This window comes from Cucurbita pepo, chromosome 14 (assembly GCF_057944985.1).
Source record: "Cucurbita pepo subsp. pepo isolate OVF chromosome 14, ASM5794498v1, whole genome shotgun sequence".
NCBI classification, from domain to species: Eukaryota; Viridiplantae; Streptophyta; class Magnoliopsida; order Cucurbitales; family Cucurbitaceae; genus Cucurbita; species Cucurbita pepo.
In genome coordinates this window covers 12,057,250-12,179,145 of record NC_141811.1, presented here as the reverse complement: position 1 = coordinate 12,179,145, position 121,896 = coordinate 12,057,250, and the positions used below count along the sequence as shown (strand labels likewise).

At 36.4% G+C, this 121,896-nt stretch overlaps 15 protein-coding genes, 1 non-coding gene and 1 pseudogene across 20 annotated transcripts in view; 7 read left to right on the top strand and 10 right to left on the bottom strand.

The window, feature by feature from the left end:
• Positions 1–761: 761 nt before the first annotated feature.
• Positions 762–8,582, bottom strand: LOC111810711 (lysine-specific demethylase JMJ13). Of its 3 annotated transcripts, XR_002817433.2 has the most exons (12): positions 8,062–8,582; positions 6,571–6,958; positions 5,793–5,949; positions 5,501–5,720; positions 4,922–4,975; positions 4,759–4,838; positions 4,308–4,585; positions 3,811–4,206; positions 3,094–3,515; positions 2,741–2,980; positions 1,471–2,225; positions 762–1,154 (listed from the first exon to the last, which is right to left on the bottom strand). XR_002817433.2 is itself a non-coding variant. In XM_023697466.2 (11 exons), the coding sequence occupies exons 1-11, from the start codon at positions 8,062–8,064 to the stop codon at positions 1,848–1,850; spliced, it is 2,616 nt and encodes an 871-aa protein (XP_023553234.2). In that variant the 5' UTR covers positions 8,065–8,582; the 3' UTR covers positions 1,243–1,847. The 3 variants fall into 3 exon arrangements, 2 of the variants coding, with proteins under 2 accessions (XP_023553234.2, XP_023553235.2); XM_023697466.2 differs by lacking the exon at positions 762–1,154 and having other exon boundaries at positions 1,243–2,225; XM_023697467.2 differs by lacking the exon at positions 762–1,154 and having other exon boundaries at positions 1,243–2,222.
• Positions 8,583–20,810: 12,228 nt separating this feature from the next.
• LOC111810152 (Plastid-lipid associated protein PAP / fibrillin family protein) lies at positions 20,811–23,415 on the top strand. The gene is made up of 3 exons (XM_023696739.2): positions 20,811–21,444; positions 21,712–21,907; positions 22,955–23,415. The coding sequence occupies exons 1-3, from the start codon at positions 20,867–20,869 to the stop codon at positions 23,264–23,266; spliced, it is 1,086 nt and encodes a 361-aa protein (XP_023552507.2). The 5' UTR covers positions 20,811–20,866; the 3' UTR covers positions 23,267–23,415.
• A 1,763-nt stretch (positions 23,416–25,178) lies between these two features.
• On the top strand, positions 25,179–27,988 carry LOC111810151 (putative calcium-binding protein CML18). The gene is made up of 2 exons (XM_023696738.2): positions 25,179–26,441; positions 27,555–27,988. Exon 1 carries the CDS (start codon positions 25,939–25,941, stop codon positions 26,428–26,430), a length of 492 nt encoding a protein of 163 aa, XP_023552506.1. The 5' UTR covers positions 25,179–25,938; the 3' UTR covers positions 26,431–26,441; positions 27,555–27,988.
• Positions 27,989–28,195: 207 nt separating this feature from the next.
• On the bottom strand, positions 28,196–31,814 carry LOC111810150 (dolichol-phosphate mannose synthase subunit 2). 2 transcript variants are annotated; one of them, XM_023696737.2, is made up of 3 exons: positions 31,678–31,814; positions 28,828–28,936; positions 28,196–28,513 (listed from the first exon to the last, which is right to left on the bottom strand). In XM_023696737.2, the coding sequence occupies exons 2-3, from the start codon at positions 28,915–28,917 to the stop codon at positions 28,361–28,363; spliced, it is 243 nt and encodes an 80-aa protein (XP_023552505.1). In that variant the 5' UTR covers positions 28,918–28,936; positions 31,678–31,814; the 3' UTR covers positions 28,196–28,360. The 2 variants fall into 2 exon arrangements, with proteins under 2 accessions (XP_023552505.1, XP_086973419.1); XM_087117293.1 differs by lacking the exon at positions 31,678–31,814 and adding an exon at positions 30,677–30,808.
• A 580-nt stretch (positions 31,815–32,394) lies between these two features.
• Positions 32,395–35,316, bottom strand: LOC111810148 (uncharacterized). The gene is made up of 2 exons (XM_023696736.2): positions 35,093–35,316; positions 32,395–33,178 (listed from the first exon to the last, which is right to left on the bottom strand). Exons 1-2 carry the CDS (start codon positions 35,221–35,223, stop codon positions 32,725–32,727), a joined length of 585 nt encoding a protein of 194 aa, XP_023552504.2. The 5' UTR covers positions 35,224–35,316; the 3' UTR covers positions 32,395–32,724.
• Positions 35,317–36,332: 1,016 nt separating this feature from the next.
• LOC111810146 (binding partner of ACD11 1) lies at positions 36,333–39,275 on the bottom strand. Its single transcript, XM_023696734.2, has 5 exons — positions 39,098–39,275; positions 38,332–38,435; positions 38,188–38,263; positions 37,256–37,339; positions 36,333–37,159 (listed from the first exon to the last, which is right to left on the bottom strand). Exons 1-5 carry the CDS (start codon positions 39,101–39,103, stop codon positions 36,581–36,583), a joined length of 849 nt encoding a protein of 282 aa, XP_023552502.2. The 5' UTR covers positions 39,104–39,275; the 3' UTR covers positions 36,333–36,580.
• Positions 39,276–41,071: 1,796 nt separating this feature from the next.
• LOC111810147 (syntaxin-22) lies at positions 41,072–45,647 on the top strand. Its single transcript, XM_023696735.2, has 7 exons — positions 41,072–41,550; positions 42,986–43,079; positions 43,425–43,564; positions 43,691–43,765; positions 44,325–44,482; positions 44,559–44,659; positions 45,019–45,647. The coding sequence occupies exons 1-7, from the start codon at positions 41,360–41,362 to the stop codon at positions 45,082–45,084; spliced, it is 825 nt and encodes a 274-aa protein (XP_023552503.1). The 5' UTR covers positions 41,072–41,359; the 3' UTR covers positions 45,085–45,647.
• A 989-nt stretch (positions 45,648–46,636) lies between these two features.
• On the bottom strand, positions 46,637–51,009 carry LOC111810145 (heat stress transcription factor A-1d). Of its 2 annotated transcripts, none has more exons than XM_087117466.1 (3): positions 50,422–51,009; positions 47,284–48,585; positions 46,637–47,147 (listed from the first exon to the last, which is right to left on the bottom strand). In XM_087117466.1, the coding sequence occupies exons 1-2, from the start codon at positions 50,701–50,703 to the stop codon at positions 47,299–47,301; spliced, it is 1,569 nt and encodes a 522-aa protein (XP_086973592.1). In that variant the 5' UTR covers positions 50,704–51,009; the 3' UTR covers positions 46,637–47,147; positions 47,284–47,298. The 2 variants fall into 2 exon arrangements, with proteins under 2 accessions (XP_086973592.1, XP_086973591.1); XM_087117465.1 differs by having other exon boundaries at positions 46,637–47,122; positions 50,422–51,007.
• A 6,157-nt stretch (positions 51,010–57,166) lies between these two features.
• On the top strand, positions 57,167–66,794 carry LOC111809932 (alpha,alpha-trehalose-phosphate synthase [UDP-forming] 5). Its single transcript, XM_087117601.1, has 5 exons — positions 57,167–57,398; positions 57,715–58,423; positions 63,018–64,349; positions 64,982–65,255; positions 66,233–66,794. Exons 2-5 carry the CDS (start codon positions 57,762–57,764, stop codon positions 66,584–66,586), a joined length of 2,622 nt encoding a protein of 873 aa, XP_086973727.1. The 5' UTR covers positions 57,167–57,398; positions 57,715–57,761; the 3' UTR covers positions 66,587–66,794.
• Positions 62,171–62,306, bottom strand: LOC111802785 (small nucleolar RNA Z247). Its single transcript, XR_002816319.1, has one exon. It is a non-coding gene; the product is annotated as a small nucleolar RNA Z247 (small nucleolar RNA).
• A 967-nt stretch (positions 66,795–67,761) lies between the features above and the next one.
• LOC111809933 (UDP-N-acetylglucosamine transferase subunit ALG14-like protein) lies at positions 67,762–73,695 on the top strand. The gene is made up of 6 exons (XM_023696410.2): positions 67,762–68,184; positions 69,139–69,309; positions 69,384–69,523; positions 72,809–72,955; positions 73,045–73,104; positions 73,204–73,695. Exons 2-6 carry the CDS (start codon positions 69,162–69,164, stop codon positions 73,378–73,380), a joined length of 672 nt encoding a protein of 223 aa, XP_023552178.1. The 5' UTR covers positions 67,762–68,184; positions 69,139–69,161; the 3' UTR covers positions 73,381–73,695.
• Positions 73,696–75,571: 1,876 nt separating this feature from the next.
• Positions 75,572–77,409, bottom strand: LOC111809705 (inositol-tetrakisphosphate 1-kinase 1 pseudogene; annotated as a pseudogene).
• A 1,664-nt stretch (positions 77,410–79,073) lies between these two features.
• Positions 79,074–82,774, bottom strand: LOC111809700 (RNA-binding (RRM/RBD/RNP motifs) family protein). The gene is made up of 4 exons (XM_023696085.2): positions 82,375–82,774; positions 82,152–82,250; positions 80,026–80,316; positions 79,074–79,417 (listed from the first exon to the last, which is right to left on the bottom strand). The coding sequence occupies exons 1-4, from the start codon at positions 82,750–82,752 to the stop codon at positions 79,286–79,288; spliced, it is 900 nt and encodes a 299-aa protein (XP_023551853.2). The 5' UTR covers positions 82,753–82,774; the 3' UTR covers positions 79,074–79,285.
• Positions 82,775–84,131: 1,357 nt separating this feature from the next.
• LOC111810462 (protein TORNADO 2) lies at positions 84,132–85,214 on the top strand. The gene is made up of 2 exons (XM_023697169.2): positions 84,132–84,671; positions 84,738–85,214. The coding sequence occupies exons 1-2, from the start codon at positions 84,174–84,176 to the stop codon at positions 85,047–85,049; spliced, it is 810 nt and encodes a 269-aa protein (XP_023552937.2). The 5' UTR covers positions 84,132–84,173; the 3' UTR covers positions 85,050–85,214.
• Positions 85,215–90,237: 5,023 nt separating this feature from the next.
• Positions 90,238–92,653, bottom strand: LOC111810627 (protein RGF1 INDUCIBLE TRANSCRIPTION FACTOR 1). Its single transcript, XM_023697361.2, has 4 exons — positions 92,452–92,653; positions 91,467–91,664; positions 91,167–91,382; positions 90,238–90,898 (listed from the first exon to the last, which is right to left on the bottom strand). Exons 1-4 carry the CDS (start codon positions 92,452–92,454, stop codon positions 90,632–90,634), a joined length of 684 nt encoding a protein of 227 aa, XP_023553129.1. The 5' UTR covers positions 92,455–92,653; the 3' UTR covers positions 90,238–90,631.
• Positions 92,654–105,897: 13,244 nt separating this feature from the next.
• On the top strand, positions 105,898–106,837 carry LOC111810294 (uncharacterized). Its single transcript, XM_023696985.2, has one exon. The coding sequence runs from the start codon at positions 105,983–105,985 to the stop codon at positions 106,667–106,669; it is 687 nt and encodes a 228-aa protein (XP_023552753.2). The 5' UTR covers positions 105,898–105,982; the 3' UTR covers positions 106,670–106,837.
• A 12,278-nt stretch (positions 106,838–119,115) lies between these two features.
• LOC111810503 (uncharacterized) overlaps positions 119,116–121,896 on the bottom strand; it is a 7,233-nt gene continuing 4,452 nt past the window's right edge. The window contains exons 2-3 of the mRNA XM_087117323.1: positions 121,606–121,710; positions 119,116–120,043 (exon numbers count right to left, since the gene is read on the bottom strand). Of these exons, the coding sequence (XP_086973449.1) occupies positions 119,248–120,043; positions 121,606–121,710 (901 nt within the window). The 3' untranslated portion in view covers positions 119,116–119,247. The remainder of the gene's footprint in view (positions 120,044–121,605; positions 121,711–121,896) is intronic.

Genomic DNA, 121,896 nt, shown 5'->3' with positions numbered 1-121,896 from the left:
GAGTCAAGAGAAAGAGAGAGAATGGAATCAACGTAAAAGTTTTGCTTTTGCTTTTAATGGGCTTCGTGTGAAATTGGGCTTTGAAATCTAAGTTTCAAGAAGCACACTGGATTATTTAATATTTTTCCAATAGGATGAGATGAGCAGTCGGAAAACAAAACAGAAAAATGTTGAATTTTGTGCACATTTTGGAAGGGGAAAGAGGAAAGAAAACAACTTTTTAAAGACAAGCATTGTGTTGCTGATGATGCTGACTTTGTTTGTTTTAATATCCAATAAAAGCTAGTTGGCGAAGTCATAGGAACCCAAACAATTTAAGCAAATAAAGTAACATAACAACATCAACAAAAAAGATGAAACATTTTGAATCTTTTGCAAAGAAGACTTCAAGTGCAAAAGCTAATCTTAAATTACGTGTCCAATAAATCTACGCCCGAAAGTCAAGAAAAACAAAAATAAATTTAGATTTCAATCAAAGGATAGTTCAATTGGTTAAGGTACAAACCTTAACATTAAATTCCCCTCCTACCTAAAAAATGCTTCCAAAATAAATATATGATAACTCCAAAAGTACAAAAGATTAAACATAAAATCAATCATCAGCACATCTATATTCTATATTTCATATCTATCTAATTGGTTAAAATTAGAAAGTCCAAATTTGTGTAATCAATATTTAAATCATACAAAAAAAAAAAAAAAAAGAATCAATTAAATTCAAACTTGTAACTTTATGTTCCATCAGTGGGTTGTTAATTTTTGAAGCCTAAATTCATGAACTAAAAAAAAAACCCCCACGTAACCTGATATAAACAAACCCCCAGTTCTACACCCACACGTTATTCACTTTATAATGGACCAAGCTATTTAAAAAAGGCAAAAAAAGGTTCCTTTCTCATTCTAAAATTTCTGGGTTGGTACCTTCCCCCACCATTCAAACCAAATATATTCTCTTTTCATCTTTAAGAGGTGGGGGAATAAAAAGGTGGAAATGAGGGTGGGTGGGGGATAGTTTTGTCTCAAGCAACCATCCTCTAAACAGAATAAAACAATATCACCACTCATTCAAACATGTCCTTTACCTGGGACTGGGAGCAGCAGCGCTTTGCCTTTTGCCCCCACCAAAAGAATACGAGACCCAAAATATTGTCTCTCTGCATGAGATGATAGCAGTTAATATTCTTCAAACAAAACCTACTGTTCGTGTCTAGATTATTCTAAGTGTTAGCAACAAGTGACAAAGAAGGAAATTCTTTGCATTTTATTCCAGTAGTCCAAGGTACATGTAACCTGTCGCTACAGAAAGAATAAAGAACGTGAAAATGGAAGCAGCGAGAGCGCTATGTATTCTTCTTTTTTTTTTCTTTTCTTTTTTTTTTTTTCAAATGAACGTGGGAATCCCCACCTCACAAAAATGGAAGTGAGAAAAGAAGAATAAAAACTAGTCATCAAATTGATTAAACCATCTACCTGCTTAAAGCAGAGCTGCTGCTGCAGATAAGGTTGTCCCAGGACGGCGGGATAAATGGCCCGGTACCGACTCGGGTTACCCTCAAGAATCATCGTCGTCGTCATCATCATCGCCACATGAGAGTGAGTGCGAACGGCCCCCATTTTTAAGGCCTTCACAAAGAATGTTAAAATGTTGCAACCTAGGTTAAATGGCTGTGTCACTGCTCCCAGAAGAATAATCATATCATCAAATCATCTATGGCTTTTCCATTGTGTGTTGTGGTTAGAACCCCCATTAGTGAAGACTAAGATTAGCAAAGTCAGGCTCTCTATCAAATGCGGCTGTACAGAGAGAGAGGCAAGGCCACCATAGCCGAGCTTCAGGCCCATTAGGATCAATCGGGCCGACCGAGTGTTGGGCCTCTAATTTTGACACGCTTTGGCCCAGTCTCCATAGAGGGATGTGGATGTAGTACCCTTTTGGGCTTTCCCATCTCATGCTGAAACCTTTCCCTCCTGCGATTGTTGAGTTCATAGACGCGCTGTCTATTACTACTTAGTTTCTCATTGCTGAATCTCTGGCACATAGTAGAAGTGGGAATAGTACTCCCTCTGCTATACTTGTCAATTGCATCACTTACTGCAGAGTCCTTGTAAGTACTGGAAGGGTATAATTTATAACGTGAGTTGTCAGTTCCACGACCATACGATGGCGTTACTCCCTCGGAATTCCCATTTGTTTGGAGTCTCTTCAATCTTTTGCGGCCATCCTGCTATAATGATGAACAAATCCCAAATTTCAGAAAGAACTGAGAATATAGTGCCTAGCAACGGAAAAACAAGTTAATCAAATAGACTTGGAACAAATGAAAGACTTCTCATGATGGGCAATGAGAGTGTCTCATTATTTTCAAGTATGTTGTTGAATGTTTGATAAAGACATTATTTGTATGAAATGATGAATGATGAATAATTATTGTCTACACAAAAAGCCAAGATTCAATGCATATAAAAAAATTTAAGACCCAAAAAACAAAAAAAGGAAAAGATAAGCATAACAAAAGGTAAAAAAATAGAAGTGCAAACAAAGATATTTGAAACATTTATGAAAGTTCAAGAGCAACGGTGCAACTTTTGAACAAATAAAGGTACTTTTAGACGAGAACAAAGTTGCAAGTTTTTTTTTTGAAGTAATTTAGCCATGCAAATAAACCCTAAGTTTTCTCATGCTCGACTTTCAGAATAAATCAACCACGACCAGATTTTAAGATGGCCAAAACAACAGTACCTGGCTAGCAAAATGCTTTAAAGATGTGGCATCGCTCCCGGTTTTTTTATCCAGCTTCAGAGGGCGACGCTTGACCCTAAAAATTTCTGTATCAGAATCATCACTTTCTCGATCTACAACAGTCGTTAGCTCTGATACACGTACACTGCCTGGAGATTTACTTGAGCAATGGTTACGTGATGATTCAAGTGCCCTGTTCGAAACTTCAGAAGACTGTTCAAAACTTGAATTTTTTTGTACCTGTTTGAGAAAATAGTATCAATAATTATTCTTTCAATACTCTAAACATGGCAACTTTGATCAAGAAACTCACTAACAAAAATGGATAAGTTGAGCTCGAAATCAGGTCTTACATGGCTAGTGGTGGACAAGGTTTCGTTATAGTCTACAACTGAACAAAAAGTTGACGCTTCAAAAGAGAGAGATGGATCTGATGGTTCAGGTCTATGGTTTTCAGTGATACAACTTTGTGTAGGCTGGCTACTGGAAACACACTCATTTTCTCCCAAGCGACAGATAGCATCAGCAGTAAATTCAGAATTCAACTGCACTTCTATCTTGCAATAAGGAGTGTATCCGTCCACAACAGCTCGTTTAAATAAATTTAACAGAGGATAAGAATATAATTCTTCACCATTATAAGCTTGCCCCCTAATCTCATCCAATGTTCCACACTCCTGCTCAAATTTCTGAGCTGCAGATTCCATTTCTAAAATATCCTCACACAAGAAGAGTGTACGGTTGCTACCACACGAGAAGTTCAGAGATTTGATATCTGGTTCAGAAATCCATTGATCAGTAACAACCAGAAGCATAAAATTTTTCATAAAAATAAGACATTATTTTTTTAGGAAAAGAAAGACAAATTATTACAGATATCTTAGTATTTTTTCCATTTTTGTGTAATTTCTATGAAATCAAATTGCTGATATATCCACATGCTGCATAAATTAAAGGCTTCAGATATATACATTTATGAACAGAAAATAACAATCACAATTAGAGGGTAATCGAGAATAATGAATAGTCATCAAGTTATTAGATTAAATCAACGAGGGAGATGAGCATACCATGACGAAGACACACTGGATGTCCATAACAATTGCAGTTGATATAAGAAATATAGCAGTCACGTTTGCACAAGCTGCAAATAATGGTTCCATGAAAATTTGGTGAAACACCAGTGCATGTTCTTGATTTTATCAAAGACCACCGAGCGCGATGCTGGAAGCGAATCATACTCACAAAAGAAGTCTTGATAGAATAATGAGAGGTTGACTCTGCAGAAGCATAATGTGGGTCTACAAGTTCTGAATTTGTATAGAGAAGCATTGCTTCTTTACATAGAAGCTCTTCATGAGGAAGTAGAGGCATCCTGTTCAGGAGTGCATACCGCTGGCTGGCAACAGCACCCAGCGGGAACCAATCACCCATTGCAAAGTTTACTGCTTCACCACAATTGAAGCCTGTGCATTCCATGGAAAAGGGGAAATTGAAGGATGATAGATATTGAGCAATCATAATAAATGACAACAAATCTGCAAAACCGGAGTCTATAATGTCTTACCATGACTGAATCCAGCATGATATGCTCTGGGGAAGGTGATTACAAACTCCCCAGGTTTCTGGACAGCTCTGTATACAGGCACCTTATGATCCAACAAAATACTGGGCGGAAACAACGTTGTTTTCCCCAGAAGTACGTCAAATGCTCCATCCTCTCCAACAGTTGATAAGATATCCTGGGTGTATACATGCTCCCTGACAACATTTTCAAACTGCAAAGCTGCTTGACCAGGAATGCCATACCAAGTTTTAGATGCTCCACAATGATGATAATTAATACTGCAACAAGTGAATAGTTAATTAGGTGAAGGACTAACACGAACTTGAAGGTATCACTTAGTACCTCAAAATTATTAACATAAAACCGTGGGTGCCAATAAAAACTGACAAAAATCTAATATAAACCAAAAAGTCTATCTGATTTCCAACAACGGTAATATAAGAACATCTACCTGTATAGATAATGATCCTCCACATGCCACGCAAACATACTAAACAGCATTCCAATATAAAGCATGGGGTCCGTTACTCCCTGTTATAGATGCCAATAAAAGAATCATTTAACACATGAAGTTCTAACATGATGGTGCATGATATATAAAGTAACCACCCTACCGGTATTGGATTTTCCAGCAGGCGCAGTATGGACTTGGGCAGCCGAGAAAGATTCTGGAACAAAATGCAATATACGAGAATAAGCAAACATACATTTTAGGAGATGAACACATCAACATCTACAAATGTTACTTCTAAGAAGTGAAATTCCTTGTTGAGTATGTTTATTTTCTTATTAAAAGAATAATGAAGTTCGATGCAATTCAAAGTAAGTGGAAGAGAAGAATAAATTTGTCTCACAAGATGAGGCTTTCAATGTCGTAAAGTAATACCTTTTTCTTTGAAAAACGCTAGAGCAAAACCTAGGAGTGAGCATTAGCAACAAAAATTTGATGGCAAATTACTGCATGTTTACTATTGTTTCAAGGTGTGCCATTAACTCTTTTTACAGATATGCATACAATATCCTAACTAATCGGCTTGAATTTCCAGCTCCAGCGATGGTCTAAAAACATGGGTCGTCAAAGACTAACAAGCATAGCAAACGTATGAGTTCATTTCTACAATGTAAGCATTTTTTGTTTTTTAAACTGTTAAGCCTCATTTTTCCATTTAGCACACACAAAGAAAGAGAAACACCTTCAAATTCCATTTACTTGTCCCAAGCTCATCAGATGGAGAAGATGAAAAGGCACTACCCTCAACATCGCAAGCATATTCTACACTTTCCGTCCTTCCACAAGAAATTTCACGCCAAAATTCCTTTTCCATATATGAGGCAGGTAGACATCCAGAACTACTATATCTACGGGCATATATCTTGTTCGCAAATTTTTCAAAATCGCGAAATGAATAGTTCCTAAAATGACAGGTTACATATTCAGTACCAGAGATATAATCCAAATTTCATGTGTATACAAAGAATGCTCACCTTCCACTCATGTAAAAGGTAACCTGATCGTCAGTATCCCATTCAGCAAAGCGAAAAGGTTGCACTCTCGTTGTAAACTTGAAACCTGGTTTCTCCTTACTTAATACAGCACCAGCAGGAACAGAAGCAATCAGTGGGGAGATAATCTTGCATATGCCTGAAAGACCCAGTTTATTTTTTTTAAAAAAAAAGTAAACATCAGTCACATTTGGGACATCACAGAAAACAACAAAGTTGTGCTGGGAAACAAGACAAAAAAGAAAATGGTTTCTAGGAAGCTTTCTGGTAATCTCATTGGGGGAATTCAAAAAGGACTGTGACATAAAAGGTGAGATAATGTTGGCATAAATAAGCTTCTTGACATATTTTTGGAAATAATTTTTGTCCAGTCCAAATCACATTAACTTCCTTAGCTCTTGCAGTATTCAATTGCATACTGACAATATGGAGTTATTTCCTCCATCACTTGCGAGGAGAAAGAATCGACTTTGTTTTAACTTCTATTGTTGCATGAAAAATCTTTTGGTGGTGTAGCGTCAATTACTTAAAAATCTAACCCAGGTATACCCAATAGTGTGTGATTTGCGATCAATTTCAAAAGATACTTTTAGTTTGCCCAGAACAAATATTATGTTCCATTCTTTCAGTAAATATAGAAGAGACGTCATTTCATCACACAAAACAAAACAGCATAGTTTTCCACGAAAATATTTGTATGCATACAAAAGCCAAACTTCAAAGGTCAAAGCAACTTATAAACAGGAGGCAAGTAGCTCACCGTATTTTGAGGCTTCAGGAGCTATCTTTTGCAAATAGACCAAAGGATCCTCAAATTCCTCCTTTGATGGAGAATATACAGGGCATTCCGGGATCTTTTCGGTCCACTCTAAATCATCGTACTCAAACTTGTCTACTCTCCTTTTAGAAAAGACATCCCTCTCATTTGACATGCCACTTGAACGAGAAAAGGTTTCTACATTGCCACTCAGTAATCTCACACCACAAGGAGATGAGACCCTTAAAGCATCACCTCCACTTCTATTCATCATATTCTTGACAGCTGAAGTTTTGTTGGCAGTTTCAGAATTTGTAGCCTGAAGCCTCTTGAGCTTCAGAAGAGCTAGCCCATTTCTATCCTCTCTCGATTTACAAATTTTTCCCTCCACCTGTCAAGAGCCAGTCAAAAGCCAACGTATAACACTTAGTTACCATCATATGTAGGAAAACAAAATCTCAATTGAAAGAATAACAGTAGGGTCCAAGCCCCCCTCAATGTATCGAAACCTAAAATTTTAACCAATTTTAGGAAGTAGTTACGTCCAAACTTCATAATAATATTCAGCTAAACAATTTCAATTTTCAAAACAAAGGAACTCTTGTAAAATAAAAGCCGCCGGACATCAAATTACCACATGAAAGTGACAGCAATGCGTCTGACCACATTCCAATGCATGCAAATTAGATTGCTACAAATCGAAATACATCTCATAAACCCCAGGCGATCAATCTAGTCCTACGTGATTCTTCTTCAACATACAGATGTCACATAGCCACCAGGAAGTCCCAACTTAACTTTATTATGAAAGTCAAAGAACCGTATCTAGGCCGATAACACTAATCATATCCCTCAACAGATTTTGAGTAGAATTTCAAGACGAATCGTGTATATTAATAATCTTAAAGAAAAATACAGCAAGGTCCTAAAAGATCGAATAAGCCAGAAATTTTCAACATCCGCCATAGGTGCACAAATAACTCGTCGCCGTATCTTTTTACTAAGAAATCTAAACTGATACAACAAAAAGAACTCTCTTGAGATAACCAAGTCAAGTCATCCTCCTCAACGAGGTGTAACAGTAACCAAAGATTTTAGGATAAGTAGTGACGATGAGGAAAATGAATATTTAGATCAATCACAATACAGGAACAAAAGTATTGAAACTAAGAGAACGAAAATAAGTCAACGGAAATGGAATTACAGCAAAAACTCTAGCCACAAATCCACGACCAATTCTCCAATCATACAAATTCGACGACCAGAAATCGACTCTTTGACCTCGTAAAAACAAAGAGGACAGAGAAAAGCAAATAACAAAAATATTTTTAATAACAATTACAAAATTGATGCAAAACCTGAACAATGTACTAGATCTGAAAAGTAAAACAGAAGAAGATAAATTCGTCAAAATTCTAACCAAACACGAAATAACTTCGTGTTCCGCAAATAATAACAAACCAAACACACACAAAAAAAACACGAAATGCGTACCATCTCATCCCGGAGCTGCGTCCTATTCTTACTCGCCTCCGTCTTCGTTCTCTTCGTCGAAACAGCACCACCACAGAGAAACAGAGTTAAAACAAATCAAAAATCCAAAAACCAAAACCCTAGATCACAGTCCAAGTAGGAGCATTCAAGCGCAGAAGCGAAAGGAGGAGGAAGCGGACCACATTCTCAAAAGAGCCAAAGAACAAGAACAACCAGATTTTCCGAGATCCAGAGGTTCCAGAGCGGAATCGGAGGAAAGCGACGAGAACACGCAAGCGGCAATAAAAAGAGAATCTCCGAGGCTGAAGACGGCAGTGCTCGGAGACGGCAAGCACTTTACCGACGAGAGGAAAAGGAGATTCACCGGCGAGAGAGAGAGAGAGAGAGAGAGAGAGGCAAGAGAGAGAAACTGGAGGGAGAGAACAGTAGAAAATGAAAGAGAGGAGAAAAGGAGCGAAAGGCTTAGAAAACAAAAAAAGTTGCTTCAAGAGGATAATTTATAGTTTTATACCTCAAGAATATTAACGCTTTAATGAGTAAACTAACCCCCAATGAATTTATATATTATTATTATTATTAATTATTATTATTATTATTATTATTACTATTTATATAAAAATAAATAAATTAAATTAATTTCGAGGGACAGAAATGTGAACCAATTTGGTCGTTGTTAGGTGGTTCAACCAAACGCCCCAAATCCGAAACGCGTTTTTCTCCGTCCGTGTTTATGTTGCCCACTGTACTTCTGGACTTTTTTACCTTTTTACCCCTCTAACACTTTGGTATTTACTATTTAGTTTAGTGAATTAAAAGATAATTAAATCCATTTTTGTAACAATTTAATTAATAAAATTAAATAATTTTAATTTAAAATAATTTGGAATTTATAGTAAACAAATAACAGTTGAAACATAAATTCTTTATATGGAATAGGGAATTTATGAGGATTAATTCCAGATATTATTTTTCTACATTTTTATATATTTTTAAATATTATTTACAAATATTTCTTAATGGTACTTTCCATTTTACACACCAATATATTTATTATTTTATTATTTTATTTCAAAAATCAAAATACTTTTTTAAAAAAATGTGACCATAATAATATTTAAAATAAAATATTATTGAATTACATTGGAGTTTAAAATATATATATATATATATATATATATATGAAAATAATATGATATTTTATTGTCTATGGCCGTAGATTATAGTTAATATAAAATGATAGTTTTACGATATTGTAAAAACTTTTTTTAATATAAATATGAGTATAAATGTCAAGTATAAAAATATGCTCGAGTCTGTTATTTAATATATTTTTATATATCTAATTATAATGTTCAGGTAGGTCAATAATAGTCAACTTTGAAATGAAAATTTTGATGTATCACATTTTAATTTCAAAATTTTTTATAAAGTCATTAAAGTTATGAAAAGTAAATCAAATGAAAATATTTAAATTAAAAATAAATAAAGAAAAACATTAATATTTAATATTTTAATTAATAAAAAAATTATCCAAATCATAATAAATTAAAATGTTGAATTTGTTTCCAAATATAAAATGAAATAAATAAATTACTCGCAAAAATCATAAAACACTTGGAGGGCCTAACGGTAAATTCACATGACAGAAGAAAAAGGAGTTATTCTTTTCTCCGGTATGAATGCGCCAATTAAATACGAAAAAGAAAACTCGTGGAACAATCCTTACCGTCCAATGCGATTTAAATGAACGGCCTAGATGCAATCAATCGACGAGGGGCTAAAAATCCCACGTGAGTATTTACGATAGTTGAAGCGGCCCACCCGCAGAGGATTCGTTTCCACCCACCTTCGTGAGTTCGTTTTGCTTCAACAAAAAGTCCAATTTCTCCACCTTTTCCAGCACTATACTCGAAATTCCGGGGGTAATATAGACTTTCTACCTTCGAAGCGCCTTCCGTAAAGTTCGTGAGGTTCATGAAAAGCGCGTGGAGTTGGAGGGCGCGTGAACTAATGGGAAAGCGTAACGTGCCGTAGCAGCTGAACTAATTAGGACACGTGGCAGAAGGATAAGGTGTGATTGGAGATTGATTGTGAATTACCGTGGGCGGTGGGTGCCAGAAGACATTAGCTGGCAGTTTACAGTACGGTTTGGGACGCCCACCGGATAACCGGCCCCACCGGGCGAACTTTATCCATTGGAAAGAACAATGCCATGTCGAGAGGACAACTGGCTGTACTGGTAATCGGTTGTTCTCTCTCTCTTTCTTTATTTCCTATTGGTTGGTTTGGCCGTTTGGCATTCGTTACTTGGAGGTTGGCCTAATGATTATTTTTCTTTTTGTATTTATTTTAATTATTATTTTTTTAAAATCAATTTACCTTTGGAGTTCTCGTTTTTTTGAAACCATCATTTAAATATTAATTTATTCCATAAAGCCATAAAATAATATTTTGACAAAAAAATTAAAATTAAAAAAATTATTTACACCCAATAATAAACCGCATTAATTTTTTCTATATGATGTAAAATCTCACATCATCAGTTTGAGAGGAGAATGAATCATTTCTTATAAGGGTGCGGAAATCTCTTTCAAACAGACACTTTTTAAAATTACGAAGTTGATGACGACACATAACGAGCCAAAACGAACAATATTTGCTAGCGGTGAGTTTGGGATATTACAAATGGTATCAGAGCTAGATACCGGTGGGTGTTAGCAAAGACATTGGGCCTCCAAGAGGGGTAAATTTTGAGATCTCAGGTTGGTTTTAAAGAGGAACAAAACATTCCTCATAACGTGTGCAAACCTCTCCCTAACCGACACATTAACTAACATGTTCAATATATTTATATATGTATATATATATATAAATTAAAATGGTAATAAAATAAATGAATTGTGCAGTTTTATTTAATTTTTAAATTCGTGTTTGTAAGAAAACGATAAGGTTGGTCTTCGTTGAGAAGATGGACCCATCGCGTGAAGGAATTAACTGAAGAGAGAGGATAAGCACAAGAAAAACAATCGCTACGTCGCGAGTAAGATACGTTACTGTACTCGCTCAGATGAAAGGACACGAGGGACGCTTGAGCGACAATAGGGCGAGTTGAAAAGCAGTAAAGGGAGTAGCGCGTGGGTTAGAGAACAAAGTGATTTTTAGAAAGTTCCGGAATTGACGAAAATGCCAAGTGAAAGGTACAAAATCACATGAAGGCCCCTCGATGCTTTTCGGGGGCAAAGCGGATATATTGGGGGAGTCCAAAATGTCCTTTAAAAAATATAATAATTAAATAAAATATTTATCACTGGGGCCCACATCCGATTTTTTTATTTTTATTTTTATTTTTGCTTTTGCTTCAAATTTTGAAAACCATGATGACCCGATCAAGATTCTGCTCCCTCTCACTCGCTTCCTCCACCGTCCGATCTATTATTAGCAGTTAAATAATTTGCCCGATAATAAATATATAAAAATATTGTTTTTTTTTAATATTTTATTTTTACAATTTTAATCATAAAATTCAAATCAACATGTCTACCCCCATGTCTGACTCTGATACCATTTACAATAGCCCAGCTAATCACTAGCAGATATTGTCTGTTTTGGCTCGTTACAGATATTGTCCGTTTTAGCCCTTATAAGAACGTTTCGTTTCCCTTTCCAACCAATCTAAGCTCTTACAACTCGAGGCGATTAGTTAACATGGTTATATCACTGGGTATGTAGGAAAATATCAGAGCGAACCCATATTCTAAATTTTTGTTACAATCTCGAGCATGAAATTAAATTTAATGTCACTTCAAGTCAAAAGTATTCAAAAATTTAGATGTAGACTCATATCTATAAATAGTTGAGATTAAGCTTTCAAATAATTAAATGGGACCCTTTTTAAGCAATTAATAAATTTCAATTTGTTCATAATAATTAAAACAAATAAATAAATTGGTTTTGATCCAATGAATTAACAATAATGTTTAATAATTATGCATATAAATTTTGAAATACTGTTCGTGACGATGAAGCTTTCAAATAATTAAATTATTTTTTTAACGTGTAAAATATATTATTAATATATGAAATTTGACTCAGTTACTATTCGAGATTTTGAGTTGACTTTTTCGATTAGAATTAACCTAACTAAACGATCACGTGGCAATTAATGCAGCTTATTATAAATAAATTAGTAAACAAAATCAAACATCGAAACTAAATATGTCAGTTTAAAAATCTGGAGATAAAATACGAAATAATAAAATAGTTATGAAAGTCGGAGTTTGGATAGGTACTAAAAGGAATCTACATTGAGTTGGGAGCCACTCTCTAAGTAATGCAATTAATTAATTAGCACTAATTAATCCCAATTAATTCATAATGGAACTTCAATTATTTGAATAGCTTCCAAACTTCATTAATTAAAGGTTTGGACAAGACATGTGTTAGGCCAATGTCCTTAAAATTAAGATAATTGCAATTTGTACAATTTATTTACTTTATAAATCATATAAAAGATGCTAATTAAATCAATTAATATATTTAGTTTTATAATGTGATGTCCGACGTTGGTTGGGGAGGAGAACAAACCACCGTTTATAAGGGTGTGGAAACTGGAAACCTTTCCCCAGCAGACGCGTTTTAAAGCCTTGAGGGGAAGCCCGAAAGAGAAAGCCCAAAAAGGATAATATCTGCTAGCGATGGATTTGGGTCGTTACAAATGGTATTAGAGTCAAACACCGGACGATGTGTCAGCCTTCTCGTTCTTTCCCGAAGGGGGGTAGACACGATGCGGTGTGCCAGTACTGACACTGGCCCCAAACGGGGGGTGGATTTGGGGGCGGTCCCACATCGATTGGAGGAAGGAAAGAGTGTCAGCTAGGACGCTGGCCCCAAAGGGGGGTGGATTATGATGTCCTACATTGGTTGGGGAGGAGAACAAACCATTATTTATAAGGATGTGAAAACCTTCCCCCAGCAGATGCATTTTAAAGCCTTAAGGGGAAGCCCGAAAGGAAAATGAAAGCCTAAAGAGGACAATATCTGCTAGCGGTGGATCTGGGCCGTTACAAATGGTATTAGAGACAGAACCGGACGATGTGTCAGCCTTCTCCCTCTTTCCCGAAGGGAGGTAGACACGAGGCGGTGTGTCAGTAATGACGTTTGGCCTCAAAGGGGGGTGGATTTGGGGGGGTCCCACATCAATTGGAGGAAGAAAAGAGTGCCAGCGAGGACGCTGGGCCCCGAAGGGGGGGGGGGTGGATTGTGATGTCCCACATTGGTTGGGGAGGAGAACAAACCACCATTTATAAGGGTGTGGAAACCTTCAGGGAAAGCCCAAAGAGGACAAGCGGTGGATCTGGGTCGTTACATATAATTTGTTGATTTAATTCTTACGTTAATTTTGAAATATATATGTATATATGAATACCGTTCATCACCCATTATCAATGAGAAGCTTTGTAAATGAAGGGAAGCGAGGAAGAACGAAACCACTTCTTTGTTGGTATAGGTAGTGATTTTCAATTATTTTAAGCATTTTTTAACTATCGTGTCCTCGGGATCCTCACATTCCGATATGGTCTACGTTTGTTCATGTACTTATGTACTAATGTCATTTGCAACGCCCCATATGTTAGATGGCCCCGACATTCTCCTACGACATGTCACACTACTTACTCTCGCTTTTAAGAATGAAGGCTATCCTCACAAACTGACACGAGTCCTTCCAGCATGCCCTGTAATAAACACACTTAATCATGGAGTTCCTATGATCGAGCTACAAAAAAGAAAGGTGCACCTTGTTGATACAGATAATAGCTTTATCTGTCTGTCTAGTCAGTGATATTAAATTAAAGTTAAATCGAAGAAAATCAAATAAAATCAAATTTCTCTTAAAAGAGAGATTAAAAAATTAATAGAATAAAGATTAATATTTATAATGTCATATTCCCAATGGATGATTCCAAAAGGGGAATCTTACATGTAAAGAGTCAAGTCCTCTAAGCCAATCAGAAGCCACAAAAATAAATTAAAATATATAAATATATATTCAATCATGAACCCCAACATCATACTCTTCACCTACTTTATCCAATTATATTTTATATATTATCCATTGCATTTAATTTTTTTTTAAATAAATAAATAAACCCTTCCAACCAAACAATTATTTTGAACTAAACACATACCTCACAACGTTGAAATGAAAGTTGTTGGAATCAGAGAGGAAACCAGTCGTATCGATGTAGAGAATATCGTCATAGGGATAAAGTCATCGACCATAACTGCTACTTGTCATTGTCGTATGGTCGAGAGGGAGAATGTGAGATCCCATGTAAGTTAGAGCGGGAAACGAAGCATTATTTGTAAGGGTAAGTGTTTCAAAATCTCGAGGGGAAGTTCAAAAAGGACAATATCTACTAGCGGTGGGCTTGAATGGTTATAAATGGTATCAGAGCCACGGCAATGTGCAAGCGAGTAAGCTAAGCCTCGAAGGTGGGTGGACACTAGACGGTGTGCCAGCTAGGACGTTAGGGCCCGAAAGGGTGTGGACTGTGAGATCCCACATCGATTGAAGAGGGGAACGAAACATTCTTTGTAAGGGTGTGAAACCTCTTCATAGCATACGCGTTTTAAAACCCTTGTGATAATACCTGAAAGAAAAAACTCAAATCGGACAATATCTGCTAGTGGTGGGCTTGGGCGATTATAAATGGTATCATAGCCAATGTGCAAGCGAGGAAGCAGGAAAGGAAAAACTCAAATAGGATCATATCTGCTAGTGGTGGGCTTGGACGATTATAAATGGTATTAGAGCCAGACACTGGGTAATGTGCAAGCGAGGAAGCTGAGCCCTGAAGGTGGGTGGACACCCGGCAGTGTGCCAACAAGGACGTTAGGGCCCGAAAAGGTGTGGACTGTGAGATCCCACATCGATTGGAGAGGGGAACAAAACATTCTTTGTAAGGGTGTGGAAACCTCTTCCTAGCATACGCATTTTAAAAACTTTGTAAGAAAGCCTGAAAGGAAAAACTCAAATAGGACAATATCTGCTATGGCTATCGAGAGCTTACGGCCACTTTTATTTTCTTTATTTTATTTTTATATAAAATTAAAAGGAGAGGAAAAAAAAAAAAAAAAGCTGAAAATTAAAGTTATGCTTTTCTAAAAGTAAAAGCTCAAACCCTACTTTCAACTTTCCCGTATTTAAAAAAAATAAACTTAAACGAGAAGAAATTCTCGACATTGATTACTTATTAAGATACATCCTTCTCGAGTATCCGTTCCTTAAAATTTTACAAAACCATATATTTTTTTTACCTTATGCGTTAACGTTTGACATACGAGTAAACGAGAGGTACATGAATGATTCAAAACTATATCCGAACGAAAGCGATCCTAATAATATAATAACTAAAAAATGCTTAAAAAACAACAATGAGATTAAATCGTTCTCCGTGTTTAAATTGCCAGAAGTTTCTAAGAACATTTTTTTCTCGGGAATATAAGTTTTGTTCGTATTCATTTGGTTTGTTTTTACTCGTTTTGCATTCGTAGAAATTTGAATTTTTTTTTATTCTTGGGAATAATTTTTTTTTTGAATCATATGCTAATTTTGCTTCCTTTCAAAAAAGTTATTTTTACCTTTATCCCTTTTTTCTTTTTAATTATTTTCCATTTTTTTATTACTATACTAGGATTCTCATTTTCTTTAATAATTAAAAACCACATTTTAAAATAATGTCTTAATTTTTTTTTTTTTAAAAAAAATATATATATATATTAAGGATATTTAGCAATAAATTATAGTTTATCATGTATATCGTATTTGATATTTTATTATATGATAAATATTTAGATATTTGTCTTATTACCATAAGTATCTTTTCATTTATTGTTATTTTCGTTTATTATTATTTCTATATCCTTGTAATTTATTTGATTATGAATAAGATAACTTTCAGGCACGGTAGATTAATCAAATATTTTCAATATATATATATATATATATATATATATATATATATATATATATATATATATATATATATATATATTTAAAGGTTAATAAATGGGGTTGGAGTCTAGTGTAACACACCTTTTGGATGACTTTTAGTAAAATCTTTATTGGGAAAATAAAAATAAAAAATTTAAATATTTATTTTTATTTTCTCCATTTATGGAAATGAGAATTTTGGGAAATAGACAGTAATGGTTCGTTGGTGATGGTAGCTTTTACTTTAGATTGCGTAATTTTAATTTTCAACGCCCATATCAATTATCCATAGAACATTCTTAAATTATTATTATTTTTTTTTAATATAAATCCCAATTTTAATTTAAAAATAATTAAATATTTTTTAAAAGACAGGGATATCAAGTATCACCGTAAGAGGTTTAAGTAAGGCAAGAATGAATTGGCTTAACTCACTTGTTGCTGGGGAGTGAGTGCCGCACAATTGCAAGTCTGTTGCTATCAAAAGTGTGATTGTGACAATGTGACATAAAATATAGGATAATGTCAGATATAAAATTTGAAAAACATAATTGTATTGTTTTATTTCTCGAGTGAGATTATTATTATTTTATTTTAAATTAAATGAAAGTAACTTCAAATTAATTTTGTGAGGCAACTTTTAAGATTTATTAATTTTTTTTAACTAAATCAGAAAAAAAAAAAAAAGAATTCAAAATAAAAAATTATTTAAAATTGCACACACACAATTATTTATTTATTTATTTAATTGGAATTACAATAAATTGAAATAATGAGAAATTTATTTAATGCGTGGGCCAATAAATAGATCTATTAGACTTGTGTTTTCCTTGATAGTCCAAAGTCATAACCAATTAGAATCTTCCACGTGGCCTTCTCAAATAATGTCAAACTTTATTATAAAAAAAATAGCGAAATAACAATTTAAACATAGTTCGGTTGACAAATTATTAATTTTTGTTTGAAATGTTCTTATAGAGAGAAAAAGTATTTTGTCATTAAAACTTATGAGAAGGGCTTATCGGTCTTTTTTACGTTGAAAAAGTCATATTAAATTAAATAATTAAAAAACAAAAAAATGGTCAAATTAAACTAAAATTTTCAAAATATTTAAATTATAATTTTGTAATTAACATACATTTTTACGATTAAATAAAAAATGTAATTTGAATCTCCGACCCCGTTTAGGTATCAGAGGAGAATCTTTTTTCACTCCGACCCACATTCATCATTTATATAGGGATTCTCGACCGTATAGATTAAGTGAACGTCTCCGGTTCTAAAACTTTAATTTAAATAATTAATTATAATGATCTGAGGTTTTGGTATAAATTTGTTTTCACATTTAATTTAGTTTAGTAGGCCAACAACTTTATAATATAAGACCAACATTTAATAAATAAACTATATACTAAAATTATTTATTTATGAATTCACAAGTAATGATAGATTTGCCGCTAAAATAAAATTTTTGAAATATTGTAATTATTGGTTTGCCGTAATTTAAATAAGAAAAAGAAAAAGAAATAGAGCAGCCGACACGTAAGTTTGAAAAGTCATAGGGTGAATTCAAAACGACACGTCGTTTTAGTCAAAGACATGAAAAAAATATGAGTGGGGGCGGATTTGAAAGGGTCAAAAAACTGAATATTATAATTAAGGGCTGAAGGCGGCCACCGTCTTAATCCCGGACCCAACTTTTGAAATAAATTACCATTTTACCCTTTTATTTTAATTTACCTCTTTATTTTTAAAAATTAATTTTTTTATTTTTTATGACGTCGATATACTAAAATTGGGAGATTTTATAATTTTTAAGATAATAAATTAAAATTAAATAATGAAAAGAAGCCCATAAAAGGCTGTGAGGTATGGGATATTATAATTATAGGAAATAAATAAATAAAATGCCTCTTTTTCAGTGCAAATTAAAAAATAATAGCATAATTATAAACCTATAAAGGCAGCCCCTCAAACCCTTTCCACCTGTCATTATAAAATATATATTTTTATAATTAAAATAAAATAAAATAAAATCAAAATCCCCCATAGCCCCACAAATTGGAGTTGACATTATTATATCATTTCTTTTCATATCTAAACCTTCAAAAAGAAAATTATTCATTTTAATTATTTAATATATTAGTGGCTTAAAATTGATAAATTTACGAGAGTAACTCTATGGTAATAAAATAATTTAAATATTTAATATTTTAATATGTATTAATTTAAATGTAATTTATTTTTAAAAAGCAATTTTAAATTGAAATTTAAATATTATTGGTGGGTATTTAATATTAATAAATAAATAAAAAATTAAATTCTCTCTCTTAACTTTTTTTCTCCTTTGGGGTACATTGCCAACAATTTGTTTCCATAATTTGTATCAATTATGCTCTTTTTCAGGAATAATGTTCAAATTCCTTTTAATTCAAATAATAATAATAATAATAATTATTATTATTATTTTTGCACTTTTTTGGTAAAATTACCATTTGGGGCCTACCCAAATCATTATTTTGCCCCAAAAACCCACACAAAATAGCCTAAAAGTTGGAGAAAATTGGATTATTTGAGAGTTGAATTTTGACCAAAATTGCACTTTTTTTTAGTATTTAATTTTTCAATAAAAAAAAAATGAAATTATTTCTTGGAATGATATATTTATGAAAATTAGAGAAAATAAAATAAATAAAAAAAGTAAATAAAGTACAATGATTTGATGTAAATAAAAATAGTGCTTTTTATAAAGAAGGTTGAAACGGTCCAAAAAAAATTCAAAATTGAGTCAATAAGTCAAAGACAAATCTCAGTTATTTTCAATCATAGGAATATTCATCCTTTTTAATCATTAATTCTTTCCTCTTTCAGCTTCCAAAACAAAAATAAAATACTTTTTTTTTTTTTAACAAATATTTGAATTCAAATTATTTAATTTCATTTTAAAAAATAAAAAGGCAAATTATACCATAAATTTAGATTTTTTTTATTAAATATAAATTAATATTAAATAAAGGCTGAAATTTTATTAATTTTATTATTTATTAAAGGCATATAAAATACTTAAAATATAAATTTATTAAATATTTAATTGGATAAAAATATTTATTTTTTGTAAGTGAGTTATTGGGCCGACAGTAGTGGGCTTTGTGGTTGTACTTTTGTCTGTTTTGTTTTGTTTTTTTTTTTTTGTCAGAAATTGTCTGTTACCATTTTCATTTTTCGAACTATTAAATTTAAATTATAATTTGAGTGATTTATTTATTTATTTTTCGATTTTGGGATCAGCTCAATTTTTTGAAAAAAAAAATGGTTCAATTTTTTTTTGTCGGGTTCACAAACTAACTCTATTTTAAAAATTGGTACGAGAATTAATAATATTTAATGTTGGTAATGTTTGCTTTCTGAGCGCGTAATTTTAAATTAATAAATTTTAATTAATTTATTAATTAATATTTCGATGATAACAAATATATTCTTAATTCCTAACAATAATAATAATATTATTATTATTAATACTAAAATGCTACGATCCAAATGGGCCGTAAAAGCCCAACTAACGTTTGGGCTTTCACGTTCCATTTAGGCCCAACTTTGTATTTTTCCCTTTCTTTTCTCAACGGTATAAATGAGTTTTAAAAATGTATAAAAATCATCGGCTATTTTTTCTCTTTTTTTCCTATTTATTAAAAGCCAAAATTATTATCATCCACCAAAACATTTTTTTTTAAATTATAAACATTTAGAAAAAATCTAGGAAATAAAATAAATATTATTTATTTTTTTTTAAGTTAAAAAAAATTCAAAAGAAATTAAAGAAGTTAAAAAAAAAAAAAAAAACACCATATATATATATATATATATATTTTTTTTTTTTAAGTTTATGAGTCAAATAATAATATTTAAACCTAATAATTTTAAAATATAAATTATATGTTAATTTGTTTGATTAGTTCCATGTGTTGGATGATCAAAGTTCCACATCGGCTAATTTAGAGAATTATCATGAGTTTATGAGTGAGGAATACTAACTCTATGGGGGCATTTTGGGGAAACCCAAAGCAAAGCCACGAGAACTGATGCTCAAAGTGGACAACATCATTCCACTAACATGGTATCAGAGCCATGCCCTCAAAGTGGACAATATCATACCATTGTGGAGAATCTCTGATTCCTAACATGGTATAGAGCCATGCCCTCAAAGTGGACAATATCATAACATATTGTGGAGAATCTCTGATTTCTAACATGGTATCAGAGCCATGCCCTCAAAGTGGACAATATCATACCATATTGTGGAGAATCTCTGATTCCTAACATGGTATCAGAGCCATGCCCTAAACTTATCCTCGTAGGCAGTAAAAAACATGGTATTAGAGTCATGCTCTAAACTTATCCTCGAAGGTAGTAAAAAACATGGTATCAGAGCCATGCCCTAAACTTATCCTCGAAGGCAGTAAAAAATGACTAAGACTTCAAGGGAGTCGAGCCTCGAGGCTCAATTAAGGGCTCAAAGTGGACAATATCATACCATTGTAGAGAGTCGTGATCGTCTAACACCATGAACATTCATGTTCGTGTCTAGTATTTTTTAAAATTCAGGACAGAAAATATAAAATAAATATCATATATGTTTTATCGTATATATATATATATATAATATAATATAATATAATATAATAATAATAAAAATAGAATCGGTTCTGAAAAATTATGGCTGTGGATTAATTAGAGGATTTAAATATTGAGTGAAAAAAGGAAAAAGAAAATGGTGGTTAATTCGAACGCCTCAGAACTCATAAGCTCACAAAAATGGCTTCTCTGTTGTCTTCTTCCAAGACTTCCGTCTTCTTCACTGCCAACCCTAAATTCCCACTCTTCTCCTCTTTTCCTTCTGTTTCTGTTCCATCATTTCTCTCCTTCAATCTCCCTCGCAAAGATTCTGGAACCCTCCGATTCCCTTCCCTTCGCCTGAGCTCCTCTCTCTCCGATGACGCATCTTCCGGCGATGAAGATGCTGCCGGTTCTCGCCCAGGGATCACGGATGAGTGGGGGGAAGAAGCTGAGTCGGATCCTGACTCTTCGTTTTCGAGATTCTCGGAGTTCGATCCCCCGAAGGACGATGACGAGTGGGGCGGTGATGGCTATGCTGATGGAGGTAATGGTAAAGCTGCTGTGGTTGAGGATAAGAGTGAGGAGTTTGTGGATGATAAGCTTTTTGAGCTTAAGAGATGTTTGGTTGATACGGTTTATGGGACTGAGATCGGATTTAGGGCTGGGTTGGAGGAAAGAGCTGAGGTTTTGGAGATTGTGAACCAATTGGAGGCGGCGAATCCAACTCCGGCGCCGGTGGAGGCCCCTGGACTTCTCGATGGTAACTGGATTCTAGTGTAAGTTCGTAACGGAATTTTAAACTCGTTCTTCATCTATAATCTGACTCCTGATTAGCACTTAGCATGCATATTTATGGCTTCAATCAATCGGAAAAAACAACCATAGAGAACACACGAAATGGAATTCCATATGCTTTTAGCTTCAGATGCGAATATGGAGATTGAAAGAGAGAGCTCATCTTCTGATTAACGAAGTTCATTAACATTTGAACGACAATGTTGAATTCTGCTTCTGAATACTATGTTTGATCTATGATGGATTAGGTATACTGCTTTTTCCGAGCTTCTGCCGCTTTTAGCATTAGGAACATTGCCATTAGTGAAAGTGGAGAAGATTACTCAAGAAATTGACTCAAATACGCTTACCGTCGTGAACTCCATCACTTTGTCCAGTCCATTCACCACATTTTCTTTCAGTGCTTCTGCAGCCTTTGAAGTTCGGACTCCTTCAAGGATACAGGTGCTTTTCTTTGCACAACTCTTTGTCTTTCTTTTTCAGAATTACATGTTCTGTGTTTTTGAATATTTGACAACAATTTTTTCGGTCCTCGTATGAAAAAAAACCAAAGGTGTTTCGTTTCCTCTATATTGTCCTTGAATAAATCTTGTAATTTGTGTCCTCTAAACGAAGAAGATAACGAATTCATTGAAACATGAAACAAGAGCCATGTTTATTATGTTCAAAACTTGCAGACATTTCAGAGAGTTCGTCGAGAAAAGGAGCAAGAAACGACATAACCTTTTTCCTAAAAGATTAGAGAAGAAATAGGAATATTGTCCCATGAATTCGAAACAAACTAGGTGACCCATGATTAGATTGTTAGTTTTTGTTGGTGCATCTTCTCAACTTCAATCTCTTTGTAACAGTCTAGTTAGTGGAATAGCAATAAACATATCTAATCAAGCCTGCTGGCTAAGGCCTGTGGTCTTTGAGTAACATCGAACCTGAAGTTGCGTGATTGAATCTTCGAGTGATTTTAATAGAGATTTTTGTTCTTAACAAAGAAAAAAAAAAATACAGGAACAGCCTAAGGACTAGGGGAAGAGGGAACCCGACTCATGATAAACTAAGTATAAGCTTTCCAACTGTTCATAATCATTGGAAGGTGGTAGTTACTAAAGAATGCCGCGTGATTAAGACACCACCAAGACGAAAACCCTATCTGCTTTATAAAGAAAAACCTTGATGTCTTTAGAGTCTGGACTTTCGGGGTGGGCGTAGATTTACAAAAACAATAAGAATTCTAATTCATTTTGCAAAATCCTTTCTTCCAGGCTTAAACGTTTTAGATGCAATAAATATACGTGTGCCAAGTCGTTAGTAGAACTTGAATGCAGTGTTTGTTTCTTCGTGTAAATTATCTGCTTGATTATGATTAATGGTCGAGCCATAGTTTCTGTACACGATGAGTTTCTATTGAACACGTGTTCAAGTATGTTCGAACAATCTGAATACTTCTTTCCCTGTTATTCTAAATCTGACTAGTCTTCACCGAGTTATGTTCAGGTTCAATTCAAAGAAGGTATTCTGCAACCTCCTGAGATAAAGTCAAGGCTTGATCTTCCAGAAAATATAGATATATTTGGACAGAAAATTAATCTATCCCCTGTGCAACAAACTCTCGATCCAATACAGCAAGCAATAGCGAGTCTATTCCAGGTCATTTCGGGTCAGCCTCCCCTCAAGATACCCATTCCAGGTGATCGTAACAGGTCCTGGCTACTTATTACATACCTCGATGAAGATCTTCGAATCTCAAGGGGTGATGGTGGTCTTTTTGTTCTTGTTAAAGAAGGGAGCGCTCTACTAGATCAGTGAAAATCAGGTACTTTCTGTAATGGTACAAAAACGCGTCGAGTCTGGCATGTAATTGCTTAATTTTTGATGTTAGGTCATACAATACTACTTTCTAAATGAGTATGATACAGAAGATATAATGGTCATGCATCTACCTTATTAGTCTTGTATCTTCCTTACTAATTTCTACTTTGTGAAGGGGATAAAAAGGAGAAGGATAAATCGGCATCTGGTATGGACATTCATTTCAAAATTCTGATAAATGTGTGAGCATGATCTGTACTTGCATTAGTCTATCTGAATCTGTAGAAATGTTGATCTTTGTTCTTGAAATATAAATCAGTTGTAGCCATAGGATACAAAGATTGCCAATATTTGATAGAAAACCGACTCGTTATTCCGATTACTGCCGAAAGAAAAAGAATTCTACTGCGTTGTCTGGCATTTAAGAGTGTGATTCTCTCCCAAAATGCTAAACAATTTCCTACTTGGCTTACTGGCGTCCTTCACTCCCTGCCTAGAATTAGCCTTTTTGTGTAAGATCCTACGTCGACTGGAGAGGGAACGAGTGCCAGGACGCTGGGCCTTGAAAGGGGGTGACTTGTGAAATCCCATATTGGTTGGAGAGGAGAACGAAACATTCTTTATAAGGGTGTGGAAACCTCTATCCCATATCGATTGTAGAGGGGAATGACATCAATTGGAGAGGGAACGAGTGCCACGATGCTCTGGGCCTTGAAAGGGGTGAATTGTGAAATCCCATATTGGTTGGGGAGGAGAACGAAACATTCTTTATAAGGGTGTGAAAACCTCTACCTAGTAGACGCATTTTAAAAACCTTTAGGGGAAGTCTAAAAAGAACAATATCTGCTAGTGATGCCCATATTAGCTTGGGCAATTGACTCTACCCTATCATTTGGGACCAATGCTCTTCTCCACCCTACCCCTCTATGGCATGTTTGAAGGATTATCGAGTTAACCATCATATGAGTATAACAAATAACTTAGAATGGGTTTAAACTATGGTGACCACCTACCTAAGTTAAGTTTAATATTCAACGAGTTTCGTCCAAAATATATTTGGTCAAACAATTTATCTTGTGAGAATAGTGATAGTCAATAGTCAAGGTACGTGATTTAATCTCCATCGAGAATTCTCGACAACTAGGTAGTAAGATCATATGGTTTACCTGGTGACAATAGTCAAGGTGCATGATTTTATCTCCTACGAGTTTCTTCAACTACCAAATGTAGTTGGGTTAGACCGTCAAATTTTCTTGTTCTTCGTATCTTTTGCTTTGATATGCAGAAGATTTAGATTTTCAATCAAAATAATAAAGGGTCTCTTCTTAAAGTACTTGCATAGATCAATTGCTCTTTACCACGCTAGACAACTTTTTTCATTAAGCCTTTCAAGTGTTCATGTTCGTATTCGTATTTTTTTTTTTATAATCAAATTTTCAAATAAATTCAAATTAGTTGTGGCCATTTTATATTATATATGGTTTTAAATATGCTTAATTAAAATTTTAATAACCAAATATAAACAAACTAAAGGAAAAAAAAAAAAAAAAAATTCAACTTGTGTTCGTTTTTGTTCATTTTAGCATCGGTGCTTTTGCGCGTATATATATATATTGTATTAAAATTTCTTTATTGGAAACAAATTAAATAATTGGAGTCAGAATTTCTTTGTTGGAAACAAAATTAAATAATTGGAGTCAGAATCTTGCAAACAATAACGGTTTTGAAAACATAATAATCAAAAGAACTCAAATAACGGTTTTGAAAACATAATAATCAAAAGAACTCAAATAACGGTTTTGAAAACATAATAATCAAAAGAACTCAAATAGTCAATTCGAGCATTATTCAGTAGCGCCCGATTGTTGAACTTGATAATTGAAAAGTAAAACTAAAAAAACCAAAAAGTGTATAAACTTTTCTTACTTGACGTGGCAAGACGCGATTGGTTGCCTCCATCTTGGTGTAACGATTTTAGGTAAGGACGCCCGCAGGGGATCCACAGAAAATTATTTCAAAAAGTAGTCGACACTAGGACTCCCAACGGAACAGTACACGTCGGCATTTAAAAGACGTGCGACTTTGTCACGAAATTCCCGCCTTTTCTATCGGATTTTCCCTTTGGAATAATTTTCCGGGAATTTTTTTTTTTATGGAAAATATAAAAAATAAAAATAAGTTTTAAACTTCTCTGTTTTCGATTCTTCTTGTTCTTGTCAAAATTCTTATGGATCCGGTTTTTCGGTGAGTTAGAATATTCACGGGTGATCCGGTTGATCCACCGACGAAGAACGACGACATTGGTGCTCGTTTCGGATCGTTCGATCTCGATCTCGATCTCAAAAAGCCGCTCAGAAAACAGGAATCAGAACATTTACAGTTCGTTTTTGTTTTGGCGAATCCTGATTCGAGGTATTTGTGTTATTGTTGTTTATGGAGTGGATTGGGTGAATCCAGGGCGGAAAATCCTAAGAACTTGAGGATTTGATTTCCGATTCTACTGAAGAAGAACTGGAGGTAAATTGGTAATTGAATGTCGATTGTCCATTTTTTAGGTTTTGGTTGAGATTTGGAATTCGAGTTTTGTTGCGAACGGAGATAGATTGTTGTTTGGGGATTTATTTAGGTTTTACAGTAATTTTGAAGCAATTAGGGCTCTGTTTATTAACATGAGCGACAAGCAACCGATTAAGTTAGACGACGAACAAATTGCAGAGTTGAGGGAAATCTTTCGGTCGTTCGATCGGAACAACGACGGGAGTTTGACTCAACTCGAACTCGGATCGCTTTTACGATCACTTGGTTTGAAGCCGAGTCCGGATCAACTTGAGAATTTAATAATGAAGGCCGATACGAACAGCAATGGATTAGTGGAATTTTCGGAGTTCGTAGCTCTGGCGGAGCCGGAGCTGGTATCGGCGAAGTGCCCTTACACAGAGGAGCAATTAAAGCAGCTATTTAGGATGTTTGACAGAGATGGGAATGGGTTTATCACTGCGGCGGAGTTGGCTCACTCGATGGCCAAACTCGGCCACGCTCTCACGGCGGAAGAGCTCACCGGAATGATCAGGGAAGCCGATACCGACGGCGATGGCAGAATCAATTTTCAAGAGTTCTCTCAGGCAATTACTTCTGCTGCATTTGATAATTCCTGGGCTTGATCATTTTGCTGGTATCTCTCTCTCTCTCTCTCACTGGAAAACTTGCTGCAATTTTCTTTCAATTGAGTTCTAGGAGTTAATAAAGGATTTTGATTCACATGTTGGGTCAGTATATGACATTGAGATTAGAATATCTGAGCATACATTTGCTGCATATGTTAACCATATACTTCTGTTATTGTTAGCATAAAATTTGCATCTTAGATTATACTAATCTAGAGCTTTGAAGCCATATCTTTAGTTGTCCATTACACCTTATCAACCGTCAGCTCTGCATCGGCCATGAGTATTTGTAAGATTCAAGGCTACCGCAAGCAAATATTGTCTGCTTTGGCCCGTTATGTATCGCCGTCAGCTTTACAGGTTTTAAAACGTGTCTAATAAGGAGAGGTTTCCACACCCTTATAAGGAATGTTTCGTTCCCCTCCAACTGGTGTGAGATCTCACAATCCACCCCCTTGGGAGCCCAAAGTCGCACACCGCTCGGTGTCTAGCTCTGATACCATTTGTAACAGTTCAAGCCCACCGTTAGTAGATGTTGTCCGCTTTGGCCTGTTATGTATCACCGTCAACCTCACGATTTTTAAAACGTGTCTAATAGGAGAGGTTTCCACACCCTTATAAGGAATGTTTTGTTCCCCTCTCCAACTGGTGTGAGATCTCACAATCCACCCCTTTGGAGGCCCACAGTCGCACACCGCTCGATGTCTGGCTCTGGTACCATTTGTAACAGTTCAAGCCCACCGCTAGCAGACACCGTTTTGGCCTGTTACATATCGCCGTCAGCCTCACGAATTTTAAAACGTGTCTATTAGGTGAGGTTTCCACACTCTTATAAGGAATGCTTCGTTCCTTTCTCCATCCGATCTGGGATCTCATACGAAGTCAGTCCCTATTGAAACCCTTTCCTATCTAGCGTGTTTGCTTAGGAGTAGCTTATTCTTTTACCACGGTAGAAGTTTCTTTTGGTCTATAAATGATTTGTTTAGAAATTCTCGACAAGGTTTAATTGATTAATGCAGCTTGGATCATGCATTGTCAAAAATGTTAGCAGTGTTATAGAAACTAGTGCCAACAATTTGAGCATGAAAAACTAAGGTGTGTGCCTGTAAATCTTTTTGCAGCGACTGGAAACACACAGCAAATGGGTAAAATATTTGGACGGCAGATGACTGTAACCAACATGACGATCTTGTCAAGAAATTGAAAATGGTTTATGGGTTCAGTTTTGAATGTTGATCAAGTCTGAATCTCTTACCTATTTCTTTGCTTGAAAAAGACTCGAGAGTTCAAGTTATGTTAGGTTTCAAATTTGGGCTGTTTATAAAGTTGGAGTCCAAACCAAACACACTGCTGGGATTTTTGTGAAGGATTTTAGTTCCAATTCCAGTTTTTCAATATGGTATGGTGGTGGTGGTAGTTTGATGCTTTCATGTCCTCTTTTTTTTTTTTTCTTTTTTCTTTTTCGAAATTTTGTTTAATTTCATTTTAGTTATTCCCAACAAATTTTTGATCTTCGAACATTTTGAAATCTATGTTATAGCTAATATTGTTAAAATACTTTTGAGGCAGGCGTCTCTATTGCTTATTTAGAGACGTCTCTATTGCTTATTTAGAGACGTCTCTATTGCTTATTTAGAGACGTCTCTCTTGCTTATTTAGAGACAGACGTCTCTCTTGCTTATTTAGAGACTAGAAATTCCTAATTGAATAAAATTGTATACATTGTAAAATAGATAGAAAGAAACGTGTAACATGACTAATGTGAGAATGTAAAATTATATTTACATAGCTAGCTTTTAACATAATTTAGTGGATAAACATACAAAAGTCAATAATTTAGTGAATAAATATACAAAAGTCAATGGTTTGATCTCCGACCCAATAGAATTGAAAAAAAAAAAAAAAACGAACAGCCAAAGAGTTGTCCTCATGCCTTCTTCCTTTTGGATTTGAGCATCACAATTCCAACAAATATGCCTAATAAGCAAAGAAGTATCACACCAGCAAATACAGGTATGAGGATGGCAAATTCCTGTGGTAAGAAATAGCTGTGGATGAAGTGATCACTATCCACAAACGGCTGCCATTAAACAAAGCAAAATACATTAAAATCACCTAAGTTCACGAGCTATGATAAATTTAATTATATCAAATACTTTAACAATCTCGATCCAACGAGTAGAAATTAATATTAATTAATAAAAGAATGACATTACATGAGTTCAAACACGAAACCCTCTAGTACCAGGTTAAATCACCCATCAATCTAAAAGTTGAAGTAGACGAGTTAAGACAAATTTAGTTATATCAATACTTTAACCGACAGTAACACGATCAAGTACACCGAATGAAATCATTTGGTAGAGCATCTATGAACATGGAAGATGAACTTACCAGGATAATGACCCAGAAAGTATAGTAAGTGAAGATGGACAAGCTGGTAAGCGATAGCAAAAATCCAACCGTCTTGTCTGCTAACTCCATTTAGAGGTGTTATTATTTCCTGTGAACAACATACAATACCCATTTGGGGGTCAAGTATTGTAATTATAATCACTTTACTAGTCGTGTACTCGATTTTTTTTTTCTTTTTTAATAAGAGACAATAATTGATGATTGAAATTTACAAAAGGGACGTCCATGTGTTCACAAAAGACTTTCCCAATTTGCAACGAGGAAGGTATAACCATAGGAAATAAAAATATTAGACAGTTTACGCCAAGATAAAGCTTGGTAAACAACATCGTCGAAAATTTTTGTGTAGGTATGTGTCTAAACAACCAAGTACTCGATAACAAATCAGTTTGATATTTAGTTATACACTCTTAAAATCACTTTTAAGTGCTTCTGGATTAACCATTTGCGCCAAAAACACACATTTTTTTGGTAAAAAAACCATTAAATTACTTCCAAACCTGGCCTAAATATACAGATTACCATGTACCTATAAGGAATCTCTCCCTAACAACAACCTGCAATAACGCTAAGTAACACAAAATGCACCAGAAACCAGAGATGGAACAGGGGGAGACACTGTTCTATTGATAATGGCTCGGAAACGAATGATTACAAGCAACTAAACAATAGGAAAATGCACAAACAGGAAACAAACTTCTCCAGCTACTTCGAGAGAGCTGGGAGCATCTCCTACCCAAAGCCTTAGCCACACAACTCGTAAAAGAGCTTACATGTACTCAAATCCCAAAATAACGACACTCCCCTCGCCGACTTACCATACAACAACAACGAGCTCACACCCCCCTTACTCATGTCAGATTACCCTCCTTTCCCTTTTTCCCCCCTCCTACCATATGTTTGGGTAATTTGGGGCCTTGCAGTACCATTAGGCACAACGTGTGTCATCACATGTTGCATTGCTTTGGCCTGCTATAAGAATTCAGTCGACTACTAGACAAGAGTTCACAACAAGGGGAAGCTTTACCCTTATTAGTACTTACTGCTAATCTCATCAAAAAGCTCTCAGATATTTTAGTAGATGATTAATTTTGACAAGTCATTCAAGTGAAAACAATTATCTCTCACTTATTTAAACTAGATTGTTGAATAAGTAATCTTATTTCATTTTATTCTGGGATTAGTATGCTCTTTTATAAAGATAAGATATACGATCAGCTTAAGCCATCGTGACATTATGTAATGGCCCAAACCCATCACTAGCAGATATTGCCCTCTTTAGACTTTTCCTTTTGGGCTTCCCCTCAAGGTTTTTAAAATGCATATGCTAGGGGAGAGATTTCCACACCCTTATAAAGGATGCTTTGTTCTCCTCCCCAACCGATGTGGGATCTCACACATTATAGATCGATGTGCATCCTGGTGCTAATAGACAATATAAAATAAATAAACCAAAACAAACTCCTTCATCAACATCGCTCAACTTCTTCGTTTTCCACCTTTTATTTTCACTTCAGAGAACGGGAATGCACATGTAGATGACATCCAGACATCAAAAAATAACTAGAACTTTCTTCTAGACCCCAGCCTATGATTTGTATTACCCTCATGTATTCATACATTTTTCTCAATGAAAAAGTTCCTTATTGTATATTAAGTAAGAGGAACATCAGGTGAACAATTCAGAACCATACGTTTGAATTAGATTATCATTGATTCTTAGTCTTCCATTCCTATAAGTGAATTGTAAGAAATACACCATAAGGATGACATGCAATTCAATATTTAGAACGCAAATCAAACTTCAAGAGAATAAGAGCACGAAAACCTAGAGCAAAGGTTTCATAACCATCCAAGAAAGATCTAACTTGTACTAGATCCAGGTGTGAATCAAATTTCAAAACTGGCAAAACAGAACATCTAATAGTCTCACAAATGCACTTCCACTGGCATGGAGGACCTGAAATGGATTCCAGAAGACTTGAGATCAGCCCACTGGGACCATAAATACCTAGAAAATACGTTTAGAAATGAAGACGGGACCTTATTGGCTTGCAAAGAGGATATAGAAAAGAAGAAGCAAAATCTAAAACCTTAAAAGGTAGAAGAGGTGGGTCCTAATTATAAAGTAAGAGACTGCTTCGAATTTTGAAACAAACAATAGAATTTTGCTTCAAAAAAGACGGTAGTTTTAAAAAATGTTTTGGTTTTTGGAATTTGGCTAAGAATTCAAATCCTTCCATGAAAATTGTTACAAAAAATAGGGAGAAAACAAACACAACGCTAAAAAAATCAAAAAACAAAAACCAAATGGTTATCAAACTAGACCTAAACAATGAAGGAGAAGTATTCAATAGCCAATACCATCTGTGTCTTGCAGACAATTACTAAATTAGAACCAAAAATGCACATTGCGTATGGTATCATGAAGCAATCTAATCACAAACAATCTTCATACCATAACTTGAACATTCTAGGTTTTTGTTTTTTGTTTTCCCTGTTATTTCTTCTGTAATTTTTGTTTCACGAATAGTCCTGCTAATCTTCAACACTTCTAAGGGAAAAAAGAGCAATGCGAAGAAATTGAACCTAATGGTCCTGGAGATATAGTAAACAGATGCAGCCAATATCGATCAAGCTAATCATACTACCACCTTAAAAATTCAATTCAATTCCTCTAAATACAGAACAATATTTGTAGAGCTCATTTTTTCAAATGAAATCAAGGAATTCGCGCAATAAAAATCGAAACCAAGATCAAAGATCGTCGAAATTTTAGCAGCAAGAGTTAATCGACGTGATACAGATAGCATGGTATAAAGCTCATACCCGATTCTTCGTCGCCGGAAAATGTTGGAAGGATTAAGGAATGAGACAGAATCTGGTAAGGTTTTTCCGAAGAATGATCCAATTTGGAAGGCTAAATTCGATAACCCATGTGAGAAAAATGAAGAATGTTGGACTTGTTCTTCCAAATTACGTTTCTGCCCTCGTTATTTACTCTTATTTATACTATTGGTCGGGATATTTATTTTTTAAAAAAAAGATTATTTTATTAAAGCCTAATTAAATTCACGCCAATAATATTGTTATTCTCGACCATATTTTCACATGTCAATAGGTTCGATATTGATATTTTAATTATATCATTAAAAAAAAACTCGTGCCTGATATTGACATCAAAGTGAATCGATACTTTAATTATATCATTAAAAAAAAAACTCGCCTTATAATTTAAAAAAAACTAGCTCGTAGCATGTGTAGCATACTCACTCATAAGCACTCCATATATTCTAGTGGCTCGAGTCATATGTATCATAAAAAAGGTGAAACGTCAATACTTTAACCTCGTTAGTGGCTCGAGTCATATGTATCATAAAAAGATAAAACGTCGATACTCTAACCTCCTTAGATAAGTTCTAAAGCATTTCTTATTTACAAACCTAACCTACAAAGTGACGTGAATCTTACTATCGGCATATTTTATAGACTCGTAAGTCTTCAAACGCCACGACTAAGAGAAGTGGAATTCAAAATTTAGAGATGTAAGGAAGACGAGCAAATTCTTCACTTTTCTTTTCTGTGGTAACAAAAGGGTACAACTTTACGTTTCTATAAAGGCGAATCGATCTCTAACGAAGTCTCTTCTGGATTGATGCTAATAAATTTTCATAACAACAGTAAGCAGAAACCAAAGAAAACCAGTTATCTACCAAATGTTCAAGCGCCAAGAAGCAGACCAGAAAATCTAAGCATTCAATTGGTGCAGCTTCTGTTTTCAGTTGCCATGATGATGTCCTATGATCTTGTTGTAGCATGTTCATGAGAATCCTTCCTGTCTCAACAAAATGAAAAGAGAACAGTGAACTTTAGTTCCTAGTTTTGCAGCATCCATTGCCTTATATCCTCCCGAATGACCCCGCCATGCCATCCTCTTCCTCCGTATCTTGGTCGAGGCGCTTCAGGGGTCAAACTACCAAAATGTCTATGCTGGATCATAGTTGTGGCTGGGTTTGAAGGCTTCATCGTCATGGAAATTGTAGGAAATTGCTTAGGCCATAGATTTGTTGATGAGGTAAATAATTGTCTAGAAGATTTTGGCTTCTTCAGGACCTGGGAGCTCTCTGGATTTTTCGAGACGGAGGAGCTGGAAATCTGCTTTGTCGCGTTTGTGATCGATCCACCATCTTGTTTACGGATTTGAGCTGATGGTTTATATCTGTCGAGCAGTCGTAGAATCCAGTTACCAAGATTCCGACCAACTTCTAAGTCTCTCTGCTGTATGTTCAGGTGAACCTTTAATGCTACATCAAATACGATACGGGTACGTCTGCAGAAGAAATGGCGACAGGCAGAATATTTCACATTCATGGTTACTAAAAGTATCGTATCAATAAGAAACCAGGACATTATGACTTAATGAGTGGCACCATATTATATACGAAGAGAGGAATGTCATCATAGAAAAAAACTGTTCTAAATTACAGTCGTTTATCTGTTCACCTTTAAACCAACACAACAAGACAATCTACCGTCTCATACTAGAGTAACAAGAAACAAGTTACACAAGAAAACAAGAGAGTGAATTCTCCTTCTCATAATCAAGATGCGGTTACATGCACATGCTAACTTTTTTATCCACTTGTGAGATCCCAGGTCGATTTAGAGGAGAACGAAGTATACTTTATAAGAGTGTGGAAACCTCTCCCTAGCACACGCATTTTAAAAACGTTGAGGGGAAGGCCGGAAGGAAAAGCCCAAAAGGACAATATCTGCTAGCGGTGGGCTTGGGCCGTTGCAAATGGTATTAGAGCCAGACACTGAACAATGTGCCAACAAGGAAGTTGAGTCCCAAAATGGGGTGGACATGAGGCAGTGTGTCAGGGTGTGTCAGTAAGGATACTGGTCCCAGAAGGGGGGGTGAAATGTGAGATCCCACATCGGTCGGAGAGGAGAGCAAAGCATGCTTATAAGGGTGTGGAAACCTCTCCGTAGCAGGCGCATTTGGAAAGTCCACACAGAACAATATCTGCGGCAGTGGGCTTGGGCTGTTACAACACTCCTCCTAGCCCAATTTAAAGACCAATGAACATGGCCTTTACTCATCATCATCATTATTTATATTATAATCAGAATGCTCAGGCTCACATCTTGCATATCTTGCATTGTGTTCGTGGTTTACCATGCTAAATTCTCAGAGGTTTAGCCTACCCCAAAGCCAGCTCGGAGACGAATAGTTTTAAGGCTTTTGAACCTCGGAAGGTATCTAAGCCCTTACTGCTATGGCATACCTTGAGGTTCCCATCATTATGATCCATAAGACTACTACTTTTCATGCTTTATAATTCTTGGAACAAACTAACACGCTTCATAATTATGAGCCTCAAAACAATAATCACAACCCATGACAAAATGTTCTGATCATTCTTCAAAAAGGTGGATTTTCACCCAATGTTAGAATTAATTACAAGATCTAAAAAGGTATGGGTGCTTTATAATTCTTGGAACAAACTTCCATGCTTCATAATTATGAGCATTAGAACAAAAATCATAGCACCCATGACAAGATGTCCTGATCATGCTTCAAAAGGGTGGATTTTCACTCCATGTTAGAACTATAAGATCTAAGAACTATTGGTGCATTCATTATAAGAATGAACTGCTGCTGGAAGGTGAAAGGGATGATATAAGTGCTGGAATTGATCATCAAGCATGAGAGTGAAAATGAGAGAAAGGAAGAAGAGAACCCCTCATTAATGCCACTTGAAAATGATCCAAGAGATTAACCCATCAATCTAACCTCCGAATTACAAATCATAACATCCCCCTAGGAAGCTGAAAGGCAAATCAAATCATACATCTATTTAAACCGAAGATTTGGTAACAAAGAAAACGAGATGCCAAAATTTGATAATAATTGTCAATTTCTTACACAGAACAACATTACAAAGAGCAGCAAAATAAAAGATTCTTCAACCTTCCCATAAATTTCTTGATGCAAGAAAAAACTCTTGGTTCGTAAAACAGAAAATCCTCCATTTCATCAGATCAAATCATCTTCGAACAAACGAATTGATGAAACGAAGGATAAAATCGAAACCCAAAACAGGGTTTATCTCAATTCGAACTCGCGATTGGAAAAGAAAGCCGAATCAACAAATAACACAACACAGAAACACATTTCCAGCTCAAATTCCATCATCATCGAATCAAAATATCAAAAGAAGATAGAGATTGAAATTACCGGTGAAGAAACTGACGGATCTTGGGAAACTTTGGGCTGACAATACGGCGTTGAAGCTTGAGGGCGAGGCGATATGTTCGCTTGAGCCCCAAGAAATAGGCTGTTCCAAGAGTGATCTCCCATAGAACCATTTCACTCTCTCTCTAGAACTTTCTTCTGCTTCTCTCTGCAACTCGTTCTGTTCTGTGGCATTTGAAGAATCGGTTCTTCGCTGTTTTCGTCTCCCCCAAGTTCCGCATTTTAACCGCTAAAATCACCGATGACGTAGGAGAATCATATTGGCCGTTGATTTTTTATTCTGATCAATCTCAGCCGTTGGTTTGTTTTTATAAATTTATGAATTAAATTACTTTTTTCCCCTGCTAATCGAGTTTAATTCCTTACTTAATTAAGGTTCCTTAAATAATTAAGGAGCTAATGTCACAATTTTTAAATTACTTTGAAAAAGAGTAATTTAATGAAGAAATACATAATTGTGTCAATATTAAATCTTTTAAAATTATTATTATTATTTTTTTATTCAGAAATTAAAAATAGTTTTGACATGTTCCGTGAAAAATCAACCTTCTCCTTCCCTTAAAAAAAATACTCAATATTCTCGAAATATTATATGAATGTTTCAAAACTACACGGAGTAAAGAATTAGGAACCTAGATTGAAATTAGGGACTCGAACATTGCCACATCATTCCATGTCTCAATCTGAATAGAATTCTAGAGGACAACTTTGAAACGTTTTAACAAATGACAAAGTTCAACTGTATTTTTTGGTTCTCCCCGAAAGGACGGTTCGTTGTTTTGACCTATATAACTGGGTGGGTACAAAAAACCGAATTTTCATCGAGATAACGAAACAAAAAAAATCAAGAACGCGCAATTACCCCCTATTTGTGAAGTACCCCTCTTCCTATTCAGAGGGTTGAGGCGAGAAATGGCTTGATGAACCGTTCCATTCGCCACACACCGCCCCCATTCACTTGCTTATCGTAGAAGCTTTCAATATACAGTGCCCCACAACTATTAATAGTACAGTGGGGTTGAAACACGAGAGTGTCCGTCCTTTTTTTCACACTGGCCTAAGTCAGTCTTTTAGTAAGCGTAACCGTGTATATATATATATCTAGGGGAGATTGGTGTCTCCGTAAACGGGTAAGCAGCATTCAGTGTCTAAAGAACAAAATTGTAAAAGAAAATAATCACTGAAATCCAAAGACAAGCCATAGCTGCACTGATACATAGCATTGTAGAAAGAGCAGAGAGACTTTGTTGACAATAATGAAAAATCTGCTGTTTTAAAATTCTTGCAGATGAAGATATCTTATGCAATGAAGAGTCCGACCACTAATTCAGGAAGAAATCTACTCTATATTTTCATCCTAAGATATATATATATATATATATATATATAGCCATGCCAGATTTGAAGGGGCAATACACATTACAGCTACAAGAACTTTCAGGCATAGATATCAACAAACATGACAACAATTCAGAGGATCAGACCTTGAGCGGGTTCGGGTTTGGGACGTTGTTGAGGCTCAGGGGGCACAGGTGCTGCTGCTTTAGGGGATTCGGGGAGATGCAAAGTTTCGACCGTCGTCTTCTTTTTCTGATCTTCTTCCGACACCGCGATTTTCTCTTTTGTTTTCTGACCAACTTCTCCAGCTGCCTTGGCTACCTTATTGAAAGTATCAGCAACCCAGCTAGTCCCACTCTTTACATATCGGTTACTCATAATGGCAGCTCCAGCATTGCTAACTTTCTCTTCTGCAACTGCAAATGCTGATTTAGTCTTCTCTGAAACCTGAAACTTCTGGTCTACTTCTCGAACTTTTTCGCCCACCAAAACCGTTCCAGCGCTAAGTTTCTCAGTGAACCCGATTTTTTTATCCAATGTAGCTACTTTGGCTGAAGCTGTGGAAGATAATTGGTGCTTCTCATCAAATGCCTTTGCAGAGTTGAGTGCGTCTTTGCCCAAGATAAAGCCCTTAGCAAGCATACTGCTGACCACATCCTCTGCTTTCTGATAGGCGGATTCAGCCGTTCCAGGTGCATTAGTTCCAGGGGCCTGCAACAATCAAGACAATAAGCTGGTAAACTAAGAGAAATCATATAAAGTGACACACATAGCAGCCCAAAAAACAAACAGTCCCAAGAATCTTACAGGGGGTGGTGCGGTAGCTTCAGGAGGGAGCACATAATCAGGACATGGAGTGATGTTGACAGAAAGATCCACTATTGTCGCTCCCTGACAAGAAGTTGAGCTCCATTAATTAACTAGCTCGGGCGCTTCGTATTGCTGTTTCTCATTAGTTAATACGTTAAGTATAACGAGTGATGAATGTAAGAAGAAAAAATCAAACAATATGCATCTCAAGGAAAGAGAAATGGGGCAATTTTATTGATGCAGAACAAACTTCCAGCTAAGGTCTATCTTATACTCTCACATAATAGAAGAGCAATCAAGCCAAAATTTGACCTCCTGATGTTTGCACCGAAGGTCGTGTCCCTTAGACCATTTAACTCGTTAAGTGGTAAAATGCTCACTCATATCATACATCATGTGATTGTAAAATGGCAACAAGATCCACCTAATACATATATTGGGGCTCGCACCGAGGATGGAGGTGGAAATGATGTAAGATACAAGTAAAAGAGAACAGAAGAAGAAATGCTAACATGCTCGCTGATCTCTTCTAGTGGTGATGTAACGGCCCAAGCCCACCGCTAGCAGATATCGTCCTCTTTGGGCTTTTCCTTTCGGACTTCTCCTCAAGGTTTTTAAAATGCATATGCTAGGAGAGGTTTCCATACCCTTATAAAAAATGTTCGTTCTCCTCCCCAACCGATGTGGGATCTCCCAGGTAAGGTTGTTAAAGCAACATCCTCTCCCTAGATGAAGGCTATGTGACGTGACCACTAATAACAGCCATGAACACCATTTTAAGCTTGAACAACCATATTGCCAACAATATTTCAACTTTGACTCACAGCTCCACTAATAATGGAATCTTTGAGAGTTATATCTTAAATGCCAATAGGTATGAAACTTATAATTACCGCGACCTAGAGACTTTGTCTACAAAGTGAACTTACAGACAAAAGAATGGCAGTCTCTGCTCCTTGTGTATCCTTAAAGGTTACGTAAGCGATTTGAGACCGTTCACTTTCACTGCAAAAGAATAAAAACATTGAACGAAAAGAATATATATCATAAACTGAAATGAAAACCTGCACAACCTCTGCATTTCAACATATGCAATGTCGCCTGAGAAGGAAAAAAACTCCTTGAGATCTCGTTCAGACGCTCCCAAGGAGACATTGCTGACTTTAACAGTTTTAACCTGCACATACAGAACAAAGCAGTTCAGACAAAGATCAAGAAATCTCCCACTATCTCCAAGAAGGTGCATAAATTCATTGCTACAGCTGAACAGTGATCAACATAAGTCAGAAAGAGCGTAAAAAAAAAAAAAAAAAAAAAAAATCAGCTATGGCCAGAAAAGAAATGAAAAGCAAAAAAAGAAAATCTCATGGATGCAGCCAAGAAAACGATGGACATCAACAAGCCAAGCAGCAATAATAATTACACACTTCGAAGTATTAATTACAGGCATGACGTTCCTGGTTTTAATTTCGAATGTATGCTTCTATGCAGGTCCAGGTTCCGTAGGAGGAACGAAGAACAGATTCACAATACATTTCATCAATGAAAACATAGAAATGGACCAATTTGCTCAAACATAAATCCTAATTCTTGATAAACTGAATGGGAAAATCTCGACATGATACAAAACCCTCAAATGGGAAAATCAAACGGGAAAATAAACCACAAGAGATCTAATCCCTTGGCCTCACATTGCACTAATTTGTAATAACTCCAAAGAAAAACTACAGAGTAAGGGTCCAAATCTAACCCAATGCAATCCTTCCCCAACGATTTTCCACTTCGCAATCAGAATCTTCAAACGCGATGAAAAGAGAGGGAAATTCACGAAGTACTAACCGACATTGCTAGAAATGACGAACATAAATCGCCGGAACAGATATCGAATCAACCGACGATCGCCGGAAAACTGAAATCTACACGAAATTAGAACGAAAAGCTTGATTCTGAATTAAGGATTTCCCCTCAGTGTGTCCAAGTCTTCGTCGCCTCTGATGAAAGAAAAATAGCTATTGACACGAACAAACGAGGCTTCGTTTCAACGGATATTTATAGTGTCGAAATATTTGGCATTTAGGGATGTGTTTTACACGCGCTATTACGCGCGTAAACGAACCGTCATGTATTCGAAACGGATATAACGGGACGGAGGTATTTTCATAACGGGGCGGCCTTCTGCACGGAAACTGTGACAAGCCACGTTGCAACTTACAGATTGTCTCTTCTATGTGCAATTACCAAATCAGCCTTAATTATTTTTAAATTTTGAATTAAATTACAAATTAGCCCATAGGTCCAAATTTTTAAAATCAATAAATTTTTTATTTTTTAAAAATATCAAATTAACAATTTAATATTATATTCAAAATGAAAAAAATAAAATTATTATAATTTTTTTAAAATATGGTTATTTGAAAGTTTTTAAAACACAAAATTTAAAGTTTAAAAATTTATTATTTTTTTTTTGTTTAATTCTATTCAATATAAATTAAAAAATATAGATATTAAACAAAATTTTAAAATGATTTTTTTTTTTTTAAATAAGAGTTTATTTTATTTGTTTATTTAATAGATTGGTTTGTATTATTATCATAGGATAAATAAAAATAAGCTTATTTATTAAACATTTGGTCGGTTTCTTATTTTTAGTCCATATGAATACAAACATACGTATTAAACAAATTAAATTATGAGCCGACCCATTCAAATTAAAAAATAAAAACATAAACAAAAAGTCGTTTATCTACACCTTATAAATTACCTGCTATACGGTACGTGAGTATCTGTAAATGACATGACATGAGTACGAGAAGCCCAATGTATCGATAGAGGCAATGAGATAAACAATACGTGGGTCCATTCTCGATGGCATGACTGGGTAAGCTACGATAGCTGACGACACCCCATGACTTGGAATGGTGTCAAGACATGATGGTCATATTAAATAGGAACCAAGATAAGACGATGAGAAGCGACGTTGCATTTCGAGACATGAGAGACCGTATTAATTGGGAACCGAGATGGGATGATGGGAAGGGACATTGCATTGAGAGACCTTGGTCGCGCGGGCATGTGTGGTCATTTAACAACCCAGATCCACCGCTAACAGTGGTTGTCCTCTTAGGGCTTTCCCTTTCGGGCTTCACCATTTATAGGGGAAGGTTTCCACACCCTTATAAATGGTGGTTTGTTCTCCTCCACAGCCAATGTGGGACATCACAATCCACCTCCTTTGGAGCCCAGCGTCCTTGCTGGCACTCTTTCCTTCCTCCAATTGATGTGGGATCACCCCAAATCCACCCCCTTTTGGGGCCAGCGTCTTTACTGGTACACTGCCTCGTGTCTACCCATCTTCGGGGAACAACGAGAAGGTTGACACATCGTCCGATGTCTGACTCTGATACCATTTGTAAGGGTGTGAAAACCTTTCCCTAGTAGACGCGTTTTAAAGCTTTGAGGGGAAGCCCGAGAGGGAAAACCCAAAGAGGACAATATCTACTAGCGGTGGATCACGGTCGTTACAGGTCAAACAAACTTAGATTCCACACGAGCGATGTTTGGTCGGTGAATACAAATCTAACCTAAGTTATGACGAAGCTCGTGTTAAGATCGCATTATTATGCAGTTGAAAAAGTACAATTGTGACTGTTGTAAGAAATAATAACTATTAATTAAAAAATATTAATGCCTTGTTCTTCTCGATTTCCGACTTATCTCAGCCACCCACGTGTCCTCAATTCCAGGTCATCATCATCTTGACGAGACACACACACACCATAACAAAACTCTTCCACCTCTTCAAATCATTATTCCATTTCTCTCTCCTCCATCATCGTCTTCCCCTCTCTCTCTCTCTCTCTAAAAACTTGAATTCCTCTCGCTTTTCATTGCGAATTCCTCAAAGGCCAATCTTCAATTGCCCTAATTCATCCCTTTCCCCATTTGAGGATTCCTCTGATCCTCGATTACAGGAACGCCTTCATCTTTGTCGCGGATCCTCTTTTCCAGGGGAGAATTTGTTCTGTTGTTCTTGAATTTTGCTTTGTTTTCAATCGAGTTCTTCTTGTTTTGCTCTCTTCGGAAATTTAGGATCTCGGCGACATGAGCTTTCAAGATATCGAGGCTGGTCGCCCGTTTGCTTCTTCGAGGAGAGACCTCATCAATGGCAAACAAGATCCCACGCAAGCCGTTGCCTCAGGTATATTTCAGATTAATACTGCCGTTGCTACGTTTCAGAGGCTTGTTAACACCTTAGGTACGCCGAAGGATACGCCTGAGCTACGCGAGAAGCTGTGAGTTCTGTTATTTGATTTGGTTTTTTGGTTTCTTGTTGTTGGTTTGCTGTTAGGGTTCCTGAATTTTGTGTCTCATCGATGATATGCATGGCATTTTCAATGGATTGTTGAAATTTTGTGAATTGTAGTCTGTTTGTTGGAGTTTCGAATCGCTATTACTTTGAGGAGGATTCAACGTTGCGATTTGCCTCCTGTTGATTGTCCCGTATAAACCTTAGCTTTCTTTTGAATTTTGTCTTGTACGTTATCCTTGCCGTTTGCTTTTCCCTGATGGAGGGGTTATCTTGGAAAAGATTCAGACCGTGGAAAAGATCTGCATGGGGTATATCCAATTCCTACATTTCTTCGCCATGAAGTTTCTAGAGCTCGTAGTGTTCGTCTTTCCGCTGTTTTTTGGGAGCAGTATTGGAAGGTTAAAGAAACCATATGAGATATCATTGGGTCCACTCGGTTGGAATTTCCATATACGTAACTATTCCTTCTACTTCGTCATTTCTTATCAAGAGTATACTCAACACCAGGAGGAACATAACTTTCTAGGGGCCGGGGGTCGGGGTTGAGGGAACCATATTCTCTGCACTTCGTATTCTATAGAACCAAAGGACAATAGGCGACACGTGTTTCTGATGTTTAAAACGAGCTTAATCTTCACTTAGATTTTCCAAAATCGTATGGATTAATTACTGTACAAATATGATGAAATTCTGCTCATTTAGTTGTAACTTACAGTTAACATCATAGTTTTAGTTTGTTTATTTCTGGAATATAAAATGGCATCCAAATACATTGGAGAGAAATTTAATCTAGTATCTCATATTATACTACTTGCCACATTTCCTATGATTTCTCTCACTTGGTTGCTGTAGGGACTGTGCATAAAGAACTGATCCCTGTCTTCATGGTTGCCTTTGCAAATACCACACTAGTACAACTAATAAATGTGTCGTTATCTTGTATGAATAACATCAGTAGGATATGTCCTTGTAAAAAAAAAAAACACTGCTATACTCCTTTCACTCCAAACAATCTCTTTAACATGATATACAAGTATAGTTATAGATGATCTGTTGCATTTTTTGTCCGAGTATGATGATAAATAAATCTTTCCCATCAATATTGAATTGAAACTGAAATAGATAGATTACAAAACACCTAGGTTAGGATCTCTTAGTAGTTTCATCCTTGGTTTTTGTGTGCCCTTTTTGTACAATCTTCAGGAAGGTGGTTATGCCCATGTATTGTCATAACTTATAAACCTCTAATTTGAAGTAACTATTGGCTGTTCAACTGACATGCTTAAATCTTCATTGAGTTATTAAACTTACCTCGACAATTATCTTAGATACACTGCTATTTTATTTGTCTGCAATTTCCATGTTGATCTTTGTTCCTATCAGAAAATGTTTGATCCTTTGTTGATGACCCCCTGCAGGCACAAGACCAGGTTACATATTGGACAGTTGGTTAAAGATACCTCTGCCAAACTTAAACAAGCAAGTGAAATAGATCATCACGCAGAAGTTAATGTAAGATTCTTTGTGTTGAGTGTTATATAAATTGATATATTGGCCATTGTTGTAGTCTGAATACCCATCTGGAAAATTGTGGGTTGTTTACTGAGATCCTGATTCTACAACCTACTGTCAGTGAGATGGTGAGAAAATGTTGAGCTTGGATGTCAAATCCTACTTGCTTGGTAGGAGCAAAATCTCTCTTTATTGTGGTAGAATTGGAATAATTTTCATGCTGAACCATTAACGAGGATGGAGTATGAATATATGAGTTAGTGCATGAAGTATATTAGCTACCTACGCTAGTAACTTGAAAATTATTCCTCTCCTACTTTCTTAAACAATGTGGTAATTCTGCAGGCCAGCAAGAAAATTGCAGATGCTAAACTTGCAAAAGATTTTCAAGCAGTGTTGAAAGAATTTCAGAAGGCTCAACGACTTGCAGCTGAGAGGGAAACAGCATATACACCTTTTGTTCCCCAGACTGTTCTACCTTCTAGGTATGTCAAGTTTATTATATAAACACAGCTAACAAACGTTGGTTATTTTCATGGAGTGTTTGTTGATTACAAACTACATTGGATTTACTTGAAAAAATTGCTTTCCCTCGGTTCTGGTCTATACAGCTACACAGCAGGCGAATCAGATGCAAGCTCAGAAAAGAATCTTGAACAGCGTGCTCTCCTTGTGGAATCCAGGAGGTAACAGATTTTTTTTCTGCATTTTGTTGCTAGGAGGTTGATTATTTAGGTTAGATTTAGAATTTCAGAAAGTAGGAATGTTTATGCAGTTGAATTTATGTTTCAAATACTGTGCACTGTGCACAGATGAAATGTTCGACCCGTATATGCAAGAACATGATTTCATATAAAAACATAGTGCTAAAAACAGAGCTTAAATTTGTCTTCCTTTTAGGGGTTGTTTCTTCAGTAGTGTTATTTTGTTGCAAAAAGCGAAGTATTGCCAGAATTAATAGCCGAGGAATAAACTAGCAGTTTTCTCCTTCCAAATCATGAATTCTAAGGCCTGTCTAGGTTTCACAGGATGTGCTTTCCTGCATATTGTTTTCTACCATGCTACATACAAATTTTATTTAAAATTTGCTCCCTCTTCCCCACGTTGCAGCTTGATTACAATTAGGCAGGTACATGCACATCTTACTAACTTGATTGAATGATTTGTCTAGACAAGAGGTGTTGCTGTGGACAATAAAATCGCCTACATGCATATCTTACTAATTTGATTGAATGATTTGTGCAGACAAGAGGTCTTGCTGTTGGACAATGAAATTGCCTTCAATGAGGCAATAATTGAGGAAAGAGAGCAAGGTATTCATGAAATCCAGCACCAAATTGGAGAAGTGAATGAAATTTTTAAAGATCTTGCAGTTTTAGTCCATGAACAGGGAGCCATGATTGGTAAGTCACTTCAGTTTATAAAGTTGTAGATATATGTATAGCTCAAGTTATTCATGTATATATCACCATGGTGTAGATGATATTGGATCCAACATAGAGGGCTCCCATGCTGCAACATCACAGGGAACAACTCAGCTGGTAAAAGCTTCAAAGACGCAAAGATCAAATTCATCACTGGTGAGCCCTTATGTTTCCTTATATTCATCATTAACTTTTTTATATCAATTAGACCATTAGTGGCAGCAGGCTGTGTGCAATTCTTCATTTAGCACGTTTGCGTCGTGACTGTCAGTGGATAGTACAGTCTTCATTTAGTTTGTTATGTTCCCATTTGGAAGTAAAACTCATATGAGGGTAAGACCTGTATACCTAACATCCATGCATGATCATGAATTGAATATTGAACTTGTTCTTCTTTTCATGCCTATGGATGTTTCATGGTAACTCTGAACTACAAACATGGTAACTCTGTGGATGTTTCATGTGGTGTTCATACATCTGATTCTTTGTTTTGATTTGTTTTTCTTGATTGGCAGGCTTGCTTACTTTTGGTGATATTTGGTATTATCCTCCTGATTGTGATCATAATAGTTGTTGCTTAAATGAAAGAAGAAGTTGTGCATTGACACAGGAAACACTTGCTGCTGTTGTAGCAAGATGAGTGTCCTGTTAGTTTCTTTTGATAACTGTACTTTGTGGTTGTGGATCATCCTGCCTTCTGGGAAAGGGTTGTTGTGGAGGGGCTCTTATGTATAATACTCTATATCCTCAGTCAGGTTGGCCATCCTCTTCTCTTCCATTTGGAAATGTTATAACCTGTTTGTGTGAAGGTGTGTGCAACCTGTTTGTTTTTTTTTTCTTCTTCTTCTTATTTAATTATATTGATAAATTATTTTTCTTCTCCTCACTTGGCTCCTCTGTACTCTCTGTTGCACACAGAAGCATTTTTACCCCATTTGCATGGTGGCTGGTAAAATGCGAGGGAGAGAGACAGAGCTCTCTCTCACCCTATGGTTGGGGGGATATGGTTTGTAATAAATAAAAGGATTGGTCGTCTTGTTGGTGCTTTTTTGGATTTACCAGACTGTAACTTAGTAGTGACTGAATCATGGTAAAACTGCCTGCTCTTCTTGTGTTTTGAGCTAAAAGAGAATCCTTTTCTTTATGATTAGTTTTGTTCCATCTGAAAATTTTATTGGCCACTCAAAAAAAAAAAAAAAAAGAATTGTTTGCTTTTGGATGTTTTTCTTTTCTTTTAAGAAATTCTCTTAGGGAATCTCAAATAAATATCGAAGTCCCATTATAGACTTTATAACTCGAACAACTCAGGATTGGTACTCGGATTTCCAATCTTACTAAAGCTAAACTTCTAACCTCGTTACTAAGATTAAGACTATTTGATGCTATTTGATGCCTATGCTAGAAATGGAATCATGTATGACAAGCTTGAACTTTTCATAAATAATTTTAAAAAATTTACTCCATGACCCAATCTAATAGTGATTGGGTCGTGAATCAAAATCTAATAGTGATTGGGTCGTGAGCCTATTTGATTCAGTTCATTTAAGTAGCCAACATCTCAAACTATTTGATTCAGTTCATTTAAGTAGCCAACATCTCAAATGGGTGTACATCCCAAAAGTCAATCGCCATTAATATCTCACATCTTAAAAGAAGGAAAAGAAGTGTGAATTGATTTTATATCACATCTTAAAAGAAGGAAAAGAAGTGTGAATTGATTTTATAGAAATACATGGGATGTAATATATTAGGAGGTTACCAGGAGCAACAACTAGAGTGGGAAAGGAAATAACATCGAGTGGGAAAGCCAGAGTCGAAAAGAGGAAATAACATCCCAATTCCACTGCTAGCAAATAGTCCATTTGAATCTATTACGTATTGTCATCAATCTCGCAATTTTAAAATGCGTCAGGAGAGGTTTCTACACTCTTATAACATGAGATCTCACAATCCACTTCTTTGGGGGCCAGCGTCTTCGCTGGCTACCGCATAGTATCTAGCTCTGGTAACATTCTAGAAGGTTGAATGGTTCGATAAAACCTAGACTTATAATCTTAACTTCCCAACCACCAATCATGTTTCCAAATAAAGAAAAAGCAATTCGTGTTGACTAAAAATATTCAACAACAATACTTCAAAATCGATTCAACCGGACTGTTCTTTCTATTCCATTGTAATAGAGAGATTCTCTTGATTAACAATCCAAGTCGGCGGATGAACAGACCCGTTTGCATGTGCCTATCTAGATTACATGCAAGGCCAAATGCACTAATAATATCATTCGCTAGCAGTCAGCCATTGGTGCAATACTAGAATTAACGGAGTTCTCATACATTAGAAACACAATTGGCATCAACCAAAATTGATATACTTGCCTCCAAAGCAACCCATCACGGTAGGTAATACTACCCTTAACCTTTCTATTTCTTCTCTTTTTATCCGAGAACCCGAACTTAAAATTTTTCAGACTACGAGCAAGATATAACTGTTAACATCATCGTGTATAGTATTTACAGATCTTACCCATAATTCTAGCCACATTGTTTGATAAGTAGACAAAAGATATGAAAGGGAGATAATCCAACGAGCGTCTTCCCTACACGACCACCGAAAGGCAACCTGTGAAAATGAGCAGAACCCAACGCTAAAATATGCATCAGAATAACGAAAGGCTATAAATTGTAAGAATGGACATATGCCCATGTCCAGAAACAAGCAGTTAAAATGGAAGGTATTGAAGAGCACGATCTCGTTATTACGAATATAGTAGAAGTGATCACCTCAATTGATCAAGTTCAAACCCTTTTAATTTCTGAAGTGAGAAGGCCCATCTGTTCTGTAAGTTTATCCACATGTTTAGATTTGTCCCAAGCGTTTTCCAATGGCTGCATATCGTTCGTCTTTGGTAATCCTCCTCCTACCATAAAGTCAATCTCCTCCTCCTGACATGGACTTTGCACGAGCAAATCATCCCAGAAGTTGGAATTCGCTAGTAAGGCATCGATATCAGCATCAGGGGACATGCTATCAATCTCTAAGGGAATAGTTCCATCGACATCCAACAAACTTGGACTTATAAATGCAGCATTTCCTGCCTCGGGTACCCTATAATCTACTTCAGGAACATCAATAATGTTCTCAGACACCATTTCAGATATTTGGGAAAGCTCAGGCATGATTACATCTGTCTCGGAAACTGACAGGGAAGAAGCTTCTCGTGCCCCTGGACCCCGTACAGCATTAACAGCAAAAGGAGAAGTTGAAACCTTGTCTGAAGTTGTAGCTTGGGGTGACGATTGAATTTCCGACATGGCTGTTGAGGGGCCATGAGGAGCAACACCAGAAGCAGCTGAATTGAAAGATGATGGCCCTGAGGTCAGAGGTACCTCTTGAAGAGTCACACCTGATATAGAACTGGAAGAGTTCCCATTGTCCATTGCTGCACACGACGATTGCAAACCATCATTAATTAGGAAACTGTCGGTATTGAGGTTCACAGGTTCCGATTGCGAAGTATCTATTTTCATTATCTGCCTCAGCATTGTTTTTGCTGCCTCATTCATGAGAGGTTGATACTTCACAATTTGCCCATCAGGAACAGTAGAATGCTCAGACTCAACAATACCATCTTGCTTGAGCCTTCGCTTTTTATTAGCTTCACTTATGCGTCTAGTACTTTCATTTTGTTGCTGCACAAATTGAGCCAAAAAGCCAGGGCTTTGCACAGCCTTTGCAAGAAATGACATCATCTGCTGCTGTCGCTGCTCCATCCCTTGTAGACGCTGTACCATAGTTTGCAGCTGGTTGTCAGTAGTCTGTTGCTGCTGCCTCAATCTCACAAGTTCCTGCATGAGTACATTTTTGTCTCTTTTAAGCCTCTCAACCTCTTCCTCCAAACCAAATTTACCAACTTCCACACAAGCTCCAACAGACGTACTTTGTCCATGAGACTGCTGTGATTGCTGCTGACTGTGCCCATGGACAGGTTTTCGCCGAGTAATACTCTTAAGCAGGTGTTTCTGACCTCTTAAGAAGCCTTCATTAGCAAATTCCCAACGATCTGGATCAACTTTCCGGAAGCCCTAGTCAAACAACATAAATAACCAACCAAATACAGGGGAGGAATCAAATAACTGGAAATGTATGAGTAAGCAAAATGAACGAACATTAAAGGAAAACTGATAACTGAATATATGTTTACACAAAAAAGGACTGCAGCTATCAGTATTCTTATTTAATAATTTCTCTCCAAAATCACTCAACAATTTCATTGAGGGAGAGGCTACACTTACTACTATGCTTTGAGAGTTGATTCGGAAAGCCAAATACAACAAAAAGTTTCCTCAAGGTCTATCTATTATGTATGCAAACTTAAAAATAGAAAAAACCAATTTTACTGAGTTTTCTTTTAGGAGGTATAAAGTTCGAAAAACAAGCTATGATACTATCTTAACGAAGGAAAACGTGGTTCATGTTCTCTTCCAAGAGACTTGGTTGAAAAAAAGGGAAAATCTTGCAAAATTCTGTGTCATCAGCTCAAAATTTGGGATTTGGTGTTTTTTCTTCCCTCCACTTTGAGTTACCTTTCCAATTCTTTCTGTAGTTACATTACAGTGTGGCACCATGACCAATGTAGATATCAACAAGATCTTGAAGAACCAGAAAAAGAATCTAATATTTTAAGAAGCTTTCCAACCTTAAATGAATTAGAGTATCAATATTCTACACTTGCCTGTCCACCGTCCTCGCTTAACTAGGCCAAAAATATTAAATCAAGAGGTTTCCCTATTCAGGAGCTTTTTCATAAGTGAATTTCTTTTAAAAACCAAGACAATCCTCAGCTTGCTCTACTTTATCCAAGGCGGCCTAGCAGATGATTCCATAACAGTCCTTGGGACGAGGAAATGAAAAGTGCACTGCTCCCTCCAGAGAGTTCAGAATTTAATCATCCTAGCACGACCTGCTTCTTTGAGATGATAGAGAGACATGTAAGTGATCTCCAAAGTTAGCAACTGGATAGAAGGCTCCTAGAGATGCAGCGTCAATTGTGAACCACCAAAAGGGACCATCACCCTATGTCACATAGCGTGGCAGCAAGTTGCACAGCTTCCTTTTCCTCTTTTTTCTTTTAGCCAAGGGCTAAGTTTCTTTACAAGTTTATATAGTTTAGGTTGCATGTTTAGAATCATTCAAGCTTGACATGATCAATCTTACTTGTGGAATGATTTGAATCTCAAAGAAGTGCTCTTGCCTTGAGATACTCGATCAGCAAGGTAATCCAAATCTTACTTTCCCTTGGGGTGATTCCTTATCGTTTTGAGATTCTTTGATATATTTAGATCTCAAAGTCTCACTCTTCAACAAGGTTGTTAGAACAAAGTCCTAAAAGTTGCACTAAGGGATTGCATATCCAGAGCGCTTATGAGGGATCTTAGATTCAACTGACTAGGGTTACCTATAGAGATTCTACCGAATTCCCATGTTATAATATACAGCTCTTGATACACAACGAGTCTAAAACCATCTAAAAAACCCTAGAGAACACGCACCCGGACTGTCAAATTATTTCTAGAAAAATGTCCACACATTAAAAACGACAGAAGGAACGCAGCTTTAAATGACAAATGCAGCCTAAAACATAAAACTCAGACTACCAATTCAATCCCACGAATTCAATCCATTCCAAGCATCCACTGTTTTCAAGAAACACCAGCCCGATGGCCACTAAAAATATAATTAATTCCAATCTCAATCTAATTAGATCCCCACAAAGTAGGCCGCACTCCACCAGACACTATCGATTAGCAGAGATCCTGAACACGAACTAAATCGATGAAAACTAAACAAAAAAAATAAATAAATTATGAATTCAACACAAAAACTCATAAAGTAGATACAAAATAAGCTGAACATCATACATAGGTATTGAGCTGCCTGACGAAGCTGGAGAAGTTGTTATGCTTGAAATATTTGGGCAAAAGATCCCTAGCGAATTCAGGTGGGTTCCAAACCACAAAGCTATTATTTGTAGAGCTCCAGGACACAACAGCATCGGTAGCCGGATCATCCACCATATCATATGTCTTACTCAGAAACGGCGGAGGCGCGTTCACATTAGTAATAGGAGCCGGCACCGTCGGATGAGAACTATCACTTCCGGAGGCCAATCCGGAATCGCCGCCATTAGCAGTCACATCCATCTCACGGTCAACAAACACAAGACAAGTAAGAAACAAGAAACAATTCAAGCAGAGAACACAGATTCAGAAAATTAGGGTTTCGAAATGTGGGAAATGAATAAATTCCATCGTCAGGAGGTAAAACACTTTGAATTGAATATGAACTGAGAGTTGTCGAGAGAGGAATCGGATGATTTTGGAGGAGAAGAACGAAACAATGGCGGATACGAGAGAAGGACGATGAAGAGAAGAAGATATACAGAGAGAGAGAGAGAGAGAGTGAAAATGAGAGTGGTCGTACGGACTAGCAGCGAAACAAAGGGGAGCTGACCGGGTTGCCCTAAATGGAAATCGATGCAACTGAACGACGTCGTCTTGAAATGTTGACTGCCAACAACGTCGTGTCGGTGTTTTGACCGGCAGTTCCTATTTTGAGGTGCGTGCTTTTTCTTCCCTAGTAAAAAATTAGGTAAACGAGAGTCCTTAATTTGTTTTTTAAATAATATTTTTAGTATTAAACTAGAGATATCTATAAAATCATTCAAACGAGTAACCGAAAGGGAGTAGAGAGATACTTCTCGAGCTAAATAGGATCGAGGGTGAAGATTATACTTTTGTCCTTGTTCCGTTCCCGCCTTCGACCCTACCTATTTATTTAATAATTGTGTAACGGCCCAGATCCACCGCTAGTAGATATTGTCCTCTTTGGGCTTTCCCTTTCGGGTTTCCCTTCAAAGCTTTAAAACGCGTCTACTAGGGGAAGGTTTCCATGACTTTCCCTTTCGGGTTTCCCCTCAAAGCTTTAAAACACGTCTACTAGGGGAAGGTTTCCACACCCTTATAAAGGGTCGTTTGTTCTCCTCCCAACCAAGGTGGGACATTACAATCCACCCCCCTTCAGAGCCCCACTCTTTCCTTCCTCCAATCAATGTGGGACCGCCCCCAAATTCACCCCCTTTGGGCCCAGCGTCCTTACTGGCACACCGCATCATGTCTACCCCCCTTCGGGGAACAACGAGAAGGCTGGCAGATCGTCCTGTGTCTGGCTCTAATACCATTTGTAATGGCCCAGATCCACCGCTAGCAGATATTGTCCTCTTTGGCCTTTTCCCTTTTGAGCTTCCCCTCAAGGCTTTAAAACGCGTCTGCTATGGGAAAGTTTCCACACCCTTATAAATGGTGGTTTGTTTTCCTCCTCAACCAATGTGAGACATCACAAATTGGGAAGAAAATAGGGAGGGAGTAGAGACATGTTTCTCCAACTAAATAGGGCCGAGGATGAGGATAATATTCTCTGTCTCAGTTCCCGCCTATCACACTACCTAAATCTTCGCCTTACCCCTTAACTTGCTCATAGTTGAGCATAACCACTCCCATGTGAGTGTAGGTGTTGAACGAGCACAACCAAGAAAAACATGGTTGTATAATTCAACGAGTAGGTGTTTGAAGCTCGTGATTCAGCACAACCGCTACTTTCAATAACGGCATACTTGTCTCATAATCAATGAATTTCTAGCTGATCTCGTTCTTTACTACCAATTTTTTAGTGTCGCCCAAAGACAACACAACTCGAACCGTCGGTTCACACGTTAGTCAGTTTGACTTTTCACTCTTCAAGTCAAACGTGAGTGAAATTGAAATTATTGTTCGTAGTATTAAAAAAAAAAAAAAAAAATCGAGTGTAGGGCGGACCTCAGCCACAGTGTTGGGCCTTCGGCCCACGATAATTGATCCATTGTTGCTAATCTGGGCCCTTCGTATTTGGGCTTTTAACTGAATTTTAATATTTTATTTAAAAAATAGTTTAAAGTTTTTCATTAATATCAATATTTTTTAAAAAAATTATAAAATATTCTTAAAATTTAAAAAAAGTAAAAAAAATATATATATATATTAAACCTATTTTTAAGGATATTATTGAAACTTTTGAAAGTTCAAGAATATTTTTAGACAAACTTAAAAATATTTATTAATTTAGCGTTAAAAAATTACTGTCATATGCCCACAACTTTTTTTTAGTTCAACACAGAGGTGGAAGATTCAAACCTCGAATCATTCGGTTGAGAGTGCACGTTTTTTGTCCGCTATGATCACTTAGACCTATCCATACATGATTTATATTAAATTTTGAACCCTCTTTAACAAGAATAATAGAAGTTTTAAAAGCATAGAATTAAATTAATATTAATGTTAAACTATAGTGATTAAGTTATCATAAAGCATTTCATATAGTTTATTTGATCATTATGATTGTATCACTTATATTATGGTATTTTCACTTTTATTAATGGGAACACCACAATGAATAAATCACACGCTTACCACAAAAATGAAGTGGAAAAAAAATGAACATGATAGTGCAATTTATCAATGATATAAATTATAATATATGGTTGGTGGAAAATTATTTTTTAACCGATTAGGTTTTTCGGGAATGTTTGAACTTTTAATATTTTGATCGATAATGCATTTTTTAACTGGTTGAGATATGCTCGTATTGGTAAAATTAAAAAGTTTTTATCGTCTCGACTGTTTTTCATTCATGCTGCACGCACGTGTTTAGTGCAATATAAGGAGTTTTTTCGATAGTTTGTGTAAAAGAAATACGTTATGAAATTACTATGTATAAAATAGGAGGTGAAATGTGATGTTCTATCTTGGTTGGGGAGGAGAACAAAACACCCTTTATAAGGGTGTGGAATCCTTCCTCTAGCAAACGCGTTTTTAAAGCCTTGAGGGAAAGCCTAAAGAGGACAATATCTGCTAGTGGTGGGTTTGGGTCGTTGCAAATGGTATTAGAGCCAGACACCGGGCGATGTGTTAACTTTCTTGCTGTTCCTTGAAGGGAGGTAGACACCGGACGATGTCAGCCTTCTTGCTGTTTCCCCGAAGGGGAGTAGACACGAGGCGGTGCGCAAGTAAGGACGCTGGGCCCCAAAGGGGATGGATAGACACCGGACGATGCTAGTAAGGACATTGGGCCCCAAAGGGGGGTGGATAGACACCAGATAATGTGCCAGCCTTCTCACTATTCACTGTTCCCCGAAGGGGGGTAGACGCGAGATAATGCACTAGTAAGAACGCTAGGCCCTAAAGTGGGATGGATAGACACTGGACGATGCACCAGCCTTCTCGCTGTTCCCCGAAGGGGGTAGACACGAGGCAGTGCGCTAGTAAGGACGCTGGGCCCCAAAGGGGGGTGGATAGACATTGGACGATGTGCTAGCATTCTCGCTGTTCTCCGAAAGGGGTAGACATGAGGCGGTGCGCTAGTAAGGACGCTGGGCCCCAAAGAGGGGTGGATAGACACCGGACGATGTGTCAACCTTATCGCTGTTCCCCGAAGGGGGGTAGACACGAGGCGGGGCACGAGTAAGGACGCTGGGCCCCAAAGGGAGGTGGATAGACACCAGACGGTGCTAGTAAGGACGCTAAGCCCCAAAGGGAGGTGGATAGACACCGGACGATGTGCCAGCCTTCTTGTTCTTCCCCGAAGGGGGTAGATACGAGGCGGTGCGCTAGTAAGGACGCTGGGCCTCAAAGGGAGGTGGATAGACACCGAACAATGTGCCAGCCTTCTCAATGTTCATCGAAGGGAGTAGACACGAGGCGGTGCGCCAGTAAGGACGCCCCTAAGAAGGGTGGATTTGGCAGGGGTTCCACATCGATTAGAGAAAAAAAAGAGTGCCAGATTGGACGTTGGGCCCAAAAAGTTTGCTCGTTTCTGTCTCGTGTAATCTATACCGATATAATATATGTTTGTGCTTTATTTGGGGAAACCGTTTTGAAGCAATAATTTGAAGCAAACAATAATAATTTAAAGGGACACGTATTTTTATAATGTTGTTAGGCTTCATTAAAATAAACAAACCAATAGCCTTTCGTGGTCTCCCACGTGCCCTACCACTTCCAGGTTCAAGTTCCAATTTATTGGAACCATTTGATTCAAAAATTTTAATTTATGAAAAAAAAAAGCCACGTGATCTTGTTCGATGATAATTTTTTAAAAAAATAAAATAATTTTTTTGATTAAATTAATAAAAATACCTTTCAAATTTATACTTTATCTAAAAAATAATATATATATATATATATTCTAAAAGTTTTAATAATATTCACTTAAAAAAAAAATTCTAAACTTTTTAAAAAGTTAAAAAAATACTTTTTTTTTTAATTTTAAAAATATTAAAAAATATCTTTAAATTTTTTAAAAATTATTATTAAGATAATATTTAAACAAAATAATTCGAGCTAATTAATTTCTTTTTATTTCCAATATTTAATGAAAATTAAAATGTCTTAAATAATTGATATAATATATCCTTAAAATTTGGACATAAAATGACACATTTACTTTTTATTATTATTATTATTTTTTTTAGAATATGATCATTGGATATGTAAAGTCACTTTCATGACAAAAGTAATTGAAAATATACGAGGGAATTATGGAACAACCTTCCAAATATATTAGAAGAATATATGATTAAATAAATTATTAATAATTGAAGCAAATTGATTATAACTCAAATAAGATTAAAAATATCAAAGATATTTTATTGAACTTCAAAAATCATAAGATTAAAAAATTTATTTTAATTTCAAGATATTTTTGAGATAAAATGTAAAATTAAAAAAAATTATCATATGGGTAATTAAATATTTGATTTTTTAAACAAATTAAAAGGTTTACTTTTTTTTACTTTTTTATTTTTTTTATTTGAACTTTTGATGTGTAAATGACTATTTAAATAAAAAGAATCATGAAGACACGTGGCAATCTGGTAGTGAAACGTGGCACTTTGAGCGGACCGAGACGTACCAGATTGCTCCCTCTATCACTAGCCACGTGGCTCGTTTCACCAAACAGTAATGACAACAAAACAAGGCTCTGTTCAAATATGTACATACCAATGATTAAACAATTGATTTCTAACTTCACGCGACCATAAGGCGCGTGTTTCTCACCGCACTTAGAGAAATTAAAAAGTATTTCTTTTAATTTTAACAAGTCAAATCAATTATTTTCTAAGAAAAAAAAAAAAAAAAAGTCAACATAATATTTGATGGGTATTATTTTATTTTAAATTAATAAAAATACTCATAAATTTTATATTTTATTTAAAAATATTTTTTAAACTTTTAAAAGTCTAAAAAAATACTTTTACTTTTAATTTTAAATAGAAATTGTTAATATTTATATTTTTAAAATATCTTAAACGTTTAAAAAAAATTAAATTATTACTCTTCCATTTTTAAAAATAATTTTAAAAATTTAAAAACAAAATTTTTAAATTTTAAATTTTAAATTAATATTTTTTTATTATTAAAATTACTATAAAAATAGTTGACCATGTCATGAAAACGATTGCAATTTTTTATTAATATAAAAATAAGAAAAAACTAATGTATTTTTTATATACCTAAATAGAGCAATCATTGGCTTTGAGTTTTGACTTTTTTTTTTCTTTTCTATATTTCTTTATTTTATTAAATGAAATTAACTTAATTGATTAATATTAATTTCGATGTGTGTGTAGATCACGCGCCGAAAGTAAACCAATGAATGTCGGGTTAGGTGGATAATTTTAAGAGTTGATGAAACCCTATATTAAGTTAATATTAAATTTAGCAATTATTTATTAAGTTTTTTTAAATTTTAAAATATTTAGATTCTTAAACTTTAATATTTTTAATAATTTCCTAAATACTTAACATTATTTGAAATTATAAAATATATTAAACATTAATTTAAAATTTAAACGTATAATAGAATATTAAATTTTTTATTTTTTATTAATAGATTTTGAACAGACTTATTAAATATAAAATTCGAGTATATTTATGTATTTGAGAGCGAAGTATATTAAACTCTCTCCCGACTCTTCATCTAATTATTATTTCAAATATTCTACCTTCTAAATAATTGCTAAATATTTAATTTTTTTAAATATTATTTCAAATTAATAGATTTTATTAGATTTTTTCACATCATTAAATTTTAAAAAATAATTTTATGAATAAATATTTTATAAGGGTGTTGTTTATGATTTAACTCATTTTTTATTCTTTTATTTTTATTTATTTTTTAATTTTTCCACAATTTTTAATTTTGGCTTTCACTTTCTTTGAATAAAAATTTGAAATTTTAATTGAATTTTAAAAACAAAAACATATGTTATTTGAAAATTAATTTGTTTAAATTTCATTTTTATTTAAACTAAAACATAAAAAAATTATAAATTTAATTTTTGAAAAAAAAAAATATATCAGACTATAATATTATGTTTAAACTTTTTTTTAAAAAAAATAGAATATTAATATTTTTAATTGAAAACTAAGAATATTAAATTTTTAAAAATTTGAAGGTATTTAGTATTTTTATTAATTTAATGAAAAAATAGAATAACAAATGGAAGCCGTTGAAAAGAATAAATTTTAGTGCAACGCGGAAGCTGTTTACAAGTGTATAATTTCTACTCTCCCTTAGACTCGCGTGTAAGCACTACGAATCTCTCACTCTCTCCTCGAGTGGAATCAAATTCTTTGTACCCAGTCCCATCCTTCACTGTCCATTGCAGCACAAACAAAAAAGGGCAAACAATTTCAGTGTAGATCTTCCATTGTTGAGCTCTGAAAAGTGCTAAAAAAGCAGGAAAAATAAAGGGTTCTTCAACCCCATTGTTGAAGATCGAAGGAATCTCCCCCTTTCAATGGTGGGTTTTCTCTCTAATTTCAACCATTTGGGTCGTTTTTTCCTTCATTTCTATTCATTCTGTTCTATTTTGAAGTTCTTTTGCCTCTTCGATCAATTTCTATGCATAAATACAACGACCCATTTGCTGATTTTAGGTTGGAGGTCATAATAATCGTTGATGGGTGCTTCTAAATTTAGTTCAAAATCATTTATCATGTCTGGGATTTGGTTTTTTTGATGTTTTGTCTGATATATCTATGTTTTGTTGGATTAGATCTTTGTTGGCTATGGTTGATTGAATCTGTTGCCTTGTTTTGGGTCGGCTTGTCGTGTAGGTTTGAAGCAGCTTGATCTGCTTTTTTTGGTGCTGTTGCTGTTTATAATGGTTTCGAGGTCTTATTCTAACTTGTTAGAGCTTGCTTCTGGTGGTTGTTCTCCTACTTTTGGCCTTGGCCGAGAGAAGAAGAGGCTTCCTAGAGTGGCTACCGTGGCTGGAGTCTTGTCTGAACTTGATGATGATAGCTGCAACAGCACTGGTTCGGATGCCCTTTCGTCGGTATCGCAAGACCGTATGATCGTTGTTGGGAATCAGCTCCCGATTCGAGCACATCGAGACGAGAATGGAGAATGGGAGTTTAGTATGGATGAAGATTCACTTCTTTTACAGCTTAAAGATGGACTTGGAGAAGATGTGGAAGTGATTTATATTGGTTGTCTTAGAGAAGAGGTTGATCCAAGAGAGCAAGATGATGTTGCACAAACTCTTTTGGATCGATTCAAGTGTGTCCCGACGTTCCTTCCTCCCGAGCTTTTTAGTAAATTTTATCATGGATTCTGCAAGCAACATTTATGGCCATTGTTTCACTATATGCTTCCCTTGTCACCGGACCTTGGTGGTCGATTCGATAGGTCGCTTTGGCAAGCGTATCTTTCGGTGAATAAGATATTTGCAGATAAAGTTATGGAAGTGATTAGTCCTGATGATGACTTTGTTTGGGTTCATGATTACCATTTGATGGTTTTGCCAACATTTTTGAGGAAGAGGTTATCAAGTTTATGCAAAACTGTGCCTCACACTATTGAGGACATATTCTATTTATATTGGCAAAAGATTAACTAATAGATCCGATTTCATAGGAAACTAACGAAGTAAGCCTATTCTTATGGCATGACTAACTTCAAGCTATTCTAATGGATTGACCAATTCTAACAGTCCCCTTCAATCCCAACAAGTCTTGTACATGTTGAGATTGTTACAATGTGTAGTAAAAGGAGTTTTAGACAGTGGTTTTGTCAGGATATCAGCTACTTGATCACTTGATGAAATGAACCGAACTTCCATTGCTTTACGTGCTACTTGTTCTCGAACAAAATGAAAATCAACTTCAATATGTTTCGTTCTAGCATGAAATACTGGATTTGAAGTTAAATATGTAGCTCCGAGGTTGTCACACCAGAGGCGAGGAGCCTTTGATTGATACACGCCCAGTTCCTTCAGTAATGACTTGATCCAAATCATTTCTGCAGTAAGATTCGCAATGGCCTTGTATTCTGCTTCGGTGCTTGATCTTGACACTGTAGCCTGTTTTCTGGAACTCCATGAGATTAGATTTGCTCCAAGAAATACAGCAAAGCCGCTAGTTGAACGTCGATCATCGGGACAACCAGCCCAATCAGCATCAGAAAACCCCGACAACATCATGGTTGATTTCTGAATTTTCACTCCTAATGCTAGTGTGCCTTTAACATAACGAAGAATTCTCTTCACAGCACCCCAATGAGCATCAGTAGGTGTATGAAGATATTGACACACTTTATTGACAGCAAATGCCAAATCAGGCCTAGTCATTGTCAAATATTGTAGTGCTCCCACTGTACTTCTGTATTTGAATTGTTCTTCAGCTGATAAGGGTATTCCTTGTTCTCTGAATAATTTTTCAGCAGAACCCATTGGTGTAGACATAGGTTTGCATTTTTCCATGTTTACTCTTTTCAACAAATCTAAGGCATATCGTCTCTGTGACAGTATGATACCATCTCGTGTTTTCTTGACTTCAATACCCAGAAAATACTCAAGACCACCCAAATCTTTTACTGCAAAATCTATTTTCAATTTCTGAATCAACCTTTCGGTTGCTTGATCAGAGGAGCTCACAATAATTATATCATCAACATAGATGAGCATATAGATAGTTATCTCTCTGTTTTTGAGAATAAAAAGAGATGAATCAGCTACTGAAGCCTTGAAGCCTAACTCAATAAGTTTTCCAGTCAACCTTGAATGCCAAGCTTTTGGGGCTTGTTTCAGGCCATAAAGGGCTTTCTTGAGCTTGCATATGTAATTCTTTGGTTTGGCTGAGTCTTGAAATCCTGGTGGTTGTCGCATGTACACTTCCTCTTTCAGAATTCCATGCAAAAATGCATTTTGGATATCAACTTGTCTCATATTCCAGCCCTTGGTTACTGCTAGCGAAAGAATGACCCTGATTGTTGACGGTTTGATCACAGGGCTAAAAGTATCAGTGTAATCAACACCAAATCTTTGCTTGAATCCTTTGGCAACTAATCTTGCTTTTAATCTTTCAACTGACCCATCTGCTTTTCTTTTCACTTTATACACCCATTTACTATCAATGAGATTTATTCCAGGTTTGGGTGGAACTAGATCCCAAGTGGCATTTCGTTTTAGCGCTGAGAGCTCATCATTCATTGCTCCTCTCCATCTTGGATGTTGCATGGCTTCCTGCAGGTTTCGAGGTTCAGTAGCAGTCTCTATGATCGGAGTTGTGATAGTTACAGCGCTTGCGAATTTTCTTGAGGTTTCTGAATATCTGATAGTTCCATCAGTGAATTGTTTAGCTTGTACAATGTTATTTCTCAACCTTGTTCGCATTGGATGTTGACTAGCTGCTTCAGTTGGTTGATCAGACACATGTTCATGAGTTTGGTTTTGAGCATTGATCGAACTGCTCTCAGCTTCATATTCTGCAATTTCCTCTGAACTTCTTGTATTATCTGCAGAAGATAAGCTGACACCAGACAAGTTGTCACTAGCAATATTATCAGTTTGACCATCATTCATATGGGAATTACTAACAACTGGTTCAATATCTGTAAGAGCATTTTCAGTGTAAAAACTAGCAAGTTTGGCTAAGGCTGGAAGTAGAACAGGATGATGTGGATTTGTGGTTTTGTTTGGTGGCTTAGATTCTTCAAAAGGAAAAATATTTTCATCGAAAACCACGTCTCTAGAGATGTAAATACGTCCTGTACTTCTATTTAAGCATTTATATCCCTTATGAGAAGAACTATAACCCAAGAATATACATCTAGTAGTTCTGAAACTCAGTTTCTTGTTGTTGTAAGGCCTTAAATTAGGCCAGCAAGCACAGCCAAACACCCTAAGCATGGAGTAGTCTGGACTTTTACCAAACAATTTATGAAGTGGTGTGTCTTGTTGTATGGTTCGGCTGGGCATTCTATTTATAAGAAAGCAAGCTGTGTTGAAAGCTTCATCCCAGTAGGATAGAGGCATGTTGGCTTGAGCGAGTAAAGCAAGGCCAGTTTCTACAATGTGTCTGTGTTTTCTTTCGACTAACCCATTCTGCTGGTGTGTGTGAGGACAGGAGATATGATGTTCAATGCCTGTGGATTTGAAATAATTGTGTAACCGATGGTATTCACCCCCCCAATCTGATTGGACGGAGCGAATTTTGGTATTTAGCATAGTTTCAACATGTTTTTGAAATTGAAGGAACACAGACTCAACATCAGATTTGCATCTCAGAAAGTAAATCCAAACATAACGACTAAAATCATCAACAAAGGAAACATAATATTTGGAATTATTTACTGACGCAATGGATGGACCCCATACATCAGTGTGAATTAATTGAAGGGGTGCTGTAGATACATGCTGAGAAGAACCAAATGGCAATTGATGTGCTTTCCCTAATTGACAAGCATTACAAATTGAGGAAGAGGGAATATTAGTATCTATAGCTAAATTATTATCTTGTAGAATTCTAATGGTAATTGGAGATGCAGGGTGCCCTAGCCTTCTGTGCCATTGTTCTTTCGAAAGTTTGGCTGTCAGCAAGGCTTGACTGAAATTATGCGGTAGAACGTATAGGCCATTCTTACATCTACCGTGGAGCAGGAGTTTCTTCGTGACTCGGTCCTTAACCAAAAAATAGTTTGGGTGAAATTCTACAACAGCATTATTATCAGATGCTAGTCTTTGTACTGAAATTAGGTGCTTATTGATTTTAGGAACATATAGGATATGTTTCAGAACAAGAGATGAACCAGAAATTAATGAATTCCCAATATGAGAGATAGACAAACCTGCGCCATTTGCAACCTGAATTTGGTCGGTGCCAGTGTAGCGTTCTCTGGTGGTAAGCCTCTCTAGGTCATTGGTGATATGATCTGTGGCTCCAGTGTCAACATACCAGTTTGTGTCACTAGTGTATCCACTGGTTGCCAAAGCTGCTTGTTTGAGATTATTTTCGGCTTGATATGCCTGATCAAATCTGTGCCAGCATTGCAAAGCATCGTGATTGGGCTTACCACAAATCTGACAGACAATGCCTGAGCTGCTTTGTGTCTTTGATGGTTGACGTCCAGGATTGTTCACAGTACGCCTTGATTGTCCATGACCACTATTTAACTGACGACTACGACCGCGACTACCTCGACCTCCATTGGCACCTCCACGAATGGATATCCTATTGACATTGTTAGCAGATGAAAGTTGCTCAAATGTACCCTTACGCAAGTGCCGCATCTCATAGCTCAGCATGTGAGCATACACGTCGCTGACAGTGTATACATCTGTTCTGGTTGTAATGCTTGTGACTAGAGGATCATAATCTGGACCAAGTCCTTGCAGCATGTAGGCGATGAGTTCTTCATCCTCTATTCGCTTGCCAATGGCAGCAAGTGTATCACCAAGATGTTTTACTTTACGAAAGTAGTCAGCAATTGTCATGTCCTTTTTCTGGATAGTAGAGAGTTCCATACGGATCTGCATTGCTCTTGCTCGAGATGTGGAAGCAAATTGTCGCTCCAGCGTAATCCAGGCTTCTCGTGCAGTGGTGATTCCAACCATCGTGCTGAGAACCTCCTCAGTGACTGATGAGTTGATGAGGCTGAGTACCAGCTGGTCCTGGGGGTACCAGACTGTGAACTCAGGGTTGATGATAATTTTGCGATTCCCTGTTTCTTCACTTGGTTCAACGGCGATCGTCTGGCTTGGTGCAGGCATGGATCCATCCACAAAACCAACAAGGTTTTGGCTACGCAAGTAGGGAAGGATTTGGGTGGACCACAGTAGATAATTTTCTTGTGTAAGCTTAACACTAATCACCTGACTGATCGACGGAGAAGACATTGTGTTGTTTGGGATTGACATGTCTAACAGCAGAGGCTATGGATCTCGTGGATCTTATTTCGGCTCTGATACCATATCAAGTTTATGCAAAACTGTGCCTCACACTATTGAGGACATATTCTATTTATATTGGCAAAAGATTAACTAATAGATCCGATTTCATAGGAAACTAACGAAGTAAGCCTATTCTTATGGCATGACTAACTTCAAGCTATTCTAATGGATTGACCAATTCTAACAGAGGTTTAACAGGGCGAAGCTCGGATTCTTCCTACATAGTCCATTTCCTTCGTCCGAGATTTACCGAACCCTTCCCGTAAGAGATGAACTTCTTCGAGCACTATTGAACTCTGATCTCATTGGCTTCCACACGTTTGATTATGCTAGGCACTTTTTATCTTGCTGTAGCCGAATGCTCGGTTTGTCTTATCAATCTAAGCGAGGCTACATTGGGCTTGAATACTACGGTCGTACGGTGAGTATTAAGATTCTTCCTGTCGGTATTCATATTGGTCAGCTACAAAATGTATTGAATCTGCCTGAGACGGTATCCAAAGTTGCTGAATTGCAAGAGCGGTTCAAGGGTCAAACTGTTTTGCTCGGGGTCGATGATATGGACATATTTAAAGGGATCAGCCTGAAACTTTTGGCGTTCGAACAATTGCTCCGACAACATCCCGAGAGATGGGGTAAAGCTGTGTTGGTACAGATTGCGAACCCTGCACGAGGCAGAGGGAAAGATGTACAGGAGGTTATGGCTGAAACTACTGCAACGGTGGATAGAATTAATGCAACATTCAGAAGGCCAGGATATGAGCCTGTGGTTTTGATCAACACTCCCTTGCAGTTTTACGAGCGAAACGCTTATTATGCAATTGCTGAATGCTGCCTTGTAACAGCGGTGAGAGACGGGATGAATCTTATACCTTACGAGTATATTATATGTCGACAAGGCAACGAAGAACTCGACAATGTTCTCGGGCTAAATCCTTCAACTCCAAAGAAGAGCATGCTCGTGTTGTCTGAGTTTATTGGGTGTTCTCCGTCACTCAGTGGTGCTATTCGTGTTAATCCTTGGAATATTGAAGCTGTCACCGAAGCGATGGACTCTGCCCTGGTAATCCCGGAGGCCGAAAAGCAACTGCGACATGAAAAGCATTATAGGTATGTTAGTACGCACGATGTTGCATATTGGGCACGAAGCTTTTTGCAGGATTTGGGCAGGGCTTGCAGAGACCATTCAATGAGGAGGTGCTGGGGCATAGGTTTCGGTTTAGGATTTCGAGTTATTGCCCTGGATCCGAATTTCAGGAAGCTTTCGGTTGATCATATCGTTTCGGTGTATAAACGAACCTGTCACCGAGCAATTTTGTTAGATTATGATGGTATCATGATGCTTCCTGGATCGATTAGTATGAATCCAACTTCAGAAGCCCTTGGAATCCTGAACAACCTGTGTAAAGATCCTAAAAATGTCGTGTTCCTCGTTAGCGGAAAGGATCGAAAAACTCTGACCGAATGGTTTTCACAGTGCGAAAAACTTGGATTAGCTGCAGAACATGGTTTTTATCTTAGGTATGTTGAACATTACAATCCTTATTTCTTCCAATTTGTTATACTATAGCTTCTGTAGATAGTAGATACTGTTCTCTTTGGGTTTTCCCTTCCGAGCTTCCCCTCGAGATTTTAAAACGTGTCTATTAGGGAGAGATTTCCACACCCTTATAAAAAATGGTTCGTTTCCCTTTCCAATCGATATGGGATCCCCCAATCCACCCCCTTCGGGGTCCAGCTTCCTTGTTGGCACACCACCTCGTGTTTACCCCCCTTCGGGGCTCAACCTCCTCGCTGGCACATCGCCTCGTGTCTAGCTCTGATGATATCATTTGTAATAGCCCAAACCCACCGCTAGCAGATATTGTCCTCCTTGGGCTTTCCCTTCCGGACTTCCCTTCAAGATTTTAAAACGCGTCTGTTAGGGAGAAGTTTCTACACCCTTATAAAGAATGCTTATCGTTTCCCTCTCCAACCGACGTGGAATCTCATAGCCCCTTATAATATTGCACCAAAAGGGGAACGGTGTAAAGTGATAAACTTCTTTGGTCGTAAATCTATCATTGTCGGGTTAATCGATGTTTCCTTTTTGCAATTTCGGTTCATCTATTCATCTCCACCAGGTATTGTGACTTTGATTGCATTTCTTTCAGGCCAAATCATACAGCAGATTGGGAGACGTGTGTAGGTGTGACCGATTTCGACTGGAAACAGATTGCAGAACCCGTTATGCAATTGTATACCGAGACAACCGATGGCTCGACAATCGAAACTAAAGAGAGTGCGCTTGTTTGGAACTACCTTTACGCGGATCCTGATTTCGGGTCGTGCCAGGCCAAGGAACTTTTAGATCACCTGGAAAGTGTTCTTGCCAATGAGCCAGTTTCTGTCAAGAGTGGGCAACACATTGTAGAAGTCAAACCTCAGGTTAGTCTTATTACTCTTAAAAGTTCAACTTTAATCCCTGTACCTCCAAACGGGAGGTAGGCATAAGACCCGTGAAAGAGGTTAACCGTGAGATCCCCACATCGGTTGGAGAGGGGAACGTAACATTCTTTCTAAGGGTGTGGAAACCTCTGCCTACATTTTAAAACCTTGAGGGAAAGCCTAAAGAGAACAATATCTGCTAGCGGTGAGCTTGAGCTATTACAAATGATATCAGAGCCAAACACTTGGCGGTGTGCCAACGAAGACGCTGGCCCCCAAGGGGGATGATTTGTGAGATCCCACATCGGTTGGAGAGGGGAACGAAACATTCCTTATAAGGGTGTGGAAACTTCTCCCTAGTAGATGCGTTTTAAAACCTTGAGGGAAAGCTCAAAGAGGACAATATCAGCTAGCGGTGGGCTTGAGCTGTTACAAATGGTATCAGAGCCAGTGTGGTGTGCCAGCGAGGATGCCGGGCCTCCAAGTGGGTGGATTGTGAGATCCCACATTGGTTGGAGAGGGGAACAAAGCATTCTTTGTAAGGGTGTGGAAACCTCTTCTTAGTAGACGCGTTTTAAAACCTTGAGGGAAAGGCCAAAAAGGACAATATCCGCTAGCGGTGGGCTTGAACTGTTACATTAACAATCTTAAATCTCGTAATCACTTTGTGTATCGGGTCTATGGTGGCACCTGAATTTTCTTGTTTATCAAGACACGAAACGACGAAAAGTTAAAAGGGAATTTCAAACCAATTAAGTCACAACTGGGAAATGTTTCTTTCCGCTAATCAATAACTATTGGGATTCAAAAACTTTTTGGGATCGATCTTCTTTGAGATTGATCCTAGAGTCGAAATGTCGATGAATTTGCTTTCGATTACACAAAAATCGATGAGCTATGAGAAGGGGTCGTTTCGAGGGTGGTATTCTGCTTCTAAGGCATGATGTTCTTATCTGGTCTTTATAATGACATGGCAGGGTGTAAACAAGGGCATTGTAGCAGAACATCTCTTGCAAACAATGAAGGAGAAAGGAATGCTTCCCGATTTCGTTCTATGCATCGGAGACGACAGGTCAGACGAGGATATGTTCGAGGTGATAACAAGTGCAAAAGCCACCCTTCCTCCCGGTGCCGAAGTGTTCGGTTGCACTGTTGGCCAGAAACCGAGCAAGGCCAAGTACTACTTAGAAGACACACACGAAATCTTGAGAATGTTACAAGGTCTCACCCATGCGTCCGAGCATGCCGCTAGAGCTGCTCCGCAGATGACGACGATGACAACGACAACGACAACGACGCCTCACAGAGTGGTAATTTCAGAGAGTAAATAACCTGAAAGGGCTGTTGTTATTGTTGTGTATATGAAGTTAGCTCTGTGAAAAAAGTCTCTGTTATTGCTGTTTGATGTTCTATTGGTGCAATTCTTCTGTCCATATGACCATTTGAGTTCGGAGAAAACTATGTAGTTTTGACTGTGCTAATGATTGGAATTTTAATGCATTTTATCAATTAATTAAAAGTATTAAACAATTATTAATATTATCTAATATCTTATATGATTCGATAGGGTGGTTACGGGTTCGAGTGGTTAGTAATCGGGTTTGTTTGTGGTCGATGATTTTGGTCAACGACTAACCTCTAGTGCTGGCATCTCTTTGATCGTTGTTTGTTATTTCAGGAATTTGTTAGGTCTTCGGCCATATGAGTATCAAGACCTTACTGCATGGGGTCGAGCCCTCGTGGGCGGTCTTCGTGACTTTAGACCAATTTCTTGTTGTTTCAGTGACGTTGAAATTTCAAGTTTTTGATTAAAATCGATACAACTTGCCAAGTTAAGAGTAAGTTTTTTCGGGTTTTGCTTGACTCTTGCGTCATCTCTCGGTTCAACAACTTTGTGATTTTAGGTTTTCTTCTCATTTAGCTTAAGGGCACGGTTTCTCTCACGGTTCTCATCCACACTACACATAACTTTCTCTCTTATATGTCCACACGCTTTGCTCCAGCGTGATCTCAATTTCCTCTCTTTTAATTTCGGAGTAATTTAAAATAAAAATATATTTTACTTTTTTCACTCGAGGACAAGAAAGATAGCCGATGGAATCAAACCAACCCGAACCATTTTTTTGTGGTTGAACTTAGTTTGAGCTATCCTACTCGAGATTGAGCCTAAAATATTCCTAGACTCTGCCCAATCCACAAGATCATGGACCTTTCGTTAATCTAAGCATATTTTAATAGACAAGACATCAATTATGATAAAAAAAGATCCAATTATCTCTCAGGTAAAAAAATATTAGATTAATTAGAATGAAAATTAGATCTATATAAATTAAATAAAGATAATTAAATTTTAATTTGGGAGGTTTTTTTGAGAAATTAATTTGATTTTTAATTAAAAATTGAAAAAACTTAAAAGGTTTATAGATTTTAAATTAATTATTTTTATTTAATTTATTTATTTTTATTAATGAGATCATAATTAAAAAAAGGGAAAATTATTAAAAAAGAAAAACGTTTCCCTCCGTCTTTCTTCCTCCCTCTCCCTTTCACGTTCAGCTCCCACCCCTGCAGTTTCCCCGGCGACTTGCAGCAGCTCCGACCGGCGACATTATCTGAGCAACGATCAACGCTCACTTCCAGACAGAGAAAAGCGGTGCGCGATCACCCACGTCGGAATCCTTGCTGGACGGCGTGCGACTCACCCACGAACCAGAGGCGCGACAACGACGCTATTCCGGCGGATCTAGTCAAGAAGCGGTCGTGCAATTTTCTCGACCCCACAACCTGCATCCGCGGCGACAGATTTTCAACGCAAATACCTCCTTGCGGCAGTGGACAGCCACTCACAAACGAACCCGTTCTGCTTTATAGTCGCAACCTCGAGTGATCTCAGGTTGGGTACTCAGATCTGAATACCCAAGCCTTTCCGGTAAGAATCAGTGCAACAATTCGTTCAAGACACTTTCGAATTTGTTCCTAGTGCTGTGAATTAGGACCTACATTAAGCGTTTAAGGTGTTTGGATTAGATTAGTTGGTAATCCTCTCTTAGTTATCCTTTGGTTGTTTTGAGTTTTCTAGTCTAGAGGCTAGCTTTGGAAATCATCTTTATTGTCTAGGAACTTTTCTGATAACTCTAGGAGTGCTTTCAATAAGGAGTTCTCACTTGTTGAATCCGTTTATTGAGGGGCTTTCTATAGGAAGGCATGGAGGAAGGTCATGTTTGTGTTAGGAGTATGTTCATTTGGTTATTGGAATAAATGCATATCTAACAATCATGATATAGATTGTTAGCCTAATTAGTGCAAAGAGTTAGGTGACTAGAAAGGAAAGGAAGGTGAATATTAGTGCATCTTGAGTTAAAAATGATCAAAGGTGATATGTTACCATGCTAAAGGAGCATCGAATTGTTGGGGAAAAAATGCTTAAGGGTTGGTATGATGAGTCTATAGAAGCAAGTATTGGGGGTACTTCGAAAAGAGTCAATACGTTGCTAAGTCATTGGTGTGCCTTGGGTAAAAATGGTCAAGGGTCGATGCATAGTTTGGGGCCTTAGGTAAAAATGATCAAGGTTCGAACACTGAGTTCTGTAGAGAAGTGTCGAGGCTGTGGGTGAAAATGTTCAGAGCTCGATGCGACTCGAAGAGCTAGAAAGAGTTGTGAGAAGTCGGTTTTGTCTTGAGAGGGCTTGAGTTATAGATGGGTGAGCATGACATGAGCATGGTGCACGATATGTTTAAGATTCATAAGTTTGAGTATGTTACTTGTGCTACTTGTTTTCTATGTATGTTGTATATGAGTAACTCGCATGTGAGAATCATGATGTTGTGATCAATCTCGCTTCTATTTTATTGATTATCGTTTCTTTTTCTCTCTTTTTTGTAGGATTGTTGTGTTTGCTTCTCTTTATGATGGATTCTAGTATTACTATTGCTGCCATAATTCTCAGTATCAGCTTGATTTTGAGTCGTGTTCTTTACGTCATATATTGGAGTGGTAGACCCGTTCGAAACAAATGCTTGAAACCTGTTAGTACCCTCATTGTTTTAGGCTCAGGTGAGACAGCCATCAATTTCATTGACTTGTAGATTTAATCATGTAATCGCACTGATTGTTGGATGGATATGTAGGGGGCCACACGGCGGAGATGCTCAATGTGTTGTCTGAGCTGCAGAAGGACTTGTTTGCTCCAAGATTCTACATTGCTGCTGCAACGGATAACATGAGTCTTCAAAAGGCTCGTACATATGAAAACCAACTGGCTGATAAGGTATGATTTCAAGGTCTTTCAACTTCTCTTGTCTGAGACAGGAAGCGAGAGAGAGGATTGTATGGGCAGAGTTTTTCAATTGCTAGTCTATTGATAAACTAGAAGCTCTATTGGGTGGGGCTGTAGGGATATTGGTCTATGCGTTCTTTGAGTTGTGGAACTTGGACTGAGGCTGAAACTGGGTTCCCGTTTATGCCGGCTAAAATGATCCTTAAAATTTGAGCAATGCAGTTGAACCATATAGCTTATGACCCTAAGGATGGAACAACCCTCCAAGTATCGGATAATAGAACAACCCTCCAAGTATCGGATAATAGAACAACCCTCCAAGCATCGGATAAAGACTTTTAAATTCCATTCATATAACAGCTCAAGCATACCGCTAGCAAATATTGTGCTCTTTGGGTTTTTCCTTCTGGACTTCCTTTCAAGGTTTTAAAACGCATTTGTTAGGGAGGGGTTTCCACACCCTTATAAATAATGCTTCGTTCCCCTCTCCAAGATCTCACAATCCACCCACCGTTGGGGCCCAGCGTCCTCGTTGGCACTCGTTTCTCTCTCTAATCGATGTAGGATCTCATAATCCACCCCTTTGGGGCCCAGCGTTCTCGCTGGCACACCATCTGGTGTCTGACTCTGATACCATTTGTTACTGTTTAAGCCCACCGCTAGTAAATATTGTCCTCTTTGGGCTTTCCATTTTGGGCTTCCTCTTAAGGTTTTAAAACGCTTCTCCTAGGGAGAAGTTTCCATACCCTTATAAAGAATACTTTGTTTCCCCTCCAAGATCTCACACCCACCCACCACCAATGGCTTAAAACTATCAAACCACAACCACACTTGCCTATGAAGCACCAAGTAGAAATGGCCTACGAAGGACCACATCAGAACAAAATTTGACTAAGGACCACCAAACCGTCACTATATTTGACAAAATCTCACTGGTGTTGACAAATAAACAGAGCCGATAATGTTGATAAGAATCACCTCTATTGCCATCAATCATAGTTTAAGACTTGTTTGAATGCCAAAAAAATGGCTAAATGGTCAAAGTTAATGATCATTAAAGAAATGGCTAGTGTAGATAAAAAAATGGTGAGCTGGCCATAAACTTGCTGTTGTATATTGAATAGAGAACATGAAACGATAGGATGATATTTCTGCAGACTCCATTGGGCGTTTGATTGTTGTTGGCACATTAGAGTTTTGACTTGGGCTGCAAACATTCATCATTTGGCTGTACACACACTTGAAAGTGCCACAAGTGTCAATGGTATGATCACCTCATCTTTGAATGCCCCAATCAAAAGGTTGTGATCACTAACTATTATCAAAGATGCAGTGAAAAAATGAAAAAGAAAAGAATCAAGAAGATGACGAAGTTAATGAAAAAACAATGCTTATGAAGGGGAAGCTTTGGTGATTTGAAGAAGTCTCAAAATAGTTCCAAGAGGATGAAGAGAGATGATTACGAGATGACAATTTTCAAATAAGATGTATTTTTTTTAGAACATTATTGTGGACATTGGAAGGCGTTTTCTGGTCCCTCCTGAGCCGGGTGGTGCTTGTGTGTAGGGTGTGCCACGGCGAAACGAGGGAATGAAAGGCTTCTTTGCGTTGGAAGCTCTTTACCCTCCCCACAATTAGGGCTTTGTAGCTTGCTTCATCTCTAGAGTTTGATTGGTCATCAATACGACCTATCCTTGATAGAATCGATCTGATTCTCTGAACAATCGAAATTTTGTACTTTTGTCAGATCCTTCCTATCTCCTGATCGAGCTTCTGTAGGTAGATGTTGCCTGGTAGGGCCGATAGTAGTATATTGTGTGGGACGGAGTAGTAAAGGCCCTTCTCACCTCCTACGAGTCGTCCGACGGAAAAGAGGAGTAACTCATGAAAAAGTTTGCATGAATTGATAGTTGAAGTAGTGTGGCGGCCAAAGAGATGGTAACTAAATTGATCTTGAAAATGGATCCTCAACCTCAAGCATATAAAATAGTGTGGTTCTGAGTCAAAGGGAAACCCATGGAAATTAGATGGAAATGTGTGGTTTGCTGGAAACTTGTGATAACACTGACCGTAGAATTCAGAAAGATGTTACGAGATGAGAGTCCAACTATCACTTTAGAATATTCAACATCGCGTTGATTAGCCCAAATTCTGCACTTTCCAAACAAAGCTTCTTATAAAATGAATCCAATTCAACGGCTCAACTACAAAGTAAGGTGGATGAACCTAATCCAGGCTCAGTTCATGAAAGCCTGAGCTAATTTGTTGTCCCAACGCTTTTAAGTTCCCAAGAAGGAATGGAACTCCAAATACATTAAAGGGCCAAATTGAAAGTTGCTTCAACCTAAGCCCCTGTCCCTGAATTGGTTATGCCCACGACCAAAGTCCAATTTGAACTCGAGCAACAGAGGCCCAATTGAGTCCATTCAAACTAGTGAATAGAAATTTGGCCACCCTAATAATGCTGGGGCACGCCTAAAAGTAAAGTGCTCCTCCTGAAGTCTACTGTCGTCGACAGTCGGGGGGAAGGATTTTCATTTATGCTTGGTGAGTCTATTTGTTTTTTTGTCGTACGCATCTTCAAGAGAGGGGCTGAGTGCATAGACGAGGCGGTTCCTGGAATGAAAGCCCATTCCCTCGTGCTAGGAACTCCTTTACACTGGTTGAAGAAAAAATGTTCAATTTTATGAAACCATAGCATAGACGAAACTTAGCAACCCGCCCAGAGTTTGACCTTCTCCGTTCCTAAAACTTTCCTTCCCACTATGGACAACAACATTGGGAGGAAGACGATGAGAATCTCACGTGTGGCATGCATCGTACGTACCACGTGGTTTGGGAAAACAGTACAAAATGTGAAACTCTTTTAGAAAATTAGCAATGGACTGTCTTTGGGCTTTGTCGATCAATAGTAGGTTGATCATTCGAGCTTGAGCTTGTTAGTTTTCTTCAGATAGTAAGTTACTATCTCCCCTTATTCTCAGCATCCAGGAAACAACCCCGGAACTTAGTGTTGATCTGCTATCTCCTGAAATTTCCGTTGCTTTTTCTTTCAATTCAATCATCTTCTGGCATAATTTTTCTCTTAATACATTGTTTATTGTTATCAAACAAAAACATCGAGGAGTCCATTAACGAGTTACAATAATATGTTTAAAACGGTGTTCGCTTCATTTTTTAGTACAAACAAATGTGAAGTATAGGAATTTGAACCTCTCATATAATTTGCGAGTTCTCGTATTAAATTTGTTCGTGAACCGACGCTTCTTATTGCAGACCGGGGCTGAGGTAGACAAGATTGCACAGTTTATGCAGATCTACAGAAGTAGGGAAGTAGGACAATCATATTTCACTTCCGTTTGGACAACTTTGATTGCCACATTGCACGCACTCTGGCTAATGCTTAAACTTAGACCTCAAGTGGTATTTTTTCCCTGTCAATCTGCAAATTATATGACCTCTTTAGCTTTAGAGAACCTGTTTTTGTTTGAACCAGTTCTGTTTTGTTGCAGATTCTCTGCAATGGCCCTGGTACCTGCATCCCTCTATGCGTAATTGCATTCATATTCAAGGTTCAATACTGCATTGAACTCTGCATTCTTTTGCATTCTTCTCAATTCCAAGATCATATGGTTTTAGAGGATAACAGTGGGTTGAATCTGAATATGCAGGTTCTGGGGATTAGATGGTCTTCAATTTTTTATGTGGAAAGCATTGCAAGAGTGAAGAGATTATCACTAAGTGGCTTGATTTTATATAAGTTATACATGGCTGATCAGTTCTTTGTGCAATGGCCACAACTACAGAGGCTATATCCCCGCGCTCGCTACGTCGGTTGTCTCATGTAGTTCGCAACGAAATTCCGTACAGATTAGTATACATTTCTGATTCTTACTGCTCAAATCATGACTGAGTTGATCATCATATGCAGCGTTGAAAGGTAACATATAGGGAAAAAAAATTTCAAGTTTCTGAAATCATGTCTGAATTGGTCCATATGCTGCTTTGATATGTAACATACAGGGAAAAAAATGTCAACTTCAACATGCTTAGTAAATTACTTTCCCGGATTTTTAGAGTTTTATTGTTTGTTATAACTCTACGAACAAGGCTTTATCTATCGATATATCCATAAATTAAAAGACCCATCGAAGATTAATCAATATCTGATTCATAATATATGTATAATTATTAGAAGATCTATGATTGTAAGGTTGTTTAGGAATTCCTTTGCTCTTAGCTCGTCGAGTTGTCGGCTTGTAGACTTATTTCGTTGCCATAGTTCCGAGCAGATCAGACCATTTATAACTTAATGAATAAGTAAATTACTTCTTCATTATCTTATTATTGAACTAGTGTTTGTTATTAATATTATTATATTCATAGAGTGATATTCTATTATTAAAGTATATAGTCGATGTCCTCTTTTTTTGTTTGTGGTTATCTAATTTTTACCTGTGTTGTAAGTCAAAGAGGAAAAAGTAAATTTGAACTTAATAAAGCTGAAAGTTGCCCAAAAAAGTAGAAATAAAGGAATAATGATTTTTCTCCTTCCAAACAAACTTTTCAATGACCCAAAGAATATTAGCCTGATGGAGAGACGGACGAACAAGAAATGTTGAACAAAGTATTGTAAGTCTCAAAGGCATAGTCAAAAAGTGACTAGAAAAGACTTTGGAGTCGAGCCTCGATTGAGGGGAGGCACATACTTTGTTCGAGGGGAGGTGTTAGATGAAAGTGTCGGTTAATTTAGGGAATGGTCATGGGTTCATACACTCTCCATTAGAATGAGGCCTTTTGGGGAAGCCCAAAACAAAGCCATAAGAGCTTATGCTCAAAGTGGACAATATCATGCCATTGTGGAGCGTTGTGTTCGTCTACTGATTGAGGAGAGGGAAGTTAGTAAAGTGAGCACAAGAACAAGCCCTTAATATATCTCCACTATTCTCCCCAATAGTTCATTCTTGTGCCACTCAAACAAGTAACTACTAACTCTTAGACTAGAAGTAGGTCTTCCCTCTTAACACATAGGGATCAGGCCTATGTATCGGAATTTCATATTTGCATATCGAGTATAACCATGTAGTTGAATATCAAACCGATCTTTAGAGGGAATGTTTGGATGATGCATATATTCTTATTCTAAATGTTTTCATGTGATTAGAAACAATATGCAAAGAGGAGGATAATCAATGGAATGAACAAAATGCCTATATATCCACAACCAGTTCTCACACAATTGTTAACAATATAACCTGTGCTTGTGTGTGGTAATATAATAAATAAGAACACAGCCAAGCTTTTCATTTCACATATATAGTCCTCAAGAATCGGAAACAACGGCGATTCACACATCAGTAACTTGTTTCAAGAACATCCAGGTACTTCCACAAAGCCACAAGAGAGAACTAAATCAAGAGAGAAATGATATATAGATCCATTCTGTCTATCTATTTCAAGTTCTAAACCAAAATCCTAATCCAAAAGAACCCATTTGGAGAAAGGAATCACAAGCAAAGTGAAGAAAAGACACGGTAACGGCTCAAGCCCACCACTAACTAGTAGATATTGTCAGTTTTGGGCCGTTACATATCACCATCAACCTCACAATTTTAAAATACGTCTACTAGAGAGAGGTTTCTACACCAATGATTCGTTCCCCTCTCAAAACATGTCTACTAGAGAAAAGTTTCTACGTCCTGGTAAAGAATGCTTCGTACCCCTCTCAAATTAAAGGGTTTTGCATTCTCCTCTCCAAACAACTCCAACCGACGTGGGATCTCATATTTACACACAAGATTATCATAATTTCTAAGCTTCACACAAAATCAGATTCAGGACCTAAAAACCATATTCACCCGTTCCGTATATCATAAACAAAAACAAAACGAGCTACAATTATTATTCTTACTTCATTCCCTTGGCAGATCTTAAAGAAGTTTCATGGATTCAGAACACAAGCAAGTTCTACAATTAGTTTGGAACGATGTCTTATATGTCTACAACACCAGTGCATTCTCATTACAACACTATACCAAACACAGAAGATAAAATGATACTAGAAGTTTTCTGGGTGGCAAAAAAATCAGTAATTGAATTCACTAAAAGATTCAAGATCCATGAGAAAAAGCTTAAGCCTCAAGATACAATTTGACCTCCATATATCTCATCAGTAGTAGGGTATTTCAGATCTATCTCCAGTGGTAACGTTAGGATGGAATATACATGATAACACTGGACACAAATGAAATCTAGTCATGCAGTTAAAGACTAATTGAAAAACAGGAAAATTTCCCTTTTTCATTTCAGTATCAATGGCTATCTAGAGGAATGTGTAGAACAACTCACTTGAGTCCAGAATGGAGCGAATTCAAGCTGACTTCAGATCACAAACAAGCTTGAGAATGAAGGGTTTCCAAAATAATGGTCAATCTTGAACAGGGGATTCTTTCTTTCCACTGTCAAGTGATTGACCTCCAACATCCTCATCAATGGAAATCTTTGTTATTTCTTGATCAACACTCTGCATCGGGCCATGCCGATCGGAACCAATCTTGTCCTCAATATCCTTGTTGTTAGGACTGTTCATTGCCTCTTTCTTCTGCGCTAAATCACAGAAAAAATCCGTCAAGATCTCTTCATAACCCGGCATTTTGGCATACCCAGGGAAATAGTTAATGTCAATTATAAGGTACCGATTCCCAATGTTCGAGTCTCGAATCACGTCGAAGTTAAAAAGATTCAAGTTCATGGAGCGCCGCAACCCTCCGGCGATGTCGGTGAGGAAACTCAACGGTGGCATCTCTGTATCATCAAGCTGCATCATCTTGTAGTACTTATCGTCAATTTTCTCACGAGGAGTCATATTCGAGACCTGCGAAAATGATAACAATCCCTCTACATTCCCCAACTTCACTTCCGGCTCGTCAGGGAGAGATTTTCGCTTCACACATTTCACATACTGTCCAACAACGTAAACCTTAAAGATAATGCCCCCGTGATTCACGAACTCCTGCAAGACAATCGGAGGCTTGAGCTTGTTCAAACAATCATGGTTGAATACGAGCGCCATTTTGTGAGATTTAGCGCTTCCATCAGCAACCAACGGCTTGGCAATGACAGGGAACTTCAAACCCTCCCAAGCCTGCCGATCAAACAAAGTCTCCTTGTCGTAAATCACAATCTGCTTAGGGATCCCAAACGTTTCATCCGGATTATCAATCTTCAACTCGGAGACAACCTGAAGCATCGAAATCCGGTTATGAAGTCTCTCAATCGAATCCGGCGAGTCCAAAATGAAGGCATCAGGATTCTTAAGTCTAAACTCCACCAGTTGCTTCCTCCAATCCACGCCATAAAACTTGTGGAGAATGCAATCGAATGGACCTTGATCAAGAAGTGGCCGTTCAGTGTCAATTCGAACAAGATCAACTCCTCTAGACGCCGAGAGATTCACTAACGAGTCTTGGATGAAGCTCTGTCGTTTCTTGGGAGCCAAAGCATAACCTATACAAAACCTGCGTTCCGCCATTGATACTCAACAACAACAAAAAAAAAAAAAAAAAAAAAAAAAAAAAAACACTAAGAACTGGAACCAAAGACCACGACGCTCATCAAAACAAGAAAGAAGAACTCGCAGAGAAAGATTTAGATTCAACAGAACAGAACACAGTCAAATTCAAACCCAAGAAAGCTCTCGAAATTCTCGGAAATCTAGGGTTTAGTTCTTCCTCTAGAGGATTCTTCAAAGAAAACGAAAACAACACGAAGAATGAAGCTTTGAAACAGAAGACAATGGAAGCTGTGAAGCAAACGAGCCGAGGTAGGTATATATAGCTTCAACTAGGGCTAGGGGAAGAGGATGATGCAAGGGCAATGATAAAATAACCGACTCAAGTATACAGAGCTTTAAATCTATTCTCACCTACCAATTCTTTTAATTTTAATTACATTTTTTATTCCTAAAATATTTTAAAATATATATTTTTCCTCCAATTAATTATTTTTTTAAAAGTCAAACCCATGTGGGACTTTTCTTCATCCAACACTCCGCTCGAACAAAGTACGCTTCTCCTTAATCGAGCCTCCACTCCTTTAAAGTCTTAGTCATTTTTTACTATGCCTTCGAGGAGGGTTGACTCCTTTTTCTTTTGGAGTCCTTTGTTCGACATTTGAGGATTTACCAATTGGCACGACTAAGTTTAGGGTATTGCTCAGATACTATGTTAGACAAACACGACTCTCCATGATGGTATGATATTGTCCACTTTGCGAAGAACATAATCAAAAGATATTTTAAAATTAATAAATATTTGGTATAATTTAATATTTTTTTGTTAAATTATAAATTTAGTAATTACGGTTTACTTCTAAACACGTAGCACATAGCTTGTATGAGAGGGGGAGCGGTGGTCATAGACGATGAAATTTAGCTAAAGTAAACCGCTCAACGATAATAGTCAACCATGGTCAACTAATTTGAATTGAAATTAAAATTTGAAAAATTGAAAAATTACAAGAAAAAAAAAAAGATTTAGGGGTATGACCATTGCCATTGGTCAAAATGCAATCTTTGAATTTTTGGTACAAAAAGGGAAGTTTTTTCTTTTTTTGGTGTACTTTTTGGACAACCAATAATTTAAATGTAAATAATTATGATTTAGTTTTGATTAGCAAACTTTAATAATGTTGTTATTTAGTGTTTCTAAGTTGACAAATGAATAATTAAAAGTTGTCTAAGATTGGTAACAATTAAGTATTGAATTATTATAATATTGCCTTACTAACTCTATAATTAGGCGGGGTAGGGACGGGATGTCTTCTCCATCCCAATCCTTACGAAATTTTCCACTTATTTTTGTAAGGATTGAGGCCCGCAAGAAATTCGCAAGAACCCTATTCATTTCAATTCAAAAAATGATGTCTATAATGAAAAAGAAGAACGCTTTGCATAGCTTTGATAATTAAATACACCCGCAATCTTTCATATTAAAATGACTAGTTAATGATGAAATATAATAATCTAAATGAGTTAGAGTACAACATGAACGTCCGTGTTAAAAACTAGCTTAAATGATAAACAAAAATTGAAATTACAATTAAAATAGTGCATAAGATGAAAGGAGCTATCTAGTAATTGAACTAAGTTCCATAAATTCAACTATGAGTTCATCGACTTGAAGCTCAACTTTACACAACATATAGAAAAAGACTTCAACATCTTCTAAAACTATCTTTGACGAGTTCATGAGAGCTTGAATATAAGTGATTAAAGCTAGTGGTAGCTTCTTAGCTCTCAAGATATGATAATTCTTTGACCTTCGTTCGTATCACCATCAGTTTACGACGCTTTGGCAATATTATTTTACCGGTTTCGACACTATTAACACTTTCTGGTTACGTTGCTGGTAATGAAACTTCAATTCTTGAAGAAGCATCAAACAGCAAGTAACTGGCTACATTTCTTAAACTCAGGGTTTCATGTAATCAAACAGTTGCTAAAAGGGTGACTTTTAAGCATCAAAATAACACACACCTAACATTATGCAACACCAAGAGAGGATTTCTTTTGAGACAAAACAAAAAAGTCTATAAGGACTCGATTCAGAAATTTCAGGAGACAGATAATGTTATGACACTACAAATATGCTACCAAAAACAGCAGAAAGATGTACAGATCATACCACCAGCAGATATCATAAATGTAGTTGGAATTTCGAACAAAATCGTGTTTCTAAGTAGCGTACCGAGCGATCAATCTGATGTTGAATCCGAGGGGATCTGTGATTCTTCAGGTTGGCTTTCAACAGTGTCTTCTTTTGGGGTTTCTGATTTAACAACACTTCTTTCACTAAATTTTAGTCGAAGGGGTCTGCCCATCAGTTCCTGAGGAGAGAGAAGCTCAAGCATTTCAAATATGTAAGGAAGGAATGAAATGGAACATTACACCTGATTAGGTTGAGAGTTTGGAGAAATTTGAACTTGTACAAAGCTAGCAGGGGCCAAAATGTTATCATTAGTAAGTTTTTAGTACTCATTTCTACGTCCAAAACATAGATTTTTTGGTCGATGGATATATGTTTTTAATCAGTCAAGCTATACATAGGTTGACAAATTTTAAAACGCTCATCGACCCACTTCAGTGGATTTGAACCCAATATCGTAATTCTGGCACAATCCCATATTCCCAATCCTCGAGTTTCAAATATTTGAAACGTCTTACAACTATCTATTTACATAAACATACCATTACAAGCAACCTATCCAAGCCTAGGGGCCTAGGAAACCCTATCCACCAAGAATCCAATGGTAGCTAGAAGGTACGGTAGTTAGGAGCTCTTTCTCTCGCGGTAGAGCACCCAAAAATCCAAAATGAGATTCTTTCATTAATACCGGAGAAATATGGGTTTTTTAAGCATTTGAAAAGTCATTCCAAGTAGGTGGTTAATCACACAGAGGTTTATCCGTCAATAAGATCAGAGCAAGTAAATTACCTTCCCCTCCAATGAAGAAAGTGCAGTTTCTGCTTCCTCTCGAGTAGCAAAAGAAACAAAGCCATAGCCAGCAGATTTTCCGGAGGGGCTATCGAAGACAACCCTGGCTGCAATTGGGCTGAAGTTTTCAGAAAAGAATTCTCTGAGATTGGTGGATCTCGCCTTCCATGCAAGATTTGATACATAAAGCTTATGCACAGTCTCTCCAGGAGGTGGGCCTGGAGGTTTTGGAGGAGGAGGCTTCTTCAATCTCTTTGCAAACTCTACCTTTATAACTCTACCTGATATTTCCTGCAGAAATATATGTTTTCATGGAACATATTAACATGAAATATTTGCCATGAACAGAACCTAGGTATCTATGTTAGAAAGGGAAGTGTTTATGTGTATAGAGCCAATATAAGTCAAAATGACTACCATGTATGTGAGATCCCACGTCAGATAGAGAGGGGAACGAAGCATTCTTTATAAGGTGTAGAAACATCTCCCTAGCAAACGCCTTTTAAAAATCTTGAAGGGAAGCTAGAAAAGAAAAGCACAAAGAGGACATATATCGACTAGTAGTGGGCTTGGGATGACAAATGGTATCAAAGCTAGACACCAGACGGTGTGTTAGCGAGGACGTTGGGCTCCGAAAGGGGGTGGGTAGTGAGATCCCATGTCGATTGGAGAGAGGAACGAGTGCCAACGAGACGTTGGGCCCCGAAGGGGGTGGACAGTGAGATCCCACATCGGTTGGAGAGGGGAACGAAGCATTCTTTATAAGAGTGTGAAAACCTCTCCCTAGCAGACGCATTTTAAAAACCTGAGGGGAAGCTCTCGAAAGGGAAAGTCCAAAGAGGACAATATCTACTAGCTGTGGGCTTGAACTGTTAGAAATGGTATTAAAGCTAGACACCGGACGGTGTGTCAACGAGGACGTTGGGCCCCGAAGGGGGATGGATAGTGTGTTCCCACGTCAATTGGAGAGAAGAACGAGTGCTAGCGAGGACGCTGGGCCTCGAACGGAGTGGATTGTGAGATCCCACATCGGTTGGAGAGAGGAACGAAACATTTTTTATAAGGGTGTGGAAACTTATCCCTAGCAGACACGTTCTAAAACCTTTTGGGGAAGCTCAGAAAGAAAAACCCAAAGAGGATAATATTTGCTTGCAATGGGATTGTTACAAATGGTATCGGAGCCAGACACTGGGTGATGTGCTAGCGAAGAGGCTGAACCTTGAAGGGGTGAACACGAGGCGGTGTGCCAGCAAGGACGCTGGGCCCTGAAAGGAGGATAAATTATGAGATCCTACATCGGTTGGAGAGAGGAACGAAACATTCTTTACAAAGGTGTGAAAACCTCTTCCTAGTAGACGCGTTTTAAAACCTCGAGAGAAAACTCGGAAGAGAAAGACTAAAGAGAACAATATTTGCTAGTGGTGGACTTGGGCGATACACCTATAATAATCTGGGACCCAATCGAGAAACTTAACAGATATCAAAAGCAAAAAAAGGGACTTATGGAGGATTCCAAAAGTAGTTTTCAAGTGTTTAGCAAGTCTGAAGAGTATTATATATACCAAAGTTCATATTGAAATATGGAACCTCAAAATTTCAGAACCAAACCAAACAAGCTATTGGTAGAATTGTTGTGCGCCCAAAGCGGAACAAATGTACTCACAACACCAATGAACGGAATTACACAAAGAGACATCAAAATATTTACGTGGTTCGGAGAGAAGAAGTTCCCCTACATCCACGGGTAGCAACCAATCACTAATAAACCAAGTGTTACAAGTGAATACCTCACTATCACACTACAAAGTCTCTCACCAATATGTCACTCAACAAATACAATGTGACACTCTAAACTTTCCCAATCTCGATATCACTTGTTAGGAATGGATATTCGGAATGGACGAAAAACTCTCTCATTATATACCATTACAGAATCAAATCTCCGATAGATTAAATCTAATTCAAATAACCAAATCAAATCTAATCCAAATAATCAAATCAAATCTAATCTAAATAACCAAAAACTTAGGACAATTTACAACAATACCAGTAAAAAATAGAATAGAATTCATTGGGGGCAAATAACCAAACAGAAAGCGAGCAGAAATAGGTAGAAGAAAACGTACTTGAGAGTCAAATTTCTGAATAGCAGCTTGAGCTTCATCTGGTGAAGCCATAGTCACAAAGGCAAATCCCCTGCTCCTTCCATTTTTCTGCTTTATAATCTACAAGTACGAACACATTCCAACACAAATTCATCAGATACAGAGACATTATCAGCACACACACACACACACACACACACACACACAAAAGAACGAACAAAAGAAGAAGAATAAGAAGAAGAACCTCAACATCAGTGACAGTTCCGCATTGTCCAAACTGCTCCTTAATGTCGACGACAGAGAAAGACCAAGGCAAATTGAATATGTATAGCTTTCTCTTCTGATTCACATCCTGATTTTCCTCCGAAGCTTCCTCCAAACTAACCTCTTGCACTGCAGAGCAAAAACGACCGCCGCCGCCGCCGCCGCGATTTCGCGATGGGTTTGTGAGAAAGAGGGGGAGAGGGGAAACGGCGGTTGTGGGATTGAGGGAAAGGAGAGGAGAAGAGAAGGAAATGCGAAGCTTAATGGCGGAAGGAACTGTACGGAAGGATAATTTCGAGGAAGAAGAAGAAGAAATGTATTGAGAGATAATTGGAATTGCAGATTCGAGCGTCGCCATTGTTTCGACTTCGAGGGCGAAAAATGTGGATAAGGCGATGGATATTACAGGGAAATTATATATATATATATATATATATATATATGTGTATATATATTTTTTAATTATTATTATTATTATTATATATATATATTTTTTAACTTCAACTGTATTATTGAAACTCTTGAAAGTTTAAATGTTTTCGAGATAAAATACAAAGTTTAAAGGTAACTAACTAATTCACAATTTATTCTTTAACTTTTAAAACCTACCCGACATAAAACATTCACCATTGTTCAAGAGGTCTGATGTTCAAATCTATAACAGTTCAAGTTCACTGCTAGCACATATTGTCTACTTTGATTCGTTGAGTATCTTTGTCAACCTCATGGTTTTAATACACGTATACTAAAAGAGGTTTTCACACCTTTATAAGTTGTGTTTCGTTCCTCTCTCAAACCGATATGAGAACTCACAATCCACCCCCTTGGGAGCCTAGTGTCACAATCGCACTCTTGATGGCAGCGGACTTGCGATTATGCGGCACTCATTTTTCAACAACAAGTGAGCTAAGCCAATTCATTCTTATGTCGCCTACAGTCAAGCAACGAATGCTCGAGCCTCTGGCCTCGGTTAAAGAAGAAGGTTTTAGAGAACGAGGGCAAAGAGAGATTTTCGAAAGAGACGTTATATATGCAAGCAAAAGAGTAACAACGGCTCCAGTATATAACTTTTGGTAGGGAGAAGTTGACAACTAGTCATATCCCCTATATGAGTCATTTCATGTCTGGCAGACTTAGACATGATTTTTCTAAAACGTCATACTTCCTAGAAATACAAAAGTAAAACATTAGAACATGGAAAAACATAAAGGGTTTGGCTTGTCATGGGCAACACGAATGACCGTGACACCCAGCGCCCTCGGTTGCACACAGCTCGATGCCTAGCTCTAATGTCATTTGTAACAGTCCAAGCCCACCGCTAACAGATATTATCCGCTTTGACCCATTACATATCCATATCAACCTCACGGTTTTAATACATGTCTACGAGATCTCACAAAATCTCTCACCCGACATATTATTGTATTCCTAATTTCTTCATTATAGCTCATTACATTCGTTATCTCGTGCTCTGTAGCTACAATACTTAAAATACTAAAAGAAACAAAACCGAGTTGTCTTAAAGTACCGAAAAGGGAGAAGCTTCTCACTCGTTCAAACACGAAAACAAGATCTCATACGACAAGATGCAAACTTTAATACATAAAAGAGCAATTCATGTGGAAGCATCAAGCTTGATTAACCCTTTTGTCTAAGCTTTTACACATGTTCTTAACTTTTTTCCTCTTCAATATTCTTTCCTCTTCCAAATGGACAAGTTTTTCCTTTAAAGAAACCAATAACCTCTCTTCACAAAACATCACCAATAGCCTCATCACAATGGCATTGAGCAACAATGTCATTGCAGCCATAAACTTCATCGCCTTGCTTCTCTCGATCCCCATCATCGGTGCCGGGATCTGGCTCGCAACGCAAGCTGACAACGCTTGTGTGCAAGTTTTGCAATGGCCCGTCATCGTTCTCGGCATCGTCATCCTTCTCGTGGCATTGACGGGTTTCATTGGAGCCTTTTGGAGAATCTCATGGCTTCTAATGTTCTATCTTATTGCCATGCTTGTTCTCATAATCCTACTCGGTAGCTTGGTTCTCTTTGTGTTCTCCGTCACTATGAGAGGTTCGGGTCATACCGAACCGAGCCGAGCTTACTTGGAGTATCACCTCGATGACTTCTCGCTCTGGCTCCAAAGAAGGGTTCGAAGCTCTCATAAATGGGAGAGAATTCGAACTTGTCTTAGTTCTACAACTACATGTGCCGAATTGAACCAAAATTATAGGTTACCTCAAGATTTCTTCAACGCCCATATCAGCCCTCTCCAGGTAAAATCTTGATTTGAATTGATTTTCTACGTGCTTAAAAATACTGATAGATTCTTGTTTTACTAGTCGGGGTGTTGCAAGCCACCGACAGATTGTGGGTTCACATACGTAAACCCGACGTACTGGATTAGTCCGATAAGCAACGGAGCGAGCGTGGATTGCTCGAAATGGAGCAACGAGCAGACCGAGCTATGCTACGGGTGTGATTCGTGTAAGGCAGGGTTGCTAGCTAACCTCAAGGAAGAATGGAGAAATGCTGACCTAATTCTGCTGATTGCACTAATAGGTCTTGTTTTTGTGTATTTGATGGCATTTTTGGCTTTGAAAAATGCCAAATCTGAGAACCTTTTCCGCAGGCACAAGCAAGGTTATGTCTAACACACTCAAATAATCAACAAAAACATAACTTTTAACCTTATTCCTTTCTTTTCGGGTTTCGGGTTTGTAGAAATATTGACGTTGAAACGATTATTAGAAATATGTACGACTATCGGGATGTATTATTTCTCATTTGAAAATATATGTTAAAGTTCATTTTTTATAGTTCAGCTATAGCTTAGTGGGTTCGAGATCGAACTATTAACGTTCGAGATGGTAAATCGTGTCTTATCTATTTAGTTATGCTCGAATTAGTGACTAATTATAGAATTACAGGGTTGTTTTTGGTTTTTCCCGTTAAGAATTTAGGTAGAGGTATACACGGGTTGAGTTGAGTTAGGAACCAACCCGAGATTTGTGACGTGAGCAACATGAATAGATTTGATAGTAACCCCTGAAATAAAAAAACAAAATGACAACAAATTTTAGTGAACTATTTAAGCTATCAGTGTGATTGATCTGACAAAGTACCTAGGACTTTCTGTAAACTGAGTTCATTTTCGAATTTGTCATTAGTATGAATTCGTTGACCGTGTATGGGCAATCCATCTCGATGACGAATTCCACAATAACAAGAAAGAGAAATGAACCGTTCGATGTGGGATTTTCTGAACCAACTTGAGATTTTAAAAAATTAGGTCGGAGTGTATACGGGTTGCGTTGAGTTAGGTTGGGAGAAATTTTTTGAACCAACTCGAGATTTGTGACCTGAACAACCTAAACAGAGTTCACAACTCAACCCGGGAACTCAACCCAACTCAACCCTGGATTAAATTGTCTAGCCCAATAAGCCCATAAAAACGAGTAATTTGGGCTTGAGGGATAACTAAGATTTGAATTGGGCTCAAATTCAGCCCAATTATTTTGGGCTCAAATCTTTAGGGCCCAATTATAAATTGGAAGTAAATACATTAAAAATATTAAAAATAATAAAAAAATAATTATTTAGTTATTTATTTTAGGTGAATTATCCAAATTCCATCCTAATTGGGCCCTACAAAAGGTAGATTGTCGGACTGGGCCAAGCCCATAAGGCCCATGGAATGTGTCTCTTTTCTCACCCAAGTTTTTGAGAGATTTTATTTATTGAATAATGTTTTAAAAATAAATTAAAATTAATTTAATTTGCGCTTTTTATTTATTAAGTTGCTTTGAATTATTTATTATTTTCAAAAGTCTTTATAGAAATTGATTTTTTTTTTCCAAACAAAATATTAAATAATTTAAATTTCTAACCTATTAGTCCATGATAAAAGACAATAATACCCTTTTATCAAATATAGCAATTATTTATTAACTTTAGCCTTTTTTTCTATTAAACTTATTCTAATAATTTCGTAGCTTTTAATTTTATTTTATATATTTTCATTGAGTTTGTCTCAATTTCGTACCGCTCTCGCAGCCCGCACTGAAACAGTGCTTTACCCCTAGATGTCCAGTCAACTGCTGCGCCTCAACGCATTTCGGGGAGAACCAGCTAGCTCTGGGTTCGAGTGGCATTTCACCCCTAACCACAACTCATTCGTTAATTCTTCAGTCAGTTCAGACCTTCACTTAGTTTCACTCAAGCTTCATCCTAGTCATGGATAGATCACCCAAGCTCCACTTTTTTTTCTAATCAAAATTTTATTACAATAATTCATTCACTAAATTTTTTTTAGACGTGCCTTTATTTTTTAAAAATATATAAACCAAAATGAACTAAAATCGAAACCGTGCTCGGTGGGACCCACGACCATCGAATTTAGTGATTTAATATTAAATTTAGCAAAATAAATAAATAAATAAATAAAGTGTTTTTTAAATCTATTTGCAAGAAAATGGGTATGAAAAGAAGTGGTAGTGGATATCTCTCTCCCAAAAAGTTTATTATTTTATTTATTTATTTATTTATTTATTTATTTTGTGAGTTCCTACTAAGCTACCACCAAAAAAGAATATTCATAATAAATAAATAAATAAATAAAACTTAGCTTTATTCTATTTTAGTTAAAAAAAATTAAAAGATAAAAAACAATACTTTAATTTAAATGTTCGATCTAACTAAACTTTATGACATATTTAACTATAAAAAACGAACAAAAAAAAAATTAAAAATATGATATCTGAGTTGAGTATAGTTTACGTAATCATCTCTGTATTTAATAATTATATAATTATATAAAAAAATAAAGAAAATTACGTCGTAGTAGTTTATTTTTATTTTGTAATTATTTTATTATGGAGTTGATAAATGACAAATTTGGATGAAAATGAAGTGTGATATATAAAATGATTAATTTAAGTATTAAATTAAAAATTAAAAATATTTAATTTAATTAATTAAAAAATTAATTCAACGCATTTTAAAATTATAAGGCTAATCATATTAATCAAAGTTAGTATTTTTATCTTTGTTACGTGCAATTAAAATTCTAAAAACGAAAAAAAAAATTGAAAAACTTGATTAAGCCTAAATCAAAAGGATAATTATCATTATTTTTGTCGTTGGAGCATGTGATACTAAGGTTATACATGGGTCGGTTGGACCAATCTAACATTTCAGGTTTGTTTGATTGGTAACCCGAACAACTCGAATAGAACCCATGACCCAACTTAATCCTCTATTTTCAGGTTGAGTTGGATTAAGTTTTATAGTTCGGGTTGACGAGTCTAAGTTGTTCGAATCGAGTTATATAAGCACTACGTAAACTATGGAGCAACACGTGGCAAAAGATTACTGGTTAGTGCTTTATTTGAGTGGTCTCTATGGTTTGATACTTATCATATCCAAGATGTGACATTATTATTATTATTATTATTATTATTATTATTATTATTATTATTATTTCCTCATCTAATTTTGAATTAAAAATTATAAAAATAAAGAGTTTTGTGTGGGAGGGACTCTTCATTAAAACTATCTATATTTAAATACATGAAAATATAAAAGAAAAATAGTTTAAAATAAAAAATTAAAAAAAAAAAAATTCGAGTCAAATTGTCTCTTCAATGAAACTTTATGTCTAGTCGTGCGTACGAAACTTTACTGTCCAAATCCGAGTGCGAAAACTATACTCTTACCTCTATTTTTCGTCTTTTCTATACTACGTTCGGTAGGAATTTGAATAGTAGAAAAACATTGTAACATTTTCTAGCTTACACGAACAGTGGCATTGTAGGAAAGGATACTCGTACTTTCTTGTCTCGAGGTCCACTAGCATTAAAAAAGAATATTTATAAAGGCAAAGCCATGGTGTGAACCGTACATTCATAGTACTAAAAAAATTCCCTCCGATATTTTTTGAAACATATAATCAACTTTGAGTTCGGAACATTATGTCAATCACATGTTATTACACTATTAACTTGAAATTTTTTTCATAAAAATAATCATAATTATTATTAAAAATTAAATAATTAATTACGAGACTTTAGAACATAAATCTCAATATTCTCTCACTTCACTAGTGAGACATGTGCCACAGAGCGTACTCTATACCTAACATGTTTTTCTATTTGTTCTAGAGAAGATGAGACCTGTCTCGTGAATATTTAAAAAAATAAATATATATATTTTTAAAGTTGGAAGAACGGAAAATGGGAAATAAAATAATTAATTACGAGACTTTAGAACATAAATCTTAATAATCTCTTACTTCACTAGTGATAGTGAGATATGTGTCTTAGCCTACTCTATACCCAACATGTTTTTCTATTTGTTCTAGAGAAGATGAGACATGTTTTTCTATTTGTTCCAGAGGAGATGAGACATGTCCCGTGAATATTTAAAAAAATAAATATATATATTTTTAAAGTTGGAAAAAGGAAAAATGGAAAATAAAATAATTAATTACGAGACTTTAGAACATAAATCTCAATAATCTCTCACTTCACTTCTGAGAGCATACCCTATAACTAACATGTTTTTTCATTTGTTCTAGAGAAGATGAGACATGTCTCGTAATCAAGGTAATATTTAAAAAAAAAATATATATATATATATATATATATATATATATATATATTTAAAATTGTAATAAGGGAAAATGAAAAAAAAGAAAAAAGAAAAAAAAAAAAGAAAATTAAAGGTGGTATCGTAGGTTGATGTTGAGAGAAGAGTGGGACCCACGCGAGAAGCACACGGAAGCACTCAGAAAGTGTGGGACCCACATAAGAAAGAATACCATTCCGCTTTCTCATTACTGTCGGCGAATGTAGTTTCGACACGTGTTAGGCTGACAGCAACCACACGTGCCGCCCTGGGCCCACCTCCCTCCCACTTGCCACTTGGGATGTTGGTAGTCAAAAACCTTCCATAATTGGAAATTTGTTTTCACCTTTTACAAATTTCAATTTCTTTTTTTTTTAGCTATATTTTTTAATTTTAAATTTAGTTAAAAACTTTATTTTTTTTTTTAAATCGATTGGGTTGGTGACCCGCTCAACCGTCTTTTCGAGCTGAGTTGTCGGGTTGTTTAAAAAATTCTACTTATCTTAAAACGCTTGAATATCAAACGTTCACAAGTTAGAACGCATCTAACATTTATTACAAGTATTAAATATTCTTAATCTTCGTAATAATCTTAAAAGCAGAATAAGTTGGGTTGGATTGTAACCCTATTTTCAGGATTGGTCAGGTTGATCCGACAAAAAAAAAAAAGTCAACGAGACAAAACCGATCCAAATTTTCAATTTTTCAAAAAAATTCAACTCAACACAACACCACACAAACTACGGGATAGTCGAGGTTGGTGAACATCTCTACCAAAACTTTTCAATCTAATACATCAACTTTATAAGATTACCGAGTCTTTAAATTCTGAATTTTAAAAATTGGGGCGAAGATTCCTTGTTGAGAGTTCGCGTAAATTTTCTCCGTTCATCATGATTGTAATTCAAAATTTTCATTTTTCAATATAATATTTATTAAAAAATTTAATAAATTAATATATATTTCATAAAGTTTTAATATTATAGTTAGAGTTTCAAAATTAACTATTTTTTAATACGACATAAAACAGAATAAATATATATATTTATATTAAGTGGGACGGGTGACAAAATATAATCTCATCCCAATCCCATTTATCTAATCGAAAAAAATATTAAAAATTAAAAAATATTAAATTATATAGTTAAAATAAAATTTTAAAAGTCAACTATATATTAAAAAATAAAAAATAAAATAAAAAATAGAGAAAAGAAATAATACAATATATTTTATTTTCATTTAATTTTACATATAAACATCATTTTCCATCTAATAAGCATAAGAAAGAGAAAAATCCCACCCAATATTTACAACTTCACCCCAAAACTTAGTATAATTCCCTATAACCCCAACCTATTTCATATAATTACTCAAACCTACCAAACTTATTTTTCCTTTTAGTCCTCTAAATTTCACATATTTTCACATTTGCCTTATTTTTTTTCTTCTTCTTCTTCCCCCCATATCTATGCTTCTTCTATATACAAAGCTCTAAAAGTAAGCCTCCAACACCGGCCTCTTTCACAAAGCTTCGGGCATCGGAGAGGAGCATCGTGGCAATTACATTACATTTCAAGGGTCTTAGCGTAATTAAGAGAAAGTAATAATACTAATATTCTAAAACTAGCCCTCCCATCGGAGCTCGATGTGGGATTCCCTTCCTCCGTTTAGCCGTTCTATAGTTAACTGAAGTTGGAGGCGGCGTCGAAGGACTAAAACTCTGAAACTTGTTGCTGTTGTGGCTGTTGTTGCTCTTGCTCCGCCTATGATTGCTACTACTGTATGAGTCCTCCGAGTCCGATACCGCCATTGTGGCAGCCACGCCCGCCACCCCGGCCACTCTCTTCTTCTGGAAACTCCTCGATGTCCCGACTATCTGCAAAATCAAAATCAGGTTACAGAGGATTGACAAATGGGAAGTTTGGTTTCCGAGAAAATTAAGAGTCCAATAGAATTTGAAGCAGTCAAACAAACACATTGATGACACGAATTTCCATTTGGATTTTCCTTCATTTTCCCACCAATTTTCTCAGCAGCCAAACAAGAAAGAAACGCATTCATTGGGGGCAATTTCAAATGGGTTTTTTCTAAATTTTCCCACTGATTTTCCCACTGATTTTCCAGGAAACCAAACAGAACAATACCTTGCAGCCAAGAGAACAGAATCGAAAGGAATCAAGGAGGCTGCGTTCACAGACTTCACAAGTGTTCGTAACGCCTTTGCCAGGACGCGGCTGAGGCCTTTCGTTCAAGAACACGACTCGAGCGCTGTTGATAATGTAAGTTTGGACACCAGAAATGTCCAAAACCTTTTGAATCTCAGAAACTCTGATCACATCATGGTAAGAAGACCTTCGAATCTGTAAGAAACAAAGAATTTCATTAGAAAAACGGGGAAATTAGGGTTTGAATTTAGGTGAATAAATGGGGGGAGAGTTCAAGACCTGAATGGCTCGATGATCCTTGTGAAAGTTGAGGCATAGAGAACAGAGAGCGCCGTTCATACAATCTAAACAGTACATATTGCATTCGCTTTTGTGGGAATCGATGTGGTGTTTGCATTGAACGAAGAAGGTTTCTCTTAGTAGAGGTTTTAGCCATGGCGGCCATCGGTTGTCTTCATCATCAGGACCTCCAGCACCCTGTTGAAACAGAGATCATCAAGAACAATGTCAAGAACAGAGGAAAACAATCGAAAACTAAGCAATACCCAAATGAAAAAACAGGAAAATAAGCAAAACCCAGATGAGAAAACAGAAGAAAATCAATACCCAGATGCTAAAATCGAGGTTAAAGCCATACCCATATGAGAAAAACAAAGAAACAGTGAAGGAAAAACAGAATGCGGGAAAGTCAAATCAGAAAAATCGAAGCCCAGATGAGAAAATCCAAAAATAAGCAAAACCCAGATGAGAAAATCCAAAATTTAACAAAACCCAGATGAGAAAATATCAGAAAATCAATACCCAAAAGGGGGAATCGAACTAAAACACAAACCCAGATGACAAGAACAGAGGAACAGTGAAGGAAGAACAGAATGCGGGAAGTCAAATCAGAAAAATCGAAGCCCGAAATCGAAAAACAAGCAATACCCAAATGAAAAAGTGTTAAACTAAGCAAAACCCAGATGAGAAAACAGAAGAAAATCAATACCCAAACGGGAGAATCGAATTAACACGCAAACCCAGATGACAAGAACAGAGAAACAGTGAATGAAGAACAGAATGCGGGAAAGTGAAGCCAGAAAATTCGAAATCCATATGAGAAAATCGAAAACTAAGCAATACCCAAATGAAAAAATCGAAAACAAAGCAAAACCCAGAAGATTAAACAGACAAAAATCAACAACCCGATGAAGAAAAGCGAGGGAAAACGAATGCGGGAAAGTGAAATAGTAGAAAAAAAAAAACAGCCTAAAAAGCGTCATACCATGATTCTTCTGCTCTTGGGCTTGATTTCACGGACAGTATTATCGTGGTTTTCGATCGCCAGCTTGAAATTTATCAAAAAAATTGAAAACAGAGAGAAAGAGAGAAGAGTTTTTGGCCGGTTCTAGAGAGAGAAAAAGAGGAGAGAGAGAGGGATGAATCTTTCAGAAGAGTGGAGGCGGTGAGGGGGAGAATGGGTTCTTCTTGTAGAGTGGTAGATGGCGTTAGAGAGAGAAAGGGGTCGTTCTTATCCTCACAATGTCGACTTCCGAACCAAACTCCGAACCAAACTCCACACCAAACTCCGAACCCGAACCTGAGATTAGATGCGTCGGGTTCAAGGAACCTCACCACCTTCGCTTTCGTTTTCAAGGCCTTCGGTCGCCCTCTTTGATTTTGGGTTTAATCGTAATTTCACTTTTATTAAAAATATATTTTATTTTATTTTATTTAAATACATAATATTTTAATGATTTATAAATTTATTAAAATATTTTTAAAAATTAAACCATTAACTTTAAATATACATATTTAAAATAAAAATAAAAACTTTAATTGAGCTACCTAATTGAATCAAATAATTAACATATGTTGAAGGCTTAGGCTTGGTCAAATTTATATAAATTTGGTACAAATATTAAATCATATTTGGATTTAGTTTATTTTAGAAAATTCCTAAACGAATAAATAAAAAAAAAACAATCCTCGTTCTTAAATATGCTTGGAATATACCTAAATATTTACGTTCGAGAATATTTAGGGGAACGAAGTATTCCTTATAAGGGTGTGGAAACCTCTCATTAGTAGACATGTTTTAAAATCATGACGCTGACGATAATATGTAATGGACTAAAGTAGACAATATCTGCTAGCGGTGAGCTTAGGGTGTTACAAATAGTGTAGAAACCTCGGATGGTGTGTCAGCGAGAAGCATTCCTTATAAGGGTATGGAAACCTCTCCTTACTAGACACGTTTTAAAATCATGAGGATGACGACAATATGTAATGGGTTAAAGTGGACAATATCTGCTACCAGTGAGCTTGGGGTGTTACAAAGGGTGTAGAAACCTCGAGCGGTGTGTTAGCGAGAAGCATTCCTTATAAGGGTATGGAAACCTCTCCTTACTAGACACGTTTTAAAATCATGAGGCTGACGATAATATGTAATGGACTAAAGTGGGCAATATCTGCTAGTGGTGAGCTTAGGGTGTTACAAATGGTGTAGAAACCTCGGATGGTGTGTCAGCGAGAAGCATTCCTTATAAGGGTATGGAAACCTCTCATTAGTAGACATGTTTTAAAATCATGACGCTGACGATAATATGTAATGGACTAAAGTAGACAATATCTGCTAGCGGTGAGCTTAGGGTGTTACAAATGGTGTAGAAACCTCGGGTAATGTGCCAACGAGAAGCATTCTTTATAAGGGCGAGGATGAGTTTGAAAACCTATCCCTAGTAGATACGTTTTAAAACCATGAGACTGACACTGATGTGTTACGTAATAGACTAAAGTGGACAATATCTACTATCGGTGGACTTTAACAATTTGCTTTGTTCAAAGTTTTTTACGTATGCCCTCAGACTTAGAATATACCTAAATATTTACCTTGGAGAATATAGTTTACTATTTACGTGAGATCCCACGTCGATTTAAGAGGGAAATGAAATATTTCTTATAAGGGTGTGTAAACCTCTCCTAGTAGACACGTTTTAAAATCACGAGGCTGACGACAATATGTAATGGGTTAAAATGGACAGTATCTGCTAGCGGTGAGCTTGGGGTGTTACAAATGGTGCAAAAACCTCGAGCGGTGTGTCAGCGAGAAGCATTCCTTATAAGGGTGAGGATGAGTGTGAAAACCTATCCCTAGTAGACACGTTTTAAAACCATGAGGCTGACACTGATGTGTTACGTAATAGACTAAAGTGGACAATATCTACTATCGGTGGACTTATGCCCTCGGACTTAGAATATACTTAAATATTTACCTTGGAGAATATATTTTACTATTTACATGAGATCCCACATCGATTTAAGAGGAAAACGAACATTTCTTATAAGAGTGTGAAAATCTCTCCTAGTAGACACATTTTAAAACTACGGGGCAGACGACGATATGTAATAGACTGATGTAACCCTAATTATCTCGTGATGCATCATCAAGAGTCATAAAAGACAGCTGAAATCGACTAGATCTATTTAAAATAAGAATAAAATAAAATAAAATAAAAACCCAAAATATAAATGGCCATTAATGTGTAATTAAAATAAGGTAATGTTTATAAATCATAGTTTAATGATATAATGTTAATGTTAGAGCATAGTTTAATTTTGTGGTGGATGAATGAATATTTTGAAGACTATTATTATTTAGTGCTCACCCCTCAACTTATAACAAATTACAAAAATTACTATTTTTATTCCACTTTTTTATTATTATTTAAATATTAAAATTCCACTATCCTCACATTATTGGAAGAGGGATCTAATTCTCTCATCACCATCAGATTAAATTAATTAATATTATATTTATTTTATTAAAAAATTCACTTTTTTTTTTTTTTTTTTCTAAACTAAGATTTTATATTTTATGAAATATATAAAATCAAATATTTTAGTATTTCATTTATTCTATTTTTGGCCCAAAAGTTTCCAAATTTAATTGAATTTCGCCTCATATTTTTTATAAAATTATTTTAGAGACTTTATTTGAGTTAAAATATAATGATATTAATTAACGTGACGATTAATTTGTAACGAAAGATTGTTTATTTAAATTAAAGATTAATTAATTAATTCGGAGTAATATTAGTAAAAAAAGATTTATTATTAAGTTGTAATATTAAAATTTAAATTTTTTAAAAATTATGTTGGCATCTATTTTGTCAATAAAATATATTAGTTTAATCTTTTTAAATTTTTAATTAAAATTATATTGAAAAATGAAAATTTTAAAGTAACTATAATAAATGGGAAAAAAAATTATATGTGGAAAATCCGATTCTCGCAAATTACTTGTGAGGAATCTCTGCTTCGATATGTGATGTCTCACATTGGTTGGGGAGGAGAACAAATCATTATTTGTAAGGGTGTGTAAACCTTCCCCTAGCAGACACGTTTTAAAGCCTTGAGGGGAAGCCTGAAAGGGAAAGCCCAAAGAAGATAATATATGCTAGCGGTAGATTTGGGTCGTTATATGTGGTATTAGAGCCAGACACCGGACGATGTGTCAGCCTTCTCGCTGATCCCCAAAGGGGGATAAACACGAGGCGGTGTGCCAGGACACTGGGCCCTAGAGGGTGGATTTGGGGGCAGTCCCACATCGATTGGAGAAAGGAACGAGTGCTAGCGAGAACGCTGGGTCCCGAAGGGGGGTGGATTGTGATGTCCACATTGGTTGGTGAGGAGAACAAATCACCCTTTATAAGGGTGTGGAAACCTTCCCCTAACCGACCGTTTTAAAGCCTTGAGGGGAAGCCCGAAAAGGAAAGCCCAAAGAGGACAATATCTGCTAGCGGTGGATCTGGATCGTTACAGGGCGTGGGGTTCGTGAAACTCGACGGTCGCCGGAAAACTTGCAAGTTTTCCGGTGACTGAGTTTTTTTTTTTTTTCATTTTCCCGAGTCGTTCCACGATCTCTGCAAAAATAAGTGAAAAATTTCACGGAGATGAGGAATGAAGTAGGTGACAGAGATGGGGATGAAAAAGGCTTATGATCCTCGCCCCGTAGACATCTCTATGTGTAATACTAACGACATATATGACATCATTTTCGTTAATATGAGATTTTTTTCTAGATGAAATAAAAAATAAGTTAATTCGAAATTTCGGCTATAGAAAGATCCGTGCATTTAATAATAGTCATACCAAGCTTCGGTATTCCGCTCCCATTAAAGAAAAAAGTACGTAGCTCAATAATACGGAATTCGTGATTAAGCTGTAGATTGAACCACGGATCTTCAAAATGACAATCGTTACGAACCCCTAAAACGATATCGGGCGAGATTTTACACGAAATTCAATATTCAATAATTTAGCCATTATTATATTAAATAGGAGGGAATAATTAGATTATATTAAAATAAGGGAAAACTCCCAAATTAATTAATTAATTTATTTATTTATTGGAATTTATCTCCTGAATTTGCGACTCAAGGAATCTGTATTTTCATATTCCAATTCACTACAAGACAAAACATAATGTTTTTTTTTTTTTTTTGCTTTATTAAATTAGAAAAAAAAAACATTATGGATAAGCTTGAGAATGCATTATCCATTGTAATTCATTATTGAAGATTTATGTTTTTTAATTTCTAAATTTAAATGAAAAAGAAAAGATATAATTTCTTTCAAACTATTAAAAAAAATATTTAAAAATGATATATATATATATATTTTATTATTGTAGGGCTATCGAAAAGCTTGTTGCTCGATATACTGACGTACGAGTACCTATTTTTAGTGACGGTATCTCAATTTCAGATATAATTATTTTTAGTATTTTTATTTAAAAAATAATTTTAAATAGTTGAAAGCATAAAATAATGGGCAACTTGTGCATTTAAAAATAAAGTAAAAAGAATGATTAATTTTTTTTTATTGAAATAAAAAAATAAAAAATAAAAAATAAAAATGTCACATTCTATAAAGTCTTGAGGGGTGGGTTGACTATATATAGACTAGTATTTCACCCATTTTTTTTGGTTTTAGGTGGGGAAGGTAATATTTAAAATAATCTCTCAATTATTATATCTAATTTATTGTATTTTTTATATATATTTTGATATAAAAGTCAATGTCTCTTTATTTTAATATTGACAATACGAGCATAGGTCAACTATGACAAAATATTGCTCTCGATCAAAAGGTATGAGTGTAATAGTTTAAGCTCACTGCTAGCATATATTGTTCTCTTTAAACTTTTCGTTCTGAACTTCTTTTCAAGGTTTTAAAACGCATTTACTAGAGTGAGAGGTTTCTACATTAAGACATGTTTGTTTCGTTCCTCTCTCCCTACTGTCGTGAGATCTCACAATCCACCTCCTTTGGAGGCCAGTGTTCTCACTGACACAGTGCCCAATGTTTGGCTCTGACACCATTTGTAACAACTAGGCCCACTGCTAGTAAATATTGTTCTCTTTGGACTTTCCCTTATGAACTTCCCCTCAAGATTTTAAAACGTGTCTACTAGGGAGAGGTTTCTACACCCTTATACCATTTGTAATAACTAAGTCCACTGCTAAACTAAACTTGTTTTTTTTTAAGTCATGATTTTAAGTCGGGTCGTTACAATTAATATTAAAGTCTCGAGATAGTGAGTGATATAGAGTGTTGTATAGCCCAATCCAAGAGACGTCTCGTCACAATCAAGTATGTGGTTATCAATAAGAGTATGACTAGAGCTCATGTGATGGAGCTCGGAGGTTATGTAGTTGGTTTGATTAGAGTCTTGGATAGGCTTATTTGTGCACAGGTAAAATCGGATCGTTATGGTAATGAATACGACCCACATAAATCATAATTAGTTTATTTTAAAAAGAATATTTAATGAAATAATAATAATAAAAAGAAAATAATGCAATAATTTAGATGTTGAAATTATGTATTGTATCTTACAACTTGCAAAGACATCAAAATATCTAAGAAATTCAGTTAAAAATTAATTAATTAATTAAATAAGGCATTATTTTGATAATTTAATTTTTATTATTTATTTTTTTTAAAATTTATTTAAATTTACCCATATCTCAAAAATAAAAAATAAATAAAAAAAAAAGCTTAAATTTTGAGGGTAAAATTGGAAATTTACTCATACTCGATTTTAAGAAACGTGAAAACACATGAAAAATTGTGAGAACAGAAATGGGTTTTTAACGGATTTTTAAAATTTTGAAAACAAAAAATGAAATCTTGACGTTGGATGATGAAATTCCACGTCGGCTCGTTTAGGGAATGATCATGGATTTATAATCAAGGAATACTCTCTCTATTGGTACGAGGCTTTTTGGGAAGCTCAAACTAAAGTCATGAGAGCTTATGTTCAAAGTGAACAATATCATACCGTAGAGAGTCGTGTTCGTTTAACACTTGTTTTGATTAGAACTTTCGTACTTTTTAGACTCGATCGGTCTCTAACTAAGTTTAATCAACTGTATTGATATGTACGGGTAATAATAGTCGTCACGTTGTGCAAATTTGACTTAATAGTGTGATGAAGCGTGTAGAAGGGTTGAATAAGACCCGAAATAGTGAGTCAAAGGGGGTGAAATGGTTTGAATTGAAGGGCAAAGCTCATAGCACACCAGCCTTGACCATTATTAATTCCCTCGTTTCTTTCCTTCTTAGGGCTCCACCACTTTCACCATTTTCCTTTTCCTTTTCTCACCAATCCCTCACCTTTTCATTATTACAAAAATGTGCCCGAGATACGAGCGTAGCTGAATGGATAAAATATATATTATTACTTTTTTCAGAATCGAAGATTCAGTTTTTTGTCTATACTGTCAACTCGAGTATAGCTCAATTAGTTAAAATGTTGTTGTACTCAAAAAAAGAAAAAAAAAAACATGTAATGACCTATGCTCATTCGGCATGTGATGGTTTGACATTCTCTTGCATCCCTTGCAACATGGTTACGTTATGGCTTGTTACGTATTATCGTTAGTCTTACGAAGACTAACGATAATACGTAACGGACCAAAGCGAACAATATCTGTGTAACGACTCCGTAAGACTAGAAATTTAAATGAGTTTACGCTATGTACGTGTCATAGTCTTTGCTTGCGATGTTGCTGTCCTTCGTACATGTGCGTCTTGTCTTTATTTGAAAAATGATGTCAACATGGTTACGTTATGGCCCGTTACGTATCATTGTTAGCCTCACAATTTCGACGATACGTAACGGGACAAAGCGCCAATATCTGTGTAACGTCTCCCTAAGACTAGGAATTTAAATATGAGTCTACTCTATGCACATCCCATAGTTTGCTTACGATGCCGCCGTCCTCCATCGTATGGGTCTTGCTTTTATTTGAAAAATGATGTCAACATAGTTACGTTATGGCCCGTTATGTATCATCGTTAGCCTTACGATTTCGATGATACGTAACAGGTCAAAGTGACCTATGCACGTGCGACAATCTCTACTTGCGATGTCGCCGTCCTCCGTACATGTGCGCCTTGCCTTTATTTGAAAAATGATGTGGCACACGACCTGATATTTTTTTTTTTTTTTTTTTTTTTTTGCTGAATCGTTACGGTTTGTTAGTGGTGAGCTTGGGCTGTTACATGTTACTTTCTTCTCGCTTCTAAGAGTGAAAAATATCGCCACAGACCGACATGAGTCATTCAAACATGTTTTGTGACATGATTACGTTACTTACTCCTTGCTTCTAAGAGTGCAAAATATCGCCACAGACTAACCCAAGTTCTTCCAACATATTTTGTCCTCACTCACATGCATCATACGAAATTCCGAAGAGGACACCCAACATAGAATTACTCAAAACAAAACACATTTAACTATAGAGTTCATCTGATCGATATTCAAATTTGATATAGTTCCGTGGATAAGCTACCAATCACCATTCAAATTCGATATAATTCGATCTTCCACCCCGTTAACTAAATGAAAGACATTACGACACGTTTATCCAATTCAAATAATAATTATATTTCTTAGTTTCTTTTGGGTTGTACTTCTAATTTATTTTTTCTTGTCACACTATAAGAAGTTAAAATTCAAGTTGATTTGAAGTTCCAACCAAATTGTACATTTTCAAAATAGAATAAACTTTATTTATTTATTTTCACCTATCAAGTCCCGCCACGTAATTATTACAAATATTAATAAATTTATATCGTAAAAATAGTTCAGGTTTATGATATCTCGACTCGTATAAAGTAAGTTCACGAACCTCTTCATAGGTAAAGGTGTACACGGGTTGGAGAAATTTTTTGAAACCATCTTAAAATTTCGAGTTGGTGACTCGAGCCAACCAAATAGCGTTCACAACTCAACCCAACCCTCTATTAATAACTAAAAATTCATAAAATTCAAATATCAAACGTTCACAACGTACAAGACGTTGCTAACATCAATTACAAACGTCAAATATTCTTACTTTTCACAATAATTTTAAAAGTAGGTGGCGTTGACTTGTACCTATATTTTCTTAAAAAAGTCAACTTGTGAACCGATAGATTGAATGATGGATTAAAGAGAATTTTCTTAAGAAAAAACAAAAAAACATGTTTTTTTTTTTTTAATCTTATGAATTAAAAATAAACATGTCATGATGATGTGCTTCTTAATCATATAGTTGGATTTGGACTTTATTTGGGACATTATAATTAAAGGGTTTCTTTTCAGTTTTATATTTCTAAACATCATATTCAAATATTAAAATTACAAAATAAAGGAGAAAAATGGCTTTTAAAACCTAACTCATTTATAAACAACAATATTATTAAAAAAACGATAATCCGACCCACTCGGATTACCCAACTCAAATTGGGTTAGGTTTTATTTTGGGTTAAGTTTGGTCGAACGTTTAAAAAATCGAAAAATTCGATTCGGTTTACAGGCTGATATTTTTTTGTTAGGCCAACCCGACTAACTTGAAAAATAGGGTTACAATCCCGTTCAACCCTACTCTACTCTTAAAAAAATTAAGAGAGTTGACATTTTTTTTCGTGAGGTCAACCCAACTAAGTTGAAAGTAGGGATACAATCCAACCCAACCTTACTCTACTCTTAAAAAAATTAAGAATATTAACGTTTTGTAACGGATGTTAGTGATGCGTTTTGATATTTGAAATTTATGAGATTTTAGTTACTAATGTAACGTGTACTCTATATAAATTCAATTTTTTAAAAAATAATTAAAAAAAAGGATAATCCCGACAAACCCAACTCAACCTAACCCGAAGATAAAAGGTTGTATTGGGTTGGGTTGTAAACACTATTCAGATTACTCGGGTCACTAACCTAACCAATGCGAAATTTCGAGTTGGTCCAAAAAAAATTTCCAACCCAACCCAACCCGTGTAAACTCCTAAATATGGAATAGAGATCTTCATTTGAAGCTGATACAGGACGGGATTATGTTTGTAACCCTAATCGATAGTTCGTGTGTAAACGAGAAAGACAAAAGGGATTAGAGTGGCTCTTAGAGAGTGTAAGAGGACAAAACAAGTTGTCCCCAACTCCCAACCTTTTGTGTCTTTATTATTAAGTTTTCTAATCTCTTTCATTGTCAAAGGGTACTTGTAAGCTTTACTTACACAACCCTAATTCTTCTTTTGGCTCCAATGGGATGGTCACAATGTGGGGTTGGGAGATATTTCTATTTTCTTTTTATTTTAACAAAACTAACACCGTCCACACGCGTACAACGAATGTTTCGTTCCTTTTCCACGCTCTTGTGAATAATGTTCTCGTTCCCCAATTTACCCCTTGGGGCCTAGTGTCACGGTCATGCTCGTCCAAGGCGTGTTGCCCATGGCCGCATGCTCATGACAAGTCAAACCCTTTATGTCTTTCCATGTTCTAGTATTTCACTTTTATATTTCTAGGAAGTATGACGTTTTGAAAAAATCATGTCTAGGCCTGCCAGACATGAAATGTCTCAGAATGTACTATAAGGGGATATGACTAGTTGTCAACTTCTCCCTACCCAAGGTTATATACTGTGAGCCGTTGTTGTTTCTCTCTTACTTCCTTATATAACGTCTCTTTCAAAAATCTCTCTCTGCCCTCGTTTTCTAAAACCTTCTCTTAAATCCAAGCCAAGGCTCGAGCATACGTCGCTTGGCCATAGGCGATGCAAGAACAAATTGGCTTAGCTCACTTGTCGTTGGAAAGTGAGTGCCGCACAATCGCAAGTCCGCTACCATCAAAAGTGCGATTGTGACACCTTGAATCCTCGTTGGTACACCCCCACTCCAACAAATGTGGGATCTCATAATCACCCCTTGGGGCACAACGTCATCGCTGGCACGCCACCCGATCGCTCTTCTCTCCAATTAATGTAGGATCTCACAATCCACCCTTTACGGGCTAGCATCCTCACCGGCACATCACTTTGTGTCTGACTCTAATACCATTTGTAACAGTCAGCCTCTAGTAGATATTGTTCATTTTGACCTGTTACGTATCGTCGTCAGCCTCACGATTTTACAATGCATCTACTAAGGAGAGATTTCTACACTTTTATAAATAATGTTTCGTTTTTCTCTCCAACTGATGTATGATCTCACAATTTATTAGATAAAAATTTTGAATTTTAAAATATAATAAAATCAACTATATATTAGATAGGAAAGAGATTTTGATGAGGAAAAATTGTGGGCTTTGGGGCCCAATTAAGTTTTGGGCTCAATGATGTATGAAGTTAATGGGCTCTCATTTGTATGTATTGGGCCTCCATTGGACACATTTTCTTGGTCCATAGTTTATCAAAAAAGAAAAAAGGTTAACCACCCCTTTTCCAAATAGAGAATTTGCAAGTCACCCCAACTCGTTCGAGTCGGGCATAGATGTGGAATCAGTTCCAGTCCTAGCTACTGACGTAGCGATTGTAGCCTAATTCGGCATAGATATTCATATTCAATTTGATGTTTCTAAGCTCATCCTATCTGATCCTTCCTAGGTTCAGCTCGACTAGAATTCAGTTTAACCTATGATATTCAATTCATTCAGAAAACCGAGCTCTATTCATGGAGTTAATATAACTTAACTATTCTAAACTCCGCTCTAAACAATGCCAACTATTATCAATTATTCAAAACAGTAGCTATACTGTCATTTTCTTACCTTAATTACATCATAAATAGTTTCGGGAGGGTCTAAAATGGTTGAAATTGGTCAACCGAGCCAAACCAAGCTGTGGAGATCGATTAAATATTTTTTATTCAATTTACATGAATAATGTTGTATATAATGTCATGTATGCATTTCATTTCAATTTCATTCCTCATTTAAAAGAAATCTCTCGAAACATCCTAACCGTTTATAAGCATATGATATAATTGAATCTATCTAAGTTTTCGGGTTGCAAAAGTTTTCAACCCCAACCATCCTAACCGACAATGAACTCAACTTAATTCAATTCATTTTAATAAAATATACGAACCAACTCAATTCATAAAAGTTCAAAATTAGACGCCAATCAAATTGTTTTCCAGTATTAACGGTGTACATGATGAGTCAGGAGGTCGGGTTCGGTTGAAGGAATTTTTTGGACCAACCTTATATTTTCAGGTCGTGTTGTCCGGTTGTTAAATTTTTTTTTAAAAAAAAATATTTATTCCCAGTTCATAATTATTCGATACAATCTTAGATAAACCAACTCAAAAATAGAAATTCTAAATGAAAACAATATATTTTAAAATTATTCAAATTAACCTAGCCGAACTCGAAATGCTAATCTAACCTAACCCAAACTTCAATAGTTCAAATTGGGTAGGTACGAATTGTCGGATTGTCGAGTCGACCGTATCTGGTGTAAGACGACTACAAAAGAGTTCGAATTGTTGGATTGTCGAGTTGAATGTATACCCGTATCTGGTGTAAGACGACGATAAAAGAGTACGAATTGTCGGATTATCGAATCGAACGTATACCTGTATCTAGTACAAAACGACTATAAAAGGAGCGATATGATGAGTCAAATAGTGTTTTGTTGTGATGTGTTTGTAAATTTAGTTTGAAAATTTTTCAATCCCAACAAACAAATTCCCCTTTACTTCTTTTATCTTCTTCTCTTGGATTTGTTTTTCTCTATTGTCTTTTTACATTAGTGTGTTGCTTCAAGGAATCGTACGGATATAACTAATAGTTACGTCGAGTCGAGAGAATTTCAGTTAAAATCAATCATTTAGCGTTCGTTTCGTTACCATTTTACTTTTTTCCTTATTACTTTTATGTTCTTGAAAACGGTACGGTCAAGATTGTAAGTTCGTTTTCTCACCTCATACTACATTTTTGTTACGTCGAGATTGTAAGTTCGTTTTCTCTCATGGCTTCATTCATTTTCATCTTCGATTTGGATTATGAGGATTCGAGACTGGTTTTGTTCTTTCTCTACTCACAAACAGCTGCCAACGCCTCGCCTTCATGCATTGCCATTTTAGGTTTATGTCGTCATGGACTCTGCCACTGTGTTCCTTGCACGCAGTCGAAACTCGAACAAGGGAAGATCATAAAAAGAAACATCGTTTGGAGCACGTGGGGCTCGTGTGAGTTGCACCAAATATCTGGTTGAAGAAGCAGTTTCAATTAAACCAGTTCAACGTTCGATTCAGTGAGTGATTTGAATAATGTTATTTTAGAACGTTAATGAGCATTTTCTTGTGCCTAGGTATAAACAGTTTTCGTCCATATATTGACAGTAATTATATATATATATATATATATAGACCGTAAAAATTTTATAGGTATTTTTCCGTAAAAATATTGTTTATTGACGGATACCGTGTTTAAATTAATTAATGATGACTTAGTACAATATGACAAAAAGTAGCTCGATAAGAAATGCACAAATGAAAAAATCAGTGACGTTTCATTGGACTTTATAATTGGTCTCCTCGTACTGCTTATCGTTTAATCAAATTTATTTATCTAATCAAAACGTCATGACATTTAAGTAATAGTATTAAGACGATAACTAATTAAGCAAAGTTCAAACCGACATGACATTAAACCTATATGTTTGAAAACATTGTCGGGAGTAACAAAAAGTCCATAAATCACACCTAATTGACACTGATGGTTAAAATCTTCGTGTTCTTTAGGACTATATAGTAAAAAAAAAAAAACAAATAGTGATTTAACTAATAGCATGATAGAAATGATGACGGTTAAAACGTCACATCATTCTTCTAGAACACGTCAATCCGTGGGTGTACCTTAAAATTTACAAAATTTTACGTAAAACCAACCTTTCTAAGACAAAATAGGTACAATAAAAGTACGATAGACTAAGAAAACTCGTTAAAATCAGAATTGTATCTTTATCGAGGGAAGGACTAAAATAGACAAAAACTGGGTCTAATAAATTAGGCTTAGACGATAATCCTAGCATTCAATGTGATACCCGAGTAACGAGTAAAAGAAGGGTATATAGGGTACATAGGTCCACCGCTAGCAGATATTATCCTCTTTGAGCTTTTCTTCTCGAGCTTCGTGTCATGCATTTATTTTTGAAAAATAGAAACGATAATAATGTTTTTAAAAAGTTTTAAAACTAAATTAATAATTTAAATTCTAAAAAAATGGTAATTAATATAACGAGCTAAAAAAACCAAAACGGCGACGTTCTGATTCCAATGGTAAGAAGGTCGAACGGCCAACCCGAGGATCTGAACCAGGGTTAGATTAAAACTAACCATGGTTAAACGGCCCCACTAACAGGTTGAACCTTTATAAAGCTTGAGGCAGTGATAGCCATAGCCATTTGTTTAGAGAAACTCAAAAACCAGAGAGCGCAAAAGCGACTACACAAATTCATCAACGAAGAACAGAGAAAATGGCGTTCTACGGCGATGAAGACGACGTATGGAAATGTCCAAAACATCCTTCCAAACGGCGGAGGATCGGAATCTGTCCTCTCTGTCTCCGTGACCGCCTCGTCACTCTCTGCCCTGACTGCGCCAACGTCCGTCCTTGCAATTGTTGCGCCACTACCACAACTTCTTCTTCTTCTTCTTCTTCTTCATCCTCTTTCTCTCGTTTCTCCTCCGCCGACCTCGCCTCTCTCGGATCCGTCGGCCGCCTCTCCAATCTCATCGACGGCGAGCCGGCTTTCCGCCGCTCTCGCTCTCTCGCTGGGATTCCATTTCTCCGATCGAGATCGCGGTTCGTCGCTGATTCTGGCGATGACTGCTCTTCATCCGGTAATAGCGCTAGAGCGTCGTCGTTTTGGTCGATTTTCAGGTCGAAGACTAAGAAGAGTCGCGATGGCGGAAGAATCGAGGCAGCGGTGGAATTCGATTTCAAGCGTAGAGCGAAGGAAGTAGCGGAAGTTGAAGAGGCGATGAGACGAACGTTGATGATCCGGTCTAGATCGGTTGCGGTTTCCGATTCCAGCGGGAGATTCGTTCGGACGCCGGTGAAGGCAAAGGCATGGTACTTTCCAAGTCCGATCAAAGCTTTCCGGCAATCGAAGGTTCCCAAGGCCGTTCTCACGGAACGGTCTCCGTTACACAGAGGTTGAATTTGAATTTCTTTTTCGCATTTTCAAATTCCGAAATGAAAATAGAAATCGGAATTAAAAAATATATTAAAATTATTATTACTATTTTGAATTATCATTTTCTGATTACGTCTAGAAATTCTGTGGAATGCAAAGAAATTATGAATGTAATTAGTGTAAATTGTTTAATTAATAGTGACATTATCTACAATTTTAGAGAGATAGGGGCAAGAAATAGTAAAATGAATAACATGAGGGGCCAGGAATAGCAATTTTGGAGATATAAGGAAAAAGAAAAAAGTGATAATAATTGGAAGAAAATAGGGATCTCATCTCATTCAAATCAAATGGGACATTACAATATTTTTTTTATTTTGTGACATTTTGCCAAACTTTTTTTTTTTTTTTTTTAATTAAAAAATTGGGAGAGAAATTGTTTCTAAGTAAAGCATTTCTTTTCTCTTCATAATAATGCAACTTATTTATTTTTATTTATTTTTTGGCCCTACCGCTTTTTAAATTTGTGGTTGCAACATGAACGTTGAAGTTATCCGTGTTCAAGATCGATCACTCTCAATTAGAGTTGAGACCAACCAACTCAGTTTGAGAGTCAAACTAGAAATGATTTTTTGGTTAGTAGGTTGATATTTTCTGGTCAGATCGACTCGACCAACTTGAAAATAGAGTATTGTGTTGAATTGAGTTATAAACTCTATTCGGGTTTCTTGAGTCTAGCAACCCAAAATTTTGGGTTATTTCAAAATGATGACGTTAGGAATCATGACTCTCCACAATGGTATGATTTTGTCCACTTTGAGCCTCTCATGTTTTTGCTTTGGGTTTCCCCAAAAGGCCCCCGAGTTATTGTTAGGAATCACGACTCTCCACAATGGTATGATATTGTCATTTGCTTTGGGTTTCCCCAAAAGGCATCCTTCCAATGGAGATAGTATTCCTCACTTATAAATCCACGATCTTCCACTAAATTAACCAATGTGGGACTCACTCTCAATAACCCTCAACAGTTACATATATGAATAAGTATCGTTTTATCCCAACGAAAGGCAACGAATGAACTTTAGGCTTGACCGATGATTAGTTGTATATTTTATATTTTTTTGACAAATTGGAAGAAACAAGTGAGGTTGATCTTTACGTCAATCATGATATTTGTAAAGAAATGGTGTATGAGGTGGCGAAGGTTGAATAAAGATTCTCTCTCTTTTAAAATAATATTAATTAAGATTCTAATTTAACTTTAATTAACCACATAATTACATTGCTAATCATATTGTAACGCCGCAATTAATAATTAAAGTTAAGATTAATTAAACAAACTATAGTTTAATTTTAGTATTCATTTACTTGGAACCTTAGCACATGCAAATTATTTTCATTACCATATGAATTAATTAAAATAATTAGTAATTTTCTAATGCTCCAATTATGCTTTCGGTTAGATCTTCATTAATTAATTAATTAATTAATTATATATGTATTTCTTTTTCAAACAATTGTTTAATTTATCTTCTATTATATTTTTTTAATATCCAAAGGAAACACAATTTCTAATAAATAAAAAATTTAGTATTTTATACTTAAAAAAAATATTTATTTATTTAGACGGGCTAGGTAGTGATCGAATATAATCTTGTCTGTGTTAGATAAACACGACTCTCCACAATGATGTCAACTTCTCCCTACCCAAGGTTATATACTATAAGCCGTTGTTATTTCTCTCTTGCTTACTTATATAACGTTTCTTTTCAAAAATCTCTCTCTGCCCTCGTTTTCTAAAACCTTCTCTTAAAATCGAGGCCAGAGGCTCGAGCATACGTCGCTTGGCCGTAGGCGACACCAGAACGAATTGGCTTAGCTCAATTGTCGTTGGAAAGTGAGTGCCGCACAATCGCAAGTCCGCTGCCATTAAAAAAAAATTTAGTATTTTATACTTAAAAAAAATATTTATTTAATTAGACGGGGTAGGGTAGTGATCGAATATAATCTTATCTTTGTTAGATGAACACGACTCTCCATAATGGTATGATATTGTCCACTTTGAGCATAAGCTCTCTTTGCTAATATATTGGCACACAACTAAGTTTAGGGCATGGCTCTGATACCATATGAACACGACTCTCCACAATTGTATGATATTGTCCACTTCGAGCATAAGCTCTCATGACTTTGCTTTGGGCTTTCCCAAAAGGCAAATAACTCTGATACCATGTTAGATGAACACGATACCAATATATTGGCACACAACTAAATTTAGGGCATGGCTCTGAAACCATATGAACACGACTCTCCACAATGGTATGATATTGTTCACTTTGAGTATAAGCTCTTATGGCTTTGCTTTGGAATTCCCAAAAAGGCCTCGTACCAATACAGAGAGTATTCCTTGTTTATAAACCCATGATCATTCCCTAAATTAGCGGATGTGGGACTTTCATCATTTAACCGTCTTCAGCTCCATTCAACTAACGGGAGAAATCTCTCACAATTCTCTCTCCTTCGGAGATTTTTCATTCTATTTGTACCGTTTATATGGAAAAAATAAAATAAAATAAAATCCTAGAATTTGAATTCTAATTTCTCATTTCTAAAAATAAAAATAAAATAAAAAACTCAAATATGTTAGAAGGTCAAACATAAATGACAAGAAAAGTCAAAGTCAATCCGGCGGTCGAATTGGGTGTTTGGAATTTTTGGAGACTAAAATATATAATATAATAAAATTTTCTAAATGCCTCGTGATCGGTCAAATTAGGATTTAAAAATAATTAAAACAAAAATTGATAATATTTTCTTCATTTATTTTGAAAAATCAAAATAAAATATATTTTTAAATTATCGATCTATTATATATAAATTTAAATTTTATGTATTAAGGATATTTAGTACTAAATTATACTTTACCGCATATATCATATTTGATATTTTATTATAAGGTAAATATCTAGATATTTACTTTCTTAGCTAGGTATCTTTTCATATATTGTTCTTTCCATTTATTACTATTTCCATATTCTAGTAATTTGTTTGATTATAAATAGAGAACTTTCACATACCATTGAGGTGTGGTGGATTAAAAAAACATTCTCATGGTATCAGAGCCATTTTGGCTTAGCAACCTCGATCCTTTCTTTTCAATGGCTTTTGAAATCTTCTACTGTTCTTCCCCACCACCACTGATGGCTTTGACGCCGCAGGAGCAGTCGTCATGGCTACCACATGCAGAGCTGATTGATTACTTTTCGGCTCTACTCTTTTGACCTCCAAATCATCATTCGCCATACTTTGTACATACAACCTCACCTTTTCCAACACAATCGATTTTCCCTCAACCAATATAGTCTCTCTTATTTTCTTCTCAATCTTCCCTTCATCCTTCACATAAACCCTAACCTAAACCTATCAACCTTATGCAGAGATTTACCTTTGGAATCTGGGCGCTGCACTGGCCTCTTCGCCAACCAAATTGCCGCCGCCCTTCTAGCCAAAATTGGCTCCTTCGACCACTGTGGCGACTCTTCCAGCTTCAACATTGTCTTTGTCCCTTGCTCTAGGTTTCCCCTTCTACTTCTTGGGTTGACATATTCTCACTAGAGCCAAGGCAGCATCATCGGTAAGCCACGATCCCTCTTCATGAGATAGACATATTCTTGCCGAAGCCATGGCAGCATCGCCGCTGAGCGGTGAATCCTCTGCAGTTTTCGATGGTCAAGAAAGTGTTTTTCTGTGCCTCCTCCGAACCAGGTTGTTGACATCTTTACAGAAAGTGTTTCTCGACCTCTCTTTGAATTTTTCAGATCCAAGCTTCATGTTCGTTCAAATCCGACGCTCAGCTTGCGAGGTATTAAGAATATTTAGTACTAAATTATCGTTTACATATATATCATATTTGATATGTTATTATAAGACAAATATCTAGATATTTGACTTTTTACCATAGATATCTTTCCATTTATTGTTATTTCTGTTTATTACTCTTTCCATATTTTTGTAATTTATTTGATTATAAATAAGATAACTTTCACACCATTTACGTGTGGTGGATTAAACAAATATTCTCATGGTATCAGAGAGCCATGAGAATGTTATGTTTGCTTAATCCACCACACCTAAATGGTGTGAAAGTTATTTTATTTATAATCAAATAAATTACCAGGATATGGAAAGAGTAAAATACGAAAATAACAATAAATGGAAAGATACCTAAGGTAAGAATGACAAATATCTGATATTTGCCTTATAATAAAATATCAAATATGATATATATGGTAAACTATAATTTATTACTAAATATCCTTAACACCCCACCGCAAGCTGAGCGTCGGATTTGAACGAATGTGAAGCTTAGATCTGAAAAATTCAAATAGAGGTTGAGAAACACTTTTCGTGAAGATGTCAACAACCTGGTTCGGAGGAAACATAGAAAAACACTTTCTTGGCCATCGAAAACTGCAGAGAGATCGTCGCTCAGCGGCGATGCTACCTTGGCTTCGGCGAGAATATGTCTAACCCATGAAGAGGGATCGTCGCTTACCGACGATGCTGCCTTGGCTCTAGTGAGAATATGTCAACCTAAGAAGTAGAAGGGGAAACCTAGAGCAAGGGACAAAGACAATGTTGAAGCCGGAAGAGTCGCCACAGTGGGCAAAGGAGCCAATTTTGGCTAGAAGGGCGGCGGCGACTTGGTTGGCGAAGAGGCCAATGCGGCGCCCAAATTCCAAAGGTAAATCTCTGCAAAAGGTTAATAGGTTTAAGTTAGGGTTTCTGTGAAGGATGAAGGGAAAATTGGGAAGAAAATGAAAGAGACTATGTTGGTCGAAGAAAAATTGATTCTGTTGAGAAAGGTGAGGTTGTATGTACAAAGTATGGCAAAGGGTGATTTGAAGGTAAAAAGGGTGGAGCCGAAGAGTAATTAATCGGCTCTGCATGCGACAGTGATGGAGATTGCCCCTGCGGCGTCAAAGCCAGCAGGGGCGGTGGATTAAGCAAAGATTCTCATGGTATCAGAATTTTTTCGGTTTAGCAACCCTGATCCCTTATTTTCAAAACGCTAAATTTGAAAGATTATTACATATTAAGACAATAATAAAGATGAGATTTTTAAAAGATTTGTACAGTTCATTTATTGATATGACCCAATTTCCTCTCTTTTCTTGTTCATAAATTCTTCAATAATTATTCCATTATTTAATATTATTCTTTATGAAATTGAAAATAATTTTGAATCAAACAGTTAAAAGTTCACATGTTTCATATTTTAAATATGAAAAAAAAATATATATATATTTTGGACCGACTCGAAGTTTTAGGTTGGTTAGGTTAATGATCCAAACAATAGAGTTCACAATCCTCTATTTTTGGATTGAGTTGTCTGGTTATCTTTTTAATTATTTAATAAAAATCGTACTTATCTACAAATATTTAACATTAAGAAGTTACACTTGATCGCTGACATCAGTAACAAACGTAACATATTTTTAATATTCATAATAAGTAGTGTAGAGTTGGGTTGAGTTATAACTCTATTTTTGGGATGGTCGGGTTGACTCGACCAAAAAAATGTCAACCTACGAAATACCCCGAGCTTTTGGTTTTAAAAAAATTTAACTTAACTCAAACTAAAAAAGAAATCTAACTCAACTAAATCTTTATGATTTGGGTTAGGTAGTCTAAGTAAGTCAAACTATCGAGTCATATGAACACTCCTATCTAGCATACAAGAAAATACAAGCTCAACCATGAAATCTAATAGTGATAATGTTTATCACTAATAATGTAACGACTCAAACCCACTTCTAGCAAATACTATTCGCTTCGACCCGTTACGTATCGTTATCAGCCTCACGATTTTAAAATACATCTACTAGGGAGAGATTTTACACCCCTTGTAAGGAATTCTTCGTTCCACTCTTCAACCAATGTGAGATCTCACAATCCACCCAACCCAGCGAGTGTTTGGCTCTGATACCATTTGTAACAGCTTAAGCCCATCGCTAGCAAATGTTGTCCACTTTAGCCCGTTACGTATCGACATCAGCCTCACAGTTTTAAAACACGTCTACTATGGAGAGAGTCTAGCCCTACTCCGACCAATGTCCCTCACTGCCTGGTGACTGACTCTAATACCTGTGAGATCCCGTATTAGTTGGAGAGACGAATGAAACATTCCTTATAACGGTATGAAAATCTCTCTATAGTAGACGTGTGTTAAAATCGTGAGATTGACGATGATACGTAACGAGTCAAAACGAACAATATCTGCTACGGTGTGCTTGAGCTATTAAAAATAAACTTCACCTTTATAGTATATTTGTGATAAGAGTCTATTTATCGATAAACTTTAACAACAACTAAGATGACGTATCTTCAATAGGCATCAATCACCCATTAATATACGTGGATGAGAGATAGAAACTTATCAATGATGTATTATGTATATGGTTAGAAGTTATAATCAATGATGAATTATTATATATGATTTAAATTCATCTTCGACAAGAGCTTATCAATAAATTGACTTCAATCACAACCATGTCGATCGAACACATATCGAAGCTATTATAAATTTATCGATAATGTTTCTATCTGTACGTGATAGAAGCTTTTCGTGAACTCAATATCAAAACTAAGATTTAGTCTATCTTTCGCGAACCAACGTCTATCAATAGTATCGTAAACGTGACCATAAATTTTGGCTCATAAAAAAAAAAAATAAAAAAATAATTTTATTTTATTTGAAATAAAATAAAGGTATTTTAGACATGGGACCCACATATCTAGTTAACACGTGTAGAGTGGTGGATGGATATGGAGTTGCCAAAGAGGAAGCGGTGGATGAAGTGGGGACCAGAGAAGGGGAACAGATCATGTGGGGAAGTGGGCCCACTCTACACACTCCCAAGCTCCAACTTGGAGCTCAATAAGAGGAGCAAGGGTAAAATAGTCTTTGCCTTAATATTTATTAAATTCATAATTAAATTAAATTCCGGATGGAGACAGACATACGCACACGGAGACGCCTTTTGCCCTTTTTTTTTCCCCAAAAAAAAAAAAAAAAAAAAATATATATATATATATTTTGTTATTTTATTTATAAAATAATAATAATAAAGAGGTTTGGCTGACGTGGCATCAAAGTATTTGGAGCGTCCTACACGGCAACAGCTTTTGGTCGGACCCTGTTTTTTTTTTTTTTGGATATATTTCTTTTTAATACATATTATTATATTATTATATGATTTTGAAAAATTGTGTATGGTGTATAAATTATTATAGTAGTTCGAGTGCATTAGAATCGATCACGAATTCAAGGTTGGTTTGATAAGGTTTTGTTCGATAATAATTCCAATCTTGTTTATTTATTTTGCTAGTTAATTTTAAAAAATAGTATCAGAGCCAGATTTCGAATGGTATGCAAGCAAGGACGTTGAACTTTAAGGGGGTGGGTTATGAGATTCCACATCGGTTTGAGAGAAGAACGAAACATTTCTGATAGGGTGAGGTGTGGAAATCTCTGTTGGATGAAAGTGTCCCACATCGGTTAATTTAGGGAATGATCATGGGTTTATAATAAAAAAATACACTCTTCATTAGCATGAGGCTTTTGGGGAAGCCCAAAGCAAAACCACGAGAGTTTATGCTCAAAGTGGACAATATCATACCATTGTGGAGAGTCGTGATCATCTAAAATGGTATTAGAGCCATATTGTGAGCCTCGAAGGCATAGTCAAAAAGTGACTAGAGAAGACTCCAAAGGAGTTGAGCCTCGATTAAGGGGAGACATAAATTGTTCGAGGGGAGGTGTTGGATGAAAGTGTCCCATACTATTGTGGAGAGTCGCTGGTGATGATACGTAACAGGACAAAACGAACAATATCTAGCAGTGGGCTTGGACGGATAGAGATGCATTTGATGATACGTAACGGGACAAAACGGACAATATCTAGTAGTGGGCAGTCTAGCTATATACGGGGTGGTGTGCCAATGAAGATAGATATGCATTTTAAAACAGCAAGGCTGATGATGATACGTAACGGGATAAAATGGACAATATCTAGCAGTGGGCTTGGACGGCTACAAATAGTATCAGAGTCAAATACCGGGGCGTGAGCTAATGACAATATATATATATCTGCTAACGGTTATGATGTTATATATATATATATATATAGATATATATAGATATAATTCGACGAATGTTTTAAAAATGTTTTTTTTTTTTATGTTTTAAAAATGTTTTTTTTATGGTATAGTGTATGCTTTTTTTCCTCTTTCATGGAAGAAAGGGAAAAGCAAAAGAAAGGTTCTTGGGACAAGAAAAGCAAAGCCAACCTGGTGAAAACGGCAACTCAATGTATATTATTTGTATTACAAATCCAATGGATTTGGCCTTTCAAAACTACAATAATACACCATTGTTATCTTCATTTCCCTTATTGGATTCATCAAGATCAATACCAACCTTTCAAAATATTAATATTTGTCTCGTTATTCTTCAAGAACCTCATCGATCACGACCTCGTGTGTCATGCATGCTTAATTCATTAGGTTTTTCCAATTGACGTAAACGAAACTCGTTGTTTAAGAACTTGAGGAATTCTCAATTCTAGTTTCATCTCGAAAAATGTTTTTCTTTTCGATTAAGACTAAGCATATTGTTCGACAATATTTTTGAATATGAAAAGAAATTATGTTTGCACGCAATGTATGTTAGGCGTAAGCAACCTGAAAACTCGACCAACCTGACCTACTCAACCCAACAAAAGTTGGGTTGGGTTGAATTTTTAGAAAACAAAAAATTCGAGTTGGTTCATGTTAACATTTTTTTGGTTTGATCAATCTGACCAACTCGAAAATAGGGTTACAACTCAACCCTACTGTACTCCCATTAGTTAGGAAAGTGAGAGATTCGTAATATATACTCATAGGTACGAGTTTTTTTTTTTTTTTTTTTTGGTAGTTTCAAAGACAAAACTGTGAGGGGTTTATGTATAAAGTGGATAATATCATATTATTGTGAAGATACGTGGAGATCTGTTGTCTATATCAACGTAACTAGAAGTATTCTTCGAAAAACTCTCGATACCTACCACATGTTGAATGTTTTTGGATTTTATACTTGATTCAAGAGTAATTCAAATAATACTTTTAAGTCGGTAAAGCAAACCGATTGTTCGATACTTCAATATGTAATTGTTGAACTAAACAACTTATGATTTTGAATCGAGAAAAATGAAAACCAAAACAATTTTATTGAGGTGTACTATTGAATGATTGAAAAGTAGATTATATTTCTCGACCCTACACGAACACATTTTTCTTTGAAACAAAGAACAAAAGTTCGGGATTCCCCACCACACATGATCGCAAAAATGGACTCTTTCTCTTTAAAGTTGTGGCCTACCAATTAGCTACTTGGCCAATGTCCTTTGGGAAATGGAGTTGTGAATTTGAAGAGGTGAAGAGGGAAAGATGGTCAAGTTCAAAGCTTAGGTTCATGTGGATAAAGAGACGTGACATTGACCTAATAACTTGTAACTTTTTCTTTAGATTATTCTCTTTCAATCTTTTTGATTGTTTTGTATTGAATTATTACCTTTTATTCTTCTTATTCTTGTTCTCCCTCGATTTTCATTATTCAGGAATGATGGAGAGAGAAAAAAAGAATTATCTTCTCTTTTATTTAATCATTGATGTATGCTCAAAAGATACTAGTCGATCAATTAGTGGTGTAACGGCCCATTTCCACCGCTAGCAGATATTATCCTCTTTGGGCTTTGGGCTTTCCCCCTTTCGGGCTTCCTCTCACGGCTTTAAAATGCGAAGGTTCCACACCCTTTTAACCCTTGTAAATGGTGGTTTGTTTTGTTCTCCTCCTCAACCAACGTGGGATGGGCAACGCGAAGGTTCCACGGGCTTCCTCTCACGGCTTTAAAACGCGAAGGGGTTTTCCACACCCTTTTAACCCCACCCTTTTAACCCTTGTAAATGGTGGTTTGTTCTCCTCCCCAACCAACGTGGGACATCACAATCCACACCCCTTCGGGGCCCAACGTCCTCGTTGGCACTCTTTCCTTCCTCCAATCGATGTGGGACCGCCCCCAAATCCACCCCCCTTTAGGGCCCAGCGTCCGGAACCTGGCTCTGATGCCATTTGTAACGACCCAGGCCCACCGCTAGTAGATATTGTCCTCTTTGGGCTTTTCTTTTCGGGCTTACCCTCAAGCCTTTAAAAAGCATTTATCAGGGGAAGGTTTCCACACCCTTATAAATGGTGGTTTGTTCTCCTCCTCAACCAATGTGGGACATCACAAGTGGCATCCCTAAACTTGAATTGGAGACATTTGGTGTGTTAGACTGATATGATAACTAACTACACAACGACACCAAATAATACACAAGTACTGTTTCATATGAAGATACAATCTAATAAAGACTATAAGCTTACTGCTACAAGAGTACAAAGCGACGATGGAGTAAAAAGAAAGATGAAATTAGGGTTTTAAACCTTAGTTTCGTGGCCATCGATAATGAAAAGATTGAAAATAAGGATATGTCTTGAATTTAAATTAACATTATTTATTAATTTGAAGCAATGTCATCCACAAAAGCTCATTCAAATGGTCTAAACCCTTGTTGGACAGTGATCGAACTTGTTCGATTTCGTATATTTAATATCAAAATGAAGTGGGTAATCCCATTTGAAGTCGATCGATTCCTAGAATTGAATGAAAGAAAGACGAGCAATATGAACGATTTTTAACGAAATGCTCATTGAGAAGGCTGACAATGCTTATGTGGGTCAACATCGACTGATCTAATAGTTACACAACCCACGAGCATGACTGTAGAGGAAGAAGAAAAACGTCATTACTCTCTTAGAACATGTTGAACATAACTATTTGTGGGAAACACTCTATTCTTTATTGAAATCAATTAAGAAGAAATTAAAAGACACTCTGTAAAAACTACTAAATTATGTCCTCTACTGTGCTTACACATGTGAAAAATAGAGATTGATCGTATGAGAATAAATGTAAAAAAAAATCGTGAGAGGAAGGGGAAAGAATTGTCGAATCTCATTGTCACTTGTCGATGAAAGCCTATTGTGAAAACAATTGCAAGCACTATCGTACTTAGAATCTGAGATTGTGATATAGTTTGCATGTGAAAGGAGGAAGAGAAATTTGTGAAATCTACACTCTGGTTGAAGATGAACATTATCTCCCTGTCGAACATATTTGTTAATATGACATGAACTGCTACATGTTAACTCAAGTGCGTGATTGCTTGTGTTGTCTTTCCTTGATTGAGTATAGGGAGAAACAATGAGGCGAGACTAGAGAGCTTGAGACTAAGTAGGCTAGACAAAGACCTAGAATAGGATACCTCTAGGATACCGTGCATTCAGGTCTGCAAAAGGATGACCAGCAGACCCAGACCCCAGTAGTCGAGACCACAATAGGTTTGAGAGACCTTGTGCGAGAATCCTAGAGATGAATGAATCCAAATCTAAGCTACCAAGATCTGCACTAGAAAGACCTAGTAGGACACCATGGTGACTGTAGACAATCGAGGTAGCTCACCAGACTTGAGCAGTGTGGATAGTATCCAGAAGCTCCATTTCCCTCTCTGCTCCGATACCAAGATCGTTGAACTAGGCAGAGCCAGATGGGGTATTGTGATTTGTGTCTCGACCTAGTGGTGATAGCTAAATGGTCTCCTGAACAGGACCACTTAGCTGTAAAAACCTATCCTTGAGCGGGGAAGCGTGGGACCATGTAAGATGGCTAGTAGCTGAATAACACACAAAGATCACAACCTGCCGATTTTAGTGGTAGCATGGTTCGGTGGGCAGGTTGTCATCTAACTTCCACGAATGATGTTCAGAGAGTGATACTATTCAAGTGTAGCCATACTATCCCCTTAATTTTATTCATGAGGTCGCGCCTTATCCCAAGACACTAATCATAAAGTGCATAAAATGAGCAAACACCTAAGGTATAGAAAAGAGAGTTGGAGCTTAGTTCATACTCCCTAGAACCCCGAGACAAGGCTGTGGATACCTAGTAAGATAAGGATGTGAAAAGAGCCTACAAATAGGTTGCTTTCTGGTTATTCTTATACTCATCCCTTTCTACTCTTCTTTTTCAGGTGAGTGATGCCATGGATCAGGGCGGGAGAGCGTTCGAGAGTCCTAAAGCCACAAAGGAGTATCTCGAGCCGTCTAGGAGTCTGTACATGTCATGCATAGTTACTTCGTACATTTTGTACCCCACAAACTTCTTCAATGAAATTCATATACTACTTAAAACAATTTGTTTTGATTGAAATTTTTGTTCTTAATTGCTAAAATTTTTCAGCAATTTCTTCTTGCCAATCTAATTTTACATGCTTTCATTGCATAATCTGTTAAGCTCGGTCTCGATTTTGAGTCTCAAATTTTGGAGTGTGACACTTATTAATTCGAATTTGACATACATTAAAACCAGTTTCGACATAGATTCAGAAAACAACATTCTCTAACCCAATTTCTTTATTTTGTTGACATAATGAACATTGGGTTAATACTTAAGAAGGTTTCAATTCTTGTTTGAGATGGAGTTTGTGAGTGCATATCCACCGTCATAACCTCCTTCTTCTCCACTTCCTTTGCTATTATCATGTTCTCCTCCATGACCTCCTCCACTGCCGTAAGCTCCGCCGGCCCCAATTCCAGAACCACCAGCATGGCCTCCGTAACCACCGCCGGCGCCAATGCCAGAACCACCAGCATGGCCTCCTACTCCGTCTCCCCTTCCATACCCACCGTCGACAACTCCACCATTTCCATATCCATGGGAATCTCCATACCCATTTCCATTTCCATTTCTACTTCCATAGCCGATATCATGATCTCTTCCTTGCCCATACCCACCATTGCCTCCATTTTCATAACCTCCACTTCGCCCACCACCGTAACCAACACCATGATCTTCTCCACCTCCATATCTACTCCCACTTCCATATCCTGCTCCTCCTACGCCGGAGCTAACCCCTCCTCCGTATGCGTTTCCTCCACCGTTACCATATCCCGAACCCCTTACTCCACCACTTCCATAGCCTGAACCTCCGAGAGCAGAGCTTCCGTCTCCATATCCTCCACCCGATCTTCCACCATATGCTTTATCATAGGATTCGTCACGATGCCCCGAATCGTACCCTTCTCTAGGGTTAGGGCGATCGTAACCATAGTGACGTGTTCGGGGATCATAATCAAGAAGGGTTCGGGCAGCAGAAGCTAAACCCAACCCTACAAGGAGAAGAAAGCTAAGGCACAAGACTCTAGTGATAGCCATGGAGAGAATTTGAGGATGCCTAGAATGAATCCATTGATCTCTTTATATAGGAAATGGTGGAGGGTTTATCATCTTCTCTATGGTGTGCTTAATGGTGTTTTGGGCGCCACATGCAGAAAAAAGAAGAAAGAAAAAAAAAAAAAAAAGGATATATACCTCCACAAATGTTCATGAGGCAAGCACTATAATGTGCCTTTTCTCATATTTGGCTCACAAGTTGCATTTGAACTAAATTATATGATTATATGAATATTTATTTAAGGCTTTGATGTCATCTTCCATTGACACGATCTTACAAGATTTAGTAAGATTTAGAGAAAGAGCAAAGAAAATTTTCAAAGTGTGGGTGAAAGTAATATCTATAGTTCACTACTTAGTTTATTTTGATAGCTTCTTCTTGCTTCACATTAGATAAGGTTGATAATTTATTTGGTTTTAGGAAGATATTTGTATGATTAATTCACAATGGCTATAAAAATCCACTACATAAAGAACATTTATTTAATTAAGGCTCTTTTTCTCTTTTGCTACTTGAGCAGCCATGGGATTTAAGACATGAAATGGGCTATGAAACGATATTGCATTACTATGATATATTTTACATATCATTTATGCATGTTCCCTAATTCCCACTTGAACAAAATACATTAAATAATCTCCCATTTAGAATACAATAATTGTGGAGTTAATCATCACACATTTTAATGATATTAAATCCATAATGTTTGCACTAAAAAAACCTAAAAAAGAATCTCATATCTGATAGTGCTTAACATATTGAGATATTGAGAGTGATGTAATTTGTCAAATAACATGGTAGCAATTTTATTTTTAGATATATTATCTTATAGATATAATTTTAGAATCTTAACCTTCTTATATAATCTTTTTTTAATCTTTTTTTAATCTATGGTAAAAGTGGTTCAAAAGGAGCTAAAGCAATGAGAAAGTCTTAAAACTAGCTAAAATAGTTAGAAGATTTCAATTGGATCATAGGTAGTCACTTCAATTGAACCAGTCATATCATCATCTTCTATTTAAGAAAAATGTTAGAAAAATGTGAGATTCATCAGCATTCTATGTCTTGTCTTGAGTTAGTTTTTTCATCAAACTTGTAAATCTTGCATCTACGAAGTTAAAAGTATAAGTCATCAATGGTAATCTGCTTACAAGGGAAATCATCGAAGGAAGACACAATACTCACTAGAAAATTTATGTTGATGTGAAGCGAAGGGATTTAGAGTTCGCAGTGGGATACAACGTATTTCTTAAGGTGAGCTCGGAGAATATGTGCTAAAACCACTGCACCTAAATGGTGTGAAATTTCTCTATTTATAATAAAAAAAAATTACAAGGATATGGAAATAGTAATAAATGGAAAGAGCAATAAATGGAAAGAGCAATAAATGGAAAGATACATACGTGTAATGATTGTCTATATAATAAAAGATCAAATATGATATATATGGTAAACTATAATTTAGTAGTAAATATTCTTAGCACCCCCCGTAAGCTGAGCGTTGGATTTGAACGAATGTGAAGCTTGGATCTGAAAAATTCAAAGAGAGGTCGAGAAACACTTTTTGTGAAGATGTCAACAACCTAGTTCGGAGGAGGCGTAGAGAAGCACTTTCTTGGCCATCGAAAATTGTAGAGGGATCGTCGCTCAGCGACGATGCTACCTTGGCTCTAGCAAGAATGTCTAACCTACGATGTAAAATGGGGAAACCCAGAGGAAGAAGGAGAATAGAGAGAGAGGGTTCGATGGTGACTATGAAGAAGATAGGAACAAGAGAGGAAGAAAAGGGTATGAGCCGAGAATGCAGACTCTGGGTGTATTTCAGACGAAGAAAGAAAGAAAGGGGCGGAGACGGAGTGGTGTCTGCGCCTTGT

What these genes read in the sequence shown, in the direction of transcription:
- LOC111810711 (XM_023697466.2), bottom strand. An exon ending in TCCAGTGTGTCTTCGTCATG is followed by an intron (nt 3,516 to 3,810) that starts GTATGCTCATCT and finishes TTTCTGAACCAG; the next exon opens with ATATCAAATCTCTGAACTTC. An exon ending in TAAAGCATTTTGCTAGCCAG is followed by an intron (nt 2,226 to 2,740) that starts GTACTGTTGTTT and finishes TCATCATTATAG; the next exon opens with CAGGATGGCCGCAAAAGATT.
- LOC111810152 (XM_023696739.2), top strand. Translation starts at nt 20,867, where the DNA reads ATGGCTTCTCTGTTGTCTTCTTCCAAGACTTCCGTCTTCTTCACTGCC. An exon ending in GATGGTAACTGGATTCTAGT is followed by an intron (nt 21,445 to 21,711) that starts GTAAGTTCGTAA and finishes ATGATGGATTAG; the next exon opens with GTATACTGCTTTTTCCGAGC. An exon ending in GGACTCCTTCAAGGATACAG is followed by an intron (nt 21,908 to 22,954) that starts GTGCTTTTCTTT and finishes AGTTATGTTCAG; the next exon opens with GTTCAATTCAAAGAAGGTAT.
- LOC111810151 (XM_023696738.2), top strand. Translation starts at nt 25,939, where the DNA reads ATGAGCGACAAGCAACCGATTAAGTTAGACGACGAACAAATTGCAGAG.
- LOC111810150 (XM_023696737.2), bottom strand. Translation starts at nt 28,917, where the DNA reads ATGGAGTTAGCAGACAAGACGGTTGGATTTTTGCTATCGCTTACCAGC. An exon ending in CTTTCTGGGTCATTATCCTG is followed by an intron (nt 28,514 to 28,827) that starts GTAAGTTCATCT and finishes GTTTAATGGCAG; the next exon opens with CCGTTTGTGGATAGTGATCA.
- LOC111810148 (XM_023696736.2), bottom strand. Translation starts at nt 35,223, where the DNA reads ATGGTTCTATGGGAGATCACTCTTGGAACAGCCTATTTCTTGGGGCTC. An exon ending in ATCCGTCAGTTTCTTCACCG is followed by an intron (nt 33,179 to 35,092) that starts GTAATTTCAATC and finishes TTTCTTCTGCAG; the next exon opens with ACGTACCCGTATCGTATTTG.
- LOC111810146 (XM_023696734.2), bottom strand. An exon ending in AGACTGCCATTCTTTTGTCT is followed by an intron (nt 37,340 to 38,187) that starts GTAAGTTCACTT and finishes ACTTCTTGTCAG; the next exon opens with GGAGCGACAATAGTGGATCT. An exon ending in AAGCTACCGCACCACCCCCT is followed by an intron (nt 37,160 to 37,255) that starts GTAAGATTCTTG and finishes TGATTGTTGCAG; the next exon opens with GCCCCTGGAACTAATGCACC.
- LOC111810147 (XM_023696735.2), top strand. Translation starts at nt 41,360, where the DNA reads ATGAGCTTTCAAGATATCGAGGCTGGTCGCCCGTTTGCTTCTTCGAGG. An exon ending in CCTGAGCTACGCGAGAAGCT is followed by an intron (nt 41,551 to 42,985) that starts GTGAGTTCTGTT and finishes GACCCCCTGCAG; the next exon opens with GCACAAGACCAGGTTACATA. An exon ending in TGAACAGGGAGCCATGATTG is followed by an intron (nt 44,483 to 44,558) that starts GTAAGTCACTTC and finishes ACCATGGTGTAG; the next exon opens with ATGATATTGGATCCAACATA.
- LOC111810145 (XM_087117466.1), bottom strand. Translation starts at nt 50,703, where the DNA reads ATGGATGTGACTGCTAATGGCGGCGATTCCGGATTGGCCTCCGGAAGT. An exon ending in TCAGGCAGCTCAATACCTAT is followed by an intron (nt 48,586 to 50,421) that starts GTATGATGTTCA and finishes TTGTTTGACTAG; the next exon opens with GGCTTCCGGAAAGTTGATCC.
- LOC111809932 (XM_087117601.1), top strand. Translation starts at nt 57,762, where the DNA reads ATGGTTTCGAGGTCTTATTCTAACTTGTTAGAGCTTGCTTCTGGTGGT. An exon ending in CCAACATTTTTGAGGAAGAG is followed by an intron (nt 58,424 to 63,017) that starts GTTATCAAGTTT and finishes ATTCTAACAGAG; the next exon opens with GTTTAACAGGGCGAAGCTCG. An exon ending in TTGTAGAAGTCAAACCTCAG is followed by an intron (nt 65,256 to 66,232) that starts GTTAGTCTTATT and finishes ATGACATGGCAG; the next exon opens with GGTGTAAACAAGGGCATTGT.
- LOC111809933 (XM_023696410.2), top strand. Translation starts at nt 69,162, where the DNA reads ATGATGGATTCTAGTATTACTATTGCTGCCATAATTCTCAGTATCAGC. An exon ending in CCTCATTGTTTTAGGCTCAG is followed by an intron (nt 69,310 to 69,383) that starts GTGAGACAGCCA and finishes ATGGATATGTAG; the next exon opens with GGGGCCACACGGCGGAGATG. An exon ending in TAATTGCATTCATATTCAAG is followed by an intron (nt 73,105 to 73,203) that starts GTTCAATACTGC and finishes CTGAATATGCAG; the next exon opens with GTTCTGGGGATTAGATGGTC.
- LOC111809700 (XM_023696085.2), bottom strand. Translation starts at nt 82,752, where the DNA reads ATGGCGACGCTCGAATCTGCAATTCCAATTATCTCTCAATACATTTCT. An exon ending in GAACTGTCACTGATGTTGAG is followed by an intron (nt 82,251 to 82,374) that starts GTTCTTCTTCTT and finishes TCGTACTTGTAG; the next exon opens with ATTATAAAGCAGAAAAATGG. An exon ending in TTCAGAAATTTGACTCTCAA is followed by an intron (nt 80,317 to 82,151) that starts GTACGTTTTCTT and finishes ATATTTCTGCAG; the next exon opens with GAAATATCAGGTAGAGTTAT.
- LOC111810462 (XM_023697169.2), top strand. Translation starts at nt 84,174, where the DNA reads ATGGCATTGAGCAACAATGTCATTGCAGCCATAAACTTCATCGCCTTG. An exon ending in CCCATATCAGCCCTCTCCAG is followed by an intron (nt 84,672 to 84,737) that starts GTAAAATCTTGA and finishes TTGTTTTACTAG; the next exon opens with TCGGGGTGTTGCAAGCCACC.
- LOC111810627 (XM_023697361.2), bottom strand. An exon ending in AGGATCATCGAGCCATTCAG is followed by an intron (nt 91,383 to 91,466) that starts GTCTTGAACTCT and finishes TGTTTCTTACAG; the next exon opens with ATTCGAAGGTCTTCTTACCA. An exon ending in TCTGTTCTCTTGGCTGCAAG is followed by an intron (nt 90,899 to 91,166) that starts GTATTGTTCTGT and finishes TTGATTTTGCAG; the next exon opens with ATAGTCGGGACATCGAGGAG.
- LOC111810294 (XM_023696985.2), top strand. Translation starts at nt 105,983, where the DNA reads ATGGCGTTCTACGGCGATGAAGACGACGTATGGAAATGTCCAAAACAT.